At 42.0% G+C, this 111,918-nt stretch overlaps 6 protein-coding genes across 10 annotated transcripts; 3 read left to right on the plus strand and 3 right to left on the minus strand.

The window, feature by feature from the left end:
- Positions 1-41,423: 41,423 nt before the first annotated feature.
- Positions 41,424-48,903, minus strand: dusp10 (dual specificity phosphatase 10). Its single transcript, XM_061091731.1, has 4 exons — positions 48,798-48,903; positions 46,741-47,693; positions 42,904-43,266; positions 41,424-41,689 (listed from the first exon to the last, which is right to left on the minus strand). The coding sequence occupies exons 2-4, from the start codon at positions 47,645-47,647 to the stop codon at positions 41,424-41,426; spliced, it is 1,536 nt and encodes a 511-aa protein (XP_060947714.1). The 5' UTR covers positions 47,648-47,693; positions 48,798-48,903.
- Positions 48,904-65,723: 16,820 nt separating this feature from the next.
- Positions 65,724-70,502, minus strand: taf1a (TATA box binding protein (TBP)-associated factor, RNA polymerase I, A). 2 transcript variants are annotated; one of them, XM_061091593.1, is made up of 11 exons: positions 70,347-70,502; positions 69,589-69,779; positions 69,012-69,175; positions 68,735-68,848; positions 68,445-68,643; positions 68,086-68,207; positions 67,750-67,908; positions 67,478-67,544; positions 67,161-67,284; positions 66,908-67,062; positions 65,724-66,637 (listed from the first exon to the last, which is right to left on the minus strand). In XM_061091593.1, the coding sequence occupies exons 2-11, from the start codon at positions 69,719-69,721 to the stop codon at positions 66,597-66,599; spliced, it is 1,278 nt and encodes a 425-aa protein (XP_060947576.1). In that variant the 5' UTR covers positions 69,722-69,779; positions 70,347-70,502; the 3' UTR covers positions 65,724-66,596. The 2 variants fall into 2 exon arrangements, with proteins under 2 accessions (XP_060947576.1, XP_060947577.1); XM_061091594.1 differs by having other exon boundaries at positions 69,589-69,791.
- A 1,882-nt stretch (positions 70,503-72,384) lies between these two features.
- Positions 72,385-86,718, plus strand: mia3 (MIA SH3 domain ER export factor 3). 2 transcript variants are annotated; one of them, XM_061090966.1, is made up of 28 exons: positions 72,385-72,582; positions 73,553-73,686; positions 73,784-73,870; positions 73,999-76,249; positions 77,151-77,483; positions 77,673-77,803; positions 80,159-80,290; positions 80,523-80,544; positions 80,639-80,727; positions 80,821-80,898; positions 81,055-81,165; positions 81,253-81,324; positions 81,412-81,516; positions 81,720-81,842; positions 81,924-82,011; positions 82,091-82,143; positions 82,231-82,321; positions 82,443-82,581; positions 82,695-82,857; positions 82,970-83,005; positions 83,104-83,171; positions 83,580-83,665; positions 83,876-83,989; positions 84,608-84,670; positions 84,756-84,802; positions 84,916-84,984; positions 85,399-85,789; positions 85,935-86,718. In XM_061090966.1, exons 1-28 carry the CDS (start codon positions 72,462-72,464, stop codon positions 86,192-86,194), a joined length of 5,457 nt encoding a protein of 1,818 aa, XP_060946949.1. In that variant the 5' UTR covers positions 72,385-72,461; the 3' UTR covers positions 86,195-86,718. The 2 variants fall into 2 exon arrangements, with proteins under 2 accessions (XP_060946949.1, XP_060946950.1); XM_061090967.1 differs by lacking the exon at positions 84,916-84,984.
- A 1,193-nt stretch (positions 86,719-87,911) lies between these two features.
- Positions 87,912-93,163, minus strand: aida (axin interactor, dorsalization associated). 2 transcript variants are annotated; one of them, XM_061091576.1, is made up of 11 exons: positions 93,055-93,163; positions 91,308-91,374; positions 91,164-91,217; positions 90,747-90,801; positions 90,599-90,662; positions 90,397-90,500; positions 90,245-90,253; positions 89,357-89,479; positions 89,105-89,227; positions 88,582-88,699; positions 87,912-88,470 (listed from the first exon to the last, which is right to left on the minus strand). In XM_061091576.1, exons 1-11 carry the CDS (start codon positions 93,159-93,161, stop codon positions 88,371-88,373), a joined length of 924 nt encoding a protein of 307 aa, XP_060947559.1. In that variant the 5' UTR covers positions 93,162-93,163; the 3' UTR covers positions 87,912-88,370. The 2 variants fall into 2 exon arrangements, with proteins under 2 accessions (XP_060947559.1, XP_060947560.1); XM_061091577.1 differs by lacking the exon at positions 90,245-90,253.
- A 2,785-nt stretch (positions 93,164-95,948) lies between these two features.
- Positions 95,949-102,606, plus strand: rnf8 (ring finger protein 8, E3 ubiquitin protein ligase). 2 transcript variants are annotated; one of them, XM_061091484.1, is made up of 9 exons: positions 95,949-96,148; positions 96,395-96,523; positions 97,859-98,307; positions 98,799-99,006; positions 99,147-99,209; positions 99,358-99,447; positions 99,536-99,619; positions 99,705-99,909; positions 101,741-102,606. In XM_061091484.1, the coding sequence occupies exons 1-9, from the start codon at positions 96,032-96,034 to the stop codon at positions 101,893-101,895; spliced, it is 1,500 nt and encodes a 499-aa protein (XP_060947467.1). In that variant the 5' UTR covers positions 95,949-96,031; the 3' UTR covers positions 101,896-102,606. The 2 variants fall into 2 exon arrangements, with proteins under 2 accessions (XP_060947467.1, XP_060947468.1); XM_061091485.1 differs by having other exon boundaries at positions 99,705-99,916; positions 101,741-101,809.
- Positions 102,607-106,598: 3,992 nt separating this feature from the next.
- Positions 106,599-109,605, plus strand: tcte1 (t-complex-associated-testis-expressed 1). The gene is made up of 4 exons (XM_061092029.1): positions 106,599-106,758; positions 106,855-107,423; positions 108,196-108,645; positions 109,399-109,605. The coding sequence occupies exons 1-4, from the start codon at positions 106,599-106,601 to the stop codon at positions 109,603-109,605; spliced, it is 1,386 nt and encodes a 461-aa protein (XP_060948012.1).
- The last annotated feature ends 2,313 nt before the right edge of the window (positions 109,606-111,918 follow it).

The raw sequence follows: 111,918 nt of genomic DNA on the forward strand, positions 1-111,918 counted from the left end.
AAGAAAATATGTTTTGTCAGTAACCTGTAGCGGCACATGATGACCGTGACCTTGAATTAAGACCATTTCTTGAATAAAAAATCCAGAGCGTCCCCTTGAATTCAAACTTTTCGAAGCATTTTAAAGCTGAACAGATAATTAAATAATAAAACCAAAACTATCGGCATGGCTGGACACAATAGTGAAGAATAACTGAAAAGACGTTGGGTGAAACAACACAAAATAAGAAAAGTATCCTACAAAGTAAGTAAAATGAGTGATTTAATCTATAATTGACTTGTCTGTGTCTGTTAGTATCTGTGATTGATTTATGAGAATATAAAAAAACATCATGTCACTTCTTGAAGCTGCTAATTCATATGTATATAAAGTTTGAGATAGCAGTGCTGGTATGTGACTGTCAGTTTTGCGTAATATCAATATGTGAGGAACAGGAAGTGTTTCAGAGTCATGCTAGCAGCAGTCCCTGCAGATGATCTCTCGACCAGGCCTTGGTTTTTTACCATCCTCTCTATAAACCTGCCTTGCTTGTCATTCTGCTGTCCGAACAGGCAGTAACTCACCGCCAGCTGCATTCGGAACAATTAAACCTGGACAATCGTGGAGAAGAGAAGTCGCCCACCTCAGAGTTCAAAAACCCGCTGAAGGCTCCCAGTGCTCCTCCGCTTCCCTCCATTCCAACGGACACGCGCGTTAGCTGCTCCGAGCCGAGCGGCTGAACTCTGCTAAAGAAAGACTCGGATCATAAGCTCCACACTTTTTCTCCGGTTCCTCCTGTTGCGGGAGATTTATTGAATGAAATAACACTGGCTTCACTCTTACCTCTGCTTTTATGAATATATATTGTTTCAACAGCACTTTTCAATTCCTCCTACGCTCCTGTTAGGGTCAGGGCTTGGCTTGGCTCTCTTCGATGATTCAACATGATAAAAAGATTTTAAACATTATCATAAACTATTTGTCCTGGGCAGGCTTTCTGCTGAAGTGTGGAAATGATATTCTCCTCAGAGAAACACTGAGCAGTGTGTAAAGTGTGAGTTTTATGGTCTTTTACTGATACTGGGCAGTTTGTGTGCAACAGGACAGGAAATCTAAAAATACTGCTGCTGAACTAAAAGAAGCAAGTTAATGCAACAGTGAGATTTGTGCTTTATATTATATTCTGAACACATGCCGAACATAAATAAAGATTAGTTGCCTTGTGATTGCCTCCACAGAGGAGGTTATGTTCTCACCTCTGTCCATTTGTGTGTTGTAAACATGATTACACAAAACCTATAGATCACCACGAAACTGGAAGGATATGATATTAAATATTGGTTTGGATCCAGGAAACTTTTCACTTTCTTTGACATTGAGAGATTTTTTATATTTTCACTGGTTTCTCTCGGGAATAATTCGTGGATCTCGATGAAAATAATCCGGCATATTTAGGGGACTGATATTGATCTAGTGAGTTTAAATTGAAGGTGACTATCGGGCCTCGGTGGGGGGGTGCGCTCTACTGAGTGTTTTTCTAGTTTGAATCCTTCATCATTGCGCCCCCTGGTGGAGCATTGATACCTAACCTAAGCCAAGTTCGGACAAAAAAATTTGAAATGATATTCGGGTTCGGGTCTTCTTCGGTCACGTTGGCTTGACTAAGTTCTTGCTTGTGTCTGTAATCAGGGAAAACATTGGGTTTGGGTCGTGTTCGGACACAAAGGGACAATGTCTGTCGGGATCAGCTCAGGCTACGCTAGATTTCTCTCGAGCTTCAACTGAAAAGTGTTAGAAGTTGCAATCTACCCTCGACCTCTCCCAAAAAACGTTTCTTTGAAAACTGTGATTAACATTATTTTTAATGTAGATGAAACATTCATCAATCAACACTGACAACAATCATTAAAATCATTAGTTGCTGCCCAAGAACTCCTTGTTAAATTAACATCAGCTTGGAAAATATGAGCATGACATGAATTTCCATAGTTATGGGATATCTTATCCTCATATTGTTTAATATATAGCAATATACAGATCTACTTGAAAACAGAAATGTGAAAGATAATCATTCACATTCAGGAAACCAGGATTTCGACAGCAGCAGTCAAGGACAAAGAAATCCACTCACTCCATTTTATGATGCAGACATTTGCAGGTATATGTCTGGAGTATTTTAAAATTAATGGTAATTAATAAAAGAAAAGTGAGTTGGGAATAAATTAGCGAGATGATTTAAGGGATCTCCAGCAGCGTTCTTCCACCACAAGTTGTGATACGGCTTTCACATCTTCGACGTGAAATATTAGGAGGCAGCAGCCAAGCCAAAGAAAAGGTCCTCCTCCCGGGTCCAAATAATTATAAGAGTGCCATAACAGATCAAACATTATTTCCTTGACCTTGTCTCCAGCTTGAGGAACAGCACCGACCTTCTCTTCTTTTTTTTTGGCTGAAAGCGCTGGCGGCGGGAGAAGGAACCTCTCTCTGCAGCGAGCTGACGTTTACACAGGATTCGAGATTCATTCACCATTAAGTAAATGACCCTCGGCCGGCCAGGAGCAACACTTCTCTGGCTGTTTGGATTCAGAGCTGCAGAATCACACAGGGATTAGTTCGGAGCATAAATCCACCGCTTTGGCAATGTCGGAAAAGCGTTTGCCAAAAGTGATCCTTTTATTCTACCACCTGAGAAAATTAGTTTTTCCACTGACTCCTCATCCACAATCAGGATATAAGACAATGTGCGTCTCAGCTGCGGCGATAAACCGCCGCCTGCACGCCACATCTGAAACAACACTGATGTCTTGCCGTCCACTTTAATTGAATCCAAGGAAGTTATTGCAAGTCGATGAAAGCCAAATTCACAACGTTAGGTTGTGTACAATGTGGCTTTTAAGTTCTGGAATATTAAACAACAAGAAAATCCAACAAAAGAATTAAAGTTCCGAAATGAATGGAGTTGGAGCGGAGCCGCGGGTCCTTTGTGTTTCTGTTGAGTCACTTGCCTCGGGCCTTCCTGTCAGCTGTGACCTCATCAGCTCCTCTGGATGTAATGACTTAATTTCAGGAAACTCCCGTCGGTAACGAATCCACAGCTTCTAATTGTTGAGCCTCTCTGTCCGAGAAAGTCTGTAAATGAGCCTGAGATCCTATAACTCACAACCAGCTGAACTTTCTGCAGCTTAACCCGAAGGCCTCTGGGAGCACGGAGACATGAATAAAACTTAACCCGGTCAACTGTTTACAGCTGGATTTGAAATCCAGATCACAGGAATACTTTAATAAAACCCTCTGTCAGGATTCACCGGTGTAACACCAAACTAGTTGTAACAACATGTGCTGCTGGGGCTGGATCCACTTTGCATTTTAGCAAGAATAGTAAACATTTGTTGTTTTTAGTGTGCATCTGTTTCCCTTAATTTATTCAAATTATGACATGAGGATTTTAAACCAGAATTTAGTCTTTTCTGTGGATCCTATTCAGTTTTATTTTTATAGCGTCAAATCAGAACATACATTATCTGAAGGCATTTCACATAGTAAATGTCTCTTGTGATATTATAGAGAAACCCAACAGTTCCCATGAGCGAACACCTGGCGACCGTGGAGAGAAACCGGGGGAGAAACCTCCAGCTGACACCTGATATCTGAGAACCACAGCACCACAGTGAGACTGCAACCGATGACTCAATCATTTCCACTTAGATGTCATAATACTACACGTTCCAGAGTCACGATGCCTGATCAATAGTTGAACAAGCAAACAAAACTTTACTTCACAACCCTTTGTTTCAGGATTAAATGTCTGATTATCACAGTTTTTGTCTTTCAGCTGCATAAAGATCATCACCTATTTCTTAAAAAGTATTATACATTTTAAAATGTCACCACTAGGCTTCTGTGTCTTTTGCCGTGTGACCACATTCATCTGTCAGTCAGCAGAAAAGCATGAAAACTCCATCAGGGTGGGAAATAGCATCGCTCAGACAGAACGTGAAACAAAGACGTAAAAGAATATGTATATATATATTGATATACATATTGCTACATAGCTCTACTAGGTGTCAAAAACTCCACAGGATATACATTTTCTGTTTATTAACTGATTTATTATTCCACACAAAGCACAACTACCGAGCAAACTTTGTGAAAAAGAGTTAAATTCCTATCGCTATAAAAACAACAATTAAATTATAATAATATCAATCCTCTTAAATCATACTTTTCAATATAAAAAAAAAACAAACATTAGGGTGTTTGGAAATGTAAGAATAAAAGATTCAGAAATTCTAGACCACTCTATTTCCCAAAAAATAATGTAAGTAGCACAATGTATATAGCATAAAAACTTACATCTTTAAAACAGTTTACTTCTACAAACTGAGTCTCGGAGTCATGAAGCTGTTCAGTGTCATGATGGCTCTGTTTTGCATATGGCCTCCACTGCTCCATCATCACTGCAGCCACCTGTCAGCTGAGCAGCAGCAGCAGCAGCATCTCACAAATAACCCCGGTCGCTCACTGGGGATGTGACAGATGCTTTAATGTTGATGCTGATACATGGCTGCCATGCAGAGTTACGCCTATATTCACTGTTCAATACTGACAGGGGGGGGGGAAAGCTCTGGTGGTGTTACGCTGAGTGATTTAGGCTCACTCTATTTCTTTCCCCCCTTTTTTTTTTTTTTTTTTGAAACGAGAGCTTTTCTTCTGTGCCACCCTTTAGAGTTAAGGTTTAATTGTCAGGAAGGGGATAGATTTATTTCCCCATAAATTACACAGGTTTTTCTGTGGAAGGACCCAGAGCATAATGTAATCCACACATGTGAGCACATGTGCGTCGTGAGGGTGTGGATGATGCTGCTGCTGCTTTTTCTCCTCTCTCCGTTCAGCAGATCTAAGTTTAAAGTTTTTCCGATTTGAGTTTGTGTCTTGCATCGTTGTAGTAAAAATAAAATGCACTTTGTATAAATGCAAGAAAGTCCCTTCATTAAAAGGAGAATATTCTTTTAAATCTTTCTTTTGATCCATTTTATTTATAGATTTTTCAAAGTAAAGCATTAAGAACGAGAATCCAGAAGCGACCGACTCTCTCCTCCATGTTTTTCAGCGCTTGATTCTGAATCTGCACAAAATTTATACCACTTCCCAGTAATTACAGTGAAGAGAGCAACAGGCTTGATTGATGCTCCATATGAAACTGAATTGCGGAAGTTTTGCCAAGGTTTTTGGAATATCCTTCCCTTTCTTTTTTTTTTCTTCCCTCCTGCAAATTGGTTTTCCTCCCTGACCTTAACGGAGTCGCCACTCGGCATCACGAGGAAGTTTCTGCAGGGAGCCATAACTGCCGCCAAAGGCCTTTAAATCCTCCATTTGATGGCTTGAGGATTCAGCAGGAGGATTCGGGAAGAGGGGGGGATGACGAGAAGAAAATTGCCCGTCCCTAAGCAAACAAAGAGCATTTCCTTCCCGGTGTCAGGATGAAAAAGGGAAAAGAAAAAACTGAAATACATACTAATTCATCATTTTACTTTTACTGCCCCTCCATGGTCCATAACTCACTCTGACCATGATTCCCTTTTCCCCTTCATGCTGTCGGATTCACAATCCACTACGCCATGGTTTAATGACTTTATTATGGGCAATTCTACACTGTCCAATAAAAGGTTTACACTTTGAACTCTGGTCCATGGTATGACTAACATATTTTATAATATCTCGTGAATTAAACAGTAATGGAATAATGGAGGAAGGAGCCCGAAAAATAATTGAAACAGAGGGATTGAGCAAATCGCCGCCTGAAAGCAACTCAAACTTTGCCCTAAAAATCCCGAAACAGCGACCCTGGTCTTCTCCGTTGGTTCGGTTCATCTTCGTATATGAACCCAATGCGCGGAGGGTTTTATCCGTTTTAATAGCGACGCGATGCAGCTGACAGACGTGACATATGAGTTCATGCTCCAACCTGTCTCGAGGCAACATTTAAGCACCGCTGCCATATGGCAACTCCATCCTGGACGCGCCGCCTCAGTGGATTCCTGAAAGCTGTCTGGTACTGTCGTTGCTCATCATACAGACAGGAGAGTGTATCTTCCCCCCCAACCTCTATTCCTTATGGACGGTATGGAATCGACTAAATAGATGGACAGAGTAGCAGAAAGACGAATAAATGACAGATACATAAATGCGTACATACATTATGTTCATACGCTGCCTACAGGTTTCACGATTCATATATTTAAAAACCTCAGCAAAAAGGTTGGGTCATAAATCAAAGCGTGAAACAATGGCTGCATTTACAGCCACTTCTCGTCGAGATGAACTTCACTGGCAGTATCCTTTGGAAACTGGACCCATAAATTTTATTACTATTAAATGTTTCTAAAGGGAGTTGACAAATAGTTGAATGGAGTTGACTTTCCCCTCCTGCTCTTGGCACGGCGGCAGGAGGAAAATTCCCTCTCTGAGAAGAAAAAATCTGCTCTCACATTAGTGCTGCCAATCCATTCATCTTGATGCTGTTTGAGAGTAATTTAAGCCTTTTTAAACCGCCTGCTGAAACTACAATGTGCTTAAGGGCAGTCGCGAGCATTTTATGAGCACAATAAAATTGTCACTGCATATGGATTAGCTGGATTTTGATATACGGACGTGACGGTGTTCATGTTCCTGGGTGTTTACGGCTGAGCGTTAATGTCGGCTGCTGAAGGAGTAAGTGAAGGCGGAAATTACTCAGATTGAAAAAATAGCAATAGCCCCGAACATATATGTTACATTCATGCTTAGGATCCACATGTAGCTCTTAGAATAGACTGGGAAATAAGTTTGCATTTACAGATTGGAGATTTGTTGAACTTCTTTCTTAAGAAGAGATACGATAGGCACACACAGGCAAATGTGAACCGACAAAGTTGACCAAAGTTGAACTTCACGCGATGCAACGTTGTGATTTGCCCTCTCACTGGAAGAAAAAGGTGTAATTCGCTTCCTCTCTCGCAGAAACAAAGGTTTTGTTAATGAAACATGTGCTTATATGTGTCCGAGCCCTAAGAAGCTCCAGGACCAGGTTCAGATAGAAACATTCCAAATAACATTTGGGTTCCGGTCGAGTTCGGTCTTGATGGATGAGCTATCCACTTGATTTTGTTTTTATACTTCATGTGCCTGTAATCAGGAAAACGTCAACCTCCTGTTGGCTTCAGACACAAAAAAACAGAATGCCTGTGCTGGACGGATTCGGATTTGAAAACTACACTCATAGGACTGATATCTGAGTGTTTGCAGTTTGGTGTTTCTTGATTTAATTTAAAGACTGTTGGTTCTTGGCCTTGGTGTTTTCAGGGTTGTATCTTTCCAAAATGAAAACGCACAAACATGAGAGGAACAGATTATACAGTGTTCTCCACAAACCATGCAGCATGTCCATCCAACTCTATCACTATTCCAACAGTATCGTAGTATTACTTTAATGAATTTAAACAGTTAATCATTATATCAAATCAAGTTTATTCATAAAGTACATTTAAAAACAACCATATTTGAGGGTTAGGGTTGTAAGTGCTGTACAATAAAATAACCATAAGAGATCAAAACTAAATCGTTTTTAGTGGTGGAACAGTCTACATTTGAAAACGCTCCGTTCAGGACCAACACGCTCTTTCACAGTGAGAAAACCACTTTGTCCGAGTTCTTTTGCAGAATGTTTTTATTGAAAACAGTATTGGATAACATGGCGGTGAGCATGTGGACGTCTATCACCGGTTCTCAAACTTCTTCTGGAAACGCTCCTGGGACGAGAAGAGTTTGGATTTAGCTTCACGCTGAATCCAGGGTGTATTTAAGAGACTTTTTTTATATGATTTTTATTTTTAAACGTGTCACCACTAGGTTTTTCTTAGTGGAATATGAGTCATGGTTGTTAGCCAGAGCTGACGGATGTCTGTCAAAAGGTGGCTTGTGGTTTAAAAAATATGTTTTAATTCAAGAGCGGTTGGTGGTTAAATATGAATTACCTCTAAACAGGAGATTTATGTTTTCATTTGTGTTTTGTTTTGACTAAAAATGTGCATGAATAAGCTTTTATCATATTCACCCTTTGATGCACATATATCCTCAACTGTTTGTACAAGGGAAACCTCTCAATTGTGAGGGGTGATTTATTTGGATATCTTTATTTAGCACAGTTGTCAAACTAATTGCAGTTGTTATACAACAGTTGTAGTTATCAGTGCTAGAAGTGCTTGACTCGTAAATCCAGGATTAAATCATGTATAAACTCTCTGTGGACCTTATCAGTTTTTGACACAGCACTAAAAGAAATCCATATAAGGTCGGTGGGGGCGTCGCTCTGTATTAGCATTAATTGCCTGGACACGGTCGTTATCCGCGCTGTACTTCAGTGTAAACACACGATTTTGCCTGTTTGAGAAAACGGCGTAATTGCTCGCGAGGTCACCGAAAGGACAAGCACTCATAATTCATACAGACCAAAACATCAAGAATCTGGGAATAGCTCTCGGCATCGTCCTGCCGTCAGCCCTGTACTCATCCCACCACAGGATGATTTTGTGCAGACAGACTTTTCCTTCCATCGCTCCGGCTCCGTCCTGTGATTTACGCTCATGTTTACTGATGTCTTTCAGATGGTCCCTCTCGCTGGTTATTGTCTTCCACTATTAGTTCCCAGATGAATCACCAGTGGACAAATTGGGGGACGTCCCTGTGGATCTGCGATATTTATTGAGGTTACGCACCACTGTGGACCTCTCCATTGGCTTCCCGATGCAGCCAGGGGAAAACAGATGGCCCCGCGGTCATGGCGTGTTTGGACATTGAAACACTCGGGTTTCATGGAGCTTTTTATGCTTTTATGAACATTTGGTTTACGTCTTGCTCTGAGATCACGGCAGGCTTTTGTCCTTGGGATGTTAAATATGTATTGTGAACTTTTTGTAGGATTGCAGGATCCCTCTTGTTCTGTGAGATCTCGGAATCGTGATCTTCTGACCCCCTGCACAATCACTGATATATATATATAACCTCGTGAAGATATACGACCAAGCACCTTGCTCCCATGCACAGACGCTGCTTGCTGTCTGGGAAGAAATTCCTCATACCAAAGCAATTCCCTGTTTCTGCGTTTATACTGCAGCTTTTTTTGAATCCCCCCCTCCCCCCCTTTCTATTAGACAGCTGGTAATACTCCAGCATGTTTATTTTAAACTGGTAAAAATAAATGAACCGCAGTGATTAAAGCAGATATGTAAATATTGTGTCGTGCAATGCGCGGAGCCCCACTGATTACCTTTAAGTAAAGAATAATGAACTGGGCTCAAAGTTAAGATGACAATGAAACTATTCTATTGATGCATCTGCGCACACGTGTGTTCTGCTGCAGCCTCTTCATTACTGGGCTGCTGCACTTTTTAAGGAGTCTGAATAATGACTGTGAGAAACGTTCAACAAGAGCAAATAGGCGGATATGATGGGGGGGGGATATTGTATTTCGTGTTCATCCATTTAAAATGAGACGTCTATGGACGACGCTTCAGAAAGTTTACACCTCAGGAGCCACACATGTGTAAATTGGCCCGTCGGATAAACACAACTTTTATCTGTTTATTTCGTTGTCGGTTGGATTCTGAGTAGAAGACTGCGTAAACCACTCGCTGATGTTTTGGATAGCGTCTACGCTCGGCTACACCCGTGTTCGTCTCACCATGACGAGCACTTGAAGAGCAGCAGATGGTGGATGTTTCATCCGCTCAACAGTCACACCCTGATAGTGATTCCTAACCCACAACGAGTCTGCAGATAGAAACACAATGACACAGACATGGAGAGAGAGTTTAATTCCCTGGAGACCTGCTGTAAGAATATTTATTATCTCCACCAAGGAGGTAATGTTTTCATCTGTGTCTGTTACTTTGTCTGTTCATTTGCAGCTTTGCACAAAAACTAACAGACGTATTGTTGCAAAACTTCGTGGAAGGAAAGTTTGGGACAAATTAAATTTTTTGGACATTTTGCACTGGTTAAAAAACCCACTAACACCCGTTAAATCTGTCTTTTGTCAGCAATGGAAATGGATATAATCGGAATTCAATCCCGGGTCAAATGAGTCTGCAGCAGACACAGGTTTATATCTTCATAACTTCATTCTGAATTGTTTCAGAATGTTGCTTTAACTATTAGGATTGAGCAGCTTAACACACTTTATTCCTGTATATATCTGATGAGGTAATTTCTAGATGCTGATGCTGCGCATTTTCCAACACAACCTTATGACGGGCTGTGAACTTTCAGGCTTTGGACTGTAAATAGCCATACATGTTTTTTTACATCTTGGGATCAACGTTAAACAAGCTTCTTCTTTTTTTTTCTTCGAATCGTTCAAGACAGCGAGGTGAGAGATCCTCTTAGTTTCTGACACATTTGTGACGTCTTACCTGACTCACTGGGGGGGGGGTGGAGGGGGAAACACACAGGCTAATAAGTCAATCACTTTTCCTTTAGGCTTTACCCGTGTTTAAAAAACCTGTGTACACCTGTGTAAAAGAGGTGTATAAGTGTGTACAATTTGGGTTATGTGCTCTACTGACTGCTGGTCTCGTTTTTAACTCCTTCTCATGCAGGTTTTTGTTAATGCATGTCATCTCCAGCAACATGTACCTTTTTTAAAATGAAGTAGTTGAGCAAATGAGCACAGAAAAAAATACTGAAAAGCATTTACTTGGTCGTCTTGAAATGCTGATGCTTGCTTCAAATCTTGAAAACATGTGGAAGCTCCTTTTGAAGCGCTGGGAGCAGCTGGGGTGGAGGCAGAAGTTCTCACTGTTTACTTTTCATCCCCCGAGCCACGTCCTCCGTATGAAAAAAGGTAAAAACGTGAAACATTACTAGAGAGCACATCGGCTCAGTTCATTATACCCGGCTAAGTGAAGACTTCCTAATACACCTACCACCCCACAGCCCCCCCACCAGAGTCTCTCCTGTGCGGTTTCAAATGTTCCCGGTTCCTTTCTCCCTATTACATCCTGCAAATTGGCCTGAGAACCCAGAGACCTCCATCCCCTGACCTGCGTTATCTAAAAACCAGCCAGTGGTCTGAAACATGTAAGGCGAGTTTTTTAATCAAAATGAGTTATGTTTTTAAAAGTGAGCAAGTGTTATTTCATCGTTATGGCTTCCTCTCCGGCTAAATTTAAACCAAGCGCCTGTGCCATTATATTGTGTGGCTGGGAGATGACCCTCTGGAGAGGAACACTACTGGTGAGAGGCCTGGATGTATTTATCTTTCAGTTTTTCACCTGTCTTCAGATGCCGTTTCCTTTTTAAGTTGAGCAGTAGGGATTTACTGGGCTGCTTCCTTCCGGGACCCAGTGGAATACAACATTAAACTGCAGGGAGGAGAGAAAACCTGTAGTGCACTAAAATAAAGTTATGTAAAAACCATTCTGCTCTTCCTGTAGTCTTTCCTCAACCTTGCAAGTATACCCCCGAGGGCCTGAGAACATTACAAGCCATTCACTTTATATGAATGGGCACTAGCAGACTTTTTCGCCATTTTGATACGTCTAAATTTTGCAGGCATATCCTGTGGTCCATCAGGCACAGCCCTAGTTTCAATTTGCTGTCTCCCGGTGGGGCCCTGTCTTCCTATTTCATGTGGAAATTGTATAGAGTTTTTATCCCTCTGCACTTCCAGCTGCTTCAAAGCTGGGGATCACCGTTTTGCACCAGGGAGACGTACCAGCTAGCTTTTTAATGTTTGCAGAAGATTGGCAAATCACTCACGGACAGAGAGGAGGAGACTCGGAGTGGACGCCCCGACCGGCGTCTGTCCAGCCCCGACTTCTCCGCAGCCAGTCAAAGAATAAATAAATGACGTATCGCCATTTAGCTGTAATTGAACAGAAGTCTGCAAAAGTCTTTGAAAGAGGAAGTAAAGCACCTGTCATTTTATTGGGGCAGGCCTGCCTTATACCACTCTATAAAGTTTGGACGCTGCCAGGGGAATCACTGCTGCTGATCTTTAGAACCGCAGTGCGCATTACTTCACACACATTTGGCTCGAAATGATTGTATCTGGAGGAAATGTTCTGAAGGTGATGTCAGTGCAAAGAATTTATTTGATAGGGCAATTAGGGGCAGTTATTTTATTTCATAAGAATTCTCTGCAGTGGCCCTTTTAATGGAAATAAGCCTCCATTTACTTTGAAGCCAAGATTCGTTGGTTTCTCGTCGCAGAAATGGAACAAATCTACTTCAAAAGTAATTTCCTATTTTCTTCTTGTTGCAGCTCGACAACGCTACACAAAAATATATCTGATATTTGTCTACATCAGAAAATGGAGCTGCAGCAAAGAACAACAACTCCATCTGAAAAAACAACTAAACTAAACTTTTTCAAGTTGATAAACGTTTTCAAAGCCAACATTTAGCTTCAACTTGTAAACACGCGATTTATTTTCTCTTCGGTGATTGGCCCGTGATTGCAGTGGCACATCTTAGGTCCAGGACTTCAGGCCGGCTTCCAGTTTGTGCCCAGTTGTAGTAATCATATCTTCTACAGCTGCCACTTAATCAGGCATCTTGTGGACAAATACATTCCTGGGAGGGAACAGGCCACGGTGGCGGCTCCTGCTGAGTGACAGTTCTGTTGCCACTTTAGCAAAGGACATCTATTCAGAGACTTGACACCGTTTTCATACGTTAAAGATCACGTGAAGTGCTCGTGCAGAATGACCTTTAAGGCCAAACGATCACAGAAAGATAGGGATGTTGAACCAAAGGTAATTCTTGGACAAGGTCAAATGTTAGCAACGTGTATAACATTAATTAAAAACAGACCTACAAGCCACCAAAGATGTACAGAATGACTCCAAGAGTTTTTAGAGATGACCTCACGTCATCTTATTACATACCGTCCGTGTTTCCCTTGCACATCCATGTCAGATCCTTTTCAGCAATTAGCCTTGAACTAGGTAAGACGAGCAGCTCTGGTTTCCCATCGCTGCGTCCCTCCTCATCCTGTAGTACTTTGAATCTTTCCCCCTGCGTCCTAATTAAGACCTTAATGCTGCGTCCCGGGGGGCTCTGGATGCCGCGCTCCCACCCACCACATTCCCCCCCCCCGCAGCCATCAAAACTGTTATAACCGTCAGCTCTGCACAGGTGCAAATTGCTTACATTTAGTCTACATTTGCTCTCAATCACGGCCGATGATCAAAGCGTAACTCTCGCCGACTTGAGCGCTCGCTCGCTGGTGGCACATTCGGGAGGATGTTTATCTGAAAGTCGCGTTAGTTTAAGAAAAGGTTACATTTCCCTGCTTCAGACCTTTGACCACCGTACGAGAGCCGTGTTCATGCTGCGTTCAGGACCACCGTCCTGACTCGGCAGAGTTTCCAATCACCAAACCTATATTTTCTTTCAAAATGGAACTCAGTTGTCATCGCGAACCTCAACATTTTAACGCAAAAATAATTTATCCCGACCAGGTAGAGCAATAAATCCACATACTTATTCCATTAAACCTCTCCTTGACCTTCTTCCTATTGAGCTGGACTGTTGCCACGTAATGTGTATAAGCTACCCAGGGCAATTACAAAGACCCGGGATTGAAAGAGAGCTGTCATTAGGATGTGCTGTCACATACCAGCCTGCAGAGTCTGGCTGCGGGCCAGGCTGGCAAATGGGACCGGCTCAGCAAGGAGAGTCGGGGGCCAGGCCGGGGGCCGTGGGGGATAATTAGACAGTTTTATCCCAGCTTGTTGATATAAATGTGGCCAGCTTAGCCCCCTACACCCTTGCTCCGTGGTAATGATCATGTCTAACAGGTGGCAGGGAAACAGACGGGGGCATGAAATGGATACGCCGCTTCCTGGCCGCGTCTCCTTTTTTTGTTTTGTTTTGTTTTCCAGTCCAATCGGAGCTGCATTCTCTCCCCCATTGTGGTTTGCGTTTGCGATTGTTGATACGGGGGAGGGTTGGATATTTGTCACCATCTCATCACATTCTAGCTAATCTCAACCTCCCCCGGGAGCCTCGTAGTGAGGGCCCGCCTCACGGAGGGTGGAAGAAAACACGTCGACGTGTTTAATTCAAGTGGTTTTCAGAGGCTGATGCAAAAGAAAGTGGACACTCCTCTCAAATCGAGACACAATGTTTACATTTTTTCCTACTCATGTAGTGTTTGGAACAGCCTGCGCTTGTATTTCGACTTTGTAACTGACATGTGCATGAGAATACGTCGATCTAATAGAGAAAACATGTGTATGGCGGCATGGAAACAGATTCCTTCCACTCCTTTCCTCCCATTTTGCCTCCATTCAAGATCTCAAAGATGTGTTTTGGAGTTACAAGCCTCTGGATTGAGTCATCTCTGACATCAGGGGCTGAGCACAGCTCAGCACATCCAAATCTCCTGTATCCTGTGCAGGGGGGGGGGGTGCACTGTTGAGGTATGCATGTGAAGAGGCATTGGAGACCACTCAACTCCAGGCTCCTGATTCACTGTCATATAATGGATCATTTGGGGCAAAAAGAAGCAGAAAAAATGAAGCAAGTACTGAAATTTACTGCCGTCCCACAAATGTGCGGAACAGACCTGGACCAGGAGACGAGACTCATTTTCTCCAACAAATGCCTTTTTAATTTGGACGACCTGTCAAGCAGAAGAGTGTGACGTGATTTTATCTATATATCTGTACGTCCAGAGGGCTCTTGGGTTTGCGGTCGCTTGCGTCCAGCTGATTACGGAGGCAAGGCTCCAGATTTAGGGGCTTGATCCTTTCTGGCCGAGCGGCAACGCAGGATTTTGTTATAATATTCACATTGCAAGTCGTTTTTTAAAGCTCACCCTAACCTTAACCCTAATCGTACTCTCATCAGAGGCTTGAAGCCGAACCCTCGCTCTAAATAGAGTTGAAAAAACAAGTTTTATGATTGCAAATTTCAAAAGATATAGCTTTTTTTCCCCTCTTCTATGTGGTTTGGCTCTGCAAAATAAAAAAAACGATTTAGTGTGTTTTGCGGGGGAGTTGGCCTTTGCACTGGGTTGCCTGATGTCCTCAAACCTTTGGATCACTCCGCCTGTTGGTGGTGAGGATTCTGTATTTTTGTAGGAATTACCGTGGGCTCCAATCTGAGAAATTGGAGATATACTGTAAAGATGTATAATGGTGGTGAGAAGCAGTGGGACCGGACAGCTGACAACTCCCTGGCGACTCTCGGGGTTCATAATCCAACCCTATATTAGTTTGATTGCCCACCACAGCTGACAGCAGCTCATCCACCTCTTCGGAGACAACAAGCGACGTGACGGAGGCTCTCATTAATAACTCGCCGCTGTCATTTCAGTGTCTTGCTGCAAACGTTGGAACGATTCCCTCACCTCGTTGTTTTTCCAAGAGAATTTTTCCTTCTCGCTCATGTGTCCCGTGTTCTGAAAGGATCTTGGCGGGTTTGGCCGGTGGCGGAGCTGCTTCAGCGGCTTCGGGTCACGGCGGCTGTTACAGAGCCGCTGTGAAGCTCCATTGCACTTTTTATCGAGCGTCCGATCTAACATTTGTGTTATGAAGCATTGAGCTTAAGTGGTGCAAACAAACCTTGGGATTGCATTGAGGCGTTTGTGTGAACTGAAATGAGGAAAATATCAAGTCCTTTATATCAGAAAAAGCCTAAAGAAGCTAAGGTTTATCAGGTTGTTGGGCAAATTAAATCACTTTGATGCAAACACTGATCCTGTCAAAATGAGCCAGGAGAGAGGAGGCAGCTGGTGGACCAGGTGTGTGTCCATCTGGTTGTGGAGTTTATTGCCCGTGCATTTCCCTTTAGCATGGAATGGACCGTTAGCATGGCACATTAGCACGAAAGCTTTCTCATTGTGCGTGTCCCCAGCATAGGGCGTATATTAACATGGACGATGCTTCTCCACTGACTCACGTTATCCAGACAGGAAGCCACAATATCCTGGAAACGAGTAACACTGCCATCTTGCACATTTGGAACCTGCGATGAAGTGATCACGACGAGGAGCCGAGATATCGAGGCCCCCTGCTGGACCAATCGTAATGATTGACAATAGGATCGAATAACAAATTAAAACAAAACTTACCAGAAAAGTGAACCAATGAACATGCATCAGAAAAACTACAGAAAATGACCGAAACCATCTTTAATTGTGTACTAAATTATATATGTGTGTATTTTGACTTTTTAAATTGGTCCTTGTCCCATCTGCTTACATGGAGGAGGCAGCGGTTTGTGACCTATACTGCAGCCAGCCACTAGATGGCAATCAAGATGCTTCGGCTCCACTTTTGCAGAGAAGTCATCCATCTTAATATACAGTCTATGGTCCCAATTAAGAAACTTGATTGGTTGTCGTCATCCTGACCCTTAAACAAAAAAATATATATATTTTTCGTACTTAGACTAGACTATAAAAGTTGACCTCTAATAATACAACCCTCCTGGTGTGGTCAAACAATCTCATTTCTCCATGTTGGTGTCTCTTCCTCAGCGTTAATCTGTGTTTCCTCAAATGTGACTCAAAGGTGACAAATATTGTTCCTGCAACAAACCAAAGGTCTAAATTTGTCTCTTTGTCTGTGAGTCTGAATCCGGTCCAACTGCTCTGACGTCTTCAGCCTCCAAGATTATTATTGCCCTATCATTGTCTGAGGCTGCTGGCAAGTTGTTTATTTTAAGCAGAGTCACACAAACTCTTAAACACACACGTACACACACATCCTCTTGCCTCTGTCCGCACTGTTTACATCATTAAGCCTCAGTTTCGTGTGTGTTCTCGTCTGTTTTTGCATCCTGACGTCGTCATGAACCAACAACAACTTTGATGATTAATCCTTTTATTGAGGTGACCTTCGACACATAGGCTACAGTTCAGTATATTCTCCTTTTTAAATGTGAGGATTTACAGCTTCTTTCCCTGCAAGTTATACTTCTTTGTGTTTTAAACTGGTAGCGAGCCTAGACTGTCACTTTATGTATTTCAATTACATTTAAAATTTCAATGTAACTTAGTTTGAACAAATAAAATAACTACAGGAGGATTTGATCGAATAAATTGTGCACTTAATCCATATATTGTTGTATAAGTTTAACTTTATTTCATCAAGTTATTTGATTTATTCGCTTGTTTGTTGGTATATTTGTTCATTACCAAGATTAAACACAAACAACTGCACATATTTCCACAAAACCTGATGTAAGGCTGTGGTGTGGGGCAGCAAGTAACAGGACTTTGGTAGAGATCCAGCTAATTGTTTTCAAACTTTCTTTAGCACTGGGGAATATGGACGTTTTTCCACGTTTTCAGTTTCCAAGATAATAATTTATGGGTCTTAAGGAAAAAATCTAGCACAGTTTGGTCAATTCCATCTATAAGTGTGTGACATTTGGTTGAGCCTTGACAGAGGCCATTTTATTTAGTTTCCCTAACCCTGAAAATATATTCTAAAGCTAAACTGTTCTCACAACGTTTTTTTCGGTGAACATCCACCCCTCAACATTGAAGCTGATAAGGTGTCCCGGGCCTTCGATGCAGCTGCTGCTCTCCTCAGTGATACCTCATCTTGTGCAGTTGACTCACGTGTGCTTAAAATACTGCACATTAGCGCGTCTGCCACGGAAAAGGTCCTTGTGGAGCGGCTCTGTTATTACGGCCGTCCTTATACTACATCGAAATCCAAAGGCCAAACTGGGGATGTTGTTTCATCCACTCGGGGAGCGAGAATCACTGCGGCTTTGGCCAAAAGGAGGTTAACAAAGACAGGAAGATTAAATAATACATCCATCACATTCTGAGAGGCCGGGGGCCAAGTTCATGTCAAATCCATAACAAGCAAAGTATCCTCGGCCCAGCTCATTTCCCCACACACACGTCACGCTCTGCTGGAAATCTACGTAGAGGATGTATTGATCTTACTGGTGCTTCCTTTCTCACAAGCTCACAAACAGAGCCGCCGTATCACAGGCAGCGCCGCAAAACAAGCTCCCCCGCCTCCCAGCCCCATAAAACAAAATAATAAACTCGCCGCTTGCCAAAATAATCCAAGTACCTTTGTGTGCGCGCCTTTGTGTGAGTGCAGCATGTGCTAATGCGCTGTTATTTGCTTCCTTTCACTTCAATAGATGAAAATAGCCCCGCGGGTGTATGTGCTCTACGAGTGCTCGAGGTGAGATGTGCCAGAAAAATGAAGTGACTTTATATCTGTTTGTCTGTAACAATCGGGCGATCTTCACTTTTATGAAGAACAGTTTCCTGCAAAAGAACAAAAAGTTAATCTATTTTAATATATTTTTACTTGAAAAAAGACAATAATAAAAATAGATTCTGCTTAATCTATTACCGATCTAATTGAGTTTTGAATTGGAAGATAAGTTAAATTATCTCCCAAATGTTTTTGATTCACTCCTTGTGTAAATATCCTGTTTTGTTCCACTACTGGTAATTTCCTCTATTATCATCTTGTAGATAACTGGAGATAAAAAAACAAAAACAAGAGCACACCCACTGTAAAAAATATTATATATGTCCCTATGAAACCTGTGTACTTGAAATTCTCTCTATTTTGGCTCCGTCGTCCCATATCTTGTTTCCTTGGAAGCCGTCAGACTTCCTCTGATGACCCTGATTGTCCTTAGGAAGACGACGGTTTGTTTACTGCTCTTGATTATTACCTTGTTTCTCCAGTGTCCAGCTGCAGAGCTCCGATGCCAAGATCTCTTATCAGCCGTGTTATTAACGTGCAGTGGGATCATCAAGCGGTAGACAGAGGAAGTCAGATTCAGTGTCAGAGCAGAGTTCATCAAGTCAGGACACGTCAACTCTTAATTATTCAAACACTTTGTGAGTATTTTACCTTGTTAGGGGGAAACTTTTAATTTTGGAGTGAAACTGTGTAATGTTTTATTCTGTTGACTCCTCCTCTCTGTAATTATCACCATCATTATAATCATCATCCTGATAAACAATGAGTCCCCACACAAATAACTCAATTTTTCTCTCCACTGAGATGTGGAGTAATAAAAATGAGAATAACTGACTCCTAGTGGCTGCAAAGGGCCACTTCATCTCTACAGCACATTGGTCCAGATGTAGCTGAGGATTTTCAGTTTTCTTCCAAAACATTTTTTAATCTTATAAAATCTGATGGATTCATCAGCCATGAGCCATATGGAGAAATATATAAAACTGTTAAAATTAGCTCCACCACCTCCAGCTTCAATAATAAAATGCTGCTCCAATATATAATAATAATAATCAACACCTTGGTCATAACTTTAACTTATGATACTTAAACTTTATTAAGATTTTGAATGTAAGCACTTTACTTGTGATGTAGTAGTGTAAAATGGAAAAGTGTTCATGTGTACTAAATGAGACGAGTGCCAAACATGAAACAGTTGTCGTATGTTCTCTGGTGTGAATCATCTTTGGTCATATTTATGTTATAGAAACTTTATGGACAAAATGTCAGCGTCTCTGTATGAGATTTATATTTCTTAAGGCCTGAAATGTAAAAACACTGATTACAATCGCAGAGAGCTCCTGAAACACGACTCCCAGAGCAGCGGAGAGGGAAAGAAAGAGAGATTTAAAGGGTGAGTAGAGGTGGATGCTGACTGGGTGACTTCTCTCTCTCTCTCTTTGCACAGCTGTCTCTCTGACACCTGACTGCAGCGCTGGCCGGTGTCTTTATAAACTTTCCTGCAGAAAAGCTACTCTTACACTTCAGGTGTGGGGTGAAACTCACATCCCCTGGGCCCTTGAACATGGCTTACGTTAAGTTTGAGGAAAAATACATGAAGAGTCAGTGAGGTATTTAATGAATTACTTCTTTTCTGCATTCCTGAAAACTAAAAGCAGATTTCGTGCAGTTTGTGTTTGCCAGCAGCTTCAGTAGCCAGCTTCGGCTCTGAGTCAAACGTTCCACCTCTCCTCTCCTCTCCGAGCACGTCCAACTCTGCTGGCAGCCCATCGCCAAGTCGAACCCCCCCCCCCTCCAGCCCTGCAGAGGGTTGAGGCAGCTGTGTGTGGCCCTCCGTCCTTGCTCGGCTCACCAACTGGTTAATTAGCCTGCCACATGGGGCAGGCAGAGGATCATGGGAAGAGAGGGCTGGGAATTTAGCTATTGGTTGTAATTGAGCACAGCCAGTTGCGAAGGTTAAAATCTCATTGGCCGAGTCGTGTTCAGAGAGGAACTTGAAATACGTCCATAACCCACAAATGGACGGAGACTTTCCTCGTTGCACATTATGAGTTTAGTAGTTTTGAGGAGTTTGTTGGAAGTTATATTAAAGTTGCATATTTATTACTTCTAAGTTCTGCTTAGTTATTGTTGTATTTTCAAACTTCAGCTTATTGTCATGGTGAAGCCCAAATATACTCTGTTGCTATTAGTATATTATCTGCATTGTTAGTGGTGGAGTCTGTCATTCTCTCCACGAGTCCACATAACACGTCTCTGATTGAACTCTGAGGTGCACTACACAGTTGCATTGTGGGTAATGTAGGCACATGGTTTTGAGGAGGAAGAAGAACAACGTGTGGAACAAAAGTCAATATCCAACTCTCATAACGATTATATCTCGAGTGGCGTTTGTTGAAAAGCGAAGCCTCTGCGGTTTGCTACAGTCATTTTTAGCCGAGTTTTCCTCTGGGCCGCGTCGGGCTAACAACGCGTCATGGCTATTCTGAACCGCCGCGAACCACAGCCTCCAGTGGCTTGTTGCTTAAATGAAAATGGAGTAGTGAGTTATTTGCTGTCCTAATGAGCTGTAATAAAAAGAGCAGGACCCATATAGCATGGGTGACCACCACCACCGAGACCACTTCCACCAGCCCCTGTGCCTCCACTCCTGCACACACACACACACATACACACACTCTCTCCACTGCATCTGCTGCAGCACAATCCCATCGGCTATCCGGTTACGGCCTGCCTGACCAGGGGCTTGCATTAGTGGCATCGGAGCGCTGTGAGCAGGGAGTATCAGATGCTGTAATATGGAAATTCCTCTGTGATGCAGAGGCTGCGGGGTTGTGCGATTACTTAATTCATTTAGCTGAGTAAATGTTACTGTTCTAGCAAAAGCACAGAGGGGATGGAGGCGCTAGTGGGTGTAGATCTATCCCAGGGAGGCATGGCAGCGCTGGTTACACCATGTGTGAGCATGTAATGGCTGCATGTGCGGTTGCGGGTGCTTGTGCTCATGTTCCGGGTAGATGGGAGTACAAATGGGGCCTCGGTATCAGCAGGTCGGGTTTTAGGCTCCAGTTTCATGCATCCAGGGAACAAACCATTAAGAAGGAACGCTGAGACCCACCAGGCCTACACTCCTCCTCCTCCTCCTCCTCCTCCTCCTCCTCCTCCTCCTCCTCCTCCTCCTCCTCCTCCTCCTCCTCCTCCTCTGCTGCCCACATGACCAAACCCAGACGCTGATTTGTGGCTCCTGACACTTTAATTCATTGGAAAACACAAGTCAGGACCCAGGAGTTAAGTAAGTCCATTAACACTATGCAGAAGTAATGCTTTCCAGTGCCGTGCCAGTCCTGCCACCCAGTGTGATCAAGCAGGGAGAGCCGGTGATTTCACAGTGGGTGAATATTTCCTGGAAGTTGTTCACCGAAAAACCACAGACAACGCAATATAAGCTACAGTATTTATATTCGAATTAATCCACAGCAAACAATCATATTTTTATGGGAGCTTTATTCCTCCATGAATTGACTCATCTGGTGATTTATTGTCTACTGATGAACATGCCATGTATTTGCCAAAGTGGAGAACGGTTAACTTAGGCTGTGTTTTGGATAATAAATGAAAATATATAGAGAAGACGTTTACAGGAATTATACCATAGATGACACATTCTGCTTCAATCCAAACTATGTGTAACATTTCACTCAGGCACAGTGAGTTTTATGACTTATGGAGTGAAACAAATCCCCAAATGTTGAAATCATAATGTGTGATTTCTGGGCAATGCACAAGATATGGTGTAATTGTCCAGAAGTAACGGCACAATTATTATTTTTATAACGAAGTTAATATGGAAAAAACATTAATGGCGCCATACATGAGATATACAACTAACAAGAGATTAATTAGATTCTCTTCCAGTTTACGACCAAACCTCAGCTGCTGTGATTTTTATATTTTTACGTGTGATGAAGGGAAACGAGCCATTCTCAGCAGAAATTCCATATTATTTTATCGTCTGTTTGATTGTGAGCAGGATTACACAAAAACTACTTGATCGATTATCATGAAACTATAATAGGATGTGGTGTTGGTCAGGGAAGAACTCATTACATTTTAGGGCGGATTCCAGGTGTGGGACAGATGCAGTTTTGACTTTCTTGAATGTTGTGAAATAAGATTTTCCTCGATTTCTTATGGAATAATTCATGGTTCTCAATGAAAGAAATCAGGCATGTTTATGGAACTAATATTTATGAGTGTGTGTCTGAGTGTTTGGTGCTGAATCAAATGAAAAACTCCATCTAGTGAATTTAAATGTGGTTTCTGCTGGCAGGCATGGTGTGATTATTCTGAACTGAGTAATGAAGATGTCATCTTCCACTCCACTCGATCTGCGTCTAGATTTTCAACACATTATGAAGAGAAAGTCAAATTCTATCAGCTGTTGCATTCGCTGAATCCATCATCTCCCCGAAGGCGTCTCTCAGAAAATGATTTCATTGTCCTCTAATCCATTAAATGGAGCGGCGATGTCAGCTGAGCTGTAAATGACTCAAAACACAGCTGCTGCTGCTGCTGCTGCTGCTGCTGCAGGGGGATGGAAACTGTGCAGCCAGACTCAACTCAAGCAAAATGGAAAAAAGGTGGAGTCAGAGGACACAGCTTAAACTATCTGACAGATTCGATACGCTCTGCAATGTGGAACAGAATTATTAATTTGGGAACTGGGCCTGTTAAATCTATCATTCCATTATTCTAACAGAGATCCATGAGCAGCCTGCAGTTCAGCAGCCAGTGAGGCCGGTCTGTTGTTTTAACAGTTAAAAGTCAGTTTATCTTCCGTTTTAAGACGAGGAAATGTTATTATACTGTACAGCCTCTCTGCTCTCTGAGGGAACTGTGCAGTGCCACCTAATGGACACTCGGGAGATTCTCTGTGTCGGAATTTAAAGATATTGTGATGTGTTGATAGCATCAGTGAATTAATGGGATTTTAATGAAGTAGATGTCAGGGGTGTAAATTTAGTTTGAACAACTCCTGATAAACCTATTTCTTTCATCAGCATAACATTCAAATGAGTTTATTATAACATACAAAGACAAATTAAAACTTTCTCTGCCACTAAGCGTGAAAATGCCTCTGTACTGTCCAGAGTTCCCTCTCTGTTACTTTCAGCTGTCAAAATGCACCAGGCCTGAAATCTGAAGGATAATAAATTAAATTAAATCTATTTGTTTCAGAGTTTCCTCCGTGGCCGTATTGAATTATTTTGCCTGTGAGCTTGTTACTGGACCTGTTTAAGAAAATAAAGGTCTCATGAGATATTTAAATAAATAATAAATCCTTCTGTGCAATATTGCAAACCCTGTCTCAAAAATCTTTTCCAGGGGCGTTTAACAAATTCAGGAAAATGGAAGGAAATTGAAATGTGTGTAGACAGAATGAATAATAAATCTAATAAAGGTAACTGGTTTTAAAGGCTGCATGGACTCTGCCAGCCTAAGCTCCTGGAACTGCTCGCTCTAAAGCCAACATCCTCCGGGCAGCGTCGGGCGAGGACTGTTCACCTTCAGTCTAGACTCCAGAAAGACCCCCGAGCCGTGTGTTGTGGTTCAGGATAGGAGGTTGTGGGGTCTCGCAGCAGTGCCAGTGGGAATTGCAGAAGGGGCACAGGAGCCTCGGAGGTCCCGGTTTTACACACTAGCCCCCGCCCTGCCACGACTGGAGTTTGTCACTTGCAGATTTATATTCCTCTCTATTAAAGCTCCTTTACAAGCCCGCTGAGGATCCTGGAGATGTAGAGCGGAGGAGAGGGAGAGGGAAACCTAAGGAGAGACATGAAATGAAAGACTAAAGCAAGTGAGACACCAGGAACAAAGTCTGAGAGAGAGCAGGGGAAAGTGTGTGTGTGTGTGTCAGGGCCAGTTCAACATCACGTTGAGTCTGAGCCTTACAGATCCATTTAGTGGCCGAACAATCAGAGAGCAGCTAAATCACCGGTGTCGAGAGGAGAAGGTCACTGGAGCTGTGAAAGTGAAGAAAAGACAAAGACTCTTTGGTGATTTTTATTTGTTTTAAGGCTGAAACTTTGAAGTACGTTTGCCGAACTTCGATGTAACCACAGAAAATTTGTGACTCATTAAGGCAATTTATATATTTTAAAGTTGAACGACATCGCCTCAGTAGACTGTATTTAAAGATGGACGGCACATCTACACTTCCTCCCACTTTCTAGAAATGAATCCAAAGTATCCCAGATACAAACGCCGCCATCTTGCTCAGTTGGCTTCACTTTTGGCCAGATGCTATGGTGACCTCCTCTATATTCGACTAAGTAACACAAAAAAATTAATTGTAACTTCAATTCTGGGACTATTTTCGTGGTTAAGGAAATTTCATATATGAGCAAAACAATACTGCTTGGCCCCAATACAGATAACATACACTCAGACACACACTCTGTCCTTGAAATAGATGTAGGCATGAGGAAAATTGGAAATGTATTTGTATTTAAATGTTTTCTAAGACCAAAAAAGGTAGGGAACGTAATAAATTAAAACCCAGAAGTTATGTTTATCAGCTGACAGGAGAGGCCTTTAAACCTCTTTCTGCTTTTTATCAATGGGAGGAATCAGCCAACCTAAAGATTTCCACTCTATCCATCAGTAGTAATGAGGCTTTTACATTTCTCACAGCTCGGGCTGCAGCATGACGTCCATTAGGGAACGAGACGATTTAACTGTGAAGAGTCTCCCGCGCCCTCCTGCTGCAGAAGAAGTAGCTGTCATGGTACTTTGACTTTCTGGACCTGTCGAATGTTGCAGAGTTCTGATCTGAGCCAATTTGAAGTTTAATTTACGTCGGCTTCTGTGGCGGTCGAAGCCAGAAGTATACCACACCCTCGTAAAATCACCCCAGGAGCTTTCACAATCCTGTTTGGCTTTCTTCATGGTGCTGGACACGTCTATCAGAGGAGACTTCAGAGGAAGAAAATACATATTGTTAGTGCAACTCAATTGAAATCTGGGCTCTCGTTTGGATGAATTTATTCACTTTTATTTCTATTAAGAGTGTAAACATTAATTTGCTTATATTATACTTCAGGTTATAGAAAGTCTATGTGCTTGCTGCTTTTTAATTGCAAGGTTCGCTCTCATTGGATGTCTAACCACAAAATATTTAGGTTCGCTGTTCATACAGGAAACATTTAAGTTTGCAATTACTTGGAAATAAGTTAAAGATATTGAGGGAAAACCCTTCATCAGGTAAAACTTTAGACTTTTAGCTTTTATTTCCTGTTTTCTGATATTTCTTTACACAATCTAATTGAAATTTTGCACAAAACCATGTCAATGAAAGTTGCTACTTAGGTTTTCCTGTTTTATTCTATTTATTATATTGTCATTTATCAAGAGGCTGCACTTATAGTCCAGGCAAAGTAACCCATTTTGGAGCCAAAAATAGAAGTAATTGTAAAAGAATTTTTTTCAGCATAGATTATTTCAATGAGGTGTCCAGAACAACATACTAAAAGTCCTAAGAAATCCTAGTTGAGGAAATATGTTTAATTCTCATCAATGTGTGCATATAAGGCCCGGCAACAATACACCCCAAAAAGACTATTTTTTCCTTTACTCCTATCAAAATGAAACTTTACACAATGAAAGTAGCCATGAAACGTAACATTTTTTGTATTACAAGTTTCTTTGAAAATGAATTTATGTATGTATTTGTAATACATATGAATGGTGTTTGCCTATGCTAATTAGGACATATTCAATAAGTGTGGAGCTCATGTGCTTGTCAAATTCATTTCAAAAGAAACTTGTAATACAAAAAATGTTACGTTTCATGGTTACTTTCATTGTGTAAAGTTTTATTTTGATTGGAGTAAAGGAAAAAAATAGTCTTTTTGGGGTGTATTGTTGCCGGGCCTTATTGGCACACATTGATGAGAATTAAACATATTTCCTCAACTAGGATTTCTTAGGACTTTTAGTATGTTGTTCTGGACACCTCATAGAAATTATCTATGCTGAAAAAAATTATTTTACAATTAGTCGGTCATAAAACGCTACTTTGCCTGGACTATTACGGGTGAATTTAAAATAAGTGCATGATACTACACCAGAAGTGTGTACTGCTGCCTCTGTGCACAAGGGGGCAGTGTGTCCCTTTCTTTCTTACTTCATATCAACACCTGAGGCGTTCAGTCACAGGCCTGTTGTTATTTCCCCTGAGCAGTAGATAGATGAGAGGTGAATAAATTCTCAATGCATCACTGCTGCCTGTGTGAACCAAGAGAAAGAAGTTGGACACGAGCAGCATGTGAACTAGAGGCAAAGTGAGCATATGGAGAGGAGGGGGGTGGGGGTGTCTCTCCATCTTTTCCTCCTCCAACTCGTTCACTCCCTCCATCCCTCCTTCCTCTTGAAGCCAGCCACCTGCATTATGACAAAAAAACCTGCATCGCTGTCCGAAGGGCGAGTGACTTCGGAGGCATTGTTACAAAGAGAAAGCATCAGGAGCAACATTGTGGACCTGGTCACAAGGCTCACGCTGTCGTCTGAGTCACAACAAACACATTTACCCAGAATCCCCCCCCGTGGCCTGTCGGGCCTCTCACTCCCAACGTGCTGAATCACAGCCGCTAAAGATAGATGCTCGATCACAGCAGCAGCCGCGTGGGTCAAGCGCTGCAGGATACAGGTGAATCAAAAGTCACGCCGGGGAAGTTACAAAGTTCAACCTGTCTGTTTTGCAAGGCAAAGGAGGCAGGCAGGGCATATGGCCGTCCTGTCCTGTCCTCCCACCGCCCCCCCCTCCTGAGGAATGGTGTTTGTCAGAGTAATAAAGCTGTCCCACAACCCCATAACCTCTGCAATATTCATGTTCCCAAAGTTTGTGCCTCAGCAGACAGCTTGATAAGTGTCGGACCCCAGTCGGTTCCCAGGCTCGAGGATAACAAGTACACTGTCTACCTGGGTAACCATGGGACGAGCTAGTCCAGACTCCCAACGTCCAAAGGCCGGCTTGTTAAAACACTCTCCTCATTGGCCGTCCCGCTCGGGGTTCTGATGTCACAGGCCAGGCCCGGGCCCATAATAGGCAATGGCTCATCTCAACGTTACGAGCTGTTTATAAACGAGGTGAAAAATGACACTTTTATTGCCCCGTCGCTGCGTCCCCCTGTCCCGCCGTGCCCCGGGCCCAGAACTCGTATCAACACAGCACTTCTGAGGGGAGATAAGTCAACAGGGAGACAGACGGAGACACAAACAAGAGAGGGACGGAGGACAGTGACAGCTTTAATGCAGCATCTCATAAACATGCGTTAATCAGAGCGGAGGGCTGCTACGACTGCTGCGACACACACGTCATGACACAGAGAGGAAGAGAGAGAGAGAAAGAGGGAGAGAGACATGTGGATTCAACCCTGGTCAAGTTGTGTATCGTCCAAAGAATCCTCCTGTGTGGATTTGACAGCTGAGACATTTCCTACAGAACACACAGCAGCAAGGAACGACTGCAGCAGCATCATTAGCATCAGTGAAACAACTTCTGCTCTGCACTTTATACATTTTCACCAATTTCCCAGGTTATGATTCATGGATCTGATAAAGGTATGGAGGTAGTTAAGGTAGGAGGAAGAGGAAGAGTGACATGTTTCCTGATTGACACGTCTGAATAACCTGGTTCCGTTTTACTGGAGATGCAACTGGTTTTACAAGATTTTGAAAAAATTCACACGGTAACTGAAATACTCTCAAATATCCTCGGTGGAAATACATACCATGATATGAGATTTCGTTTATTTCCACCAGAGGGAAGCAGTGTCCTCCATCATGCCTGCTGTGCGTGTCTGTTTGTGTGCGTGTGTGTGTGTGTGTGTGTGTGTGTGTGTGTGTGTGTGTGTGTGTGTGTGTGTGTGTGTGTGTGTGTGTGCGTGTGTGTTGCTGCAGGGAGCTTCAGCAGCAGCCCCACTGAGAAGCTCTGTTATGTTATCATAGTCTGAGCTATTTATAAAAGTCCTGATTCAGCTGCACTGATGTTTCCATTCTGAAAAACACAGGAGAACCTAAAGAAGCAAAGAAATAAAGAAAAGAAAGAAGAACCTTCTCAAAGTCGCTGCCGGAGAACGAACCACTCATTAGCTGGAAGGAATTTGAGCTGTAGGTGCAGTCGATATAAAAAGTTAAATAACGTTTCCATCAATGTGTTTTATGTCTTTATGTGTCACTGTGCGTTAGTTTTCATTGTGCTCCTGCTGCGAGGAGAGACCACACACACACACACACACACACACACGAATGAGTCTGGAACCAAAAGTCATGATTTCATCAAAGACCTCAGTTTTTTACCCTACGTCTCATTTAATTCTGTATTTGTTCTTATTCTTTTACTAAATCCTACAAAAGGACCAAAAAAAAAGGTCCTAGCCGTGTTATCCCTTGTCCGTCCCACTCTTGCCAACGCCACATCTCAGCAGCACCTCGAGGGAATCCCTTCAACTGGGGTGAAAACTTTCTCTTGGACGTTGTTGTGGTCAGAGATCAAACGCCAATTTCTGTAATTTCACAAACTCTTTGGCCTCAACGTGATACATCTGCTTTAAGGGAACTATTTGAGAAAGATGAACTGAGTCGATTTTGATTATCAGTAACCTCACGTTTTTGTGAATTGGATTCATCGAGGTCGCCCGGAGTGAAGGTTCAATTGGACCCAAGGTTCCGAAATTCTATCCCAAATAGAATTCGGTGGTGGTCAAACCTCAGGCTTAGTTGTTTTTTTTAACCATAACTCAATAATCTGTATGTTTATTATGATAAAATACACTAAACACATTTCATTAAATTCCTCCAGTCTTCAATACACACAAGAGCTTGGACAGACATGGATCTAAACGGTGACTTGACTGCTCGGCGGAGACGGACGACCATGAGGCGTTAATACTACTTACTCCTCTGTGAGCTGTTTGCATAAAATTAACTCAAAACTCCAGTGCTCTAGTTTTTCTATTTAAGAAACATCTGTATATGTTATTAACCTTTTTTTGAGGCCACCGAGAACTCAGACATGGACCAACATATTGTTGATATCAGTGTTTTCACTTTCACACCCTCCTCTTCTATCTCATTGTTACACCACTTTTTATAGAATCTTTAGTTTATCCCCTTTTCTAATCTAAAAGGTTTCAACCAAAGAAAAAGCCCCTGGAACCCCCCACCGCCTGCACACACACTATTCCACCCGGGGGCTTGTAACCTACAACAACCAACATTCACGCCCACTATACACAGTGAAAATGATCAGTTATTGTCATAGTTAAACAACCCGCCCACACACACACACACAGACCTCTTCAATATAACCACCATCTTTTTTTAACCCCACCTTCGTGTGTGGACTTCAGTGGTGAACTCTTGTGCCTTCAGATGTGGTGAGACCTCCAACAGATTATGATCAAATATGCCTCTGGGACCCGAAAGGTACATTTCCCAACCGCTTCTGCTGTTTACTGAAAGAGACACAAAACTATCACAGATGATGTGACCTCCATGGGGTCATTTTATGTCTCTTTGTTGTAGGTCTGCATCTCTTTGGGTGTCTTTGTCGTCGTGGTGGCGGTGGCTCTGGGGGTAAAGCGGGTTGTCCACAAACCAGAATGTCGGTGGTTTGGGGCAAAAAGTCGCCAAAGTCTGTGCCCATGATGGTTGTGTCTGGAGAAGCAGTGCAAGTTGAATGAATGTATTGTTGTCCTCTTTTGGTTGTTTATGTTCTTTATGTCTTTTTGTGTCTATCTGCTGTGTTGTGTCTCATTGTGGACATTTTAGATCGTCTTTTATGGTTGTTTTGTGTCTTTTAATTGAGCTCAATGATTTTTAAGTTATTAAATATGAAGTGACTTCATATGGAGGCTGTGGACCTGGGGCTGGATCAGTAATTCAGTCCTGGCTCAATCAGCAGATTTACACACCAGCATCTATTTTTCTTAAACATAGAATCTATGACATTTCTTCACTAGAATGTCTAAAAACAATTGTACATCTTGTTGACTTGTGTACTTACATTAGCCAGCAATGTAGAAATCAACAATTTCCTTTTCGAGGTAGCAAGAATTTTCATTGAAACACATTCGGTTGTTGATTTGCGTCACGTCAGGTAGATTTTTAATCAACTCCCATGATCAACTTTTCTCAACCTGAGTTCAAGTTTAGTCAAAACTGTCAATTTGGTACAGATAACCTAATCAGCTTCACCACTAAAGTCAAGACTTTGTTGAGGTTGTTCTACTTCACGTCTGAAGATGTTTCTGAAACACAACGTTTCCTGTCTCCTTCATCACGTACCCTCCTCACCACCCTCATTCACTTTCCATCCACACACTGGAATACATACAGTCACACTTTCACTCTGTTACTTTCCATGTCTGTTTTTTTTCCATAAGTCTTTCTCTACTCTGTTTGTCTTTTTTAAATCGTTATCTTTCTGTTTAGTATTTATCGGAGCCGAAGTGAAGTGAAGACCTGAGCAGACGCACAAACGGGAACCGGCGACTGGAATTCAGTCTAAAAGAAGCTTCTCATATCTATTCAAGGACAGAGTTTTGAATGAGGTTCCAGTTACCATGGAAAAAATGTACCTCTGTCCGACAACCAAAAATGAAGCAACTTAATACAGCGACAGCATTCCTCGGTGTCCCGGCAACATGCCACCGCACAATCATCCTGAAAACACAGTAAAAACAACAAAAAGCCTGAGAATACTAATAAATTCTCACACGCAGGAGGGAGAGGGAGATTTGTGTCAAATAGACGGATGGAGAGTTGACAAGAAGAGGAGCCGACTTTTCATCATCCTGCTGGTTTTCATGCTCTGTGATATTTTCGCCCGTGCGATTGAGTTGCACGGGCAGTTTATTAAACTCTGCAGCTGTTGTTTGTGAAGACACCAAGGAAACAGAGGTAATTGATGGACCTATTGAGTTTCACTCACTGCATATGAAACCTCGGCGACTGAGACGGTCGAGGATGCGAACACGAGCTCAACTTTGCACCTTTGCTCATACAGAACAGTCAGGGACAGTGTGTGTGTGTGTGTGTGTGTGTGTGTGTGTGTGTGTGTGTGTGTGTGTGTGTGTGTGTGTGTGTGTGTGTGTGTGTGTGTGTGTGTGTGTGTGTGTGTGTGTGTGTGTGTGTGTGTGTGTGTGTGTGTGTGTGTGTGTGTGTGTGTGTGTGTGTGTGTGTGTGTGTGTGTGTGTGTGTGTGTGTGTGTGTGTGTGTGTGTTTTCTATTGTACAGCCATCTTTGTGACCCCACCTTAATAGACTGTTTGGGGGTTAAGACTTAGTTTTAGGGTAAGAATTAGGTTAAGGGTTGGGTATTTAGTTTGGATGGTTAGGGGCTAGGGAATGCATTATGCCAATGAGTGTCCTCACTTAGATAGCTGTTCAAACATTTGTGTGTGTGTGTGATATATATATACTTACATGTCTACACATGTACACACCCATGCATGCCTGTATAAAAGGTCAGACTCTATTAATACTTAAATTGTTGAACTTCATCTTGTCTGGTGCCTGAAAAATGAACCATTCACAAGCTACGAGTCAAAACTACATTACCCATAGTTCAATATCTCCAAAGTTACAGTTTGAAATTGTTGCCGGACAATTGACCGAACCGTGTAAGAACCCGACGTTCAATGTTCTCCAGAGGAATGTGGACTGTACAAAAAAAATCAAGCTAGCCCGTGTGACCAAACCTGACCCAAAGCCGAAAGTCACTTCATATTCATGTCCGACCTCAGAATTCAAACTTCCACCTGAGCTGAAAATGTCTCACTGTTGTAGCCTCAGTATAAAAGAGAATAAAAGATTTGTCTCCGACTCTGTAAAATGTGATGTAATTGTATTTTCCCTATAGCTACAGAAGGTTGTGTTCAAAAATCCGGTCTTTCCAAAGTAAGATAACAAATTTAATATACTAACAAAACTAACTGTCTCACAACTGTTTGATCGCCTTTGTGGGAACATTACCGAAAAACTGAACGTGACACTTCGACATTAGAGCCACATTAGAGCAACGTGTGGCTTTTGACGACTTGTGCGAGCACTCAACAGATAAGTGCGGCAGTAAAAAGGGGGTCTAAATTATTGTTTTGGCTCGCCGGGCCCCCCCACAGTGCAACATAATAGGTGGGTTGAGTGTGTCATGAAGACTGTGGCGGGGGGGTTTCCCAGGGTAAAAAAAGCGACGTGGAAAGATGAGGAGGAAGGAGAACAAGGGGCGGCTTTCTCTCTCTCTCATCGCATCTCAAGGCGGTTAAAACCTAAATTTAGTCAAATTCAATGTTTGAATTTACTCTTGAGGGAAGAATAAGTAACTTGACCTTTTTTTTTTCCTTCAAAAATACATTTTTAAGTGTTTTGAATTATTTAAATCAAAGTCACTTGATTTATTTTTTTCCCCCCAAAAGGCATAAATGAAAAAGTCCTCGGTTAAGTGGGTGCGTACAGACTATTTGTAATCCTGCAACATGATGACGCAACTAAAAACCCTTCCATCATGCCCCCCCTCAGGCTGGTGGTGTGACCAGCCCGAGCCGAGCCGTGCTCTCTTCCCTGTGTGTGCGTGCATGTGTGATTTATGGGGATATAGCGAAAACGAGGCCAGCAATTAAAAGAACTTATCTGGAGCAGAAGAAAGAGAAGAGGAGCAGAGGAAGGGGCGGGGTGGAGGGGTAAGGGGGGGGGGGATGCTCAGCTACACACATTTCCCAAATCCGCTGGTGTAGCTTTAGATCTTTAAGGATTTTATAAATGCAGAGAAATGGTATTTTCACAAAAATCCACACAGCGTTCTTCTCTCTTTTCCCCCCTTAGAAAAGAAAAAAGTCAAAATAGGTCACAGCTGCAGAGCCAGTGTACCCACAACATGTCTCAATGGAAATGTTTCAAGTGTTAATAATATTCTACCATATTTTTTAGATTCCAGCTTGATTCCAGTATCCTTATTCCTTTAAACATGACTCTTTCAGGTATTGAACAAACAAAGAGGGAATGAGAGAATGAATGAATGAGTGCATTTCCCCTTTTAAATTCTGGCTTTAAAACAGCATTTACAGACGATACAATATAACAAGAGAGAGAAAGACTTTCCAACTCTGTGCTCCACTTCTAGTTTCATCTCAATATCAAAGACGGGAAAATACCATTTGAACATATTTAATATAAACGATGAATGATTCTCTGGAAAAGGTCAAAATTTAAAATACTGAAGCAGCACAAAAGAATCACACAGAGAAGGAGAGACAGAGCATGAGGTTTCTGAGGTCATCACCTTACGAGCTAACAATCGTCCCAAACTACTTGGTGTCAGTTCCTCTTCCAAACCGTTAATAACCACAGTTCTCTATGATGTCCCAGCATGACACTGTGTTCTGCTGCTCCGCTATGAGGTCACACTTCTCCTCACAGTTCTGTCATTTACAATAATCACAACTCACTCATTCACTCCCTGCTCGCTGTACAGGGAGTTCCATGAATTCCCTGGAATACGAACAAAGCGGTAATGGCACTGGCAAGGGCGGGAACTACCTAAAATGTCAGTAACCATCCTTCGAAAAAATGTATTAAACGTGTACTTTGACCTTTTCTTAAGTTTGGTCAATGTCCTTTCAGCTGCTGTTGAATTCTTTACCAAACCATCAATCCACTTATAAGCTTTTACCCCAGAGCTTACGGCCATGATCAGTAACTAGCTACATTGGGACTTTTGCACTTTTTCCAGAGGTTTCTACTGGTTTGAATCGACGTTTACACTCGGCAAAACAAATAAGTCAAGTTCCAAAAAAAACCTTGAGCTGTTAAACCACTTTTTCCGTGCATGATCATAGAATTTAGTTTTAGTCTCATCCTATAGCACTTTTGCAAAAAGATATGGTTCATGTGCAGAGCTATAAAAAGGACATGAAAGACGTCCATTAGGTCATTGAGCTGATTAGAAATATCTGATCATCATCTCGCAGGTCAGTTGATATTTATATTCCCTCTACATTACTCATATCTGGGTGTAATTGGGGAGTAATTGGATTTGAGTGTATGTGACTCTATGGCGGTGGTATGTGAATGGTCTGACGTTTCCATTTATACATTACACCCTCACTGTATGTGAATCATGCAGCAAATTAGAGCTATTACAGTGGTGTGAGTAGATATATGGCTGATTATGACGTGTTGTCCTCTGATGAGGTGAGTCCTGATAAATCCCAAACAAGGCCCCATGCAGCTGCTCACACGAACATATGGTTTTGGCGTCACCTCCCCCGGCCTGTGTCTCGCGCGGTGGTCAGTGTGTGGCTGATATGCATCGAGGCACGACTCCTCAAAAGTCCAACACGTACCACAAGCAATAACAAACTCCTTGTCGACTCGTCAGCTCCTGGATGATTTTGTTATTTTTGTATCTGGCCTCTGTGCGGCACCACCACCGGCGTCGTCGTCTGATATCATTTCGATCTTGCCGAGTCAAACCTGTCCTGGTTCTGTGTTCTCCTTGCTCCTCGCTCCTCGCTCCTCGCCCTTCCTCGTCCTCAGCTCCGCCGCGGGTGGCACATTTGCATCTGCTTATTTGCGGAGACATGGCCTGGCTGCCCGTGTCATGCCCTCCTGCAATCTCCTCGTTGCGATGTGTGAAATGGGCCGTGACCTCTTCTACTCTCTTCTTCTATCCATCTCACTGCAGCTTCTTGCCCTGCACTCCTGTGGTCTCTCTCTTTGTGATGCAGCAGGAGAATTCATACCCACCACCTCAGAGCTGACTGCACAGAACCACAGGCCAGAACTGGTTTGCATTGGGCGCACGTCACAGTTAGTGGAGGTGTAGATAACGAATACATGACAACCATGTAACACTATGTGGACAAACACAACCTGATTGTGGATCACTGTTGTAAAACTCTTCCCTCTTGTTTCTTCTTTGACGGCTTTCCAGATTTTTGAGGAACCCGGTCCAAGGGTTTCGCTCCCATTCAGCCTCAAGAGCGTTTGTGATGTCGGACAAGAAAGTTTGGCTCACAGTCGACGTACCAGTTGATCCCAAAGGTGTTGGATGGGTTATAGCTCTGTGCTCGCCAATGTTCCACCACTCCAGACTGACCTGGCTCTGTGCAAAGGGCAGGTTGAATTTAAAAGAAGAAGTGAGCCCTTTTTCAAGCGTTTGCTTGGTTGGAAGCAAACAGTCAAATTAGCATTGTAAGTCCCCTGCCCACAAATATATATGAACAAACGTGTCCAGGTACTGTACTTATCTGCGTCCTTCCATCTCCGAGAAACAAAGGATCCAATGTGATTTCCCGACCCAACCCATCCCAGACACATCAAGTCGTCCGATGTTCGAGCATCAGGCTTCAACTCAACCGGTAGGCGTTAAGAAAACCAAGTTAAGACAAATGTTCAGTCCAACTTAAGCTCTGTTGCCAGGCAACAGCAATACGGGTGTGACGAGTTGGTGACGCCGATCACAGAAATCCTCTCTAGAACAGAATGCTCATTTAGTTTCAGCCTTCGCAGTCTGTGTGTCCCATGAGGGAGGCGGTCTTCATGGGCCGGGTAGACCACGTCCCCGGAAGGATGCAGAACCTGAGTTGAGACACAGTGATACATGGAGCAATTCAACCTGACTCGATTACATCACATCATATATATTTGTGTGAAATTATTTATGTATAAAAACATACATATCTAAAGATATATAGACATATATAGACATTATATAGATATTATATTATATTATATAACTCCCTCTAATCATGTTGTAGAGCAACTGGGAAAATCCCTGTGTCCTCTGCATTCTTACATGCTTTTAGTTGTGCTCCCATTAAACTCTCATTAACCTAAATCCGTATCGTATTGTGGCACATTCTGTAATAATGTTTCCTCAACACGAGCGGCATTATTTTATGCATGAGTTGTGAGTGCAAAGTGCTGCTGTTGTGACATTTAGCGAGGCCTGGGTGAGGATGTCGTGCGAGTGCATCTTCCTCTGACACGGGCTGCAGCTTTGATGGTAACCAGTGCAGCCGTCCTGCAGGCTCACAGATCCTCTGCTTTATTTCACCGCCTCCTCTGCAGTACACACACACACGCACAAGTATGTACACACTCGATTGTGTGTGTATGTGTATGTGTGTGTGTGTACACCTGTTTGTGTGTGCGTGTAGGAAAGGTAGGTCCTCCTCTCAGTGCCGCTTTGCCTAATACGTCCATGCAGGGTTTGTGGGAGAGCGGCGTGCAGCAGCACAAAGATCAGAGCTATTCTGGTGCTCCCCGCCTGCCCAGCGCTGATAGGAAAGGATTAATGAGGCGGGGCACTCATCACTCGTAATTAGAAACAACGCAAAAAACTATTTTTGTGCCTGTTCCTATGGAGAGATCTTGACCCCCAGGCAAACCCTCCCCCCACCCCAGCCCGCCCCCTTCCCTTTCAGCCACGAGGCGATAGACGTCTGCGAAGTTGGAGTAAATATAGGCCCATAACTCCTGCAGCTATGTGACACATGGTTCAATGGAGGGGAGCGCAGATAATTTCCAACTCTGGCTGTTTACTCTGCTGGATGCTTAAATGTCAAGAGGCTGATGGAGGCCGTCTCTTAAAATACTCACTGCCAGGCTTGTTCTGTTGATATTGATCCCAATGATCAGTTTCCCGGCTTCGACTGTGCCACGAGGCCTCGGTCACAGGGAGATGTTCTTTTTCCTCATTAATCTTTCAATCTGTTGTTTCTCTTTTAACATCAGGATGTGTTCACACAAAGGTCCCTTGTCTCTTCTAAAGCTGAAGCGGTTTGCTAATCCATCGACAGATTTGTTCATTTCAGCTCTCGCCAACTGCTTTGCCCTGTTTTTATTTCAAGTTGTATATATTTGTGTTTTTGGTGGACTCAACTTTTATATGGTAATCTTGCCATGAAGCAGCATTAGCATTTAGCATGTCATCTGCTTTTGTTGGTAAGCACGATTTGGCAAAAACTACAGGACGTACCATCGTGAAACCAGGTGGAAAGATGCAGTATAGGTCAGGGAAGAGCTTAATACATTTTGGAGTGGATCTAGATCAGGGGGCAGAAGAAGTGTTATTATTTTGTCTTTCTTTAACACTATGATATGTTGTCATTTTTTGTCATTTTCACTGATTTGTTTTGGTACAAAAGCTCTAAGGTCTTGTAAGCTGCTAAATCCTCCACTATGTTCAACAATTAGTCTGAATATCTGCAGTTTGGTGATTTTTCATTGAAAACAGCTGCCGGAAACGTCCCAAAACCAAAACTACGAAGTTGTGAACCCAAAAAACTAAATAATGAGCTGAAAGATCCTCAGACTTTTCATAAAGCTGAGAGAAACTGCGGATATGAGTTATAATCCTCTGAGGATTCATCACTACGAGCGATTCCCCTTCACAGTAAACACAGTCATTTGATCCATTGTTATAAATATATCGGTTATAGCAGCTTTAAACACTTCGGTCCCACATGAAACATCTGGCACATTTAAAAATATTTTCACTTCATGCCAGAACACTAAAGCAAATCAGAAACATATTTCTGCTTTATTCGTTGAGTAACTAAAAAAAGAAACGAGTCCCTCCGCAGCAGGAAAGAAAATCGTGAGAAAATAAACCTCCCGGACGCCAAAACAAACTTGAAGCCTCCCTGTTTATTTCAAAGCTCACAAGTAGGGATTACAAAATTACAGTGCTTCAATTGCAACAGTTCAAGGAGTAGTAGGAGAAGAGTAGGAGAGATGACAGACCAGTTGAGGAATTTTTGAGCAAGTCATGCAAAAAGGTGTGGGAGAAGGCCTCCGTTATAATAGCACCCTTTGTGGAAAAAAATAAATCCATCTGTCCGTAGGTCAGTGCAAAAATAGTAATGAATATATGCATACAAAGAAAATAGATATATATTTATATACTGTATATACTTGACCATTGACTACAGACACGAGAAAGATACGGAGACTTGTAGAGCGAAGCCCAAAGTGGAGACTCTTAAACAAGTCTAGTCGTCAAAGAGTGCACAGCCTGATATTGTTCTAATACAGAACTGTGTTTCCAAATAAAACGGAGCAGTCCCAGGCGCCTCTCGGAGCCGTGAGTCAGGCTGTGACCTCTAGAGAAAGAGCAGTGTGGGAAAGACGGACAGCACCAGAACGGCTGCGAGTGTCCCTCACAGACCAGGAGCACACAGCATGCTTCTTTTCCAACCGGAGAGAGTAATTTACAGTACGACGGTTACATTGTTCAGTCAAAAAGATTCGCTACATACAAAAAAAGCCATGTGCCGCTGCGGTCGTAGGAACCGGCAGATGGGACAAAAAAGGTACAGTATTCTTACATAACACTGGCTCAGATGATAAGCACTCTCTTTTTTCCTTTGTGTTTTTTTTTTGCAAATCACTGAAAATAAACGCACAAGCTACAAACGTGTGTTAAATGGTCGCTACATACCTTTTTTTTTTTAATCGTATTCAAATATACCGTGGAGCACCAGTAGAAACACCAATGACAACCGCAACAAAAACACAATTGGGGACACGCCCCCCCACACAAACATTTGTTTTAAACGTTCCTGTCGATAAGTCGTACGTAAAACTCACTTCAATCCGAGGCTGCGAACCTGTTCATGCGTTAACGTTGAAATGTTCGCACACACCTCAAAACGTGATTTAATGACGGTCGGGGTTCGGAAACACCGACCTGTTACAGTTTCATTTTTGCATAGCATGAATTTTTCACATGAGGGATTTTCGAAGCTTATTGTTGTGGATGTTGGTGTCGTAAAGCCTGACTGAGTGTGTTTGTGTTCGTTATGCTACGAGCACTCCGTTCATTCTGAAAATATTGAGTTCATTTGAGACGATAGAACAGTTCACAGAGAGATATTTGCAAAAAAATACATATTTCTCGACAATGATGGTGTTAGCACTGTGCTTCATTTTTATGCCTTTATCTAACAACAGACAACTGAACAGTACGATGGAGTGTTAGGGTCAAGGGAAGAAAATCTGAGACTTAAGTAGGAATATTACGAGCATTAAGTTGTACTCTTACAAGAATAAAGTCGTAATATTACCAAAATAGAGTCGTTATATCACCAGGATAAAGTCATAATTTTACAAGAATACAGTCAAAATACTACGAGAGTAAAGTCATAAGGGTGTAAATTATTTCTTGTAATATTACGGGATCATTCTTAAAATCTCAGTTTTTTTTCTTTTTAAACAAAAAGTATACCACTGCAGCCGTGACGGGTCTGTCAATCAAAACTGAGTTGTTGTCTGTTGTACGCTGATCAAACAGCAAGTCTACCGCACGCCGCGGGATGAAGGCATGAAGAAGTTGCACCATTAAGTTGAGATTTGTTTTTTTTAAGTCTCTCCTCTTCATGTCTGTCTGGATATGTACTTGTGTGTAAAATGGGTCAAAGATGAGTATTTTCAGGTGCTGGGTAAACTTTGTGTGTGTGTGTACTTTTCACTACGCTACGATTAAGTGCCAAGTTGATTTACAATTCACGGTGGAGCACAGTTTCTACTTCCTAGTTACATAATGGTTATTTTCACCTCATGGATTATTTATTTTTTGCATCTCTGAATGCAGCTCTGTAAAACTCTGCACGTTTATTGGGATTTGCAGGAATCATTCTGTATATGTTACACATAGCTTTTTACCGGGGGGCAAAACAAATTGGGTGTGTGATCTGCAGCCGTCTGCACGTGATGGTGCACCGTGCGCAGGCCCACTGGAGACACATGAATTAAGGCATTGATAGAGGCACTAGAACAGCACGTGACGGCAGCTCTCGCCCTTCTCGAGGCTGGAGAGCTCACTTAACTGTAGCTTAGTGTCAGTGACGGAGAGTTGCAAAAAGATTAAAACCAGGGTCACGCTGCTCAAACCAAAGCTGTGACCCTCGGGAGGAGGCGTGTGTTTGTTTGAAGTGTGCACCTCGACTCTGCTACTCTAGAAGGGATCAAAATCAAGTGCATTAATACAAAAAATTCAAACATTACATGTAGCCACAATGGGACGGTAACATGGGACCGTTACAACAGAGCGGGCCCATGAATGAGTTAGAGCAAAAAGCAAAAAGAGCAGAGGAGACAGAAGCAGGCAGTGAAATTCCTCCGCTCTGTTACATTAAACATCACCGGTAGCCCTGTTTTACAATGTTCTCTGATTATTTTAAAGTGTTCTCTCCTCTGCATGAAATAAAAGCGCTTATGGCTGTCTGATACAATTTATATATTGCTAAAATATATGCTTCTGTAGATGCAGGAATGGCAAAATGAAAATACTGAAGCAAACACGTGAAATATGAACTTGTGGGTTTGACCGACACACACATACGCTCACTGAAAACGAAATAAAACCCTTTTTTTTTCTGCCTCGTGCACAAATCTGCGCCAAATATTACAGCATAACCGTCTGCACCATCGACATAAACGTACAGACCTGAAGGACAGTATTCACAATAACATCAAAATGGTTTTTCAGCAAAGAGCTGGAAATGTTTCATAATCGTAACCCATATATACACATAAGATCAAGGTCTCAGTTGCATTCCACTCTGAAATTATTGCACAGTGAGCCACGGTGGGCTCGTCATGGTCACCCCATAAACCCCTGTATAAAAATAGAACAACAACATTAACACACCAAACATGTCTTCATCTATTTTTTTTCTTTTTTGACAGGCACTGCCGTGGCCAGCTCCCGTCTGAGTCGGCAAACATCAACTCTGTGCCACAGTGTGAACGTTAAGAGTTTTTTCTTTTGTCAGTAATTGTCCCTCAGCACGTAGTATATTTTTCAGATTTTTCTTTTCCCTCTTATTCGCTTCTCTGCGGGCGCAAATGGAAATCTCGCCACTGACCGCCTCCTCTCTCTCTCTCTCTCTCTCCAACGTCTCCTCTGGGACATCGTCCAGGTCCAAACAGCAGGGATTTTTTGGCATTTGTCATCACCGCTGACCCAGAGCTTTGGCACCTCCAGAGAGTCCACGATGAGCATGAGGAGATTTGAGGAGAACACATCGTCTCTCTCTTTCTCTCTCATGCTCCAAACCAGCTGGCCTCTCTTGAAAAACAGCGAGCGCAAGTTTTAGCATCAAGTCGGACTCGGGGGATGGTGGGGGGGTGGGTTCCTTTAGACGACCGTCTCCACACCGATCAGCTTTGGCGTGAGGATCCGCGGCGTTATCCCGTTGTTCAGGTCCTCCTCGAACTCCAGCAGCTGGCCCATGAAGTTGAGGTTGGGGGAGATGATGGGCCTCCTGGTCTTGACAAACTTGTAGGCGTCTGTCATGGTCATCCAGGTGTGCTTCATCAGGTAGGCGATCACGATGGTGGCTGAACGAGACACGCCGGCCTGGCAGTGGATCAGAAGGCCCATTCCTGCTTGATGTGCTTCCTCTGCGGAGAGGAACAGTCACATAATTAAAACACAACATGAGAAACGCTTTGTTTCCCGAGGGGAAGTTCAGACATGATATATTGTAATCACCACCAGACACAATGTAGCTACACTCCCTCCTCAGATATTTCCTGATTAAATGAGCCAATTACTGGAAATTAAATCAGTATTTTGTAGAAAACGTCTTCAAGTGTCGGTGTCAATATGCACCGTTCAAAAAACACCCTGTTGAAAATCTACTTCACAAACTAAACAGTTATTTGAAACCTTCAGTTCAACTTGGTAAACTTATACAAACTAACTTTTAATCTCTAGAAAGGAACATTCAAGAATCCGACAGAAAAACCTTCTTGCCAAGCAGCGACCGCACAAACCTCTGAGCCGCCATTAAGGATTCAACGCACAGATCAGGGCCATCAGATCAGTATCTGCCTCAATACAAACTTTATTAGATGGCTCAATAATCAGTAATCAAGTTAGCATTTGGCCTGATGTCTCTTATCAAGTTTAAATACAGTTTCTACGACAACGACGAAACTAAATTCACTGTTACTGCCGTTTCTTCAATCGAGAGGGAGATCAACTCAGTTTCAACTCGTATCCCGCAGTTCTTTGCTGTAACGTTTATACAGTTTGAATTCAGGGAAAAGAGACCATAGGTACTGAGAAATATAATGGATTGAAACATCTCGAGTCACCATGTTGTCCTAGTTTTTAGTGTTTTATAGATAAACAAAGGTTATGACTGTGATCTTAACGTGTTATTATCTTTTCAATGCATGTCTCAAAAAGTCCATAGTTTCAGAGTAATGTCAATTTGGTAGTACATTTTCCATAAATCTGCTGTATTCAGGGGATGTAAAAAGAGAGGACCTCACAATTCATTTCACAGTATTATAATTCATGATTCTTCCTTCCTACACCCTGCTTTCAGCTCAGTGGTCCACGAACTAGAATTTAAAAAGATGAATCTGACGGCTAATGAATGGAAACAATCATATTTCTTAGTATTTGTAAAAATCACTTTGTTTTTCTTACTATTCTCTCAATTCTGCTTGTTTTCATATTACTCAATAGAAAGTTCAACCTCTTCCAGACAATTGTTGACTTAGTCTTTGGTTTTACTCTGGAACCCGAAAGTGTCACATTGCTTTGCTGTAAAAGGTCAAAACACATCAAGCTGTCACACGTCTGCGAGTGACAGTTTCCATACCGATGAATTCAAACGCCTCCTCGAAGTACTGCCGCAGGTTCTGCTTGTTGCTGTCGGTGGCGGGAAGGCGCTTGTAGACGAAGAGGCCCGTGTCGTAGTGGTAGAGCGGCAGGTGGGTGGTCACGTTCAGGATGTAGCCGATGTTCAAGCGCTGCAGCAGGTTGGCGTTGTGAGCGTCGTGCTCGTTCCCCAGGTAGACGAAGGGCAGGATTGGGGTCAGCTCTGCGTTCTCTATGTCGGGGGTGCAGGGCAGGGAGTGAGGTAGCGTCAGGCCAGCGGCGGCGCCCGGGTCCATGCCCTCGCGGAGGTGCAGCGAATGCTCGCACAGGTTCTCGTGGCTGTGCCTGAAGCAGCTGAGGCCTCCTGAGAAGACAAACAGACCAAGCGGGACTTTAAGTAAACACAGTCTGACTGAACATAAAGTCAAATCTTTAAGTTGAATATCGAGGAAATTGTCGGACAGCATTTTAATAATTACGTTCTTTTTCTTTTTTTATGCCACAGCGTTTGTTTAAAGACAAAATTGCAGTTTTCGGTCTCTTGAGCATGGAGCTAACGCTGCCAAGGTTAAGGGTTCAATTCCCACTGGTGTGTTCCCTGCTAAAAATACACACATGCGTGCTCCTGTCCACAACATTACAACTGGGGAGGAAAACCGAGCTTTGGAAACACACCTGATAAAAGCGACTGTCTTTAAAGAGCTTAGAAGCACTGAGACATTACAGAAATCCTCAAGTCTCACGACTACACTGTGACATTTGGGTGTGATCTGGATGTCTCCATTATTTGGATATGAAATCAATATGGACGGATCAGCACTGTTTCAACTAACAACCGCCGTGAGTCCCAGTCAAGTCTGTTTTGAGACACTGGCCAAAATAGCTCCTAAGACAGTTTCCACTCGGTGGACGACATGAGAAACCCCCCCCCCCCTTGTAATTCCGCAGGTAAACAGACGTAGTAAATGTTTAATATATTCTCACTCGGCATCTTGCACTTCTCCAAATAACTGGTTTGCACCTGTTGCCAGTGATGCCGAAGTTTCCCTTCAGCACAGGAGTTGTGGGGAGGGGTTGGAAAGTGTCTCACACACACACACACAGTATCAGTTCATGTCTTTTTCATGGCAAGAGTTGACATCATGGCACGTGAGGTCACCGCACAAATTCCCCCGTGGTGCCCGAGCAGCTGGGGGATCTCCTGTCAACTGTGGTTAACAGAAAAAAAAGCCTGATTGTTCACCGTGAACAAAGACGTGATTCTGTAGATACTGTGATACTGGCCCGGCTCGCTACGCTGGGATGTTGTGGTAATAACTTCACTCTAGAAAGGGAAGTACTTACAGGAGCGATGTCACCAAACACACCGGGGGGATTTCCACTGGTATTGATATTTGTTCAGTTCTTTTGAGTTCATAAGACGGAGCTGTATTCACGAAGGACGTTTAACAGTCATTTTATGATTTATTCCATGTTTATCTTTTAATACATTGGCTTTATCGTGCACCTGCTGAATGTTTGACAAATAATACTTCAGCTAGCCACATGTGGAGTAGTGAAAATGGAGGATATGTCACATTTGAGAAGCAAACATACATACAATAGAGTCCAAAGGTCTATTGATATGTGAATGTACTCATATGGTAAAGTTATTTTTCAATGTTATTGTCTTCAGCCAGCCCAAACTGAATTATCCCCCTGACTCAGCAATTTGTCTTAACTCTCTGAAGCATTTTAGCCTCTTTTAGCTCATCATTTTGTGTTTTCAAATTCATAACTTTGCACTTTGTGTTTCCTCTGTCACTTCAGGTTTTGTTGACAGCTACTAGCAGATGTAAGATGATGAACAACTGTTCAGCACCAAACGACAGGAAGAAGTTAGCAACTAGCTGGTCGACAGAGTTGGTGGAGACAAGAACTCAAGAGTGAATACTGGATGTATTTTCATGAGGTTCCAGAAACACAACTCTGAATAGTTTCTAATGTATATTCACCTTCGCCACATTAGAACTCCATAATCTTATCGAGCACTCAAAACACTTTATATACTTAAGGCTTCCGTGTGTTGTCCAATAACACTTCTGACTGAAGGAGCCGGGGATCAAACCACAAACCTTGAGAGACAACTGCCTGGATTTATATTCATATAATATTAATATGTCAATGTTGTGTTTACAAATATTTGGATATGTACTAAGCAAGTAAGAAAGTGTGCTCTGTGATGTCCTGACTAATGTAATGGGGACATTGTTTTTACAACAGTGTTTTATTGTTTGTTTGTTTGTCAGATAAATATGTTGCTCTGTTGTTGCAGCACATTTGTCGAACACACACAAACCAGCATCTTTCTTTTCGGTTCAAACTCAGCTGATAAATATCACTTTTCTTTACTGAGTAAACTGCAATTAACAGGATCTCCAGAAGCAACATGTCGCTGTCAGATGAAATCTGTCGAGTGTGACCTTCCGTCATCGTCTTGGCCCGAAATCACAGAGGGAAATATGATTTGTGTCTCTATCACTTTCAGAAGCCGGTGGCTCAGTTCCTGCTCAGAAGTGACTGGTTCTGACCTGCCAGGCCTCTGACCCGCTGGTTCCAGCACTTACACTACACCCTCCGACACCGCTGACATGTTGTTTATGGCAACTCTGACGGATACATGTAACTTATCACTGCTGCCATGTGAGGCCGCAGGTTCAAGATGGAGAGATTTTGTGTTTCCACTGGAGCAGAGAGTCACGCATCGAGCATATTTACAAAGAATCAGGACTAAGAGCAGCTGGTAAAAGAAAATAAAGGAGTAAATTATTCAGCAGCATATATACTTGTACTGTACATGTTTGTGACAACAATGTTCCTCGCCCACTTCCCCTGGTTAGAAAGGTCAGTTCTTTTAAGGAAGTGAATAATGAATCACCAATACGTTTAGAAATAAATAAAGGATTATTACCAGTGATAATTATTATGGACTGAACTGCTTTGTCCAGGTATTGGTGAAATATGAACAATACAATAAATACTAAATGTTTGAGTACATGGGAGGAAGTCCATGCTGCAATCAAACATATAAACACATGGGAGATATTGTCAATCCCTGACACATGACTTGTAATCACAGAGGTTGAGCCGTTTGATTCCCTCCCCGGAGAGGACGGCGTTAGACTTAAACCAGGGGAAGAAAGAACGCCGCCGTCTGCCGGCTCCTCCCACTGAGGCGAGCTCCAACCAGACGCCGATGCAGCCTCGTCCATCAAAGTGCACAGGAGGGCCGGGGGGACGGAGAGAGGAGATCAAGGTGCTCTGATCTTACAGCTACGCCGAGACTGGGAGGCACTCGGGGGGGAAAAAAATACTCACAGCCCAGCCCCCCCGCTACACTACATACTGTACCGCTCCAGCCTCTAACGCACGCTCGCACACCAAAGATAGAAAACATGGCAGCGGCCCAGGGACTGCTATCTCAACAGGCCCGCCTTATTTACTAACAGCTGCTTCTCACTCCCTGCAAAATACTCAATCTGTGGGATATAGAAAAGCGGGTGCATGTGTGCATGAAGGAGGCTGATGGAGACGGAGGGAGCGTCCAGGCTTCATTCAGATGAGTTGGTGTTACCGCTGCTGTCATGCTAACAGGATGACACAACCACAGTCAGCGTGTTGACCGACGATATCAGCTGACCACAACAATAAAGGTCGCAGTTGAACAGGCGTTTTCTCATGTGCTATTTTCATATCTGTTTATATTAGCCCTTAAAGCTAGATATTTTAATGCTTGAAAGCCATTTTACCTTCCTCAGTCGACCACCTATTTGCCCCAAACTCTCAACTTAAACATTACCTTTGAGGATGATGGGGTCCTTGCCCTCCCTCCTGAGAGAATCCAGGACCACGTGCAGGGGCTGGGAGGACGTCAGCCGGTGGGGGTCCATGGTGCTCTCGTCGTAAACCACAATCTCTTTGGAGAAGATGCCCTTAAAGGAGTCCTTGCCCTGGCGGCAGGAGATGAGGTCCAGCACGGTGATCTTGCCCTGCTGCAGCCGCCGCCGGCTGATCTTGTCGGAGCAGTTGATGTGCACGGCCCCCCGCACGTGGCTCTTGTTGTACTCCATGAAGGGCCGGCAGTCGATGATGACCGGCGTGGGCCCGATGGGGTGGCCCATGGGGCAGCAGGTCATCCGCTTGGCCAGCTCATTGGGATGGATGACCCTCACGGTGGACACGGCCTTCAGGGTGCCCCCCGAGGTGAGGCTGGGGGTGCTTAGTGCTTCATGGTTGCTGAGCATTGAGGCGGGGGGCCCGGCATAGCTGAGGTTGGGGCTGCTGGCGCTCACCTGGCTGTGGCTGAGGCTCTGGCTGTCCTTCTCATAGGTCGTCACAGAGCAACAGCTGGCACTGCTGCATCCACACGACAACGAGCGCGTGGAGCCCTTGGATGAGGGCATATACGGTACAAGATTGGCCGTCGCCCGGATCTTCACCACGGTGGTGCTGCTGCTGCTGGTGATGCTCCTGCTGCTGCTGCTGCTGGTGCTCCTGCTGCTGCTGCTGCTCCTGCTGCTGCTACTGCTGATGCTGCTGCTTCTAGTACTACTACTGATGCTGCTGCTTCTACTGCTGCTGCTGCTGCTGCTGCTGTGGGCGATGGAGTCCAGGTATCTGGTGTCCAGGCGCAGTTGGAGTTCCTGAGGTCGGATCGGCCTTGGCAGCGCCACCACAATTCTGTCGTCAAGAGGAGATGGAGGCATGGGGAGGCCGAGGGCTGGACGTCTACGGAGAACTCAACAAGCCGCTCTGTGGGGGACAGGGACGAGACAATCAATCAATCAATCAAATTGTATTTGTATAGCCCATATTCACAAATCACAATTCGTCTCATAGGGCTTTAACATGGTGTGACATCCTCTGTTCTTAACCCTCAGCAAGAGTCAGGAAAAACTACTAAAAACCCTTTTACAGATAAAAATACGTAGAAACCTCAGAGAGAGCCACATGTGAGGGATCCCTCTCCCAGGACGGACAGAACACATTCTGCACCAACACACGGAGGCTGGGACTGAAGGAGCAGAGAACACACAGGCCAACGTGTGTTTGATCAACAAACCAGGAAAGGTCTGTTAGTGGTGTCATCACCTGCAGGGCAACACCCAAGTTGGAGGGAGGATTTACATGTGACAAACTGGTCACTAATAATGAACAGTGAGTCTTAACTGAATCACAGAGTGTTGGACGTGAATCATCCTCCACATCTACTGTACATGAGAGTGATGTTGAATTGCATTCTCCTAACTCTGCTCTGCCTGATCCGAAGCTCGCAAAAAAAAAAAAAAAAAAAAGATAAAATACTGCATCAACGCTACGCCGCAGTTTGGTCTCTCCCCAAAAGGAAAGTCGAGGTACAAAAAAAAGAGAGAAGAAGAATGATGGGGTGTTATTTCCTTCTGATCAGCAGCCAGAGGTGCATTTCATTTAAAAAAAACACATGTCATTACGTTAAACATGTAAAAACAGAGGAGCCGAGCATCGCTGCAGGTTGAGCTCCAGCAGAAATCATTCATGGCCAAAAAATTCATTGAGGAAACCGGCATGAGAACGTGTCCAGAATGTGATGTGTCTCCAGGAGGAGGCGGAGGAGCTGGAGGAAACATCACTTCACCACCAGCGAGCTTCCAACACAGCAACATGAATGGAAATAAATAAAAGATAACGGCAATGGCTGCATTCCTTAAAGGCAGGGACGGCAACTTTGTGTCAAAATAAAAGAAATAGAGACAAACGCTGGAATAAAACTCTCAACGCACGGCGACACGTTATAATAACAATAATAATAATAATAATAATAATAATAATAACATCGCGGTGATGACAATAACAATAATAACACTCAAAAACACTCACCGTGCCAAAATGGTTGCAGAGACTCTACATTCCTCTTCATTAATTATAGAAATGTCTATGACTGTGCATTTCAAAGACAGAACTTGCGCGTTGGACACTTCATCACCAAAACTTGTGTCTCCGTCTCGCCGGGGGACCGTCGCTGGGTTCGTCCTCCGCTGGCGGACTCGTTCAGTCCATCCTCGCGTCGCGGGTCGGACTCATCGTCTTCTGGGGCTTTTTTTTTGTTTTTTTTCTTTCGTACTTTTACGTCCCTGCTTTTTCCCCTTTAGAAATAACACGGAGGGGAGAAGGGCCCCGCCCCCCGGAAGCAGGCGCACAGGGACGGACAAGACTCTCGGCCAATGCGCGTACTCATTAATATTAAGTCAGCGCTGCTCCGCCCCCCTCGTGGGCGGGGCTGGAGGGGTACAAGGAGCGGTGATGTCACTGGCAGCCAATCAGAGGGCTCCCCGGGAGGCTCGAGGAGGACGCCGCGGTGCCTTCGCGTACGGCTCGTAAAAGTGTGAATTGTACATGGAGGCTTAAAAGAGCATCTTCCTTCTACAGTGGCAAATAAAGTAAAATTCTACGAGACAGACAACAACAGCAACTATTATTATTATTGTATGAATTGTTGCTGGTATCATTAATAACATCTTTACATCCATAATTATCTTGCTGACTGTTTTCATTATAACAACTAGTCAGAGCTGAAAGTTAATGGTGACACAACTGTTCCTGGTCTTCTCTCTCTCTCTCTCTCTCTCTCTCTCTCTCTCTCTCTCTCTCTCTCTCTCTCTCTCTCTCTCTCTCTCTCTCTCTCTCTCTCTCTCCCTCTTTTCCTAATTTTTCTCTGCTCACCCCAACCGGTCGAGGCAGATTGAGTCTGGTTCTACTGGAGGTTTCTTCCAGATATTGATTCAAATTCAAATTAATTTGAATTGAATATATATTTTGGAACAAAGGACTAGATGGTGGACGATCCTTGCACGTTTGAACGTCTTCTGCACAATCTTAGTACCAGCAGATGTTAGCAGGTGTTAGCGGCCACCAGCAGATGTTAGGGACATTGAACTTCAGTTGTGCACCTTATCGTCATCATGTGTTTTGGCCTTGTGATCAACGACCCAAGACGAACTTGAGCCATGTAGGCGCTCAGTAGATCAGACATCTTTACCTCTTATCCTTTTCAAACTAAACACTGTCTCCCTTTAGACACAGCTTTTTAAACATTTCCATTGATTTCTAGGAGAATAATTCATGGATCTCCTCGGCGCACAGTTTTTCAAGGTACTTGCAAGGTAACTTACAGCTTGTTCCAACATCTGTGACCCACGGCTCTTCAGTCTGTCTCAGTGTCCTCTGTCTCCTCGTGTGACCCCAGACTGACTCCATGATGTTGAGATCAGGGGTCCGCGGGGGGGCCACACCATCTGTTGCAGGACTTTTCGTCTCGTCTCTGAAGATCGTCCTGTAGGACTCTGGCTGTGTGTGTGTGTAAGGTTGTTGTTGTTGTTGTTGTTGTTAGGCTGCAGAGTGATTCAGGGACCAATCAGACGCCTCCCTGATGGATGGTTAAGACTCTACAGATCTACTGTGCCTAGGACGCTGGACACTTAAATCATCATGTGTTGAATTATGTGCGGTAGCCATGTAATACTAAAACATGTATTGTAACATCACATTAGGATTTAGGCTATATATTTTCATTATACATACACAATATGACTTAAGATCTACATCCATACAATCACCTCTTTTATATATGAAGTAATCTATTTTAAGATTTCTAACAGCACCTTTTGCACTCTGCTCTCTCTTATTGCCATATTCTTGTTGTAGTAATATTCTATTCTTTCAGTTTACACATAGTATGATCATTGTTATTTGTATCTATGCATTCTTACCTCCCACATATTTTCTACAAGTCTTTTTTCCGTCTGGTTTTCCTTGTTTTTAGCTGTCTGTCTATTTAATTGAACAGTGGCAATGTACACAGAAAACACAGGAGAGGAGAGACTGCTGCAGCTAGATGGTCCAAACCACTATAGGCCACCGGGACGTCCCATTTTTAGAACAGTTTAAGCACCCACTTAATCCAGACCTGCATCCAAATCTGGAGACACATTTAATCCCATGAGCTCCGGTGCCTGAGCTAACAATCTGCCAAATTTCCTCCAAACTAGTTAAGGTCTTAAGATTTCCTGCATACTAACAGACAGAGACTCAGACAAACGTCCAGGACTGAAACACATCGTGTCACCCATGTCTCACCTTGTATTAAAGCATCTCAATTTGTCATGAGTTAAATTTCTTCACCTCTCACTGGTCAGATTTGTCCCAATGAATGATTTGCTTCCTGGATTATATCTGCACTTTTCCCCCAAAGTCGCAGTTACAACTTAAATCGCTTACGCAGAGCATACGTTGCTAAACAATCCAAACCCACAGCGAGGTTAGATGTTGTTGACAATGTGCCATCACACCTACGCACTCTTTCACATCAGTTTGTTAATATTTCACACCACTCAAAGGCCTTATCCTTGTGGTTTAGTCTGAATATGACTCATTCTAACTTAAATGTTAACCAATCGTTTATCACACACACGACGCTACCAGTTTTTATTCGTATTTAGCAATCAACCAAACTGAGGTGAGATAGTCTTCCTGTTAAATGACATTAGATGTTTAAAGCAGTTGTGTCACTGTGACCAGCCTCCTTATATAAATCATTACTCGCTTGTTTGACTCACACAGACTCTCTGTTGCTTAATTTCCTCTCTGACTCATTTCATCAATTTAAAAAACACCACCTCACTTTTCTTTTTAAAGCCAGATTCTTGCTGGTGTGAGACAACACAGAGTGACCTGTGTGCTGCGTGGGGTGGTGACACGGCTGCGGCCAATAAGTAGGTGTCTTTGGCAGGAGCGCTGTAAACCAAGTGCCCAGTTGGCTGACTGCGCGGCCCCTCATGACAGGACCTGTGTCGCGGTGAGAGGGTCTCGCTGGCCTCGGACCACGATCTGAGCTCTCTATTTATCCTCATTGGCAACCTGGAACAATGCAGGGCATGTATTATTGCTCCTATTCTTAGCGCTCTGTACAGTTATTTATAAAGGGACACAGCTGATCAAAGATTGGACTCCCGGTGCCTCCTGTTTCACTGCGAAGAGAAAGACGAACAGAAGCAGCATCACAGGCCTTTGTTGCTTTCTTGCTTTGTTCAGGACCACAAAAGAAATATGTTCAAAACATTGGTCCTGTTTTTTTTTGTTTTTTTAATGAGTGAGCCAGATAATAAGAGGAAAATCTGTGTTTATTAGTGTAAAATCCAAAAGGTGAATATCAAATAATTAAGTACATGAAGAGTAAAAAGATTTACTTTTTTGGGCATTAGCCTGTAAGTAAATAAAACAGAGGCTACATCGCAACTACATTTTAGTTTCAAACCGGCACCGACATCAAGGATCCAATGGGTGGATATACTAGTTTCTAATAGGATAAGATAATCCTTTATTGGTCCCAAAATGGGGGAAATGATGCAATGGTAAGAGTGCAACAAACTGGTGGCATCAGTAGGAAATCCTCCATAGACCAGACGGTCTCATTTTGGACGGGTCAAGTAGGCCTCCGAAGGCGGCGACACAGTAATAAACAATATAACAGTGAGAGAAAACATTATATCAGTAAACAATGTTGAATATATTTATCTGATAATGTGTCTATGTGTTTACTTCAGTAGTATTTTAAATGAAGGACTTTTAACTGCAATGGAGTAAGTTGCTATACTGGGACTTTAACCTGAATACAGGATCTGAGTGATGTGAAGTAATCGTTTATTAGTTGAATAAGTTGTAAAAAAGTGAATAACACTGACATTTCTGTTATAATAGGAGAAGTATATGAAGAGATTTAACAAAAGATCATATATTATTATATGCACATTATGAAAATACTTTAATAGCGTCAGTAATGGTTTAGATTATTGTTCTACGGTCTTGAGGTGAGAAACATGAGGTTGATGACGGAGCAGCAGACACGTGAAAGCTCTGTTGGCAATTCAAACACAGGCCGGCCGGAGCAGTTATGTAAATGGAACCAGTTGGGCCAGTGCGGCAGGTTTCATGTGGGCAAATGTTTGTCAAGCTGACGCCGTGAGATTCCTTGTCTTACAGAGCGTTTTCATATTCACTGTAGCGAGGCTCTTTTTCTTCAGGACAGGGTGAATGAGTCGGTTGCGTCAGCGAACACCGGAGGGATTACCGAGAAGATGATTCACACCATCAAAACTGAAAGTGATTAGATCAGAGATTGTTGTTTTGATCGGGAGTTTGTTGTAATGACGTGTTGGTGATGTTGATCAGGGAACAATGAAGCAGCCTTACCTGGAAGTGAGGCTGCTTCCTAGAATGACTCAGTGTTTATGACTCTAGTACATTCATATGTTACCAATTCGTTTTTTTTCCTCATCTATCCATCCATCAATCATCCATTATCCAACTATCTATACGTCAATCCATTATCCATCCATCCAACTTTAATCTACCACTTATCCTTCATGGGTTACAAGGGAGCTAGAGCCAATCCCAGCTCACATTAGGCCTGAAGTGGGTCTGACTCTAGACAAGTCTCAGGTCCATCACAGGGTCGACATATGGAGACAAACCACATTCCCACTCACATTCACAGGGGCAGGAAGCCGGAGCACCTGGAGAAAACCAACACAAACACATGGAGAACACGTAAACTCCACAGAGAAAAGGCCCACCAGCAAACCTTCAGGTTCAAACCCAGAACCTTCTGGCTGTGTCTCATCAATACCAGTTATTTCTTAATTGTGTTGTCCCAGCAAATTGGGAGCAGGTGCATGTTAAACTGATTGCTGCTGATTTATTAAATGTTTAAAGATGTTACAAGCCTTTTGTTATTCATTTCAATGTTCAACAGGGTTTGAAAAGAAACAGGTTTTACAACAATTTTCTACCTTTTGCGAGATCGTTAGATGAACTGTCTTCCTTTGTAAATGTCAGCCCGTGGAAAACATGACAGCCTGTAGTGTTGTCTGTGTGTGTCTATGTGTGTGTCTGTGTGTGTCTGTGTGTGTGTCTGTGTGTGTCTGTGTGTTCAAAGATCACACACATGTTGTGAGATGTCAAACGTTGATGTAAAACACAGTCAAGTGGTTAAACCCCCCTCTTTTCTTTCTCTTTCTGCTCAGCATGGAAACTGTGACTGATCGTGGTGCGATACTCGCTGTCCCAGATCAAAAACCCCAAAAACCACTTCCTGTCTACAGCAAGGTGCAGCCTCAATGTCACATTCAGAGCAGCACAGGAAGAGCTCGACCTTATGTAACCGTGGAAACCAGTCGTCATACATACATTAATTTATCCAAGACTCGGGAGACTGTGTTTGAATTACAAATGAGCCTATTTGCTAATTGCTGTTTTTAGTCTTTAATATGCAAAAGACTGCCCCCCCCCCGCGCTCCCAGAGGTGCTTCATCCCATCTGGCCTCCAACTTAACATCTCTCTGTCAACGCTGAGGATTTCAGAAACAGGAAAAATGTTGCTGCCGACAGTTTCTGAGAGGGAACGGCACAGATGGGCCCACTGCAGACTCAACAGCTTGAAAAGCAACATGTCCAGAATGTCCAACTGCCAAAGATTCAACAGCCTGTCAACCTATGGACGTTTTACTTGCTGCATATTTATCAGCCTCCCGTGCGTCGCTGTGCAACGCTCGGCTTCAAACGTCACGCAAAACTCATCTGATTTTCTCTTTCGCCGTTGTTTTAAATCCATTTTGTTCGCTTCACTCGTCAATTTAATTGAATGAGCGAGATCTTAATCGAGCTCTGACACAGCTTCAGTGTAACACGCAGTTCGTGATTAACGCTCGCACTCTGTGACCGTCACTGTACAAACTGTCTCAGCTGCGAGAGCCCAGAAAACAGACGACAAGAAAAGACTGTCAGTCCAGTCTGCCGGTGCATTATGCTGCCTCCCTCTGAAACGCTCTCACTGCCTTTGTTCTTTTATATTTTATTTACTGGCTAGAAAAACAATTGCGTGTCTCCACTTTTATACAAACTGACAGAATGTGACAAACTTGTTTGACACATGTGTTCGTTTTGAAACATCACATGGGGAGAAAACCCTAAAATAGACATGCAGCCTTATATCTGAAGATCTGATAAGACCTGTATGCAGCATGTATATTGTAAACACATCTTGGATTTCATCTCTAGAGAGAGAGAGAGAGGTGGGTATTTTTCGTCTAAACATGAACATACAAACAAAATATCATGTTTTATGTGTCAAAAAAAGGAAGCAACTGCCAAATTCATGAGAAAAGTCTCCTACATTTAAAGGAACAATTATTACAGAACAATTAAAACATTACCAGATTAAAGTTCTTTGTTTAACAAAGGTAATAAGTCAAAGTTTAACAAAAACATTACCAACAAAATATGACAAATTGGTTGATGTTTCCACTGCTCTCTGAATCTCAGGCTATGTGAGTGCGAGCGTATGGTTTAGAATCAAAGCATTTTCAAGATCTGAACATGAACAAGTTCTGCTCTCAAACTGAGACCGAGCTCCGGACTAAGGATAGAAAAACAAACATAGACAAACAACTGTCTCTAACAAAACAGAGAAAAAAAGATTATCTTTACATTCTAGAAAAAAAGAGTCGTCTTAAACCAATAACAAAAAATAGATCAATGTACCCGTGTAGGAAGGCCACATTATATTTGGACATACATTTATAATACATTTCACAAATCATCTTGTGATATCCAACTGCTCTAAAACCATCCCACAGCCCTAAGGGGAGTTCCAGCTGAACTATTATAGAACCACTGAAATTAGATGATGATCGCAGGCGGTGAAAATTTAAAAGAAGAAAAAAAAGTCTCTGAGTGTGTGTGTGTGTGAGTGTGTGTGTGTGTGTGTGTGTGTGTGTGTGTGTGTGTGTGTGTGTGTGTGTGTGTGTGTGTGTGTGTGTGTGTGTGTGTCTGTGAGATAGAAGCACACACGTGTCTCTTTAAGTGTTGCCTGTGAGACGAGAGCAGCCGGTGTGAGGGATCACCAGGAGAAGTATGGTTTATACCGAACAATAACAGCTCCATCACCCAACTCATAACAACCCTGTGTCCTCCGAGTTGGGCTCGTCTGCTCAGTATTATTCATTCATGTTGGCGTGTCCCTCCGCCTGAGGAGGGGGTGACTCATCCCAACGGTCACTAAGCAACAACCAAATATTGCTCGGTTAACGATGTAAAAGTTTAAACATTCGCCCTCACGTATACGCTCACGCTTATAGTGCATAGCGTCAGAGATGGACGGGGGGAGAGGGGTGAACTCGTACTTCCGCGTGCACTTGCAATTTTGGTTTTAGCTCGTGCTTTGATGAAATATGAGATAATGATCTCCAGAATAGCAAATATTGTCATTGGGCCTGCAGTGGAGGAGGCCCAATTTAATTCTGACCCCGACTGCAGAATGGGAGCGTATCATACACATGGATGCTGCCACACGACTCGGGGTATTAGATGATGTCCCCCCTGATATTTATACCCATCACCCACAGCGAGAGCCTGTTTATTAAAACGTTATCTTAGATGTTCTCAAGCAAGCTTCTCAGCTGAGACCACCACCCCCCACCCTACACCCCCCCCCCTACCCTGAGTACAGCAACTTATCAAAAGTCCTCGCTGCCCTCAACCTCTGAAACAAACACAGGGGATAACACAATATAAATAACACCCGCTGCTAATCACGTCTAAATAGCAACTGTTTCCAGGACAGGGGGGGTCACCTGCTGCAGGGGGAGCCAGGGCCAGACGCACCCAGGTCGACCCTCTGGCGGCAGCTGTCTCTGCATTTTGGGAATCGGGCTGTATCATATCTACAGGAAAGACTAGACTGAGACCACGTGAAACAAGTCTGAAATTACAGGACATCAGAATGAAATACTAGTTCACAATTATCTTGTCTTTTTTTTTGTAAATGTGGAAGAAAGAGATTTTCAAATGAAACAAACGTGAGTCACTGTGTTCAGGGTCTTTCCTTTGTCTCCTCAGGGCCACAGGAGCTGCTGTATAAGAGCTCAGGCGTCCTCCTTCCTGTGTTTCACTTCAGAGGGAGAGAGACTGAAAGGAAAGTGCTTAGAATGGCAAACCCCTTTTAATAGTGAATAGACGTCCAACTTAAACAATGTGAGTCAACAAATGTAAGTATTGCCTTAAGTGTGGTTAATATGGAACACACAATATCTTAAAGGGCTTTTACTTAAGGGGCTTTTACACTTAACACTTTGTAAAGGCAAACAGGCCCAACACGTCGGTTCTATTGGTTTAAAGCCGTTTCCAAAAGCTGGAGCCGAACATGTTAGCGTGCTATTTTGCTATAGATGAAAAATGAATTTGCCCACAGTGGAAAGATAACAGTGATGTTATCTTCCATCATGATAACATCAGACTGAGATCATAATGTGCGTGTGTGCGTGTGTGTGTGTGCTTGTGTGCGTAATTGTCTGTGTAGATTAACTCAATAATACTTAGACCGATTTTTTTGGTGGGGATATCACTTGGAAGCGTACCTCCAGAACAAAGGTCAGATGTCACGATCCACAAAAACATGGTAAGAAAAACACATTTCCCAAGATATCTCCTCATATAGTCGAGCTGAAAAGACATTCTAAAGCTTATATTGATCAGAAAAGCAGATCATGATCATATGATAGGAACGATATCATCATGACGTCACTGTCAAATCACAAAAAAGACATTATGTGGTATAGTATTACATTAATTTTAGCAACCGACAAGATTAGATACACGATCTGTAGCTTGTTTCGAGGAACCAATCATTCGATATCATCTGGCAAACATGACGTCTTGATGTCGTCATCATGAAATGAAATAAACCCGATATGAAGATTAGCATCAGCATTACCTGATCTGAGGCATCACCCCTCTGATGATTTTCATTATATATATATATTAAATTGTAGCATCTGACATTTACACATTAGTGGCTTAAAGAGTAGCTGTCCCTCGTATTCAGAAAATTAAGATTTATTAAGTGTTTATAAACTTTATATATACTGTACATTTAATCAGTAATAGTATTTTTCACCATTTCCTGGGAAAACATTTTATTTTATCAGTTTCTTGCTGTATTTTTTCAATAATTATCTGTTCATACATCAGCATCAATTTAAAAGTGTTTGGTAAATATGCTAATAAGCACTTACAACTGCTAACAACTACAATCTGGTGTTATCAATGAATGAGAGGTGAATCATCTGCTGAATGAAGGGAGAGAAAATGGAGTGGAACCATATATTATTATTCTCTCTCCATCTCCATTTAAGATCACTTGTTAAAAAAAAAAATCACATGACTCTACAACCTTTGTTCTTGTGTTTTCTCTCCCTTTATCCGAGTCTCCTTGGGGAACTAATGATGTGCCTTCATGCTCTCCTGCTCCTCGGTCGCAGGCCGCACGTGGAAGCCCTCAGTGCACAGGAGCCGATGAGCAGGCAAACGACTGGAGACAAAGACAAAAGAGGGATGGAGCCGAGAGCAGAGGAACAACGGCGGAGAGGCAGCGGTGGAGAGTGATATGTGTCAATTGGTGATGTCATGCATCCAAGCGTCCACGGTGACAGCGGCGGTGGTAACGGCCTGAGTCAGAGGGTGACATCAACGCCAGTAGCTGTCAGACAGGTTGTGAAAGGGCTTAGTCCCACGCTCCCATTGTCCCCTGGTTAATGCTGTTATTCAGCCTGCCACCGGCCTAACCATTTGTTAATCTGACCTAACACACAGTTCCACACAAAGACACACAAACAGCAACTTTAAAGGCCAGCATAGAAAAAAGGGCCAGCGGTGAAATGTCAGCCTGTTAAACACCATCACAGCTTTTTGCTTTTCTTTTTTTTGTGAAAACAAAAGGGAAAGCACACAGTTTTACGTGAGGTCAGGCAAAGAACATCTACCAGCAGGCGCTTGAATTGTTGGCTTCCTGTATCAAGTAGATTCATGGTGAATTTGAAGCGTAACAAAATATCACCAAACATATTCTTTGAGTGTCGACTCCTCCATCTCCTCAAGGCTCTTGGCTAGACTCCAGATGTGGCCGAGCCGTAGTATGAAGGTTTTGAAAGAAGTGCAGTAAACATTTAAAGGTTAAGTGGTAGATAATGGGTTGATGATATAATAATTAGATCCACTGTTAAATCCCCAAAAGAACAAATAGTTTTCCAATTCAAAGTACCTGTCCAATACAGTCAGGGTTTTCATTTGAATGTCAAAGTTTAACCCTTACAAAAAATTCAATCCGACAATACCTTGTATTAGCTTTAATCCAGTATATTCCTCCAGTTTACTTATAAAGGGTTAAACTAAGAAAAGCTGTTTCCCTAAATGCATTTAATAACCCGTCACCCTTCAGGCATTAATCATCCAAATTACACATTCTAACTGATGTCAAAGTTACATACTATGGAAAAGTTCAGCTACATTATCTCCGCCAACATTTATGCAGATAAACATGGGGGGGGGGGGAGAGGAAGTGCTGATTGAGAGCGGGATGAGTAAAGGCGGAAACCCAGACAGACAGACAGGCCACGCTCTCTCCTGCTCCCACACTCATTTCAAATGCACCAGCAGGCTTCAGTGTATTTTCCAACCACACAATCACCCACTATGTAACCTCGCTGACAAACCAGGCTTCTTCGGGTCGGGTCATTCTCGCTGTTGCTCATTGCACTTACGCAGAATTACAGATTAGCAGGGCCGGCCTGAGTCAGTGGGCTCATAAATATATATATATAGATACGCCTGCATGAGTCAGTTGGTCAACATGTTGGTTTCAGTGGAACAGTTTCAAAGAATTGTTAAAGTCATACTTGGTATTTACACCTGTAGAGTTTCAGTGTGGTGGGAAACACATTAGATAAGCGCGTGGGTGAGTCGGTGGATGATATCACTTTGGTGATATCACCTCTCGACTAGTATAAATACACATTAAGAAAAAGAGTGGAGACATAATGAGAAGCGAGAATCTAAGATTACATGTTTACTGAATGAGCTGCATTATCCTCCTCCTGTATAGTCATAACACTCCCCGGTGGGACAGTGGGGCGTAAATTAAAAGATTACATCATGTGAATCCAGCACAAAAGATGCCCACATGCTGAATCAAAAGCTAATTCCACCTTCCAGATGCTCCATTCACACATGCAGACTCTAAACGGTGACACTTTCCAAAATAAAAACCTCTTAAGTCTGTTGGAAAAGAGCGAGGGCTTCAAAACAAAAGTTAAAAATTCAAAATATCAAGGAGATGCAATAGGTTGCAGGTAGCTGGAGTGCCCCCTGCAGGCAAGGGCTATTATTACTCAGCGATTGGAGTGTTTCTTAACTGTGGTTCACATTTACAAATTAAAAAGTATATACATTTATTTGCCACTATTTTGAAAGCGTAGCAATAGCAATGGCACCAATTTGCAAAAACAGCACCTTGAAACTCACTCAGCATCATGGTATTTATTTATAATTTAATTTATTATATTTGTGTTTTTTATCTATTGTGTCATGTCGAACTCTCTTAAAGAAAATGTTGTCAACATTTATCCATTTTTTTCAATTTAGTTAACAAGGCAGGAAATGAAAGATGCAGCATAAGAAATTTCAAATACATTTTTTGAGAAATAGAGAGAAATTGAAATTCAGGATTATTCTTATTGCTTTGATTTGAATCAGTGTTTTTTTCTGTCTCTTATGAGAGCACCAAGCTGTGAGCAGTGGCACCTCACAGCAAGAAGGTTCATGGTTTTTAGCCCTTCTGTGTCTAAGTCCAAAGTCATGCAGATCGGGGGTTAGGTCATGTGGGGATGTGAATGTTAGTGTTTGTCTCTTTATGTTGGGACTGTGATACGCTTGCGATGTGTCCAGTGTGTATTCCACCTCCCCTTACGTCAGCTGGCATAGGCCCCAGCCCACAACCCCTTAAAGGAGAAGCGGTAAGGATGATGGATGGATGGATGAATGTACAGAAGAAAATAACTAAACCGACTTCTCAACCGGGTTTGATGTTGTTTGTATAACCCGGACATTCATAGGTTTGACTCTTGCTTTTGTTTAAATATATCTAAACTCAAACCACCCAAGGAACAGTCAAGCAAACCAAAAAATACAACCCAGCCTTCCAAAGGTATCATTTGTAGACTGTGTCATGGCTGTCTTGCTTGTCTTAATAATTGATGCCTGCCTGGAATTCTGTTGTGCCTCTTGTTTCTTTTTCCTTTTTTTTTTTTCCAAATTTCGGATCAAGCAGGGTTTGTTTTTTCACTCGTGCTCCAGTTGGCCGGCCTCCACGGAGCTTGAAGGAAAGTCACAGCGTTTGGATTGCCACTTATCACACTCAGGCACGCAAGAAATTAAACCTCCGTAGCCTCAGGTGAATGCTCCGTTGGTCAAGGTGCTTTGCATTTCTGAGTCATTACATTGCTGTTCTGCACTGATTGTCTTTCTGCTCGGAGAGGAGAGGAGAGGAGAGGAGAGGAGAGGAGAGGAGAGGAGAGGAGAGGAGAGGAGAGGAGAGGAGAGGAGAGGAGAGGAGAGGAGAGGAGAGGAGAGGAGAGGAGAGGAGAGGAGAGGAGAGGAGGGAGCTGGTTGTCTGTACAGCTTCATGCATGAGCAACATTTCAGGAATAAGTCCTGCTATTAAGATCCTGTTTCAAAGATTTGTCCGGTTTCTGGTGAAGATGTAAGATCAAATGTAAATATACATAGAGGGATAAGCTTTTTATTCCAAGGTCAGGTTTTTATCTCGGGCCTGGATAAGTAGAGCAATCTGTAGAAGTGAAGAGGATCAGTTCGTATTCACAAGTCTGATCTTTTCTCTTTTTTTGTAGTCGCTGCACAGTGGAGAAAACTCCTGGTCTTGGCACAAACACAGAGCCGAGCGCCGCCTCCCCAGAAATCAGCTCACAGTCTTTATTCTGCTAATACATTATTGAAAGGTGATTGTTGCAGCTGCACTGCGAGAACAAAGGTATTGCAGTTGTCACTTTCAACTTCACAGACAGAATGGGGAGGATATTTTGGGAAACGGGTGTGTGCTTGCGTGCGTGTGTGTGCGTGTGTGTGTGTGTGTGTGTGTGTGTGTGTGTGTGTGTGTGTGTGTGTTTGTGTAGTGAGCATACATCTTTGTGGGGGCAATTTTGAATTAAAACCTTAGAGCGTCCGCCCTCCCTTTTTCAAAGAGCCTTTTTGAGGATTGTGACTTACTTTCAGGATTATGGGGTTAGATTTAGGTTTAGATTATTTTAAGGTTTCGGGTTCGGCATTTAGTTGTGATGGTTAAATTAGTGTAAGGGGCTGTAGGGAATTGATTATGCTAATAAGAGTCCTCACTAAGGTAGCAGTACAAGAAATGTTCTCTCTGTATATCTATCGCTCTGAGGATGTGTGTCTGTGTGTGTATATATATATATATATATATATATATATATATATATATATATATATATATATATATATATATATATATATATATATATATATATATATATATATATATATATATATATATATATATATATATATATATATATATATATATATATATATATATCCTTATTTGTGAGGACCATTTTGAGCAGAGACCATTTAAGGGTTATGTTCAGGATTAGGTTTGGGTTATGATAAGGGTTTGGGGTTGGGGTCAGTAATCTCAGGGCCCATCAACTATCATTAGATGATTAATTAGCCTCTGGAGACGATGGCTTATAGTTTGGGGCTTCCGGTGCGGACAGTGGACATCCAGGCCAAGACTCTATCTTCTGTCCTCTGGTCACTGTTTGAGGTCGGATCAGCGTCTTTTATCAAACAAGTCGAACGTTTCTCCACAAGAAACACAAACAGCGATGCAGCATTTAAGGTAGAGGCGTTTTGGCGTTCCGCCTCCATTTCTCTCCACAAGTAATGGTTACCTGCGGGTAAGCCTGCTCAAAGGTGATTGGTTAAATGAGAAACTTCATGAGAGGCTTCAAGATCTTTTCCCTCACCTACAGATTCTGGAAATTCACATGCAGAATCTGCTTATAGAGATCAGACGTTTAGCTGTGATGGGTGTGAAGGGCTGGGGAGGGCATTATGTGTGTCCTCACTAAGATAAAAGTGTTTGTGTGTGCAAGTGTGTGTGTGTGTGTTCCTCTCTGAAGTTCCACAAGACTTGACTCCCCTCAAGCACATTTAGTCGTGGCATCTGCCGGTGTCATGAGTGTGTCGAAAGCCTTTTGTTATCACGCTGTTCAACAAAGTCACAGGTTTGAACTACAACCATCAGGAGCTGGTCACTCTGCTCCAAAGAAACTTATAAGACTTAAAGCTGACTTCTGCATGATCTTTATTTACATTTCTTATTTTATTCTTCAGATGGTTCTTCAGTCGTATTTTTCAAGAAGACTTCAGCCTCATGTTTTTCCAGTTTTATCTCCATCCTGCTTGTAGCACACAGCCCTGGCAAACACATCAGTATGTTAAGTCCAAATTGCATGGCTGAATTATCACGCTCTCTCTTCCTCTCCCCCCCATCCACTGCCAAACCCCCACCACACTTCAAATGTCTCGCAGAGTTACTGAGATGTTGCACTGTCGCTGCACAAGTCTGGATTTTAGGTTACAAATCCTCAGAGCCCTGCAGGCCAACCAAGCGAGACCCTGAGTCACCAACTTTCGTGAGTGTGTGTGCGTGTGTGTGTGTGTGTGTGTGTGTGTGTGTGTGTGTGTGTGTGTGTGTGTGTGTGTGTGTGTGTGTGTGTGTGTGTGTGTGTGTGTGTGTGTGTGTGTGTGTGTGTGTGTGTGTGTGTGTGTGTGTGTTCAGAGAGGAGGGAGTGACACAGTGCGAGAAGGGAAATCTCAATTAATGTCACACAGCAAAAGAACATCCACTGTTCCTCTACGCCAGGCTTGAATTAAAACATCTCTCCTTACATGATTTGTGTTTTTTATTTATCCTCCTCTGTATTAAATAGATTCAGTCTAACCTGTGCTGATGATTAATTACACAAACAACTACTATGGCTGTCAGTTCTCCGTGGGGTTAGGCCGAAGACGTCTGTATATTTCTCCGTGGGCTAGAGATGGTTTTAAAGGGCCTGTTAGAGTCGTCAGATGAGCCTACAGAGACTTGGGTTTCTGTTTTTTTGTACGTGATAGATTTTGCAGTAAAGTACGTCCAAACAACCGTAGGGTGCGATCCCAGATGAACATACATCATTGCTCGTCATCCCGGCTGCTCGGCGAACAGGCTGGTGGAGCCAGTGGAGCTGCTCGGTGGCCACGAGCTCCAGTGGATGTCCTGTTCAGCGGCTAAGTAAAACTCCACCTGCTGGGACTCTCCCACGTCGCTGCAGTGAACACAAGCAGCATGTTCTCAGGCAAACAGGACGAGTAAATTAAAGGCTATTTAATTTATACAGGCAAATTTATAATCATCATTTTGGGGAAAAGACCCTATTTCGCTTTATTGCCGAGACGTTTATAACCTACACTGCAGCCAGCCACCAGGGGGCGATCAAGATGCTGGCATCACTTTTGGGCAGTCGTTATGTCGTCCATCTTTATATACAGTCTATGGTTGATAAATCCGCAACAATTCTGAGTAAAATAGACCAAAAATAATCAATCATGCAGATATGTGGTTGTATTTAGCCCTTGTAGAAATTAATTTATATGATTTTTGATATATAATGGTGTATATTAATTTGTTTGAATGCTTATAAGTTCCCTACCTTTGCTACAAAATCTCAGCAAAACAGGTTAGGATGTTTTTAATGTAGTTTTGTTGTTAATGCTGCGCCTCTGGTATTTTGTCCTAAATAACAGTGTCTTCCAAGCCTGTTTTAGGCGTCAAATTTTGAACTCAAAATGACTTCTAATGTAAATTTTACATTTATCATTTTGCGCTCTCCTGTCTCAATGTCTTGACCAACCACACATGGTCACCGCAGAGAAATCAGACCATCGTAACCTGACCACCAGACCGCCTTGCTCCTGACTCCTGTTGCTGCTCCACGAGGCAACAAAGGGCTGCTGGTTATATCGAGACAATTTTTATGTTGTGTGCGTGACCTCTAATGATCGTTAATAGGTGAAAACACCTTCCTCTCAGGTCAGACTGATCTCCAGGTTTGTTTGCTCATGTCTGGGAGAAATCTGAACCCAAACAAGACAGGTCCTTTTTCTCAGAGTTGGGGATCTGTGGTAGTCTGGTCGGGAACGGCTAGAGTGGGTTTGAGTGCAGGAGGGTCTCCATTTTGAATCACACAAAATGACTGTCTAAGTGTCCTTGAGGAAGAGACCAAGCCCCCAACAGAGCCGCTCCACTCATCAGGGGGACAGTGCATTGACCCGGGAGCATCTGCGTGATTTTAAAAATGTAAAAGCTATAAAAATAAGATAACTATTTAAAAAAAGGTCAGTGCAGGACACGATCTAGAGCAGTGACCGACTCCTGACTCGATCCCCTCCACTGCTCCCTGGGTTTTTAATCCTCAAACGATGTGTGTTATGTATTCTCAGATCCCTTTTGCAGCTGTGGTCAGGCAAGTGCTCTGGGCTTTTGGTTTATGTAATGACTGCAAAGCAAAGCAAAGCAACACACACACACACACACACACACACACACACACACACACACACACACACACACACACACACACACACACACACACACACACACACACACACACACACACACACACACACACACACACACACACACACACACACACACACACACACACACACACACACACACACACACACACACACACACAGAGAGAGAGAGAGAGCAGGCTGACTGAGCTGCTGCATGGCCAACATCGTAGCGAGCCGAAACAGAATCATTACAAACACTTTCACTTATTAAATTGGCATGCTGCTGGATGCGAGATTTATTTCATGGCTCAGTACAAAAGGAGGAGAGCAAAGCGCAGCTTCTGAAGGCCGAGTTTCCTGTCGAGCCACTGGAAACATTCTCAGTACAAAAATATCTCTATTTTTTTTTGTTGCTTCAAAACGTACGAGTCTCTTTACTGAAATCAGGGCCTGACAGTGATGGATAGAGTGATTCTGTGCAAAAATATTCCAGCTTCTCTTTTCCACTCACGTAAATCGAGAAATGATTGTTACAGAAAAACATTTTAAAGCCGTTCACGGTAACCGCTTGTCATTGGTCTGCCCCATGGACTTTCCCTGCTGCAAATGATATGGCGGAAGGGTCATTGTACTGTTCTGACGTGACAGTGGAGTTGACAGAGAGAGGATCCCTCAGGCTCGGTGTGGCGCTCGCTCACTAATGACCTTAAAACCCCCCGACACGCTGGTCAAAGGTCGGTGGAGGCCCGAGCGAGACTCAGCTCTCATTAAGATGTTTACAGAAACCATGAGAGCGAGCGTGAACACTGATTCAGCGCAGCACTCAGTTTCTGTCAAAATCAGGTGGTCATACCCTCCAGACACTCAGTGCAAACATATACAGAGCAACAGCGCCACCTGCTGGACTGTATAGCATGTGCTTTCATGATAGAGCTCATGATGCAACATGGCAAATGAGGGAACAATGTTTTTTGTTAAAAATAAATCTTGTTATTTTCCCATTTATGAAAACTCCTCTTCGTCATCAAAACATTTGTCCGTGTTTTCTGATGATTCCTGAAAGGATCTCAGCCTCGTCCCTGAATCCACACAATTCAATATTTTCTCTGTGCTCCTCTCTCAGGTCCACTCTCAGCTGCTCGACCCTGCAGCACAGTACTTCAGAGTTATATCTGTAAGAAGAAAAGACATCGATGAACTGACAAGAAACTTTTCATAAATTGAATATTTATGTGATTAACTTTGACCTTTTCAGCACTAACATAAAGATTTAAGCAGTAGATTTAATTTCTATAAATATCAATAAAATGTTTAGAATCTCACAATCTAAACATTTTTGCAGTCAAAGTACACTTCAACAAACCACTTAATTTATTGACAAATTATTTCATATCTGAAGTCATTACCCTGAATTGATTGAATAAGGCTGCAGACTGACTCACCCGGGCAGAGGACTTCTATGAGTGATGCCTTCACCTCCATCAGCTCTGGGTTCACCTCTGAGTCTTTTCTGGCGTGGAAGCTCGTGAAGTGGAGAACCGGCCACCAGTCTTTTCTTCCCGCCATTTTTTCAAGGACCACCTTCCTCCAGTCTTCTCTGTTTCAACACACAAATACACAGAAGAACATGCTTCAACCACATCTGTCAAACGTTAAATCCAAAACAGAACAATCTTTTTTAGTTTGTTTGCATACCGTAACTGTAATTTCTGAATGACGGCTTTTAAATGCTTCCACACGTCCAGGTTGCTCCTCCAGCAGGCGAAATCCAGCATTTCCAGAACGACTCCTAAAGCTTTGGGCAAATGACTGGCTTTCTCTTGGGGGAAGGAAGAAAACATCAATCATTGAACAGGGGAAACATTACTGGGAACTATGTCTATAACAACATCCTACATCTTTAAAAACGCATTACGGACTAATAAAGTTATACTCGTTCAATGAAGTCCAAAATTCTGTACAGCTTCAGTTGTTTGTATTATTATAAATCCATTATTTAAATCTGCTTCTACCTGACTGAAGCAGGAGAGAGCCGTACTCCAACATCAACTCATGGCTGGGGACTGATACACAGAGGATCTGGAGCATAGGAAAGTAAAGTTATAATGACAGACAGGCACAAGTTTTAAATTTCACAGAAATTATTTTAGCTGCACATATCGTCAAAAGCAACATAAATGAAATCCTAAATATATTAAGATTATGTAAAATACCATAAAAAGTGTATTTAAGACAAAGAGCAACATTTAAATATTGTACAAGCCACATTGCTTTTATTTTGCACCTTCAATGCTTTCATCAGTTTGGTCCCCGGAGAATTGTGTCGCTTTAGGTACTGGTACAGAAAGACATGTGCATTGGGATTAGGAGGAAAGTTGTTGTCATATGCGTAGTCGTTCAGGACATTCAGAGCCTCATCGTGATCCTCATAGAACTCCAGCATCTGCAGGAAGAAAACAAACGCTGCACAGCATGAAGGGATATTTCCTTATATATATATATATATATATATATACGCAAATATATTGGTATCGAAGAGTCATCAACTCATTAATAAAAATCTGTAATTGTTGGACTCTAAATTCTACTTTTAATGATTCAGTAGGGAATGTGTGCTTACCTCAACATAACTCAGTATGAATTGATCCCAGACTCCAGGATTTTTCAAAATATCCTTCAGATTCACAGAAGCCTGTCTGAAATAGTTCTGCATCTCCTGGTTGCCCACAGGGTCATTAAAGTCTGGAAAGATAGAGGCTTTCCTTTATTAAATCATATCAGAGGAAGGAACACACACAAATACATTTTCAACAACAAAATCAGCTCTTCAGTTCCTCTGTTTCCTGTGCAGTTACTATTTCTGCCCTGTGGGTGGCAGTGTGACATCAAACAAGAGCTTGCAAGTGTGTCAGTGTAACCATTACACATGAATAAAAGATGCTTTGGGGTGTTGGGGTGTTGAATTGAGTATTGCCTTACTGCCGCCAGAGAGTGTGAACTTCTTGTCACACCAGATGATATAATCCAGCAGGCTTCTGTAGGCCTGGATCAGCTTCACCTTCTGGTACTGGTCCGTTGACTCCTTCCCGTACCTCCAGCTTTCAGCAGCCAACAGGTGACGCTTTGCATCTTCAATGTGGCCGTTGAGCAGCATGTGGAAGGCGTGTTCCAGACTGATCTAGAGATGCAAAGAAACGGGTCTTATGTGTGATTCCAAAAAAGGGAAATCAATATGAGAACTGTGTAATCACATCTATTAGCTCACGTACCATCAGGTAATGTTTTACTCCTGAGTGTTTTATTCGTTCATAGATGTTGTTGTAATCCTCCATCTTTGAGTTGTGGTGATGGTGAAGGATCTCAGTGCTGAGTCTCCAAATAACCTACAGAGAGAGTGTTAATATCAATAATATTAGGGATGTGAATATCAAACTTGAATGCACCACTATCCTGAATTGTTTACATCACAACAGTATTGGATTCATCTTTTTTGGAACATTTTAACATTTTCACAGACTCAATAAAGCTACAAAAAAACAAACCTACCTCTTTATATTGCTTTGTGGAGTCGCGAGTTGTGTTTTCTAACATTTGGGGGTAACACGCCATAAATTCTGCTGCCTCCTGCCATCGATGATGCAGCATTGCCTCTCTGATGTGCTCCAGACAGAGCCTGGTGCTCTGGTGGAACCCAGTTTCCTTCAATGTTTCTAAAGGTGAAATAAAAAAGGTTGTATTTGATGACATAAATACATTTGCCCTAACTATTATTATCTTTAATAGGTTTTACCAAGACTTAATTCTTGAGATTTAATACCAATATCAATAATTGCAATTGGTAAAACTCTGATATTGATTAATCATATAGATAGACATAGATCACATGAATCTGTTTGATTTTAATTTGATAAAGTTGTAGTGGGTAGTAACAAGGAATATTTTTCAGTAGACAATCAAAGGAGCTGGAGAGACTGCATCTGAATGAACAGACTAACACATCTTCAAATGTTTCTATAACAGAATTATTTGTTATTTATCAGCTAACATAAACATGCCAGTATATCTGCAATATGTTTATTGGTCTATGTGTTTATCAGTGTGGGGCACGCACAGCACAACTCACCTACACACATGGGAATACCCGGTGAGAACTTGGATTTTCTCTTTCCTCTGGTAGAGGTGTTGTCTGAAAGGTCGTTGTCATCCTCGAAGTCTCCTTCAGGACGTCCCAGCTCTCCCTCCACGTCATCCATCATCAGCAGTCAGACGGCTGCCTTCTCTCGCTCGGTCAAATGGGCTGTGTATGATTTCCACCTAGAAAACAAACTAACACATAAAGATAGCTGCAGTGGTGAGATGGGACAAACCTGGATACCAGCAGGTACATCCTATTGGAGCTTGAAGGATCTGTTTTCTTCAGTCTTCATCAATTACTTTGTAGATGTCTTGTGCAAAGATCTTTTATTTGTTGTGTTTGTGTTATCTCTGACCTACAGTTAAGAGTATTCGATCATAAAGTGAAGAAATAGGTTGAATTTAAAAACATTAGCCGCAGGGTTAGTCTCTGTAATATGGTACAGAGGTTTACTTATCACACAACAAATAAACATTTGGTGATTTAGTGTAGATGCAGAACGACAGTAAGATTCTTTATACAACTATAAACTTCTATAACTGTCTTTAAGAAATCCTGCTAATCATCACAACACTGGAAATACTGTGTATCTGAAATCTGCATTTTTAGCATTAGCTATATTTTTTTGCATATTTTTAAATAGACACCCCCAACTGTCATAGACGTCGAGCTGTTATAGATAATTAAACATAGATATCGATGTATAGACTCAAGCTAATAGGTATAAACATTATCTTGGTTCTTACCTCCTTCTGAGCTGCTGTGTTTTTGTTGACAAAGTGTGGCGACGCTAAATTTAACTCGTAAACAAACGTGCAGAAGTTATTCTGATACTTTTCCCGGTAAATAGCGAGTGAAGTTATTTTTTTATATCAAGAACCACGAGTGTGTACAGCTCTCGCTTGTTGCTTCCGGAAATAGGCTGCCGTACTTCCGGTTTCGTCGGTAGGGAAGTGACGTGTAGTCAGAAACGCTGCACGGTCATTGGTTGTTGTAGTCGGACAGGGCGGGGCGAAGAAGAACCGCAGCAGCGAGGTGATATTTGGTACGTAAAAACATCAAATTAATTTGTATTATTATGGATACATGGATTATTTAGGTGAACATGTTTTAGTCACTAAAAGCAAAGTACGCTTTACAAGTTTTGTTCTTTAACCAAAATCTGTGATGTCAAAGACAAATAATCTAATCAATATTTTGTGTGACGACTCTTTGCCTTTAAAGCAGCACCAGGAGTGCAGGGAGAGAAAGAAAGCAGGGAATGACGAAGAGGGAGGGAGAAAGAGAATGACCCGAGGGTGAGAAATACTGTGAATGGAAGAGGAGGGCAAGTAGACGAAGAGAGAGAGAAGGGAAATAAATAAAACAAGAAACATGGAGAGGAGGTAAATCTAAATAACTCCAACATTAAGAATAATGGGATATTCGCCTCCTCTAAGCTAATGTGAACTAAATACGATTTTCACTTTTGATTAATCAGTATTTGCTGCATTGATCTTTGACATCTTGGTAAAAATGATGGACGATACTTATTTCTGGTTGGAAATCAAATTGCCCTTGAAGGATAATACAGATTTTTTTCATGGACAACTTTAGTTAATCACAAACTGCACAAAACAAGCAAGAGCAGCAGAGGAACCCAGCAGCCAGCAGGGGGCAGCCTCAGGACATCACATGGAAACAAGCAGCAGCAGACTGCTTGGAAATTAATCAGCAAAGATTTGTTGTTGTTGTAGATTCGTGCAGTAGTGAGGCCTCACCTGATCTGTGCATGAAGTGGAAGTCAACTGAGAAGCTAAACTTGAACGAGGACATCCAGAGGGGGACAGAGAGACAGCTCACCTTCAAAGTAAAAGTTCAGGAGGCCGCAGGTTTGATTTGATTGATGAGTAATGAGTGCCCCTTACTCCTTGTGCTAGTTGATGGGAACAATATGTCATTTATTTGATCACCGGATATAATCTAGAAGGTTTTGCATGAATTTTCAGAATTATATTAAATTAAATGTGTCCCACACTGTGAATTCTTGTAAGGCGTCGGTAGCCAAGGTTGGAAAGTACTGGCTTATTCTATAACAATAGGTTTTTAAAGCATGTTAAATCATCCAGTATCTAAAATCCAAAAATATAAAGGGTACTTTTAAGTAAGGCTGTCAAATATATGTAGTAAAGTAGAAAATACAATGGTTTTCCGAAATGTGAATCAAAAGCGTTCTCCTTCTTGTTGGAGAGCGACCACTCTACCCACTAGGCCACACCGCCTGCTCATTCCCATGATAAACTAAGCAAACTAAGAAGATGGACAAATTATTGTGTGTGTGTGCGTGTGTGTGTCTTTGTCATTCTATGTTGCTTTTGATACACATTTCAGAGAAAACCATTGTATTTTGTACTTCACTACATATATTTGACAGCCTTACTTAAATGTAACTTTTATATTTTTGGATTTTAGATACTGGATGATTTAACATTCATGCAAAACCTTCTAGTTTATATTCGGTGATCCAATAAATGACATATTGTTCCCATGCATCAACTAGCACAAGGAGTAAGGGTCACTCATTACTCTTGGGCTCTAATATATAAATTATTCTAACAATTCAATAATATGAATGCTTTCCAATCCCTGCAGTAGTTCCCATGCATCGCATTGAGGAGCATTGGCTCCACACACACTGAGTTCCTCTTTCCTCTCCACCTCTCCCCTCCTCCTGACTCCAGAGCCCGAACATCCTGTGAGAAGCCCCGGGAGCCTCCACCCACAAGCCGGATCTACTGTGCTGACGTGTCGGCTCCTCCGCAGCCCACAGTGCTCATGCTCCAGCGGCCGAACCCGACACCGCCAACAACACAAGTGCCAGCATGGCAGCGAAGCACTTCTACCGACAGGGCTTTTTACTACTTTTATTCAATTTTATCTCGACGGCGGCCCTGGAGAAACGCTTCTCCGACCTGAAGAGATGCGCGGACGAGGAGTGCAGCAGTAAGTTGATCTGTGGTCCGATGGGACCTGGAGGGAAGGAGGCTCCATCTCCAGCCTCCACATCCCGGTGCACAGCCATAAACTGAGGCTGTTTGCCCGACCTGTTGCCGGTCGATGTGTGATGCTAGCGTAGCGATGCTCTGGTGCTTTTAAACAAGGGGGGATGCTAGCGTTAGCAGTAGCCATTAGCTCGGGAAGGTTATTCGCTGTGTTGGCCGGTTGCCTGGCAGCTCGGGCCTGCGATGCTAGCTGGACGTTAGCAGCTGATTAGCCACCGGCCGGTGCTAATGTAAAGGTGCTACACTGTTAGCTCCGTATGCTAACACTGCTAGCCTCAGTTGTTGTATCTCATGGTTTTAACTTGAATTAGCAAACTTCAAATTCACTTTCACCGTTGGGTCATGTGATGTTGAAGTGTGAACAGCTGGATTGAAACCAGCAGAGGAGAAGCCTGAGGTTGTCATCACCTTTTAAAATAAATGTAAACAATGTTAACTACAACAACGAAAGGCAGGTTTATGTGATGCTAAATCTACCAAACTGGTGTAGTATCATCAGGGAAAGTTAGTGTTTAGCCATAAAACAATAAAGGCTGGGGCAGTAAATGATAAGATAGAGCTAAGTGGGGAAAGGTGGATAAGAAAGTTAGGTTTCATTTTTCATTTTATGATCAGTAGTAATTCCCAAGAAACAAAATCTAGTGAAGGAAGGAAGAAGGAAAAGTAAACAAATCCATACAAAGTGAAGAAATCCATTAAATGAAATATAAAAATAAACAAATATGTACGACATTATGCCTACTTGTATATAAAAAACCTGTTGCATCAATTGTTAAGCCATAAACTAGTTAAGCTATATATTTTCTATTCTTACGACCTAAGTTGCAGCCTTTAAAATGTGAAATGTTTGTGTGTTGTGTTTATTTTTACAAATGTGAACCCTTCTAATTCTTCATCTTCTGCTCTCCTAGTGCTGCTGTGTCGGGGGAAAGCATTGAGAGATTTCTCGCCACCGGATTGTCGATTCCTGTCCTTTAAGAAATCAGAAACTATCTATGTTTACTACAAACTTGCAGGCAGAAGGAATGACATGTGGGCAGGAAGTGTGAGTATCCCTGATTGATAAGTTCTGCATATCACCTGGGTTGACCTGTGCAGTTTTACTAATCCTCAACATGTTCTCCTCTGGTTTGTGTTTCTAGGTTGGAAATATCTTTGGCTATTTCCCAAAGGACCTTCTTGCAGTTAACCACCTTTATACAGATAAAGAAGTCGAACTTCCAGCAGAGGTATGCAGATATTTTCTGGCTGATTTGAATTCATTTGACTAGTTTGATGCTAACTTTAAAAGTAAACTCCCTTGCGTATATATATATATATATTTTTTTTATAATTTTGTGTTTTGTCTTCTTTTCAGGAAACAGATTTTGTCTGTTTTGACACTGGATTAGATAAGTTTGACAATTATGACATAGATGCACTCTTACCCTCCTTAGAGGAGGAGAATAGCAGAGCAAGTAGGGAAACGTCTGACCAAATCCAAGTGGCGGAGGACACTCCAAAAGAAACACAGCCATATGAAGAAGAAGGAGAAGAAGAGCAGACTGAAAAACAAACTGAGCAGCAAGAGAATGTAGATCATCTTTATCCTGATGATCAAAATGCCTCTTTACCTGAGCCTTATGTGGAAAATGAATTGCCTCCTATAGAAGTAGAATCTGATACAACAGTAACACCTGATTTTATTGAAACAGCTGAAGGAGTTGAGCAAGTAAAACTACATGAGTCTGTTCTTGAAAATGTTGTGTCAGAGAGGAGCGAACCCAAAGATACACTCGCAAATCCTGAAGTGGAATCTGTGACCAAAGACGAGTTTGTTCCCGAAACGGAAGCAGTCTCGGTTACTGAGGGAACGCAAATCCCAGAGTTGAAGACTACCCTGGGAGAAACTGTTGATGCCATCGTTACTGGTGAAGAAATCACTAAGAGAGTTACACCGTTTGAAGAAGAAGAGGAGGAAAACCAAGAGGTGGACGGTAACTCCAAAGAAAACGTTGATGTTATACAAGACACTCCATTACTGTCTTTCACTGAAAAAGCCATGAACACTCCAGCACCTGATTCCCTCCAAGAACATGAAGCTCCTCCAGTACCACACAAAGATGAACCTCAAGCTGCTGAGAAGAAGAACATGTGGACGTCGCTTGGAGATGCAGTCTTTTCAGTTGTAACGGGGGGAGAGATGACAGCACAAGATGTGAGTTCGGACGAAGATGATGATGAGGACGAAGAAGAGGAAGAAGCAGGTGCTGCAGAACCCACTGAGGATTTTGAGGAAGCAAAAAAAGATGTCGAAGAACCACTGATTACAGAATCTCCCGAAGAGCCTGAAATCATAGAGCAAGTTCTTCAAGATCCTCCTGCTTCCAGCTCTGTACAGACAGATAAAGAAATAATCAGTGATTCTGAGGAACCTTTTTTGGATAGTGATGATGAGGGTGAAGTAGAAGTGATCGAACATGAGGAAGAAAAGGATGAAACATTAAAACCTTCAGCTGATACACCACAGATACGACACCCGACAGGAGTAAAGAAATTATCAGATATTTTATTGTCACAAAGAGATACCTCTGCCAATAATGAAATCGAAAAATCTGAGATTAAAACAACAGATGAAACCATTAAGCACAAAGAAGAGGAAGTGCAGGAGGTGTCCAAAGATTCTGGAGTCATTGAAGATGTACAGGACAGTAGCATTGAAATGGAGAATAGACTGGATTTGGACAATGTGCCAGAAGAAAACAAGACAGAGGACGATCTTGTATTTGTCACTACAGAAACTGGAACTCATCAGATCCTTCCCAATAAAGAGTCGAGGGATTTAGATGTCGAAGACGACATCAAGACAGCAGACGACAGCTTACCTGATCGAATGCATGAAGATTTAATGGCAGATCTTAAGAAGCATATCCGTCAACTACATTTATCTGAACCACAGATTCATGAGGAACCACATACAGAGGAGCTGGAGGGAGAAAAACCTGCAGAGCTGGAGGAAGAAAAACCTGCAGAGCTGGAGGAAGAAAAACCTGCAGAGCTGGAGGAAGAAACACCTGCAGAGCTGGAGGAAGAAATCGTTGTGGTGAAAGAAGAATTACTTGAAGATGAAAATGCACTTCCGTCCGAACAATCAGATAACACCGACTCTGACGAACCTGCTCTTGAACCAGAAACTCTGCCCACTGTAGAGCCAGTGTACAGCGACAGCGTGATGAGACTGACGCTACTGCGAGGCCGCTTCTCAGAAAAATACATGTTGCGGTTCCAAAGGCTTCTGGGCCTCAAGAATCTCTTCAAAGTGGAAGCCATGTTCTCTGATCTGGACACAGAGTTGCAGGCCACCCGTCGGTCAGATTCCGGCACGACACAAGACATAGAAAGTGCTCTAGAGGAAATCCTTGAAGCCTCGGAAACAACCATCTTGGACGAGATTGAGAAGATGCTGGACGGACAGAATGCAACAAATGTTCAGGACCCATCTGAGGACACGAGTAGTGAGGATGAGGAGACTGAAATACTGGATGACTTCCAGGAGCTTGCATTCAGTTTACGACAGAAGTATTCAACCGCCAGTGACAGCACACCTTTAGCAGCAGATATTGACCAGGGTAGGTTTGATTTGTATTACTTATTATCATTTCAATTCAGTCTCTGGTATAGATAAAAGCTGTAGGTTTGACTCCCCTGTGATGGCTGCAGACAGACTGATTTACATGTTCTATTCAAAGCTCTGAATTGTCTTTTCAGGCCCAGTAAGACCAACATCTTGTTTCCTTAACTATTCCGGTTAAATCTACGTCCAGCTGCAGTTTACACCTGGCTGTCAAGTGTCAAAAGTGTTCTCAGTAACATATCAGGATATAGTTTCACTGCCCTGCCAAGAGTGAATTGCTAGAATTGCTAGTACGGCAAGATACACATTAATGTTTGGCCAGGAAGCCAGAGAACATGATGCACTGGTTATTTGATACCTGGCCCTTTTGGACACTAGTAACCGTGTCCTACTTTTGAATCTATTCAGCTGCACTCAACTTGTTTGTTTTTCTGCTAACTTGAACATACAGTCCCTTAGCTAGCTAGCTAATGTGAAACAGCAGCTATTTGAATCTTTGCCTGAAGGCTCACATTTTTGAAATACGTCTGTAATTACCAAGTAGAAAATCTTTACTTGCACATGTCATCAGGGATGCACAGACGCAATCTGCTAGCCAGATCTCATGGGAGTCGAGTGTCAGCCAGACAATTCAGCAGTAAATGCAGCTTGTCAGTTGTGTCATAAAATCCAGTGTTGCTGCTTTGTGTTAAATTCATTAACTCATGCCAGGACACCAACGTCTCTGGCTTCATTACCATCATAATTTTTGGCTCAATGCAGTGAGATATACACGTTTTAAAATAAGTGACGACTTTTATAATAAAAAAAAAACTAGATTGTTTCTAATGTGCATAGTTGACAACGTCCCCGAATAACACCTTGCTGTTTCTGTTGTGTTTGTCTTTTTACTCTAGATGGACATGAATTGAATGTTACTGAGGAAACACTCCCCATTGTTGAGGAGGAAAAGGTTGACACGGTTCCTGAGGCGGAGAGAGAGCAAGAAAACATCACAGTAACAGATCGGGAGGACAGAGCAGTAGTGACTGAGGAGGAGCAGATAGTTTTGGATGAGGTGCACTCTGAACCCAAAGTCAGCGTGGAGGAGGAGGGTGGACATTTTAATAAAAATAAAGACAATCAGCCAGGATTCATTTCATCAGATGACATGCAGAAGGTCCCTGAAGCCGCTCTGGAAAATCCTTTAGACGTGGGCGTTGGTGTAGAGGTGGAGCCCTCGCCCGCAGGTTGGTAAAGTAGATGGCATAAGTCTTTTCCTTTTTTTTTGTCAAACAATAATTTGTTTTTGGACAAACCCGTACATTAGATCAGACATTCCTACTCAAGAATCTAGATGAGACAATCGACCTCAAAGGACAATTTTCTCTTTGTCCAACGAGCACAAACTAAGTAATGAGCTAATTTTGTTCCCTCAGGATCTTTGGAGCCATTGGATCCGGTGTCTGAAAATAAAGAAGCAGAAGTAGGATTATTCTCAACTGGATTATTTTACACGGGCTGCATCCTTTCTATCGCAAGCAGTAAAATTGTTGAGTGGACAATTGTGGTAAGTCTAAAATAATTACACTACACATGTATACACTAACTCTGTCTGCTTATTTCTCGTTACTCCTGTTTGTTATTTTTAATATTTTAATCCATTGACCTACTGCATCATATCTCATCACATTTTATCATATCCACGATAACAGGATGAGGATTTTCAACAAAAGTGGGTCATCCATTTTGATAACCCCACATGTTTCCAGGCTGCAAGAACACTCGGTATAAAAATGGTCTCCTGCAAAACCCAGACAACATTTTGTGTGCTCTAGTTCCAGTTTCATGGGACATTTGTTTCACTTCCTCTAACATTGGGACGTTGGGCGTTTTTCAACATTTTCACTGGTTTCCCAGGGAATATTAAAAAACAGACCTGGCGTAATTAGGGGAACGTATTTCTATGAGTGTGTGAAATATTAATTGAATATAAGGAGATTGTTGGGCCTGGGTGCCATTCTAGTTTTCTTCAAAGTAGAAATAAACAAGTAATACTCCCTACAACAAAGTACCTCACCGGCCACTAGATGTTGCACAGAACCGTCCTCTTACTTCTCTTAAAGGATTTCAGGGCAAAACGTTTAAATGTGGATGGTTTTTAAAGAGAGGCAAAGAGAGTCTGGTATCTCCCATGTCTTTGAACGCACCACGGGCCTCCCCCCCTGCTGGTGGAGGCTGAAGTTCATCAGTGATCAACACACAGAGCTTCCTGCAGACCACAGCTCCACCAGCAGCTCCACCACAGGCTCCCATTTACCCACAGAGAGACACGGAATCCCCGCAATACTCAGACGGAACCCCGGCAACCCGCTGTTAAACTAGTTTAGCTTTTTAAATCGCGTTTTAATCGCTTTTTAGCTCCTGACACTTAGCCTCCTGCTAAGCTAGCTCCTCCAGTTTGTCGGCTTTTCAGTTTTTTGTTGTTTCGGTGAATGGTATACGACGACTTGCTTAGTTTAACCACCTGTCTCTTTTATCAACTATCGTCCCTGTGTGTAGAGATTTGATTTTTTTTGTTTATCTCTAACACACCACGGGGCTTTAACCGGTGACGTTAGCCTAGCATAGGGAGCTAACGTGCTAGCAGCGGAGCTAACAACCTGTCAAACTAGCCTAGCGTCGTTGAGGCTTGTTTGTGTTTTCACACGCTGAAGATGGAGAGCGATGCCTTTGCTGCTCGACCTGTGATGGAGCTGGATCATGTTTACGTGTTTTTTCTCAAGCAGCTGCAACATGTAAGTGGGAGAAACTGAGCTAATCCAGCAGCTGGTCAAGTGTTTATTATGCTAACCCGACCTGATGACGTGTTCATCAGCACCGATGTCCAACTACTTATTTGCGAGTTCTCCAAATCTCCCTGGAGTAAATACTTTGTCAATAAGTTTCCTGATAGAAATGACTTATTTCCATAAGTAGTTTATTAGTAATTTCCTCTGCATGGATCAAAGTTTTAATACCTTCAAAAACACCATGATTACACCCTCACCCTCTGGATTATGGTGAAACACTTGCAACTGGCACACAGTGTTTAAGACAACTTGTTGATCCTCAGAAGTGTTTGAATATATTAGTAATCTCTTCACCACACAGTGTGTTTGTTTCAGTCTGAGTTGCCACATGCTCGGCTCAAAGGTTCTTTGTGGCTGGAGCGATCCACCGAGCTCTTGACTGGAAGGCCACGAAAAAAACCTTCATTATCGGTGGTTCTGCGTTAATATTATGATCTGATTTGCTTATTCATACCAGTTGGAAGTGCCTCAGTCTTTTTGGCAGCTAGCAGCCTTTTTGTACTTGCATATTTAAACTGTAGAGTCAACCACATCTTGAAGAAATGTTTGAAAGCAGAAATTGGTTTCCTGTCCTGCAGTAACCCGTCATAGTACGTTAGGTGTCGTAATGGTTGCGGTTGTTACTGGCAGGAAACTTTTTGCTGGTTAGTTTTGTAACCTGAGACAGTTCTTGTGTTTGTTTCTACTAAAATGAGATTTCAGCAGTCCTAGTTGTGCTCTAAGGACATAACTTTGTTTCATGTTAATCCTCTGATACTTTGGTAGCTTGTCTTCTCAGTGGTGTGATTTGACTAAAGAACCACGCATGATTTTGGTTAATGAATACCAAGAAGCTCTGTGTAAGGGAGCATGTAAATATTGCAAGTCAGATCGAGTCAGCAGACTTTATCTATTGACTTATTGTGGTCATTTATATTTAATTTGAATCACATTATCTCATCACATTATACGTATATTAATTTAAAGTGCTTTACTTCCCTGTAGCTTATTAAAAGTACCATCTGTGTTTGTGCTTTTTTCCTCCCTCCTGATCGGATTGCTTAAACGTTGTGGTTGTTGTTCTGTCTCTTCAGATGATTTCACTTTTGCCAGATGAGTGGAAGCCGGGGGAGACGTTGTATGGATGTCCCTGGCAAGCAGTGGTCTTCACTGCTTTGGTCGGAGTTGTGACCTTCACCATCTTCTTCTGGAGAACTGTGTTGGCAGTAAGTGTTGAGAATGTTGCTATTATTATTATGTGATTGATTTGCCCACAATGTTTTGTTTTAATAAGGTTTAGTTTTTTTTTTTCCACCAGAACTTAGCTTTGGTTCGATATTATTTCCTTCTCTGGATCACTGTTGGACTATTTACACACAATCCCTCTACATATGTGGTGATAGTGCTGTGACAGTTACATTTAACCGTGTTGACTTGTTGTTTTTCTAACTCTTTTAGGTAAAATCAAGAGAATACCTTGGTAAGTTTTTACATATTTTCTTTTTCACAAAATGCCTCAGGTATAAAACCTGACTCATGACCTAACGTTCCTTGTGTTGCTCTTTTGTGTAAAGTGGATGAAAAAAGGCTCACAGAGCAAATCCAGGCTCTCAAAAAAGAGAAAAACGAGTCTCTCACCAAGATGTCTGAGCTCCAGAAGCAGGTGAGCTACAAGATAAACGTGAAAAGATATCTATGAGCTTCTTTGATTTTGTTATTGTTTCACACTTATTAATTGTTTATTCCCTTCTTTAAGACTGAGAATCTGAAAGAGCATCAAAAGCAGTCAAAGGAAACAGTCGGTTCTACAATGAAAAGGATGCAACACCTGGAGGTAAGTGCAAACGAACGCTGGATTTGTTTTTCCATATTTGTATAGTATGTTATTTAAAATGAAGGTTGCTGTATCTTTAACTGGTTTATAGATGTTGAGTGTTACTGGGGCAAAAAATACATTTTTTCTGACGTTTATTTCATTAACTTTGTGCAGAGTAAAGTTTTGGAGGCAGAATCACGAAACAAGCGGATGGCTGATGAAAATAATTCATATCTTAAACAAATCGAAGAGGAGCGGACACACTCTAAGGAATATGAAACCAGGGTAATTTTTGAACACTATTTTCCTCGCTGGTATCATTTTAACCGTCCTCTGAAACTTGTGATGTTTAAATTGTCTTTGTTTTAACAGATCGAGAAACTGGAGAAGTCAAATGAGAAGCTGCAGCTCAGCAGGAAAAAGCTCCAAGAAACGCTCTCGAAGGTACAGATCATTTTCACATTTCACTTTAGGATAATTTAAAACTTTTGGTTTCATTACATCTAATAAATTGTATTATTTCCTCCACAGACTTCTGTTCTCCTTGATGAAGCCAAGATTCGTGAAGATGCCAAAAAAGTTCAGCACAAATGTCTTGGGAAAGATTACGCAGCTCTCAAAGAAGAGAACAAGACGGTGAGAAAACCTGCAGCCTTGTTGAATATTTTGATGATCAATTAGACTAGTTAAATTGTTCTCAGTCAGATTTTGTTAACATACAATTTCCCTTTTTTTTTTACATTGTCTCCTTTTTGAAAAGGCTACTTTTTTGTTTCTAACTGTAAATAAAACTCTTTACATTAAATTAATTTATAAACTGCTTTTGTCGATTGTTACAGTTTAAGACGACTATAAAGAGCTGGGAGGACAAACACAAGGAGCTGAGTGAGCAGATTAAAAGTTATCAAAAGTCCCAGAAGGAGCTGGAGGACTCTGTGGTGCTCAAAGATCACAACGTGGAGGTCAGTCTGGGTTTTTTGATTTTCCTTGATCCTTAACTCCCATCGAATTGGCTCACTTCAAACAGAAATGTTTCTTCGCAGGTGCTGTCTGAACTTCTGGCAGATTTAGACGCTTGCGAGCTACAAAAAGGTGAAACCAAAGTTTTAGCCAATGGTGAAATAGCATCTGGTGAGTCCACAATGCAAACCATTTCATGTTAACCTTATGTATATTTGTTTGTGTTTAATGGTCTTTCTTCGTCTTACAGATAAGAAAACAGTCGTAAAGAACAGAATCAAACAGATGATGGATGTTTCCCGGGTAAGACGTCAAATTAACAATTAAAACTCAGTGTAGTTGATGTTTATTTCAGTTTTTTTAAACCTCATTTATACAATTTATTCCCAGGTGCAGACCACTCTCACAGTAGTTGAAGAAGAGCGAGATCGCTTCATGACTAAACTACTGACCGAAGAAATGACAAGAAAGTCACTGGAAGGTGTGTAGATCATGTTAGAAATTAAGGAAAACAAAACTTCATATATTTGTTTAAATATGCTGTGTTTGTTTGACTTTCTCCCCATGTCTCACTAAACATGTTGTTTTGTGTTTTGTAAAAGAACAACACCAGGAGCTGGAACATTCAATTGCAACTTTAAAAAGCGACAAGAGCCACGTTGAAAACCAGTTCAAGATCCTCCAGCAGAAAAATGAAATCATGGTTGAAATGTACCAACAGAAGGAAAATGCTCTACAGCAGTAAGTAATTTAATAATAAAATAGCACACTATCCAAAAACTATTCCTTCAGTATTAAATTTGACTTGTTTATGGTCGCTGTGTTCAAATACGCGTGTTTCTGTGGCTTTGCAGGAAATTGACGAAGGAGGAGCTGGAGCGACGCAGCAAAGAGAGTCTGCTCTCGGAGGTTGGAGGAAAAGCTGTGGAGGCCGAAGAGCAGGTCAAACTTTTGAGGAACCGCATTAATGAAATGGAGGACCAGATGAAGAAGACGGAGGACGTCTACAAAGAGCAGGTAAACTCTTCATCAATTCTGAAATGAGCCAATTCAGAGAAAGATTTACTGAGACCTGAGCCCTGACTAAATGATTTTTTTCTTATCTAACTCTTTTTGTCTTTTTTTTTAGATAAAAGAGCAGGAAAATAAAACTCACTCAAACTGGGTATGTTCTCCCAAATGCCAAATGACTGCACACGCATATTAAAGCCTCACTAAGATAAATACTTTTTAGTTGTTTATCGAGTCTTTAATTGTCTCCAGGTGAATGCTCGGAATGCAGAGAGAGCTCTGAATCAGGAGAAGGTCGAATCATCAAAGCTCCGTGAAAAGTAAGAGTTGGCCGAGTTTAAAAAAGAAACATTTAGAGATTTGACAGTTCAACTGTTTGGAAAATGGTTAGTCAGCCAAGTTCACATATCACGACTTGCTGTCTTGTGAGTCTTCCGGTCATTGAGTTCACGATGGACTGACGACAGGGGCTCTCACTCACTACACGATCTTTGACCAGAAGAACTAGTGTGTCCGTTCTCTGTAGTTGTCACAGATTATATTAGATATTTAACTGCGTCTCTTGAAGAGTTCACACACATCAATGTGGCCGATCAAACTCTGATTTGGTTCAGATCTGGGGCTTTTGTTGGCGCGTTCCAAAATGTGTCAGCAACTGGAAAATCAGGCTAATAATTGTGTTGACCGAACAAGGCATTTCTGCATCTAACTGAGTTTTTTCTTCTCAGGTTGGCTGTTTTATCTTCGCAGCTGAATGAGCGTCGTGCTCCTCTCTTCAGACCAAACCCCGGACAAGCCGCAGTTCCTCGCCAAGGTAAACAAACCACACACTTTACAGCTACACGATAAATGACTTGTTTTTTATTATGAATAAATAAGAAGCAGGATTTCCAATCGTTTCCCTTGTCCCTTCACCGGACTCGACTCTGAGAACCCTGCGAGGACGACTTCTTCATTGGACAGATTGTGATGTATTGCAAGCCGTTTCTTTTCCTTTAGTAAATGGATGGTTTGGTTGTAACAGGTGACTCATACGGGCCCTCGCCTGTGAGTGGGGGTGCACCATCCCCTCCAATAATGATAGAGGGTCCCAGACGCCCTCCCTCTGCCCCCGTGGGGCGAAGAATTGACCCGTATGGTGAGTCCCCATGGACTACGTCACCCTCTCTGTCTCCACCGCGGGACATCATCCCTTTGCTTCGCCCTTCTTAGGCTTTTAATCTCTTGTTTTTCACTCTTGACTTTATTCTTTGCAGTTCTTTCACCTTCAATTCTTCCTTTTTATTTCTTGCCAGTGTTTTGCATCCTGCATCTTCCTGGTCCCTCTGCCGACAACTCTTTTGCCTGCTCTCATTTTAATGTGAAACTAGTTCCTCTCAAGACTTTTCTATTTCTGCTGTTAAATTTAAATCCACCTCTTGTGTTTTTAAGGGCCCTGAAAACCACTGCCTATTTAAAGTAATGGGATCCGAAATCAAAACAGTTTGGATGATGCACATTAACAATTGTTTAACATGTATATTTTGACTGCTGTGTATTAGTCATGAATTAAATTTGAAAGCAAGTTTTTCAGGGGCTTTAAATCATCAGCAATGCTCTGTTCCTGTCACTGTTTCCTCATGAAGTACCGATGATCAGTTCTTTGCCCTCTTCATACTGATACTTATTCTTTCTCTGTATCCTCCCTGGAAACTCATTATCCACAGTGCTGAGGGTTTCTATTCTTCATCCCAACTTATTTTTCGTCTCTCCTCAGGCTCTCGACCTCCATCAGATCCTCACGGCCGTTACGCTGAGCACAAACACATCTCCGGGATGGGTACGTCTCCTGAAGTCTCTGTATCTGGAAAGCTTCATCACTGCTTTTAATCTGCTTTTAACGCCGCTGTTTGTTTCTCTTTCAGACCTGATGGGTCCCCGCAGCTCATCGCCCTCCAACATGGATGGACCTGTAAGTCATTTTCTATACAAATTAGACATTTATTCAATACCTGCCGGCCTTCTGTCTATAGACTCGGAGTTCCTGTCTACATGTCCGATGTGTATGTCCCAACTCTGAAACAGACACAAGCAGTAGATCCACAGGTTAAAGCAGAGACTCAGGCTGAGGCCTCCACAGAGAGTCCAGAGCCAGTGAGTATAGAGGCCGTCCGGTGCAGGTGCACGGTGTGAAGTGAACCAATCACTCGGCCTCCTCTCCACCTGGAGCTGGATTTGAATTTGGGAAGAGATTAATGGCATTTTGCATCACTGGGGCCTGGCTAACCTTTTGGGCTGATTGTGTTTCCCCTGTTCTCACGGCACTAAACGAAATCGGTGATTCTTTTCATCAAGACTGAATGTGAATTGTTGTTGCAAAGTGTGTGTCAGAGGTCAATCAAGGTGTGTGGTTACTGGTTGTGTGATTTGGCCTCGGTTAAACCCACTGATGGAAGTAAACTGTGGTTTGTGGCTCTCCTAACTGCACGACTAAAGTTTTAAAGCATCTTGAAATCTCGTGAAATCACAGCACCTTTTAATTTTCAGCCATCGTTTGTATTTAATCAGGGACCTGGATCCTTCATAGCGTCTCCAATCAGGGACTCGCCTGGTCCCATGATCCAAGGACCTGGGCCTGGACCCCATGACCCGCACCTCCCTCCCGGACCCCATATGCAACCACCTGGGCCTTACAGACACCCGCGGCCCGGCCCCTACCACCTGCCGCCTGGTCCTCTTCCTCCAAACCTACCTCCTCTTCACAGGCATCCACTACCAGCTAATGGACACCCAGGTATGCCTGGACCAATGGGAGGAGACTTTGGGCCTCGTCCCGCCAACGGACACGCGTTCCACACCAGGCCCGGCCCAGGTCATCCCATGGATCCTAGGGGTCCACTACCACCGCATTTCCGTCCTCCTCCGCCTCATCACTTTGGACCAATGCCTCCACCACACGGTGCGTTCAGCTCATCAACGATTTGTGTTCTTATGGAGTAGTTGATAAATCATGAATTCCGTTTGACTTCACAGTTTACTACAATATTCTACATCTAGAGACGATGACGAGCTGTCTTTAATATTTTTACATTTGTCCTGCTCAGGTGTCCGAGGGCCCATTGGACCACGTCCACCTTTCCATCCTGACATGCGCTTCCCAGGACCACGTGACCACATCAATCCACCAATGGACCTGCACCCAGGTATCCCGCCCCATCCTGCACATCCTGGTGATGCTTTCGGTCAGGCTCCACCCCATGCCCTCCACAACTCAGCGGGCGCTCCCAGCGGCCCTGGGCTCGACCCGCGCATGAGGCCGGACGCCCCACAGGACTCAGCAAGGCCAGCAATGGCCCAGCCTTAAAAATGCCAGCTGAGGCAGAGAACTTGAATTCCTCATTACCCCCAAACGCATCACGTCACAAACCAGATCATGATTATTTTACATATTTCAATTAATGAAATCCAATACAAAATTTAAAACTGCAATCATGTTTATTTAAAAAAAAATATATATGGTCTTTGTATTAAAACAAGAATTGTATGAAATTGATTTAAGATGAAAGGGTTGCCACTGTTCTAAAGAACTTATTGTGCAATAACAGTTTATTAAATGCCAGAAACTTTCATTTGTGTTTATCTTTTAGAAAAATGGCAGTGATTTTTTTTTTTTAAGGGGCAAATTGTTTAAAATGTCATTTCCTGTGGAAATTATTTTATGAAAAGGAAAAAAGGAGAGATTTTAGCCTCTAGCATTTCGGGAAAAGAACAATTTCCCCAAAGCTGTTGCTTTAGAACGAACTGTAAAGCAATGTGTAATTTGATGGCCAGATGTATAACTTATTTTACTATGTTGGTAGAACTTTATTAATAAAGAATGGGAAAGTAGCCGTTTTTTGGTTATCAACTGGTCACAGTTCACTTAAAGAGGATGTGATTTTACACATGCTCCAAAAATTTGATTTTACACATTACAAAGACGGGGGGAAAATAAGGCATACATCTGCTCTGCTCCTGAGATAATGGAAATTTATTTTGAGACAATAATCTTTTGTTAAATTGTTCAAATGCTTCGAGTTCCACAAATTTAAATCCACGTGTCTCCACTGAGCTGAGATTCAGACACACATCTCTCGAGCTGTGTATTTTAGAACCTGCCCATTATTCAAAGTTTTATTTCTTATTCATAATATCATAGAAGTTACTCTACTGTCTTAATCAAATGCTGGAACAAATACCCATTTACTATAATCAAAACTATTTAATGTGGAATATATAGTTTTTATTATTTTAATTTGTTTATTTCCTATATTTCATAAGCACTTTGTTTATTAGGATGATTAGGACATAGTTAGTTGATTTAAATCACTCTAAATGCCGAGAGCAGAAATACATAGAGAAATAAACCTTTCATATTATATTGTAATAATGATTCTCAGCAGTCTTGTCATGTTTGGAGTCTCTGGATGAAATCCTCTACTAAACTGCCTCATTGATATTTTTTATTTGATTGGAAATTAAAACGAGTGTTTAATACAATTTCCTTCAATCTGTCAAAGAAACTAAAACACTGTTTGCAGTCCTACCACTTAAAACACACACACACCTGTATATTCATCAGGTTGTTATTCTCTCAGTTCATTATGACGTTAGAAAAATAAAATCTGATATCAAATTGTACATTCATTTATCAGGTGTCCAGGAGCCCCGCTCCACACTTTTACTAACTAGTTTACCATCATATTTACCAGTAATAATTTTTCAATAAGTCAATAAATCAGTTAAGGGGTTTAATATTAAAGAAAACCTCAAATGTTATTTTAGAGCAAAAAAAACGTGAGATGCATAATTTATAGAAAGATTTGTTAAATAAGAACAAAATGTCATTTAAAAATGTTAGTTACATTTTTAATGCTTTCATTTAGAGTAAATAAGATTAATCATAATTAATTGTTAATACACCTACATTTTTTAAATGCACAATTTAAGTGCTGATTTAATGAACTAGTTTTAAATCTTTTTCATTCACCAATTAATTATTTGATTATAATCTTCTCACACTCAAACAAACAAACAACCTCTGTCATTCCGTATTATTTATTCAGCAAATGACTCAAACTCTGTCTCTGCTTCCCCAATAGGTTTTGATTTGAGTGAAAAAATTGTTGCTTTTAATGTTTTGCTGAATTTGACGTCAGTCCGAGGTTCAATGTCCAACGAGTCTGTTCAGTATCAAACTAAGCACCTGCAGTGGTTTTTCCGTTGTCTCATTTCCCAAAAAATCAGAGCGAAGGAAGACTAGACATGAGGTGGTCTTATTGTTAAAACATACCACTGCTGTGTAAAAAAAAAAATATAAAAATGAATAACTAATGTGTCAGTCTCGACCTGATGTGACGAATGTTTGGCTCAGTTCCCTTTGCTTTCTTCGAAATACTCCGAGGTGGGAAAGAAGTGACAGCGGCCTGGATTTAGTATTGCTGGACGTGATGAGGTATGAATGGCGATTAAAGTTGCAGAGTCGGAGGCCGCACGGCGTCTCAGCTGTCCTTGTGTAACGTCTGGAGAAGATGGAGATAAAGTGGTTTCTTTGTCAGAAGCTGCAGTTTCTTCCTCTTGAAGTCGGTGGGTTTCTTGTACCTGAAATTGAAGAAGGTACAGTTTGTGCTTCGTGGTGGAAAACACACAACACACAACAGACCTGGAATATTTTTCATTTAGAACAAAAGGTGAATGCAGCAGTTGACCCACAATTCAATTACGATGGGTCCCGGTTTGATCTCGTCCAGTTCCATGAAGCCAAAACACTTTGTGCTGGTAAATCGCTTTTTGGGTTTGTAGTGCTTGAATTCAAAGAAGATAGCAGCTCCTGGGAAAAACAGTTATAGACAATGATTAAACTACATGAAGATAACCAGAGAATAAAAAGTTAGAACAGCCATAAGACTCATTTATTACTCTTAAACTCAGTCTTGAGGATTAGAACCTTGAGACAATCGTCATGGCATTAAATGATGAAAGGAATTTAGAGATGTTATTCATAATTTAACCCTGTGTTTTCATGCTGCTATAGTTGGGGCCCCTTCCCCTCCCTCAGTGCGTTGTATAAGCACGCCACTATCTCAAAGTGTCCATTCACTACAGCTTCACTATTTGGTCTCTTTAAACTTTATTTTTGGAGTGTCCCCCATTTGAGCACAAACTAAACTAACTCTTTAAACTAGCGACAGTGAACGTGAGACTTTTGAAATCTCTGGGGAAGTTGGAGTTTTACCTTTTGCTAATTTCTCCACGTGTCTCTGGATCTCTACGTCCACACCGAAATGAATGTAGGTGTCTTCCTTCCTGGTGGCCACGGGTGTGTCCTGCACTGGGTTCAGGTCTAAACCATTTGAATCTGCAGGGACAGAAATTGAGGCTAATCTATTTGCATTTTATAGTTACTTTAGATGTTTGTTCTGTGGATTTTTAGAAACCCAGCCATCATGTGACTCAAACGTGTGTTACATGGATGTGGGATCGATACCTTTAACACTAATGATCATGTACGGATCGATGCACTGCCCGGCGTCCTTCAGGCCGATTTTCTCAATCGTTATTGTTAGAAGCGACATCCCCGGTTCTGAAGGTAACCGTGGCAACAAGGTACCTGTGAAGGACAAAGGGTTATGGGCATTAGCCGTTACCATAGCAATACGTGGTGACATCACCTGTGTGCTTTTAATCATTTGACCACAGGCTTTAGTGTTAAGTTACCGATCAAGTATTTAAAAATGAATGAGTTATAAAGAGCCTGAATATCAATACACTTCCTGATTAGCGTCTGTTCCACTGGCGTTTGCGTTATAGTCGCTAACTTTGCTGTTAAATGCTGAACAGGATGTTCACTCTGAAAACAGACGGCTGCTGGAGCTGAGCACGACCGGCACGGACAATTTCAGTCTGTAAACCAAGCAAAAGGCTGAAAGTAGCTCAAATGCTTTGTAAATATGAGTTGCTGATAATTCTCTGTGTATTTGTCACCATCAGCAATTTAAAAATATTGATGAGAGCATCTCTGATCTGAGCTGTGGTATCTTTCACTGTGCTCGCCTATGAATTTTGACCCTATTGGCCACCATAGCCTGATTCTTCAAAATAACTTTTGAACGTGGATCTGGAAAAAGGGGAAGGTCCAGGAAATCTTTTTTCCATTCTCCTAAACATTGTGAGATAAGGTGTTTATCTGGTAAGGTTATCAGCTCTCAGTTGGTGAACAAAGAAATTAAAGTCTATAAATAGGATGTAAACAGACAAACCGTGAACCATACAATCAAAACAGCAAGTATCTAATTTAAAAGTGTATATGCAAGCTTTGTAGTCAGTCTGTCGTGCAGAAGAGAAGTCAGATACCGTCGGTTGATCTGAGCCGTACCTTGCGAAGCTGCAAATGAAGCGGCAGGCAGGAATGAGCCATGAAGCCATGCACAGCACCGACAGAGAGAACACAAAGACACACGGTCAAACAGCCCGCACAAACCAGACAAGATCACACAGCCAGACAAACATCTGGTGCACAGACAGTACCAGGGGCTCGGGGGGGGAACGCCTCCGTCGACCCTGCTCCTGCCGCAGCATCCTCCTCCTCCTCCAGCTCCAGGTTCTCCTCTTCACCTGGAGCCAGGATTTTCCTGACAAATGAACAGTGAATGAAAAGTTTTAAAAATCAATGCAGAACAGGAGATCCTACAGGTTCCAGCTTGAGACTCGTTGTGTGATGGATATTTACTTTAAGGGCACCGGCTGGACATCAAAGGGAAATTCTTTGTTGTACGTCAGTAGATTTTTAATGACTGTTGACAAATTGAGAAAGACGCATGTAAGAGAAGCCGTCCACAGGGATGTTAGGAGCATTAGCTGACAAGACAAACACCTACTGGTCTCCAGTTTCTTCAGGTCTTCTAACGTGAAGTCATCTTTGGACTGTGTGCACTGCAGGACAGAGGAAGCAACAGTTTAAATTCAATCATCAATCAATAACTTTTATTTCTGCAATGATGATTTTCAGATGTTTAAATCAGATTATGATTTACTCAATGTAATCAAGTTTAAAACAATGAATACAAATGTTGTACAAAGGTTGTTGTGTTGATGGAGTGTGGAGTTCCGAGCTCAGTATTTCTAAATCTGTGTATTTTCATTCAAGCTTTTGTTTCACTTCATTGAATTTTACTATTTTCTATCTTGTTTGACCTTTTTTTCTTTTATTCTGTAGCCAGGCTGATGTAATATCCGGTTGACTAACATATTCCTATTTATCTATATGCTCATTGGTCATAAAGAACGACACAAACCTGCAAACTGGCACTTCTCATTTCCAAGCATGTTGAAATCTTTCCTAACGTTTTCTGGAAAAAGGGAGAAAAAAGATAAGGAAGTGGAGTTTATGCAAATCACCAGACTCACCCGTCCGCAGGTTAAGGAGATGTAATGATTACCTTCTGATCCTCGGTGAAGTCGGAAGGACCTGTCGACTGGACCTCTTTCTGCAGCTGCCTCGCCAGACTAGATCCACCAATAAGAACACAGTGAGAACATTCTATACAATGAACCTCTGAAGGATGCTTCTGATGTTGAACCACTGAATGTGATGCCTGCATCTCTGTGCCCCTGGTGCGCCACAAGGAGCTTAAGAAGACCGAGAGATTTCGTGTGAATGCAGGAAAAAATTCCTCTACATTAATGAAACCCACCCACAGCAATGAGAGGGTGTGGATGACTAGTTCTCAACACTCTGGGGGAACACTGGCTCGTTTTATGGGCGAGTGTTGATTGGTTGCCACCCACCAATAAACCGAACAGAGAAGATACCACCCATCAACCTGGTAGTGAACTACCTCCAGGAATGGTGCACCGACACAGTGGATCGCGGTAAAGCAACTTGACCATGGTTGTCAGCAGCCAATTAACTGGACAAAGAAGAAGAGTGTCCAACAGTGGGAAGCAGAACACAGTAGGGACAGTTATGAAAGGCTTTGGATGCACGCTGCCGTAAAAATGGTCAAAGAAGAACAACAAGGGGCGGCACTAGATGTCTCGGCCGCGTTGCCGGCCAACAGAGTCGAACGTCACCACATGGCGGCCATCTTGCTGCAGGCGGCTCGCTCATCCATAAAATTTTCTAAACAATTTAATAATTTATGCAGTGTCATAACTACATCTCTGACGTTTATAACAAACCAAACAGTTGAAAAATCGGTTGAAAATTTGAACAAGTTATGGTTATTTAAAAAGTACGCACCACTACAACACAATGTTATGGGTGAGCGAGCCGCCTGCAGCAAGATGGCCGCCGTGTGGTGACGTTCGATTCCATTGGCCGAGACATCTAGCCTTATATATGTCTATGCGGTAATGCACCATGGTGTTGATTGCCGTCTACCAATTAAGGGAACAAAGAAGAAGAAGATGTTAAAGTGGAGATCCATCATCCAGGGCACCTTGGCGTTGGTTGTCCACTTCTAACAGGGACATAGGAGATACAGCAGATGGGGGTAATGCTCCTTGATGTTGGTTGCCACCGAACAAAGAACAAGAAGAATTGAGTTTCTTTTTCTTTTTTTGATCTTAGCCTCCTAGTTATTTTAAATAACTGTCAATAAGAAGATAAGAGAGATTTTGTTTACAGGCAGGAAAACATTAATCACTACACCCACGACAATAAGAGGGCGTGGCTGACTATTTCTCAGCAGCCTGTGATCCTTCATGTCCAGCCTCTGTACTGCGTGTAGGTGAGCATGCAACCTCTGCGCCCCCTGGTGGTCAAGGAGATACAACATGAGCATGTAGATCTTTTGGGGGGGGGGGGGTATTAGTGCAATTCCAACTCAATCACTAATAAGCAGACAGTGCAGATTACAGCTTGAAATAACGTGAGAGTGGAGATGGAGATGGAGAGATTCTGCGTGGAAGCTGGAAATACTCCCCCCCCCCCCCCACGCAGATGAGACCCAACAATGAGAGGGTGTGGCGGACTGGTTCTCGACACTGTGGTGGGAACACTCATAGATATCTTATGGGAACACTGGCTCGTTCCTGAGCTGCAGACACATCATGACCCACCGTGCACGGGGGGTTAGGAGAGACCCCCCCGGACACACACATCACAGATCGTGGATGAGGAGCCATGACACACACACACACACACACACACACACACACACACACATGTTGAGCTCCACGTACATGTGATACTCATCTATCGCCTCCACCAGCTGTCCCCATGAGTCAAAGTCCGTGGCCTTCTTGAAGCTGCAGAGCCACTTCTGCACCGTCTTGTTGACATCGGACATGTTGGCATGGGGGGGAGGGAGGGAGTTCTCAGGGCAGCATAGCCGAGGAGGAGGCTCTTCCGCCGGGTTTATCTGCTGCTGCAGCTCCGGAGACTCTCACACGCACACGCACACGCACACAGACACACACACACACGCCCTTTCTGTCGGATCCACCCATAGACTGTATATATGGATCCACCCGGACACAGAGGAAGTCCCGCCTGGAGCTCGGGGGTGCGCACGATATGGGACCCGGGGTCGCCCGGTGGAATCCAAGCAGTTTGTCTTTAGTACAAACGTTTCAGTGGTATTCAATTTAAACGCAAATTATTTTATTTATTTAAACTTTGTACAGCTCATTCCATTTACATTAAATATTCAGGGACCGAGCACTGACAGGCACTGACAGACAGTGAGACCCTATTGAAATTGGAAGGATTATTATTTTTATTTTTTTCAGGCAAATGAATTGGCTTTTTGTTATTATATATATATATATATATTTTATATTCTTTTTATATATATTTATTTATAGATATTATTTGTACAATTTGTTCTCTTTGCCCACAAAATATGTAATCATATAACGATACAGTTTAAAGATGTCTGTAAACATGTGGGAGTAGAAGAACAAAAGAAACATGGGAGCAGTGAGATGAAATAATTAACTTGTTTTTTTATAAAGTAGTAACAAATACCTGGTTTTATTTGAATTTATAATTCTTGAGCTCTTACCTTTATATTTGTATTTATTGTAATTATCTGGGTCTGTATGAAAACCCTTGTTTTGCACTAGTTTTATTTCTTATTTTAAAGGGAAATGAATTATTATCAACACAAGAGTTTAGATAAACTTACCAAAGTTAGTGTCTTACAGACTAATTTTCCTCTGCAGTCCCAGACTGGTTAAAAAGAAAAAGAGAAATTCTAAATGGTATCTTGGTATATGGTATACATATATTTGTATATATATATAGTGATGCTGATGCTGATGTTTACACACAATCTCTCTATACATATGTTTGTGTACACTTCTGTATGGATATATCCCGGAGAGAGAAGCCTATGATGTATGATGACAATGAAGGTTTTGAATCTTGAATTTTTCTATTCTTGGCTGTCGTTACTGTAACAAAACCAGATATTTGCATAACGCAGCTTATTCGTGGGATAGTGATTATCACATATCTTTGGATTGTGCCACAAACTCATCTACCTCTGTCAGAGCCACATTCACAGAACTGCACTAAATAAATCTCCTTGCACTGTGTACCCTGTACAACACTCCGCTCCATATACGCTTACTTCACATCATATGTGATATGTGTTAATATAAACCATATTGATATTATATATCATTTTATACAATAATATTGTCTTTTGCACACTCTATCTACATATTCTTACACTCATAGTATATTATATTATCTATTGTATAGTCAAATACTTATATTTATACCTCTACTATATATCATATATTATATCATACTCGCTGTATATTCTTTGTATATATAAGTCTATATACACATATTTATACATGTGTACATGTACATTATTATTATTATATTACTATTATTATTATATATACTGTTGCTGCCATTATTACTATATACTGCTATTATATTGGTATAATTACTCTCATATATAAATATATATTATGTTATATTATATACTATATATACTGTACTATTTTTATATACTGTCTAACAATAACATTACCATCATATCATCAGTACTATTACCATCATCTTGCCACTGCACCTTATCTACCTATTTTATCTTGTTGTTCTGTTTTTTATTCTTTCTACCTCAATATTTTTTATTTTATTCTATTGTATTGTATTTTATTGTATTCAAATATACCGGCTGCTATGACGACTTAATTTCCCTTCGGGGATGAATAAAGTAATCTATTAGTCCAGGCAAAGTAGCTTTTTCCGACCGACTAATTGTAAAAGAATTTTTTTCAGCATAGATCATTTCTATGAGGTGTCCAGAACAACATACTAAAAGTCCTAAGAAATCCTAGTTGAGGAAATATGTTTAATTCTCATCAATGTGTGCCAATAAGGCCCGGCAACAATACACCCCAAAAGGGCTATTTTTTTCGTTTACTCCAATCAAAATGAAACTTTACACAATGAAAGTTACCATGAAACGTAACATTTTTTGTATTACACGTTTCTTTGAAAATGAATTTGAATATGCAAATGAGCTATACACTAATCGACTATGTCCCAAATACACCCAAATAGGCTTAATTTTTTCCTTTACTCCTACCACAATAAAACTTTACATAGTAAAAGTATTTATGAAAAGTAACTTTTTTTGTATTACAAGTTTCTTTTGAAATGAATTTGACAAGCACATGAGCTGGGTGTATTTTGGGCATATTCGATGAGTGTATAGCTCACTTGCATATTAAAATTAATTTTCAAAGAAACTTGTAATACAAAAAATGTTACGTTTCATGGTAACTTTCATTCTGTAAAGTTTCATTTTGATAGGAGTAAACTAAAAAAATAGCCCTTTTGGGGTGTATTGTTGCCGGGCCTTATATGCACACATTGATGAGAATTAAACATATTTCCTCAACTAGGATTTCTTAGGACTTTTAGTATGTTGTTCTGGACACCTCATTGAAATAATCTATGCTGAAAAAAATTCTTTTACAATTACTTCTATTTTTGGCTCCAAAATGGGTTACTTTGCCTGGACTATATCTATCTATCAAACACTGACTTTTGTTTTGAAAAGGCAGGTGCAGGATGTCCGGTCCTCTTCCTCCTCCTCCTCCTCCTCGGACCCGTTGAGCTCCGTTAGCCATGTCCCAGAGAGCCGACCCCGGGCGGAGGTGATCGAGGAGCCGCCGGACGCGATGAGATAAGATGGAGGAGGGCTCGTCTGTGGCGGAGGACGACGGGTGCCCGCGAGGTCCAGAGGTTTCGTGCCTGATGCGAGTCGGGAGGAACTCGGACTGGCTCCGGCTGCTCGAAGACACCGAGGTGCTGTTATGCTAATGCTAGCTAACGAGCTAAATTCACTCTACACGTCACCATTACACCAGTTCCCTGCAGACACGTCCACACACACAGACACACACATTCACCCAACAAGTTGTTATCGTTGTGTTGTGTTTCGCTTTCTTTAGCTTCACGCTGAGCTGCAGAACTAGCTTGGCTTCCGAGCTGGCTACCTGTTGTTGTCTGTCTCATGTGTGTCATGTGTGTGTCCCTGTTGGACTCCTGCAGGTGTCCATTGGACGGGGTGTGGACGTCACCTATCAGCTGCTGTCCCCCAGCTGTCCCCTCATGATCTCCAGGCTGCACTGCACCTTCACACAGAGGGAGGACGGACAGTGGACAGTCACCGACAAGAAGGTTAGTCGGTTAATCGATACGTCGTGGCTTTATAAGAGACCGGAAGTTCAGTGGGAGGCCGTCAAGTGTCTTGTTTTGTTGGAGCAGCAGGTTGTGCTGTCATGTTTGAGAAAGAAAATCAACACATCAGCAAAAAGAAAAGGCTTAAGCACTTGTTGAATAGTTTACTCTGGATTTATCATCAACTCATCATCGTTGTCCTTCGAAGGAGTTCACTCGTTTGGAAACATGCAATAAATACTGTGGCCCTGAAATGTAAATCACGATTGTGAATAACAAAAACACAACACAATAAGGAAAACACAATTGCGAGTAATACAGACCAACAAAGCTCTACAGCTACCGACATGATTGTTCTGCCTGATAACACAGAAACAAAGTTCTGCTCAGAAGTACGGTTGCAAAATTCCGGGAATATTCAAAGTTGGAAACTTTTCATGGGAATTAACGGGAATATACGGGAATATAAGGGAATTAACGGGAATATACGGGAATTAACGGGAATACACTGGAAATGTTGTGGGTAATTTATACTAACTGTATTTACCTTGTCATATACAGACATAAATATAAACATTTTGTCTTTTTTGGCTGATTTGAGCCCTGAGGAAACTTTGGGCACTTGACTTTGCTTCTGCATCGTTGTGTCATTCTTAACATAGGTCTTTGCACAGTATTTGCAAATGTACACAGCCTTTCCTTCTACATTGGATGGGGTGAAATGTCTCCACACATGAGATAGTGCACATGGCATTGTTCTGTAGAATAAGATGAGAAAAAAGTTTGTAAAAAAACACTAATGCAATGCCACAGATATATAAATAGTTAGCCAAACAATTGGAATCGTCTGTAAACATATTTTACAATTGATGGATAAATGAATGGAAATAGGCTAGATGAACAGATGAACAATCCTCAAACAGCATGCTAATATTCTTTCCCCAGTAATATAATTTAAACTTACCTGACTAGTTCTGCACACTACAGCCGGCCTCAATAGTGCTGTAGTGTGAAGGATGCTGGGAGTTATCTGTGCATGTGATGGAAGAATGCACAGTGGAGGGTTGAAACTCAACGTGCAGTGTGTGCTGCATTCCATACATCTTTAAAATAGAGTTTTGAATGATGTTTTTATGGCTCAGGAAACTTGTCACCCCTTTGCAACCCTACTCAGAAGTCACAAATTTATTAATGGAACTTGCACCTTACAAATATGTGCTGCACCTAAATCTCAATCTTTACATTTTGGATAACAGTCCAAAGAAAATAATTTGGTATCATGATGTCCAATGTTTATGAATGTGAATATTTAAACAGTGTGTTTTTCTGTCTCAGAGTCTCAACGGTGTTTGGGTGAATGGAAACCGCATCCACGCCGAAAAAGCCCACCAGCTCCGTCTGGGAGACTCCATTCGACTCGGGGTCCCGGTGAGCGGAACCAAGGTGGAGTTCGACTACATCCTGGTGCAGCGGCCGCTCAAAGACATTAGACCTTGCCTGGCAAAGGGACAAAGAGAGGGCGCCAAAGCAGCCCACGTGTCCAAGAAGCCCAAGAGGAAGTTGCCTGTGGAAGAAGTCGAGCCGTCGACCTCAAAGCCGAAACTCTACCGCCTCTCCTCTTCCGACAAGTCTTTTGCCATGCCATGCCCTTTGTCTCCGGTGGAACAGCAGCCGAAGCTCCGTCCCAGCGAACCAGAGAACACTGGGCCCGTCGGAAAAGACCAGGAAGTGGAGCAGCCCCCCAATTGCTGCCCTGACCTCTGTGACCTGGACAACCCGCAGATGTAAGCCGCACTCCGAGCCTCTTGTCTCGTGTCATTGGTCCAAGACAAGCGAAGGCCTGATAGATATTCTTCAGGCAAATGAAATTCCTTTTTGATGCTTGAAAACTCACCAAAGTTTGCGGAAAATTCAAAAGTGGAGAAAAGTACTTATTCTGGAGTCATTTTAAATGGGCGTGGCCAAATGGCTTCAGTGATCCTTAAGTCCTTAGATGTCTTTGATGAGAGATGTATACAATCTGAATGTGTGAGTGTTTTTACCTTTGGTTTTCACATCAGTCTGTATGTAATGATAGTTGTAGGGCCACCTATTGACTTTGTGTTACATCTTCAATTCAATTTACACACAATTTTCGTTGTGTTGTCTGCACTTGATGGTGTGGACCATGATGCGTCAATGGTGGGTGTGGTTCGGTGTTGTGCGATGGACACAGGATGTGAAGCGTTTGGCAGGGGTCAACTTTTTTTTATTCTTTAAACATTTGTTGTTGCAGGTACAACCAGAATTTGCGGCTGCATAGGAGCCAGGGGGACGGGGACCAGAGCCGGTCACCGTCTCCGGAGGGACGACCACAGCAGGCCGTCCCTCTCGGGGGGGAGCAGGTCCGTGAGCTGCAGGGTCAGCTGGAGACGCCCGGAGCCAAAACACATCGGATGGAGACGTTGGAGAAAACCTTCAGCGAAACAAAGAGGCAGCTAGAGGTGAGAGGGGTTTTCCAATGGATCACATCAACAACCACTGCTTCCAGTGTAATGAGCTGAACGTGGTGCCTTTCTGTCGTTGAATCAGTACAGTGTGGTTTTTTGATGTCATGAAGGTGCAACTCTTTTTTTGTGTTTAGGCCGCGAAAACGCAACAACAAGACGAGCATTTGAAAAAACAGCTGGAAGACGCCTTGCATGAGGTTTGTAGTATGAAAATGGCCGTTTCATTTATTGTTCTATACACAAATTCAAGCAAACAGACACAGCATTTATAGTTTAAAATTTAGATTGTCTGCAAAAATTGAGTTTTTACATTTTTAAGTTTTCCTGTTTTCCTCATCCTTATAGCAAAAGAAAGTAATAGATGAACTTGCCCACTCTCGGCAAGGCTTCGAGGAGATTATTTCGGCCAAAAACAAAGAGCTGGAGGTGACAAAGGTACGACGGTATCCATTTGAGATTGGTCTTTTACTTAATGGTTCTGGCATCAGCAGAGCTTTATTCATTCATGTTTTTATTTCCGCAGGAAGAGAAAGAAAAAGTCACACAAGTGACAGAGGTTCTGGAGAACGAGCTTCAGTGCATCATCTGCTCCGAGCTCTTCATAGAGGTCGGATGGATTGACTGAATAAAAAGTGTTTTTGTTTGATTGGTTTTAGATGTAGTTTTTTATTTTGTGTTCTTGCCCTCTACAGGCAGTCATCCTGAATTGTGCTCACAGCTTCTGCTGTCACTGCATCAAGCAGTGGCGCCAGAAGAAAGATGAGTGTCCCATGTGCCGACGGGCCATCCAGTCTCAGACCCGCTGCCTGGCGCTGGACAACTGCGTGGACGGCATGGTGGAAAACCTGAGCCTGGACATGAGGGCGAGACGCCAGGCGCTCATCACAGAGAGGAAAGGTGAGAGGTGCGTTATCACTGACCAGTTCAGTCGCAAACTAAGCATTTTATTCACTTTCTTAAAGAGCAGCAAACATTCAAAACAAATTAAAAAGCCAGTTTATTGCATTTTGAAGGTTTATTTCCCAGTTTCTAGAGGAATATGTAACAAACAAACCTGTCTAAAGTTTTAGAATAAGAGAAGCAAGCTGCTAACCTTGATGTCATAAATTTAGCGCAGTGAAGAGTTGCCAGATGACTTGGGGATTCAGAGATAAACAGAGACAGCAAAGTGTCTGATGGTTTGATCATGCAACAGAGAAAAGTTTAATAATATATCAGTATTTAGAGGTATTGCATTAGGAAACATACTTTATGGGACTCACAATGAAGACTGAAATATTCCTACACATTGGAGCTCTGACTTGCTTTTCAAGTCCTTCTTAAGTTGCGTTTTGGGATAGGCTGTAGTTCACATATATCTTTTATTGTCTCTTCATGTAATTACGTTGAGACTAAATTTGTATTTCAAAATATTTACCTCGTTTTAAATCTCTTGTAAACAATATCAAATAAAGTTAAAAATTATTTTACTTACTAAATATGCCATGTGTTGATATATGGTGGTGATTTGTTAGTTTTCATGATCGGCAGTTCATTTTGCACACATCATTTTCTCGCATCATACCAGCAGAGATGATGTTGTTTCCCATCAGTTTTCCTGCACATATTTGTCCATTGTCATGAACTCCATGAATATCTCCTTAAACCGTATCGCTACATAATACATAATACATTAGACGACAGTACGTGACTCCTCATTCAGGATCACACTCATTACTCACACTCACAGCGTTAATACCTGACCTGACACCATCATACTTTACTGATGTGGTGTGCAGTGCCACATTCATCGGGTCTACTCACTGCAGAGCTCTGACGTGTGTGTGTGTGTGTGGATGAGTTCAGTGACTAATGTCCTCCATCGAAGTGCTCCCCCCCTCAGCTGACGTGGTGAAGCTGCTCAGACTCTGTGAAGCGATATATGAAGGATGGGTTTTCCAACGTGTTTAAAGAGCCATTCAGTCCCTTCATCCTGTCTTTGTGTAGCACACCATCTTGAGAAATGCTCGTTGGTGTCATGGCAGGAGCACAGGGTGGAGGGTGTGTAGCTCCAGCATGTGGAGCAAGTTGAGTAAATCAAACACAAGGTGGCAGTAGAGCGAGGCCAATTTGTGCTTTTATCTTTTGTTTCTCATAAACAGATGAAGAAAATGATCTAGCTCTGAATTACTATAACCATGAAAATGAGTTTTACTGATCAGAATAAATATACAAGTAATTCAATTGTAAGCAAGTAAAATGTATTATTGCTATTGCACCATTCTAGACCACAAAATGCCTCCAACAGAAAAAACAGACCACAGTATGATAAACTATAATGCAATTAATAAGTTGCAGGGAACGGTCAAACACACATAGAGTTTTTCAGAAGCCTTTTAAATGTATTACTCTATCTAATTCTATTGTGTTTTAGGACATTCTCCTTCTGCCTTGTAACCTAATGCTTAAGGAACTACACAGATTTTAAGGAAAGAGAAAAACATTTTCCTCTACATCTCAGTAAAATGTTTAGCCAAAAAAGACAAGGAAGGTGGAATAATTGTGTAGTAATAATAAATGTGGTATTTCCTGGCTCAGTATTGATTTTATTACAAAAGAAAAACCAGAATAATTTTAGCTGCTTCTTTAAACCCAAGAGATGGACTTCTCAGAATGCAGTTGCTGCTTTTTCAAACATTTACAAAGATAAAGTAGAAACTGACAGTTTTTTTTGTCTTGCGTTCTCCAGCCGCTGACTCTGCCGCGGTGACGGTGATCCACGACGACGACAGCAGCTTTAGCAGCGGAAGCGACCAGGATAGCATCAGCAGTTATAGCGACGACAGCCTCAGCTCGGAGGACCAGTGTTCTCTGTCCAGTGATGACTCCGATATGGAAACTTAGATGAGTTTGAGGACTTGCCCGGTTCTCCTCCGGGCTCTGATGTGAACCGGGTTTCTTTCTGTTCCCGGGACATTTAAAGTATTACGCAAAAGTTGGACTTGTAATGAGTCCAATAACCAGACTAACCTGAGGTTTCTTTTTTTTTCTTTTGGTGAAATTATCAGTTGTCTTTTTGTCTATATTTTCAACAAAAGGAATAAAGTTTCTGCCTATGCATTTTCATAGTCATATCCTGTGTTTAGATGCACCCATCGACTGTGTACGAGCACCGACTCATTGTGTTTAGGGTTCCGAAAAACAAGGAAACCTTACTTTCTCAAAGGTCTCCTTTCCAACTTATAGAAGTGTTCAAGTCAAATGATCCCTGCCTTCAGAAGTTGTGATGCTTGAAAGCATTGACTCTATGTGAAGATGGACAACATGACCGCTCCTCAAAAGCAAAGCCAAAGCACCGCGATGGAAACAGGGTGAAACCTCATGATTGACAGCTGAGACTGACTCACGATTGTTCAAGAGTGACTATCGGTGCTATCTTCCTACTGCGGAAGACTGTACTGTTTTTTTTTTTACCATGCTACCAGTACAGCTATACGAAGGGAAATGCCTGTGTTGATCCTTGAAATATCTCAACAAACAATAGATAAACTTGGAAGAAAAGTAGGAACAATCTGCTGAGTTCCACGTTTGAGGAAAATAAATGTTTCAACTGTCTTTTCAATGTTGTTTTATGCTCCCCATTGTGATGCCCTGCTTTTCATTTGTTGACATGTACACCTGGGAGTTGTCAGTCGCACCCACAGGCTGAAAGGCTCCAGGGCAACAGAGAAGGAGGAGAGTTTATCGTCCCATAGGTCTTCTCTCAGCTCTCGCTCGTCCTGACTTGCATAGAAAAGCAATGGAATGATGTTGTGACAAATTCATGTTCACCAGTAAGCAAAACCTGAAATTTAAACCTGTGCATTTTTTTATTTTTCTATTTGAATGTGCTACATAATTGTGTAGAATGCAGCAGAGATCCTAGGTTACTTTCCGCAATATTACACATTTTAATCTGTATTTCAACAGCCAACTGTTTGAGTAGGTGTCATATTCAAAAATAGATTTTTTTTCAGGCCAAGAAATAACTCATTTAGCCAAATCCTTGCATCTTTGGGTAATGACACACACATGCTGCGTTGCATAGCAACTAATGCAACAGCCCCATGGGTGTGTGAGCAAATGGCTGCGATGGCACCAGCTCTCTCAGCGAGGGAGAAGGTAATGCATATGTCATCTTGCTGTAGTCAGACAGTGTCGTTGCCATTAATAATCACTGCGTGCATTCAATACTCCAATACCAAATCTGTCATCCACATGAAACATCCTGCAACCGTTAAAGAGGAAAATAACTTTTTCATAGAGGGCACACGAACAGGAAAAACAGGTGTTAATAAAATGATTGATGGATGAATTCCATGTTGCTGCTTCATGTTATTAGTGAGACCTGTGCTCTTCTTCTCCTGACTGGTCATGTCTGCTGTTGTACCGCCAACAAGGAGGTTATGTTCTAGTCTGTGTTCATTTGTTTGTCAGCAGGATTACGCAATAACTACTCAACTGATTTCCATGGAATTTTTGTGGAGGGGTGCGGCACAACCCAATGAAGAATCAACATTTTCATTGATTTCTTAGAGAATAAAGCACGTTTAGGTGTGTGATATTTATGAGTGTGTGCACTTTGGTGCAGATCTAGATCTAGAGAATGTGGTTTCATACGACTGTGGGGCCTTGTTGGAGGAATGTGCTCTACTGAGTGACATTGTAGTTTAAAAGATTACTTTAAAACCAAACTTGATTTAACTGACCCGTTTCCTGGTCTGTGAACCTTACGACTGGGACTTTCCTCTGAGGGACTATCACTAGTGAGTGTTTTAATCGATGTGTCTGTGTGTGATGGCTGCTATGCTTGGATGAGTTTTCTTGTGATGGATCTACTTTGTCTCTCATTAAGATGACCAGCATTAAGTAAAGCTCTTTAGACATCATTAATGAAAGCTTCATTCTTCTTATGTAAATGCTTGCCTGTAGAAAGAAAATATCCACTGTGATTAAAAGAGTTTCCTATGCTGGCAAGTTAATTATAATGACATAATTAAATGTTTACCGATGAGGGAAAGATTTGAAGATGTCAAAATGTTGCTTAACAGATATTTGGGGATCTTGGAAACTTCGGAATTCAGATACCGTTTTAGAAATTCCTGGGGACTATAGGACATGTACTGGTCTGTACTGTTTTTTTCATCAATCCTAAATTACGTTAACAGCGAAATCATGCAAACTCATGTCTAAGCATTAGACCCTGATTAACTGATTATTGAACCTGTACAGTTCTTGTTTGATGCAGTGACACCCAACACTGTGTATCATGCAACGCAGCCTCTACCCAGAGTGCACAGCAGCTCACAGAGGGAGTTTGCCTCCTGTGCTGCGGTTGGCCGATGTCACGGCAGTCCATTAGAGCCGGGATACACAAGGGGAGTGTGTGTCTGTCAGGGTGAATTACGTGAGGACGACAGTGATGGGCTGCCTCTGAGCCACAGCAGGAGCCTCTCATTCCTCCGTCCGACTCCCGGAGCTACCTCAGGTTGACCTCAGTTGTCAGTATCAGCCATCTCCCTCTCCCTCAAACACACTCCCCCTCTCTCTCTCTACATGGATACCTTTTGTTCTGCTGCATCATCTCTCTGACTCAATCCTTTTCTTTGTGATGATAATAGACTGAACATCTTTGAGCAGGTTGAAGTGCTAAGAATTTTTCCACTATTCAGATGAGGAAACAGACATAGATATCACAAACTGAGTTTTTTTTAGAAGGCTAGATATTATTTTACTTGAACACTGATTATCTGGACTCTAGTGACGATAAATTAATTAATTGAATTTTGTTCATAGTTTGCAAATATCAGATATATTGATTTGTGGAATTATTATTACTCACTCAGGAATAAAGGAGAACAGCCACTAAATTGTCAAATAATTATTCACAGTGACAAGATGAATAAAACAGTGGGACATATTAAGAAGAACCTTGATATGAGTGCAGAGTGTTTTCAGGTCTGTGTGACTTGTGTGTTGCAGGAGCTGCTGCAGTGTGTAGAACAATCATGCTGTGAAGAACATTTGGATTCTACAAAGCTGGCAGATGGTCCACGGATATGGACCACAAGCCTTTTGGATACGAGTGTGCTGGAGTGAATCCATCAAAAAAGAGACATACAACAAAGCATTTGGAAAGCTGCAGAGTACGAGGGTAGAAATCAGTAAATAATACCTTGAGAGACGCTGACTGGTTTTAAATAACTGAAATCAATATTTTGTATCCTGCCCAACAAAAAACACGGTGAAGCATCTCTGAAAAATATTACAATTCTATTTATTTTTAAGAGCAGATGCGTGAAACAACATGTTTGAAATTTTATTTTTTTAAGTTATCTTTTTGACCAGACAAAAGGAGACTCCCCTTGACTAGTCTCTTTTTTTCCCCGGTTTTATTCTGTGTTGTTTTATTCCCATATATTTTGACTCTTATTTTAACCATGCTGCCATTTAATATCTCAGCAATAATGCAACCCATGACTGGGTGTGTGTATTTCAGGTATCAATCACGTTGTGGGGACCTAAATCTTTCTACACATTAGGAGGACTTGGTTAAGTTTAGGTTAAGTTTAGAGTCAGAAACGAGTCTCTCCACTGTAGTATATCATTATAATTCTAGCATATGTATATTATTATTATTATTATTATTATTAACTCAGCACTGTGTATATGAACAAAATATGTATCTCTATTGTTCACTGAGTGTCTGCACTTTAATTATAATAGTAATAACGACAATAATAATAACGACAACAACAAAATTATGATTATAATTTTTTTCCGAAATCTAATAATAAAAAGAAATTCCCGCAATTTAATCTGGTTGAAGTATATCTACATCATTTCAGTTCTGATAAGAGCTTTCTCGACGCAGTATTTCAATATCCAGTCTCGTAAAACACAAAGCTCTAGATTCTTAACTACAGCATGTCACATCCGGTTTTATCCCGGAAGTTGACGGATTTTGTTACGGGACAACGTGACAACAGTGAGCATTCCGTTACCATGGAGACAGGACGCTCACTGACCAGCTGCAGGTAGTTACCACGGTAGTTTACACACTAACCTCTGAACACTGAGTTCTGTGTGAATTTGTAAAATTAGATAAAACGTGTGAATATATTTTGTTGCTATAGTAACTTCATAGTGTTTATTAACCAGGTGTTCACCTCATACTTAACGCTAGTCGCAGGTCAGCCAGCAAACAGTTTTAAAATCATTCCTCAAAATCCACTTTTACCGAATGGCATTTAATAATTTTAATTCTATCACTTCTTCTTCTCCTTTGTTTGGTTGATTGGCGGGTGCATCGTTAGCTGTCTTTGATTTGAAATTGACTTTACATTATTTTGTTGTCTTTGATGTTTGTTGTCTTGTTTATAGTTGTTCCCTTTGTAATGGCTATTTGTTAAAGGTGCTATATAGATGAAGTTAGTGTGACTTTGGTTCCCTTGCTAAAGAAGAAGATTTGTGTTACTACAACTGTTCGGATTGTGAAGTGTTGATGATGATGTATATGATTTTAATCTGCCTTCTTTTTAAAGTTATCCTTGCAACGAACCTCAGAAATGTCCAAATCCCTTCAGGAGCCCCCGGGGTCCGGCCCCAAAGGCCCTGACGACTACAGGAGGCTGAGAAGGATCATAGCTGAAGATCCTCTCTGGTCCCTGGCTCTGGTTCCCAGTCTATCACACCTCTGCCTGAAAAGCTTTGTGAGAGACTTTGAGGGTATGCTTTTGTTTTTAGCTGCAACTTTATTCACTCTTATAAACACTTGTAGGTTAAATAACTACAGTCTGATTGTAAATCTTAAACTTGTTACAGGGCTTACTGTATATGAGCAACTTTCAAACACCCAGAGACAGTTCATCCAGGAGAGGCTCCCTCCTTCCCTGCCCCTAAGCGTGACAGCCAATGTGATCGAGGATGGCGTCTACTGGGAGCGGTGCTGCAAGCAGCAGTGGGATCTTTGTGATGTCTCACGTTATGGCGACAGCTGGAAACGAATGTTCTTTGAGAGGCGCCTGGAGGGAATGATTGAGTTATTTATTCCAGGTGTAACAGAGACAAAGAAAATCCTAGATATGGTCCCGCTCTGTGAGAACTACGTCAAGAGGCTGGATATCTCCCAGCTGCTGACACCTATCAGGGTGCCCAAGAAGGGGAAGGATGAGGATGACAATGTCTTGGGGATGGAAACTGACGATGATTATGATCAAATGAACCACTTCGACTTCTGCATCTTGCTTGAAAAGCTGACCTGCCTGGAAGAGCTCCATTTGGTATACAGAGTCAAACAATGTGGTCTGAACTATGAAGGGAGGATGTTTGAGATGAACTACAAAGACTGTCAGTCCCTCTCCAAGGCCCTTAAGTCCTGTAAAACTTTGAAGGTAAATATTGCCTTCTGTGTAAATACTGTGGCCCCGTACAGCTCTGCATCTTTACAAGGCCGGGAGCCTGATTATCCGAGGCTTTCATATTTGTTGAAATTCAGCCTTAATGACCTTCTTTGCCAGTGAAAAAACATTATTTACAGACATGTCCCCAATGTTGGAAATAGGAAATCAGTTCTTGGCGCAACTTTATGGTCTTTTACATCAAGAAAAGATGGCAGCGCCTCTGGCTGCAACCTTAATAAGTCACTATCTGACACAACAGTTTTGTCACATGAATTTATTACTGCCTGACAACATGGCATGTGTCTGCTGCTGGTGCATGTGCATGAGAAGGAAGCTGTGCACAAGATACATAGAGTTGATGTTAGGGCTGCCACTAAGGAGTAATTCATCTTTTGTTGATTATTTTAAGTTAATTAGTTAATTCTAAATGTCAGAAAATAATGAAAATGCACATTTCAGCTGCTCAGAGCCTAAAGTGACAACCTCATTTTAGAAGCAAGAAACAATTGAGCTACTTTCATACCGCTTTGATAATCAAATTAAAATGTCAGCACAGTCTGATATTCTTTTCATATTTTCATTATAATCATCTTAGTCCAGCACATTTGGTGAGGCTGGTAGGTAAATATAATTTATGCATGAGGCAGAACCATACTGTAAGAAATAGACCAGATAATGCTCTTTGAGATCTGTGATGTGCTCCCACTGATTCAGTTGTTTGTGCTGCATCATATTAACCCTCATGCCGCTCTTCCTCCTGCAGCTTCTGCGGCTCCATCAAAGCAACATTGACGACGCGAAGGTCCAGATGCTGGTGAAGCAACTCTTGGGCCACCCGTCCCTGAGGGAGCTCGACTTTTCTCACAACGTGATCGGAGACCTCGGCGCCGGAGCTGTCGGCAAGTTGCTCGCCAAGAGTAAACTGGAGGTCCTGAGCATGTGTGACAATGACATCACAGACTCGGGGGGCAAAGCTATAGCTCAGGCCTTGTCTAAGAATTCCACTCTTGTGTCACTTAACCTGCGTCTCAACCGCCTGAGAGACGAGGGAGGTCAAGCCATAGCTGAGGCCTTGATGAACAACAACACCCTACGTCACCTGCACCTGGGAGCCAATGAGGTGTCGGGCCCCACCGCCATCGCTCTGGCTAAAGTGATAGCTCAGAATAACACGCTGAAGAGCATCAATCTCTCCTGCAACAACCTTGGCGAGGTGAGGCAGCCGTAATGAATTGGTCTTGTCTCGTATTCCTACGATCATGACACAACTGAAAAACAGCAGGGCTCCAAAATGCGAGAAAATATTGCTGTTCTTTTAACATAGATGCTGGTGGGGCAAAGATTATAGACATGAGATGGTGGTGGTTTAGGAAAATAGATTAGGTTTTCTATGAAAATTTGCTGTTTTTCAAAAATGGTCGGGACATGGATAAAATTAGGACAAAAAGATATTCTGTATTATTTTCTTAACTATAAGAATTCTTATCAATAAATAGGACTTTAAACCCCCCAAATCACAGTGCCTGCAAAGACACAAAAGCTTTAAAGCACAAGGATTTTCAATTATTCATCGAGATGTGGGGAAAACATAGAATAATAGAAAGCTGAGTAAGTTGTTTCCCTGTGAGAGTTAGAGGTAGATGTGAATTTTCCCCTTCACTCTGGAGGTTTGTCGGTATACTGTATCTCTGACTGGAATACTCGGAGGATGCGGAGGATCAAAAATCACCTGCGTCGCATAAATGCAACATGCGGCACCATCAATATCTTTGACCTCGGTCAAGGCTTCACAAAAATAGAAATGACAATCAATGGATTCAACAATCAGCTCAGAAAATAAGATTTACTACATGTAGGAAAGCAAAAGTTGCTCCGGGGGGATGTGCTCAGACGTTTTAGAAACGACATGGTCCTGTATCAGTGCTTAATGTGTGTGTTTGTTCTCTCTTTCCACATGTGTGTGCAGGATGGAGGTAAAGCTCTGGCTGAGGCGATGTCTCACAACACCAGCGTGACGGAGTGTGACCTCCGCCTGTCCGAGGTGGACGAGCAGATCGTGTCCTCTATCAACCAGGTGGTTTGGACCAATCAGGGTCTAGGAAAAAAGGATAGAGCTGGATTGAATCTAACCAAGTACAAATTGGAGGATCCTCTTCGAACAAACCAGTCTTAATCCTCCTTTCCTGGCCTGTGTATTCATTCAAATCACTATTCAGCCACATTGTACAGTAGATTCAATCCTCTAGTGTGGTCTGCTGATTAATTTTGTTGTTGTGTTAAACATAGACTGTGTATAAAGACAGATGAGATGTCGGCTAACTAAAAGCCAAAATGTCTGATCGCCCCCTGGTGGCTGGCTGCAGTATAGGCCACCTCCTCCATGTTAGCAAATGGGACATGGAACAAACTCAAAATATATGTACAATACATACATTTTATGGTTTCAGTCATTTTTGTTAGTTTGGTAGAACTGCTAAATGTAGCTTCACAGTAATTTCTGACACATATTTCAGTGAGCATCCTCATTTTATTGAGTTTTATTCCATTTTGATACACAGATTTGGTATTCAGTCCATATGTAACATCAAGGCATCATTGTGGTGTTGGAATACATACAGACTTGCGTTGTTTTTATTTCCACCTATATCTACTAGCTAATAATGTAACACCCTTGCTAGGCAGCTACAAACAAATTGTAAGTGTAATCGATGTCCCAGTTTCTAACCTTACAAAAATCACTAGTTCTATAGAATCATAAGATGAGAGACAGAGCTAATCTGTAGGTTCATGGTGAACTAATTCAGCAAAATGTCCATCTACAATTACTGACAGTCTTTATATCAGTAATCAATATCAACAATCATTCTAACGTCCCACAAAATGTGTACTGCATGTGTTTATGTGAAAGTTGGACTGTAAATAAAGATGGCCGACATGACAGCCCTGCACAGGTGAAGCCAATTGACCTCAATCTCCCCCTGGTGGCTGGTTGCAGTTTTGGTCATAAACCCAATCTCCACTATGTTAGTGGATGGGACATGGACACATCAAATATTTTTTCTGAAAGATGGTTCCTGTCGTTTTAGTTAGTTCTTATCACGAATGTTCAAATGTTTATGTTTATGTAAAGTTTGGTTTTAATTAGTAATGTGATGCTATATAGCAGGAAGAAACGTCATGATTGATAGTGGAGCATATATTGGCTTCATTTCTGGATAGTGAGAGCAAGTGGAGACGAGTCGTCCATCTTTATTTACAGTCAATGCTGTGAACACTATTGTAAATCAGTCAAATAATTCTGCCAACATTTCTTGTGAATTAAAGTTGTATCATATTCCATTTAAAAAATGTGTAAAAACAAAATAAATCATTCAAACAGGTCAATTTAAAGCTGCACAACATCGGCTGCCTGAAGCATTTTGAAAGGGATGCATTGCCATTAGTGACTTTTTGAACAAACTCGCCCCTTTAACGTCTGCATGTCAAAACAATGTCCCTGCTCCGGTTACGTTTCTGTGTGTGACACATTCATCTAAGATCCACATCCACAGTCTCCCCACCTCTCAGCTCTATTTTATTTACAGTACAAAGCCTCTCTGCCCTACACTCCTGAAAATACACAACATTTAAATATAAAAAGTCAAGCCCTAGAGCATTCTTGAGTGAAAGAGAGTACATAAAAACAACCTAGACACGGTAAAGGGTTCAGTGCTTTGCATGACAAAAACCGTTATGCTAACAGTCATCTATGGAGCAAAAATGTCTAGTTATGAAACCTCCAACCAGATTTAGAACCATTTTGAAATACCCCAAATATCTTTCATGTCAATATCATCAGGTAAACATTGCACTGGTAAACACATTTTTTCTATTCTGTATGAATATCACAGTGAAGCCATACGAGAGGCTTGTTGGCTAATTATATTAATAAGTATGAATAAGAACATGAAACATTTGCTACGCTACCTCCACCTCCTACAGGTTGTTTATGTTTCAATCCCTTGTGGAGTTTGCATGCTATTGTTCCTCGTGTCCTCCGGGTTTTTACAATACAAGCGTGACATCCACTTGATTCTCTGCCTTCTGACCAATGCATGCTGGGAGATGATCCAGCCCTCCGTGACCTTCGTGACTCGGAATCAGAAACAACTTTCAACCAAGAATCTGAATTAATTCATCTGTGAATTATTCTTGTTAGAAAAGAACCATTTAAGGAATAGTTTGACATTTTAGGAACATATTTTCTCAATAAGAGCTGATTAGCCATAGGTTGTAATGTTCAGGCTATAGCTGTTTCCCTGTCAAACTGCTTCTTTAATATTCGAACAAAGATATCAGTATGTATAGTGAACTTAATGAACACCAGGACCTGAAGGAGGTTCTTATTCCACCTGCGTCTGACCTCCTCCCTCCTCTATACAGAATGAGAGTATTAGTTAAGCTATGACCATTTGTTTGCGAACCCCCTCGATGCCGGATCACAAAA

This window comes from Limanda limanda, chromosome 18, assembly GCF_963576545.1.
Source record: "Limanda limanda chromosome 18, fLimLim1.1, whole genome shotgun sequence".
NCBI lineage: Eukaryota > Metazoa > Chordata > Actinopteri > Pleuronectiformes > Pleuronectidae > Limanda > Limanda limanda.

What these genes read in the sequence shown, in the direction of transcription:
- dusp10 (XM_061091731.1), bottom strand. Translation starts at nt 47,647, where the DNA reads ATGCCTCCATCTCCTCTTGACGACAGAATTGTGGTGGCGCTGCCAAGG. An exon ending in GGACCCCATCATCCTCAAAG is followed by an intron (nt 43,267 to 46,740) that starts GTAATGTTTAAG and finishes TTGTCTTCTCAG; the next exon opens with GAGGCCTCAGCTGCTTCAGG. An exon ending in GGAGGCGTTTGAATTCATCG is followed by an intron (nt 41,690 to 42,903) that starts GTATGGAAACTG and finishes TCCTCTCCGCAG; the next exon opens with AGGAAGCACATCAAGCAGGA.
- taf1a (XM_061091593.1), bottom strand. Translation starts at nt 69,721, where the DNA reads ATGATGGATGACGTGGAGGGAGAGCTGGGACGTCCTGAAGGAGACTTC. An exon ending in CCACAAAGCAATATAAAGAG is followed by an intron (nt 68,849 to 69,011) that starts GTAGGTTTGTTT and finishes CTCTCTCTGTAG; the next exon opens with GTTATTTGGAGACTCAGCAC. An exon ending in GTTCACACTCTCTGGCGGCA is followed by an intron (nt 68,208 to 68,444) that starts GTAAGGCAATAC and finishes CTATCTTTCCAG; the next exon opens with ACTTTAATGACCCTGTGGGC.
- mia3 (XM_061090966.1), top strand. Translation starts at nt 72,462, where the DNA reads ATGGCAGCGAAGCACTTCTACCGACAGGGCTTTTTACTACTTTTATTC. An exon ending in CTAAGGAATATGAAACCAGG is followed by an intron (nt 81,166 to 81,252) that starts GTAATTTTTGAA and finishes TTGTTTTAACAG; the next exon opens with ATCGAGAAACTGGAGAAGTC. An exon ending in CCACAGAGAGTCCAGAGCCA is followed by an intron (nt 84,985 to 85,398) that starts GTGAGTATAGAG and finishes GTATTTAATCAG; the next exon opens with GGACCTGGATCCTTCATAGC.
- aida (XM_061091576.1), bottom strand. Translation starts at nt 93,161, where the DNA reads ATGTCCGATGTCAACAAGACGGTGCAGAAGTGGCTCTGCAGCTTCAAG. An exon ending in CCTGAAGAAACTGGAGACCA is followed by an intron (nt 90,663 to 90,746) that starts GTAGGTGTTTGT and finishes ATTTGTCAACAG; the next exon opens with TCATTAAAAATCTACTGACG. An exon ending in CATGATCATTAGTGTTAAAG is followed by an intron (nt 89,228 to 89,356) that starts GTATCGATCCCA and finishes CTGTCCCTGCAG; the next exon opens with ATTCAAATGGTTTAGACCTG.
- rnf8 (XM_061091484.1), top strand. Translation starts at nt 96,032, where the DNA reads ATGGAGGAGGGCTCGTCTGTGGCGGAGGACGACGGGTGCCCGCGAGGT. An exon ending in GGCTGCTCGAAGACACCGAG is followed by an intron (nt 96,149 to 96,394) that starts GTGCTGTTATGC and finishes GGACTCCTGCAG; the next exon opens with GTGTCCATTGGACGGGGTGT. An exon ending in GCTCCGAGCTCTTCATAGAG is followed by an intron (nt 99,620 to 99,704) that starts GTCGGATGGATT and finishes TGCCCTCTACAG; the next exon opens with GCAGTCATCCTGAATTGTGC.
- tcte1 (XM_061092029.1), top strand. Translation starts at nt 106,599, where the DNA reads ATGTCCAAATCCCTTCAGGAGCCCCCGGGGTCCGGCCCCAAAGGCCCT. An exon ending in CTTTGTGAGAGACTTTGAGG is followed by an intron (nt 106,759 to 106,854) that starts GTATGCTTTTGT and finishes AACTTGTTACAG; the next exon opens with GGCTTACTGTATATGAGCAA. An exon ending in AGTCCTGTAAAACTTTGAAG is followed by an intron (nt 107,424 to 108,195) that starts GTAAATATTGCC and finishes TTCCTCCTGCAG; the next exon opens with CTTCTGCGGCTCCATCAAAG.